This window comes from Sphaerodactylus townsendi, linkage group LG13 (assembly GCF_021028975.2).
Source record: "Sphaerodactylus townsendi isolate TG3544 linkage group LG13, MPM_Stown_v2.3, whole genome shotgun sequence".
NCBI lineage: Eukaryota > Metazoa > Chordata > Lepidosauria > Squamata > Sphaerodactylidae > Sphaerodactylus > Sphaerodactylus townsendi.
Window position 1 is genome coordinate 33,774,124 of NC_059437.1, and position 118,641 is coordinate 33,892,764.

At 45.8% G+C, this 118,641-nt stretch overlaps 7 protein-coding genes, 1 long non-coding RNA gene and 1 pseudogene across 14 annotated transcripts in view; 7 read left to right on the plus strand and 2 right to left on the minus strand.

The window, feature by feature from the left end:
• Positions 1 to 3,206: 3,206 nt before the first annotated feature.
• On the plus strand, positions 3,207 to 10,989 carry CLDN2 (claudin 2). The gene is made up of 2 exons (XM_048514783.1): positions 3,207 to 3,355; positions 9,315 to 10,989. The coding sequence occupies exon 2, from the start codon at positions 9,527 to 9,529 to the stop codon at positions 10,211 to 10,213; it is 687 nt and encodes a 228-aa protein (XP_048370740.1). The 5' UTR covers positions 3,207 to 3,355; positions 9,315 to 9,526; the 3' UTR covers positions 10,214 to 10,989.
• Positions 10,990 to 11,364: 375 nt separating this feature from the next.
• On the plus strand, positions 11,365 to 11,483 carry LOC125443172 (annotated as a pseudogene).
• A 17,185-nt stretch (positions 11,484 to 28,668) lies between these two features.
• On the minus strand, positions 28,669 to 69,044 carry RBM41 (RNA binding motif protein 41). Of its 2 annotated transcripts, none has more exons than XM_048514845.1 (8): positions 68,819 to 69,044; positions 35,491 to 35,653; positions 33,757 to 33,876; positions 33,049 to 33,241; positions 31,727 to 31,931; positions 30,110 to 30,426; positions 29,798 to 29,945; positions 28,669 to 29,608 (listed from the first exon to the last, which is right to left on the minus strand). In XM_048514845.1, the coding sequence occupies exons 2-8, from the start codon at positions 35,496 to 35,498 to the stop codon at positions 29,457 to 29,459; spliced, it is 1,143 nt and encodes a 380-aa protein (XP_048370802.1). In that variant the 5' UTR covers positions 35,499 to 35,653; positions 68,819 to 69,044; the 3' UTR covers positions 28,669 to 29,456. The 2 variants fall into 2 exon arrangements, with proteins under 2 accessions (XP_048370802.1, XP_048370803.1); XM_048514846.1 differs by lacking the exon at positions 68,819 to 69,044 and adding an exon at positions 45,715 to 46,602.
• On the plus strand, positions 45,676 to 65,873 carry MMP11 (matrix metallopeptidase 11). Of its 2 annotated transcripts, XM_048514842.1 has the most exons (9): positions 45,676 to 46,023; positions 50,049 to 50,204; positions 55,783 to 56,024; positions 59,672 to 59,815; positions 60,644 to 60,777; positions 62,004 to 62,251; positions 62,619 to 62,832; positions 64,311 to 64,568; positions 65,171 to 65,873. In XM_048514842.1, exons 1-9 carry the CDS (start codon positions 45,916 to 45,918, stop codon positions 65,302 to 65,304), a joined length of 1,638 nt encoding a protein of 545 aa, XP_048370799.1. In that variant the 5' UTR covers positions 45,676 to 45,915; the 3' UTR covers positions 65,305 to 65,873. The 2 variants fall into 2 exon arrangements, with proteins under 2 accessions (XP_048370799.1, XP_048370800.1); XM_048514843.1 differs by lacking the exon at positions 50,049 to 50,204 and having other exon boundaries at positions 45,684 to 46,023.
• On the plus strand, positions 68,361 to 83,064 carry LOC125443013. The gene is made up of 3 exons (XR_007246060.1): positions 68,361 to 68,370; positions 82,863 to 82,876; positions 82,977 to 83,064. It is a non-coding gene; the product is annotated as an uncharacterized LOC125443013 (long non-coding RNA).
• SMARCB1 (SWI/SNF related, matrix associated, actin dependent regulator of chromatin, subfamily b, member 1) lies at positions 69,143 to 77,587 on the plus strand. The gene is made up of 10 exons (XM_048514844.1): positions 69,143 to 69,378; positions 71,018 to 71,129; positions 72,284 to 72,313; positions 73,009 to 73,138; positions 73,462 to 73,599; positions 74,065 to 74,192; positions 74,558 to 74,724; positions 75,625 to 75,815; positions 76,127 to 76,258; positions 77,274 to 77,587. The coding sequence occupies exons 1-10, from the start codon at positions 69,286 to 69,288 to the stop codon at positions 77,311 to 77,313; spliced, it is 1,161 nt and encodes a 386-aa protein (XP_048370801.1). The 5' UTR covers positions 69,143 to 69,285; the 3' UTR covers positions 77,314 to 77,587.
• DERL3 (derlin 3) lies at positions 79,863 to 85,659 on the minus strand. The gene is made up of 7 exons (XM_048514847.1): positions 85,392 to 85,659; positions 85,035 to 85,100; positions 84,732 to 84,805; positions 83,912 to 84,005; positions 82,205 to 82,400; positions 81,597 to 81,687; positions 79,863 to 81,146 (listed from the first exon to the last, which is right to left on the minus strand). The coding sequence occupies exons 1-7, from the start codon at positions 85,482 to 85,484 to the stop codon at positions 81,029 to 81,031; spliced, it is 732 nt and encodes a 243-aa protein (XP_048370804.1). The 5' UTR covers positions 85,485 to 85,659; the 3' UTR covers positions 79,863 to 81,028.
• Positions 85,660 to 87,453: 1,794 nt separating this feature from the next.
• On the plus strand, positions 87,454 to 100,314 carry LOC125442465 (cyclic nucleotide-gated olfactory channel-like). The gene is made up of 9 exons (XM_048513832.1): positions 87,454 to 87,568; positions 90,616 to 90,677; positions 92,478 to 92,580; positions 93,586 to 93,718; positions 94,153 to 94,347; positions 95,132 to 95,305; positions 96,884 to 96,991; positions 98,059 to 98,165; positions 98,912 to 100,314. The coding sequence occupies exons 1-9, from the start codon at positions 87,454 to 87,456 to the stop codon at positions 100,312 to 100,314; spliced, it is 2,400 nt and encodes a 799-aa protein (XP_048369789.1).
• A 9,131-nt stretch (positions 100,315 to 109,445) lies between these two features.
• Positions 109,446 to 118,641, plus strand: part of SLC2A11 (solute carrier family 2 member 11) — a 16,707-nt gene continuing 7,511 nt past the window's right edge. For 2 of the 5 annotated variants that reach the window (XM_048514562.1, XM_048514561.1), the window contains exons 1-6: positions 112,232 to 112,334; positions 113,604 to 113,702; positions 113,805 to 113,965; positions 116,920 to 117,044; positions 117,707 to 117,836; positions 118,331 to 118,479. In XM_048514562.1, coding sequence (XP_048370519.1) covers positions 112,296 to 112,334; positions 113,604 to 113,702; positions 113,805 to 113,965; positions 116,920 to 117,044; positions 117,707 to 117,836; positions 118,331 to 118,479 — 703 coding nt within the window. In that variant the 5' untranslated portion in view covers positions 112,232 to 112,295. Of the gene's footprint in view, positions 109,485 to 112,231; positions 112,335 to 112,453; positions 112,604 to 113,312; positions 113,330 to 113,603; positions 113,703 to 113,804; positions 113,966 to 116,919; positions 117,045 to 117,706; positions 117,837 to 118,330; positions 118,480 to 118,641 lie in introns of those variants that run through there. The other 3 variants (XM_048514563.1, XM_048514564.1, XM_048514566.1) reach the window with 3 other exon arrangements.

A 118,641-nucleotide genomic window follows, 5' to 3' on the forward strand; every position in this document is an offset into this window, starting at 1 on the left:
CAATAGCTAAGAGGCCTTCTTGGAACTGGCATCCTCTGCTCTCTAGAAACCCCTGCCCTATAGCCAGGTGAAAAGGCTCTTTTCAACAGAGAATGTTTTGTCAATAGAGAGGGAGCAGCATTCTGTATAGGGTTAAGGGAACTCTGTTGTTAGTTAATACTTTTTGAAAGATGAGCTGATATACTATCTTTGCCATCTGGCCAGAAAGGACCATCTCCTGTTTCCATACAGCACCACTTTCTGGATGTACACACCCACACCCAAAAAAGCCCTTCTGTATTCAATGTGGAATTAAACTGTGGGGTCCACTTCCAGTGGATGTAGTGATGGCCACTACCACAGATGACCTTAAAAGGGGAGTAGACATTCACTGAGGACAGATCCACTAATGGCCACTAGACACAATGTTGACTAAAGGAAACATGCATGGTAAACCTCTGAACACCAGTGCTAGGAAGGAAAGGCCTTGACCTCTACAGCAAGGAGACCAGGTCTCTTTGCATTGTCATCTTAAGATTATTTGAAGCATTATTGCAACCTATACGACAGTTTATAATTCTTTTTGGGACCTGATTTGAAAGCACTATACCTATGTTTTGTTTTATTTGTCTTTTGTGATTTCAGACAAGCCAGACACTCTGGGTAGGTCTTCAACAATCCTGCCTTTTGTCTTGCATGGATGATGCAGTAGAAGCACAACAGAGTGACCGCAGGTGGGACAGATGGTGTCAAGGTTTATTTATTTTTATTTATAGATTTATTGTCCTCATTTATACCTTGCCTTTCTCTCAGTGGGGACCCAAAGCACCTTCTATCAATCTCCTCTCCTCCATTTGATGCTCCATTGGATGCTTAATCCTGTAAAGTAGGTCAGGCTGATGTCACTGGTCCAAGGTCACCAAGCAAGCTTCCACAGCAGACTGGGGATTTGAATCTGAGCCTCCCAGATCTGAGTCCAGAATTCCAACCACTACACCACAGTGTTGTTGAGATGTTCCAATTGGATTTTTGGCCCAGTGCAGCTATGGGCATTCTCCCATCTTGTGACCAGTTCCATCTGGAACAAGAGTTGATTTCATACCTGATTCCCCCCACAACAATCACACACACCAAGAGAAGTAGTTGCTGGCATCTACTGGAGCAGCATATTCTGCTTAATTATCATGGCATCGAATCAAATAGCATCTGCACAGCTCTGGCTTGTAAAAAAAATATCGGGAAAAACTCACAATGGTACCTTCTCCAACCTCGTTCCTGCCCAAGACTTTTAAATGCTTCAGAATTCTGGTACTGAGTAGAAATCAAAGGGCCATCTAGTTCAATCTCTCATAACAGCAGGATTCCCTGGAGGCCGATTTTGCATGGGAACATTCTCAAGAAACACATACAATCACGTTTAGAATGTTCCGTGGTTGCATAATGGCTTCCCTCAAATCCACAATGAAATGTTAATGTGTCATCCTCTTAAAAATATCAGCCCATAACCATTTACTGGTGCAGGACCAGACCAGATGGTGAGGACTGACAAGAATGTTCATTGTGTAGCTCACAGGGCTTATAAGAAAAAGAAATACATTCCTTTGATCATTTAACTTTAGTAATCTCATTTGTACATTGTTGAAGTAAGAAATGGTGACACAGAGGTTGTCTCACCTATATTCATGGATGTGTGCCTGACATTTCCTTGGAAACAAAAAAAAACACCTTAGCATTGCTTGCCTCGGGCTTATTCGCTTTCCTAAACCTTTCTGACATTGCAAACTGTTGGTTGTAAGAACATAAGAAGAGCCCTGCTGGACCAGACCAGTGGTCCAGTTAGTTCAGCATCCTTTCTCACACAGTGGCCAACCAGTTACCTAGGAAGGCCAGCAACAGGGCATAATTTTTGCTGCTTTCCCCTGCATAGGCTGCATTGTGTATCTGGGCCCCCAAACTGAAACTAAAATGCAGAGGCGAAGCTCCAAGGGAATGGGGGGGTGACGCACCGGGCATGCGCCCCTGTGGGGGTGTGGCGTGGGCATTCCGGGGACATGGCGGGGGCATTCCGGGGCGGGGGTGTTCCAGGGCGGGGCGGGCAGGGGTGTAGCAGGGGCGGAGGATGCACCAGTGCATCAGGCATTTTTCCCTCTTCCTACACCTCTGCTAAAACGTCAGCTGATCCCCAGCCAGCATGCCCAGGTGTGTCTTCCCAATACTCAGAGATATACAGCCTTTATTTATAGAAGCTGCAGTTATGTATTATATGAACTTTTGGTATGGCCAGCCTGTGACAGTGACTGAATTAGGTGAATTAACCTAGCGCAATGTGTACCCTTAACCGGCATCACCTATCACATTGAGGTTACTGGTCGGCGGCCACTCGGACGGCCAAAGCAACGAGGGCAAGATACCATCCATGCGGGTCTGAAAGTTACATGCCTGCAACCAGACAATGCGCTCGATCGAGAGAAGTGGTGATTAAAAATCCAAGCAGCAGACCCTGCATTAGTGGGACAACACTAGGAGGAAGAAGAAGAATGTGTACCCTTAACATCCTTAGACTAATTCAAACCCTATCTTTTACAGCTTCACCACCACCACCAATATACACACATGCACTCCACTGTCTGCCTGACAGTTCAGGTTGCCAACCTTCAAAGTAGGCCTGGTGATCTCCCCATAATGACTGAACTCCAGAGATAAGTTTGCCTGGAGAATATGGCTACTTTGGAGAGTGGGTTGTATGGCATTTTAGCCCACCAGCCTTCCTCCAAACTCTGCCCCCCACAGGCTCCTCTCCAAAATCTCCAGGAATTCGTGACCCCAGCGATGTGCTGCTTCCCCGTTTCCAGCTTCTAGCACTGATGGAATGGAATCATTGGACTGGGGGTTGTTTGTTTCCCAAAGGGAAGTCGGATGAAGCCAGCTGCTCCAGATGTTCTGCAGAGGAAAGCCCCAGCCATTGCTAGTTCTGAGCCTGAGCTCTGCCTTGCTCTGAACCTTTCACAACCATCACCCCCTTATCCAAGTCCGCACTGGCGTCCACTCTTCACATCCTCATCTCGCTTCTCCAGCCAGCAGCCGAGCAGACTTTGCTGCTACTAAGAATCACTTAAAGGGGAGGGGGGGAGGCACCATAGCTCCTCAATCTTTTATAGCCCATAAAGGGTTTAATTCAGATCTGGAATAAGCCTCTAACCCAAGCGAAGATTTGCAGATGGATTTTGCAAAGCTGCAGCCAACAATCAGAATGGCCTTATCCCTCAGGCCCTAACCCTCTCTTTGTTCCAGGCAGACACCCTCTCCCACCCATGGCTGGCCGACTCCCGTCCAATGCTCAGCTCATCCCAGGAACCACAACTCTCAAGCTACCACTGTAAGTACTTCCCAGGTGTCACGTGTTTCTCCTAGTTCCTTCTTTGCCTCTTTTAATGCCCCCCTCCCCCGTTCCCTTTGTTCCTTAGTCCACTGCTTTAAATTGATCTGTCCCAAATGCCAGGGAGGAACGTTATAGGCAGTATCTGATGCTGCTTTTACCTTTTCTTGGCAGCATCTTTAAAGTTTCTTAAGTTGCCTGTGCATGTATTTATCAGAGCCTTTAAAAGGCAGTCCATAAATAGCTCTCCCCCCTCCTCCTACTCAGCTTCTGGGCCTCCGTCTGGCATTTACGGGAACGTGCTGGTGCCAAGAGAAGAATGGGGCCAGCCATTGCCTGGAATGGGAAGTGAGAAGGAAACGGGGCTGCAAAGTGCTTTCTGCTGGTGGCTTCTTTGGAAATGTTCAGAGAGAGAGAAATGGAGGCCCCGTTATACTTGAGCAAGGAAAGAATAGAGAAAAGCCAACTCTTGGGAAGTTCATGAGAAACTGGGGTGGAGAGGGGGGGATACCACCTTATCCAGCTAACACTGACTTTTGCTAAATAGCAGTGGGATGATCATCTGGCCGTTGGGTATGGAAATGCTACTGAATTGGGGTTGCCAACCTCCAGGTGAGATCTGGAGAGCTCAAACTGCATCTCCAGACAACAGAGACGAGTTGCCCTGGAGAAACTGGCTGCTTTGGAGGGTGGGCTATGTGGGATTATATCCAGCTCAGGTCCCACCCATCCCCAATGTCCTTCCTAGGCTTCACCCCTGAATCTCCACGAATTTCCCAACATAGAATTGGCAGCCACAGGCTCCAGAACATTTGTGGAGCCACGCAGTGAGGCTGTTCCAAATTGTCTGAAAGAGCAAGGAAATCAAGCAGAAAACAACAGGGTCCCCTGGCATCCGAATAAAAGCGTTGCGGGTAGATGTCTCTGAGACCAGCCACTTCTCCTTCCACCACAAGGAGTAGGTCACATTCTCTGTCTGTGAGGCTGAGGCCTATATTTCTCAGGAGTACAGGGAGGGGGAGGGTTTAAAAGCTACCACAGAGTTAAGAATGACACAGTGAAGAAATTGCAGCTCTCTGTGAACTGTTTCACCCGCAACTGGCAATCAGTGTTGCTTATTCTTTAGAGTGCTGGACTAGATTTAGGAGATTCAGATTCAATTCCTCCCACTTTGCTATAGAACAGTGGTTCTCAACCTGGGGTCGGGACCCCTTTGAAGGTCAAACGACCCATTCACAGCGGTTGCCTAAGACTCTCTGCATCAGTGTTCTCCATCTGTAAAATGGATAAATGTTAGGGTTGTGGGTCACCACAACATGAGGAACTGTATTAAAGGGTCGCCACATTAGGAAGGTTGAGAACCACTGCTATAGAAGCTTGAGCCGGTCACATTCTCAGCCTGACCTACTTCACTGGTTTGTTGTGAGGATACACTGGAGGAGAGGAGTACAATGTAAGCCGCTTTGGGTCTCCATTGAGGAGAAAGGCAGAATATAAATGAAGTTAATTTTAAAAATAAAATTATTTGCAATCATTGTATGTACTTTGTTTACATCCCGTCTTTCTCTCAATGAAGACCCAAAGTAGCTTACATTGTTCTTTTCTCCCCCATTTTCTCCTCACATTATAGAATAGCCTGAGAAGGTGTGACTGGCCCAAGAATACCCAGCAAGCTTCCATGACAGAGATCCAAACGTCTGTCTCCCAGATTTTAGTCCAAGTTGGAACCAAGAATCAGAATTATTTTTTGCAGGGCTGGGGGAAAGGTATCAGGGAGCAATCTTACACCAGTGTACTCAGAATCCTTATGGTGGAAAGGGCCATCAATTCCCAGCCAAGTTATGGCGACCCCATAGGGTATATAGAGGTATTTTGCCGTTGCCTTCCCCAGAGTCACAACCTTGGACGACTTTGGTGGCAGAGGCGTAGCTCCAAGGGGGTGGGAGGGTGCATGATGCACCAGGTGCACGCCCCTGTGGGGGTGTGGTGAGAGCGTGGCAGGGGAGTTCCAGGGCGGACGGAGCCATGGCAGGGGCGGAGGATGCACCAATGTCACCGGGCACTTCCTCCCTCGCTCCGTCCCTGTTTGGTGGTCTCCCATCAAAATACTAAAGCTAACCCTGGTTAGCTTTCAAGATCTACCCTGGGCTATTTAGGCCAGAACAGAATCCATTTACTGGGGCTTGCACCCAGAAAAGTATTAAGATTGCAGCGGAAATTGCATTCTGCATTGGCCAAAGATGGAGGATTGGCCAGCTTTCGTTTATTTGTTTAGAATATTTCAATACTCCTCTCTCTGAATTTACTCAAGACAGTTTACAAATGAATGCAATTCACACAGAACCAGTTGAGACTCATGAAATGCAATTAAATGTCAACCAATTAAGTCAACTAAAATTCAACCAACCCTTAAAACAGCAAAAGCCACAGATAAAATGGCAGTACAGCTACAAGCCATGAATGAAACAACAGATAGTTTAAAATGCCAAATCAGGCAACTATCACAATTGGAAATTAACTGTTAGTTAATTAAAATTCTGAGTAAATAAAAATATCTGGGCCTGGCACCAGAAAATAGCCATGCTCTGTGCCAGACTCAGAAGCAAGCAGGATATACTACAACTAGGAAGCCGGATTGCGGGGCTGGAATGGGGACGAAGGGATGAAGAGACCCTGGCTGTCCCACATGGCCATCTGCCATGCTTCTGAAGGTAGGGGAGAGCTTAGAACAAGGTCTCTGAGGGGAGACCTTCATGATTCTGGGGCTCTGGCCAAAAGTCCAGAATGTGGGCCTAGAATCACCACTCTGCCCACCACCGAGAAAGGAGTGGCCATTGCCCCACGCAAGGTGGGCAAAAGCCATTGCTGCTGCCAGAAGTCAGGTACCCAAGTAACATCTGCCATGGTCAGCAGGACTTTGCTCTTCTCTCCCCCACCCTCCACCCCGCTTTGAAAGAGCAAGGTAGTGAAGAGTCGGGCACACACACTCCAAGCAATATGGGACCCAGGCAAAGTTGCTAGCTTCCAGGTGGGGCCTGGATATGGGTGGAGCTACCACGGGGCAGGGAGGACAAACGCCCCGGGTGCAGGCATGGGGGCAGAGAATCGCTCCCCCACCCAACCCCTCAGAACGCCCCCGCGGCCCAGAGCAACCTCTGCGGCCCGGAGCAGGCTGCTCTTTTAGCTTTTAAAGGTAAATGAGGTGTGTGTGTGGGGGGGTGCAGGTGCCATTTTGCCCCGGGCACCAGTTTTCCAGGAATTACAACTAGTTTTTAGATTGCAGAGATCAGTTCCTTTGGAGAAAAAGACAGCTTTGGAGAGTGGCCTCTGTGGCATTACAGCTCTCCTATGGTATTATACCACTCACTGTGACAAACTCCACCCTCTCCAGGCTCCACCCCCAAACCTCCAAGAATTTCTCGCCTGAAACAGACAACCCTAGACCCAGGGCAGCTGCAAGTACTGAACTTGATATTAACACTGTGCTCAAGAAGGGGGGGCACCTGGGGGCGATTTTCCACACCCCCTAGGCATGTACCCGGAGCACAGCGCACCCCCTATCCCCTTGTAACTCCACCGCTGATGTCTGGGAGACTTTTTTTTCTCCTTTTCTCTTATTCTCTTCTTTTTATAGTCTTTGTAGGGTGGCTGGTTTACCATCTGAACGTTTTGTAGTTATATAAAAATTAGAAAAAAAAATTAAAAAGAAAGAAAGCCCCTTGCTGTGGTCACCATTAGTCAGCTGCAACTTGATGGCAATTATCTGCATAATATGATGCCTTTAATCTATGCTTGACACCAACCTTACTGCTGTTTTTTGGATGAATTAAAGTTTCTGAACTACCTTCAAAGGCAACCCTACATAGAAAGCATGAAAGGAGCCAAAGCTGGAAGTATTGAGAACATAGATAACTGAATAATGTTTGCTTTGGGGTTGGGAGGCCTACAGCTTTAAACTGCAGGTGGGGAGACCAGATGAAACTGGTCACATTTATTTATTAATTAGTTTATAATCTGCCTTTCCTGTTGAGAATCAAGATGAATTGCAGAATTAGAAAACGATGCAATGAAGGCCAGTAAAATACATATAAGAAGTAAAAACTGGATTACAAAATTGGAAACGCTGGAATTAAAAAGTGGACTGTCTGCAATGAACAATTCTGTTTTCCGGGCCCTTTTTACTACCGTGTTATTCCCTTTTGTAAAAATGACCTCCTGAACAATGCATATACATACCCCATAGATAAAATCAGAGCATCCTTCTGTAGACTCAAGTCTAACAGCTCCCAACAAATCAAACATGTTCTTTCAGGAGTACATCGGTATCTTTTCCAGGCTGTAGCCCATTCCTCAATCAACACCACCCACCAACCACACCTCAGTCATCTGAATTAAACTGCAGTTCACTGCCTCTAGACATCAGTAGTCTTACCATAGCAATCACTTGCTGGCTAGGCCAACTCAGACGATGAATTCCAGCCAGAAGAAACCAAGTCCACTATAGACTGGAGTGTCCTTAAGAACAGTAATGTTTTATCCTGCCTCAATCATGCATCCCCCCCCACCCCCCGTTCAAAAACAAATCCAAACCCTTAAGAGGCAGAGTGGAAGAGCTGAAGAGAATGAAGGAAAAGATCAGCTCCTTCTGTATTCTCAAGATGTCCCCCACCCAGTATATATGGCAGAGGCGTAGCAAGGGGGAAAGTGCCCGGTGCACCGGTGCATCCTCCGCCCCTGTCCTGCCCCGGAATGCCCACATCCCGCCCCAGAACACCCCCACCACGTCCCCACAGGGGCATGTGCCCAGTGCGTCACGCCCCCCCTGCCCCGCCCCCCTTGGAGCTACGCCTCTGATATAAGGAGAATCCTTACCTCAGAATTTACCAGACTGACCCAAGATAGCTTTGGGGGATCTATATTTACTGTCTCCAACCTATTTACAGTCTCCAACAATACATATTTTTGGTGTGCCGATACCATAACAATCCCATAGCATGTATCCAATGACCCTCTTTCACTAACATAAAGACAATTACATCAGTGGAAGTTTTGTTTTAATTTTGTTCCGATTTTGCAGTAAGCTATGGTGCAAGAAAGCCCCCGTTGGATCCACTGACCTATTTCCACTCATGCAAGGCATGATGCCCATGACAGCATTAATCTGAATGTTTGTTTGTGAAGTAATTTTAATTTATAATTGAATAATGCAATTAATGAATGCATTTTCAAGGCAGGACATGTTAAATGCTCTCAACTGTGCAGGAATCATACCATGTACAGCACTACCTCTTGTGCAATAACCCGTGTGTCAAGGGAGACTTGGAGATATCTGCTGATGTTTCATTGGATACTCACTAGTACACTTGACCCGGTGTGCCATTCGAAGGTAATCCCCATGTCTATCATGTTCAGAGGTTTATATACTGTGGCAGTGGTGCTACTGTGTGGAGCCAGAGCATCAGAGCCAGTATTATGTTGGGCAAAGATGAGTTGATATAGGTTGCACACAGGAAAGCAATATTCAGTGACTCAATAAGTGACTCTTCTCTTGTCCTGGAGGGAAAGGACCAGGGAAAACAAAGGCAGTATTATAGGTTCATTTGCATCCAGTAAGTGTCCTGTCCCCCCCATCTCCCACCGCAGCTGCTGTCAAAGGGTGACAGCTATCTCCGGCTAAGTACAGATGAAGAAAGAGAGCAGCTTTGTGTGTCACCTGTATTCTCTCCCCCCCCTCCACACACACACACACACACACACTTCCTTTGCATTGCTTATGATTAAAAGATGATTGGGAAAATGCCATTCCTTTCCTCCATTTGCCTCATTTATTATTATGTGGGTTTTCTGCCTTTTTGAAATGTAATTTCTACAGATAACAGGGGATGAAAGGGCGTTCTGAGTTTTTCAGAACTCACTGTTCAATCATTAATCCACTCTGACTTTTCCCCCTATCACCTAGATAACCTTTTCTCCCCCTCACTCCAACCCACGCTGAGAACAGGATACAAGGACCCAGAATCCAGGACGGAGATAGACAAGAGCAGACAGAAAGAAGAGGCTGCACCCCAGGAGTCACTCCACACAAGATTGGAAACTAGATGAGCAGGGAGGGGGAAAGAGCACGCCATTGACGAAGGACCAGACGTCGAAAGAGAACAAGAAGCAGCAAAAATGGTCTCTGTCGGCCTCCAGCTTGTGGGGTACGTGTTTGGCCTCTTGGGTTTGTTGGGTGCCTTGATAGCCATGCTCCTGCCCAGCTGGAGAACCAATTCCTATATTGGCGCAAGCATTGTTACAGCCGTTGGCTTCTCCAAGGGACTCTGGATGGAGTGTGCCACTTACAGCACGGGCATCACCCAGTGTGACTTCTACAGCTCTCTGCTCAACTTGCCCGCTGACACCCAAGCAGCCCAGGCACTGATGGCCACCTCCATCGCAGTCTCCTTCTTGGCTTCCATCATTTGCGTCCCGGGGATGCGATGCACCATCTTTTCGCAGGGCTCTCCTGTCAAGGACCGGATAGCTGTGATTGGAGGGGTGGCCTTTGCGGTTGGGGGGCTGCTCTGCTTCATCCCTGTGGTGTGGAATATCCATGTGATCCTCCGTGACTTCTACAACCCCATTGTGCACGACGGCATGAAGTTTGAGATTGGGGAAGCTCTCTACCTGGGCATCCTCTCCTCCCTCATCTCCCTCATTGGCGGCCTCATCCTCTGTGCCTCCTGTTCGCCTCGGGACTCACACACAACTTCTTACAGTCCTTACCGTGCTAGAACCTTGGGAAACAGAAACGCACCACCGCCTGACATGACTCAAAAGACCGAGTTAAATGCTTATAATCTGACTGGCTACGTGTAACAGCAACTGGACTTAGAAACCAGAGGTGCTCAAGTAGTACCTCTGCTGCCCTCTCATCATGTAGATAAACTGAACAGGTAAGGTATTCTTCCTGCCATCTTCTTTATGAGGCACAACTTACCACCAAAGCCCTGATTTCTCCCAGACCCTGTTGCCAACACTGCATGGTGCGTTGCTTGCACCCTTTGAGGTTCTCTGAGGACATCAAAGCTAAATTTCCTTGGGGAAAAAGCTGTCCCAGATCCTGAGGGGCAGAGCAATGTGAACTGTACTCGGCATCTTCAAGGCAACAAGCTGCTAGTCAGAGACATTTGCCAAATTTCAGCGGCTGTTGCTACCTTAATGGACATACAGGACTACCCTGTCCCTTACAGAAGACATTGGAATAGAGAGAGGGTGGAAGAGAAGGAGCAGCCTGAAGTGATATGCAGGAATTTGCAATTCTAAAGGAAGTTTTCTACATTTCAGTAGAAGGGGAGAAAAAAATGTTGGCTTGAACTGTAATCCAGGAAGATATGTTGTCTATAGAGTGGTCAACACAACTGAAAGCCCACTGCCTATGCCTGTACAGTGGGTGACTGAGAATGTGATCCCCCCTCACTCTTGGCAGAACCCCAGCACTCTCCCAGTGCAGCCAGACTAGATGGCCCTGTGCCCATTTGCTTGCAAGGGGGTGGTTCCTCAGGAGAACATTTTCAAAAGGGGGCCATGAAGTGCCCATTAACAAAACATTTTGTCTGATCTTACTGTGTTCATTCCACCCTTGGCTTTGAAGCGCCGTGCCTCTTGCACATGGGGGGGTGGGGGCCACACTGACCTTGGCAGATGGAACAGTTCCAAAATTAAAAAAGAAATCTGAAAGGAGACAGGCTAAAGGCTTTTCTGCTTTGCTATGAAGGTTATGATCCTGCTATCTCCAAACATGCTGCTCAGGACAACATTCTTATTCAATGGTTTCACGGGACTGACTTTTAAACGTACTATACCTTTCTAGACTTCTGTACTTCTACCCTTTATGTAATTTTGGAGACTCACCAAGTAACTCCATGCTACATTGTCTTTCCCCAACATACAATGCAGACATTTCACACCAGTCAACTGAAAACAAATGTATATATCATTTCTCAGGTTTGGTGTTTATAAATACATAGAACTACAGCCATACCACCCTGAACACGCTCGATCTCATCTGATCTCGGAAGCTAAGCAGGGTCAGGCCTGATTAGTACTTGGATGGGAGACCACCTGGAAATATTGGGTGCAGTAGGCCTACATAGAACTACTGAGCAACAGACTACATTCCCTAACCATTTCACACATTATGCAAAGGCAAACCAAATTGTTTTCTAGTCCCCAAGAGCCTCCTTCATGGTGCTTGCAAAAGAGTTGTGACCCTCCATTTGATAACCATTGCACAGAACAGAAGGAGGAATGATTACTTCCAGTCCAGGTCTTAGGTAGTAATGGGCAATTTGTTATCATTTCTGTCTAACTATGCCAGCAGCAAAGCACCCACTAAGGAAATCAGGAGATGTCTGGTTGCAGGACTGGGAACCACCAGAAAGATTTTCATGAGTGGAGTGTCACACACACACACACACGGAACGCATGGAGGAGCAGCAGTGGCGTAGTGGTTAAGAGCAGGTGTACTCTAATCTGGAGGAACCGGGTTTGATTCCCCGCTCTGCCTCCTGAGCTATGGAGGCTTATCTGGGGAATTCAGATTAGCCTGTGCACTCCAACACACGCCAGCTGGCTGACCTTGGGCTAGTCACAGCTCTTCTGAGCTCTCTCAGCCCCACCTACCTCACAGGGTGTTCGTTGTGAGGGGGGAAGGGAAAGGAGTTTGTAAGCCCCTTTGAGTCTCCTACAGGAGAGAAAGGGGGGATATAAATCCAACTCTTCTTCTCCTTCTGGTTGATAGAAATGCTCCATACAATCTAACCTGGTGCGTGGTGAAAGGTCCTGTTCACGATAGCAAATTGTCTGGACAACATTGTCCGGATATTCCTGGACATATCAGAGAACTAAGGCATAAATGGGCTCTGAAGAAATCTCACAGCGTTTAAAGTCACAAAGTGCAGAGCGGGACACTACATTGATCTGTCAGGACAGAAGAAAAAAACACAGAGTGTGGTGAACCATAAAGACTAATTGATTTATAGCAGATAAGCTCTTGTGGGCTACAGCCCCCTTCAGCAACTGTGCACGGGAAAAGGGGAGGGGGGAGTTGTGAAGAGCAAGTTTAAAGAACATGAAACTCAAAAGGTATAGTTTGTGACATTTCTATGTGCGACTCAATCTCATCCTCCAAAGTGACATTTAGCCTTAATAGTACGCTGTCTGCATAGAATAAATAAGTCTGTCTCTGAACAAAAGACAGAAATTTGATGTAAAAATTGCCATTTCCAAACACCTGAGACAGAACATTTCCTTCTACCAGGACATTCTGTTGCTGACCTGGACATCAGAATTGTTCAACAAAGTGACTTCAAAAGGGGTGTTCCAATGAGAAACTGTTCAACTAGAATTTATTGATAAGTTTAATTGCATTATCCAGGACTTTAACAGAGCCTCTATAAATGTTGAATTACATGACATACCGGTAACAAAGTAGTCAGTGCAGAAACAAAAGTGATATGATACATTTTATTACAGTTAACCCAAATAACATATCTTTCTATTTATGGTGTAGTGGTTAAGAGCCGGTAGACTCTAATCTGGAGAATCCGGTTTGATTATCCACTCCACATGGGAGCAGAGTCTGATCTGGATAAGACTCCTGCACTCCTACATTCCTGCTGGGTGACCTTGGGCTAGTCACAGATCTTCAGAACTCTCTTAGCCTCACCTACCTGACAAGGTGTCTGTTGAGGGGAGAAGAAGGGAAAAGGAGTTTGTAAACCCCTTTGAGTCTCCTTACAGGGGAGAAGGGTGGTATAAATCCAAACTCTTCTTCTTAATTCAAATTAATAAATCAAATTAACAAATCTATCAAACTTCAGGTTGTACTTACAGAGAATATGAAAGTCTTATTTTGCCTGGTTCTAATATTCAGTAAGATAGGGGTTTCTTTGTTTTGGCTTTGAGCCTTGGTGGGTGGCTACCTGCAACCTCTGACTAAGGGGGTTGTTGACTAAACTGTTGAGAATGGTTGTACTGCTTATCTGGGGATGGGTGTCAACTCTTCCAAGCCCAGTGGGTACTTAGATAGAGCGGGTTTCTACCCATTAGGGCTCATAGAAAGGATCTCTACAATTGTTTAGAACCATTATCATTCCTGTTGTGATAAGCTCTGATTCTCCCAGGCATTCCACTTTAGGACAAGATCATGGAACTGACCAATTCCCAAGCACCAGACTCCAACTGTCAAAAGTATATTTCTCACAGGTGGACTCCAGCTCATGAAAGCTCACTCTTCAAACCTGTCTTTAAGATGCCACAAGACTCCATTTTGTTTTGCTTAAGACGAGGAGGGTTTTCTATGTTTAATCTGACAAGGAGAAAATCCTACAACAAATGAGTTCCCAGGAAAGACAGGAACAGGGTGGTAGACCCAGGGCAGGGGAACAGGGTGGCAGACCCTTGTTTTGTGTATAGCTCAATACAAACATCAAAGGGTTGCCTTGAAGGATCACAAAAAAAAAAAGATCCCTGCAGCCCTGCATCTTGTTTGCAACAGAAGCCAGCCAACCAGGTGCCCTTAGAGAGCCCTTGGAGCAGGGCACTGCAGTTCTCTAGTTTATATGTCCCTGTTACCTAATATTCAAAGGTACACTTCTATGTATAGAAGCTCCCGTAAGCTATGATTGGCCCTCCAGGAAAGCCTGATGTGGTCCTGCACATCATTCAAAAGCTCTGGGCAGGCAGAAGACAGCAGGCTGCCAGAGCAGTGTCAAGCACGCCCAGAGCCACGGCAGCAGAAGTACTCCTCTTAGACAAGCTCTGATCGCTGAGAAGTACAGCTGGAGGAGAAGCCTGTCCACTAAGCTGATGAAGCGATACATTATTAATGTGTGGTGGTGGCTTTGCCAAGAAGCCACAGCACAGATGCAAGCTCATGCGCAGAGGCAGACGAAACAGGCAGATGGGTGAACTGGGCCCTCGCAGCAAACTGCAGAAAACTGCAGGCTGCATGCATGATTGGCTCCAGGGCAAGGCTGCAGCCTAGAGCACCCCCCCACACACACACACACAAACAAACATCTGGCCCCTTCCAGCTACCCCTTGCACAAGTTTCCCACACAATGCAAACACAAAAGGACTCGACCTGTGTTCAGCACAGGTTGGAAAGCTACTGAGCCATAAAGTGATTTAAATAAATGCCTGAGAAGGGAGCACCAAGTTCTCCACTGTGACTCCTTTGTTAACCTTGCCAACCATCAAACCTGTTTACTTGTTCTTCTAATAGATAATAGCATGACTAATGTGTTCTTCCCCTTGACACTGGTGGGAAACATGGCCTGAGACACCTGGCCTCGGTGAGGAGAGAGGTGCAGCTGGCTTCAAGGTGAGAGATTTCCATCCCACAGTCTGAATGCAATGCCAGAAATCAGCACTTCAGGGGAAGGTGCAGGTGGCCTGAGATTGCTCTGGACTGACTGAATTGCTGTTCCAAACACCTTGAGGCCAAGATGCCTCTGACCTCACTGAAGCAGAGGTCGCACCTCAGGGGCAGCTTCAGCAAGGGGCCTTTCCCCACTCTCTAGGATCCTCCCTATGCCGCGCACTGCTCTCAGCACGCGGCATCCCTGGTGCGCGCCCGGGCGTCCCCACGATGCCGTTAAGAAGAGCGCCAGGGATGCCGCGCACTGAGGGGGCGCGACAGCGGCAGCGTCGGGGTGGCTGCGCTGTCGCCGCCCCTGTCATGGGGAGTGCCGGGGGACCCCGTGCTACTCTCCTCAAGTAGCGCGGGGCTTAAGGTAAGTGGGGAAAGGCCCAAAGAGACACCAAGTGCTCACTCTGGCTTGGATGCTAATGGGAAGCGAGATTTTTCCCCTGCTTCCACAACGCTTTCACGCACCTTCCTGATTTTCCCCAGATTTACTGCAGTCTTCCCTTAACGTGCTTTATTAATATCTTTTGAAAAGATTACAGCAATGCCAGGATGGCTGCTGTGTGGGCAGGAAAGTCCAGATCTCCTCAGGTCCCAACCACTCAGCACTAGTTTCCACAGCCCAGTTCCCCACAGCACCCATTTCCCTCACTTTCATTTTAAAAAACCAGTAACTGACAATTTGTTATAGCATTATAGCGCTATAGTGAGTTACTATAGTGAATTACTAATTATCCTTAGTTAGGTAGCCCCAACTGGCCTGATCTTGACAGATTTCAGAACTTAAGAAGGGTCAGCCTGGTTAGTAGAATTCATAATTCAGAGACCTTTATTGGGCATATGCAACAAAGGGACAGAATAAAAAAGTAAATCCAGTAAAAAACAGTAAAAAACAGTAAAGGTAATGAGAGCAGAAGCCAAGGAAACCTACCGTAGTTCAAACCATGCAGTAAAAATCTGGCCACGGTTTCAGTTATTTCAGCCTCAGGATTGTTGAGCAAAAGAGTCATCTTTGCATTGATGCAAAGATCCGAAAACCCAACCAAGGTTAAGGCAGAGAAGTCAGGTCTAAAGCTGTTGTATTTTGGGCAGAAGAGCAAGATGTGATCAAGGGAGTCAATATAAGAAGGGCAGAAAGAGCAGTTGGTTGTTGTGGGTTTTCCAGGCTGTGTGGCCGTGGTCTGGTAGCTCTTGTTTCTAACATTTCGCCTACATCTGTGGCCGGCATCTTCAGAGGTGTATCACAGAGGGAAGTCTGTTAGAAGAGAAGTCTGGACACACTATATAACAGACTTCTCTCTGTGATACACCTCTGAAGATGCCAGCCACAGATGCAGGCGAAACGTTAGAAACAAGAGCTACCAGACCACGGCCACACAGCCCAGAAAACCCACAACAACCAGTTGAACCCAGCTGTGAAAGACTTCGGCCATACAGAAAGAGAAGTCTCTCGTTCCGAGGGATGTCCGAAAACCGGCCCTGAAGTAGTGACGACGGAAAGGAATTGCATCTTGTGCTTGAAAATGCCCATCTGAATTTATAATTAAGGAGTTGCTTCAGATAATGGGCAACACAGAGCTTTTGGGGAATAATTCCGAAGTGCAACAGTGAACAGGAACTCTGTGCCTTGCTGAGAAGATAATGATATTCCTGCTCAAATAATTTGTTTTTAAGTTGAAGATGAATCTCGTTGGCAGCGAGCATGAGCAAGGAGTCCCAGGAAAGGCCCAGTGAGGAGATCTTTACCTGGTTTGTATTTGAATAGACAGTCTCCAAGGAGCACCAGGGTCATGACGTTGCCTGCAAGCACTGGCAAACCACCTCTGAATTGCCTTGAAAACCCCACCAAGGTCTCCATAAGTCAGCTATGACTTGATGGCACAAAAATATATTAAAAACCCTCCTCTCCCTTGTGGAAAAGGTGGGAAAGGAATGCTGTGGAGGCCTGGGGCAAGGAAGACACGAGACACTCCACCCTGTGGAAAGCCCCTTCCTGTTGTTGTGCTGTATTGGCAGTCCCGGAGGCAACAAGAGCACTCCTGAGAATCAGTTGCCTTGTGGAAGACACCAAAGCACACACCTGGTCCACACAGGAGAAAAGGAGTGGATTCAAGAAGGAGCGGCCAGCCATTTAGTCAACTGTGCACAGCCGACAATTTTCTCAGGATCAAACAACCACCTTCTCGCCTTGCAAATGGGCCTCTGGCTCAGACTGTGTGGCTGCAGACTGAGGCAGCTGACAAATGCAAATTGCCCTGTGGCAGCCCTGTTGCCTCTACATTGCATCAGAAGTCACAGTGGCAACAAGAGTGATCTTTTATTTATTTCCTTATTTCATTTGCATCCTGCTTTTCTCCCCAAGGGGGATCAAACACAGCTCACTTTGGAGGGTTGTGAGGTTTCTGGGTTGTACGGCCATGCTCCAGTAGCATTTTCTCCTGACGTTTCCTCCTACATCTGTGGCTGGCATCTGACAACACTCCAGTGTTTCCAGCTGTGAAAGCCTTCGACAATACACAGCTTACTTTGCTCATCTCTCTTCCACTGTGCCCTCATGACAACCCTGAGAGGTAGGTTAGGCTGAGAGAGAGCAACTGGCTCAAGATCACCCAGTGAGCTTTCCATGGAAGAGCTAGGATTTGAATCTGGGTCTCCCAGACCCTAGTGCCACACTCTAACCACTACACCACACTGCCGCTGAGAAAACTCAATGTGTGAGAACTGCTTGCCACCTCTGCATCCTGTGGCAGCCTTCGTTGCCAGCACTGCCATTTCCAAAGGGTGGCTGAGACAGAGTTTCTATGAGAAGTGCAGGATCTGTGCAGTATTCAGGGCTACAGATTAGGGACATGGCACGGGAAAGCGGCTTTGCCAGTTTATGTAACAAATGAGACTCTGGGTCTCAGCTTGTTCAGCAAGAATGTGGATGACTCGGTTCTCCTTAAGTATCTCCCTTGATGCAAATTCCAACTGTGTCTGGACAGCTTGTTCCAGCACTTAATTGGCCTTACAGTTAACATCCAGCTGTAATGGAGGTTGCCGCAGCTCCTGCTGTTCAAGTCCTCCACTCGCAAGCGGCAGAGAGAATTCTTCTTCCCTATTTCCTTTCTAGGAGCTGGTAAAGGAGCTGTGAATTGCCCACACGACACCTTCCTCATTTCGCCAGGTCCTCCTCCATCCAATCTCATTTGCTTTGACACGGAGACATTAATTGCTCCAGAGGCTGAAACTTTCCCACATATTGGTGGTCATGTCTTCCAGTCCACATTGATTTGGCTTCCTCATTAGACAGCTGCACAGAATCTCTGAGGGGCCCCGTCTAAGTGAGCCCTCCTTTCCTCCACACTAGGCCAAAATGAACAAGTCGAAGAACTCTGTAAAAGATAAATTGTCCCAATTTGAATCACAGCTCTGTAAGAAGAGGGGTGTTAATCATTCCACCTCATCTTGGTTTCACTAACTGAGATTGGGCTTCCTGCATCATTTTAAAGGGTTGTTTGTTTGTTTTTTGCCATGTCTTTTAAAAAATGTATTTCTTCAAATATGTATCAGCTATTTTAGATCAGCTACTAACCAAAAGTGCTGACCTATTTAATGGGGCGGGAGGGGTGGGATTCTTAGGTGGGAGGGACCATATTCTTCTGGAGTTTGTTATACAGTGAAAAGGGGAAGCCAAGTGTAGTTAGACACACATTCTAGGCTTTAAGAAAGCTGATTTCAGTAAACTTCGGGAGCTACTGGGTGCAATCACACCGTGGCTAAGAATACAAAAAGAGAAAGGAGTGAATGATGGAAGGGAGTTTCTTAAAACTGAGATCTTGAAGACACCATTTCAAACAGTTCCAATGAGGAGGAAAAAAGAGGAGGTGTCTAAATTAACCAGGATGGATGTCTGAAGAACTCTCGACTGAGCTAAGACATTAAAGGGACATGTACAAGAAATGGAAAAGGGGGGAAATCACCAAAGATGAATTCAAACAAATAGCCAGCAGGTTTAGAGAACAAGTCAGCAAAGCTAAAGCACAGAATGAACTCAGGCTCGCTAGAGAAATTAAAAACAATAAAAAGGCTTTTTTGGTTATGTCCGTTGCAAAAAGAAGAACAAAGAATTGGTAGGATCACTGTGTGGAGAAGATGACAAAATGATAACAGGGGACAGAGAAAAGACAGGACTACTCAGTGCCTTCTTTGTCTTGGTCTTCTCCCAAAAGGAAAACAGCGAGTGCTCAACCTGGGGAAAATGGAGTAGATGATGCAGTAGAAGAAATCCAGCACAGAATAGATATATTTTTGGAATACCTGGCTACTCCAAATGAATTGAAGTTGCCAGAGTCTGATGAACTACATCCAAGGATATCAAAAAAAAAAAAAAACTGGCGGAAGTAATTGCAGGACCACTAGCAATTAATCTTTGATAATTCCTGGAGAACAGGAAAAGTTCCAGCAGACTGGAGGAAGGCTAATATTGTCCCCATCTTCAAAAAGGGGGGCAGGGGGAAAGGACCCAAACATTTACCCCTCAGACAGCCTGACATCAATACAGGAAAGATTCTAGAGCAGATCATTAAACAGACAGTCTGTAAGAACTTAGAAGGAGACTCTGTGATCACTAAAAGTCAACATGGGTTTCTCAAAAACAAGTCATGCCAGACTTATCTCTTTTTTTATTGGTTGATGAAGGGACTACCTTGATTTCAGTAAGACCCACATGATATTCTTGAAAAAAAAAGCTAGTAAAATGTGGGCTAGACAATGCTACTATTAGGTGGGTTTGTAATTGGTTGAATGACCAAATCCAAAGGGTGCTCACCAATGGCTCATCTTTATCCTGGAGAGAAGTGATGCGTGCCACAGGGTTCTGTCCTGAGCCCAGTACTATTCAATATTTTTATCAGTAACTTGAATCAGTAACTTAACTTTTTAAGTAAGGGTTTTGCGGGACGCCAATTTCATGTAGCAATCGCTGTTTTAAATTAAATTAATATTTTAGCGTTTATGGGGCTGAGTTCTTAATGTTAGGTATTATTTATTGGTTGTTATTTACTCGCCCCTCTTGTTATTGTATTTTATGTTGATGTTGTACACTGCCTGGAGCCCTCCAAGATGGGGCGGTATACCAAATTGAATTAATAATGATAATGATAATGATAGAATAGAGAGCATGCTAATCAAATTCGCAGATGACACCAAATTAGGAAGTGTATGTTTTTATCTCATGTTCTTACATATCTAATACCCCAGAGGACAGGGTCAGAATTCAAAATGAACTTGACAGATTAGAGTATTGGGCCAAAACTAACAAATGAATTTCAACAGCGGGGAAATGTAAGCTATTACACTTAGGCAGGAAAAAAGCAAAATGCCCAGATATAAGATGGGTGAAACTTGGACTGACATCTTTACATGTGAAAGGGACCTGGGAGTCTTAGTAGACCACAAGCTGAACTCGAGGCAACATTGTGATGTTGCAGCTAAGAAAGCCAATGCAATTCTGGGATGCAACAATAAGAATCTTGTGTTTAGATCAGGGGTAGGGAACCTGCGGCTCTCCAGATGTTCAGGAACTACAATTCCCATCAGCCCCTACCAGCATGGCCAATTGGCCATGCTGACAGAGGCTGATGGGAATTGTAGTTCCTGAACATCTGGAGAGCCGCAGGTTCCCTACCCCTGGTTTAGATCAAGGGAAGTAATAGTACCGCACTATTCTTCACCTGAAATACTGTGTCCAGTTCTGGGCACCACAATTCAAGAAGGATATTGACAAGCTGGAGCATGTCCCGAGGAGAACAACCAAAATGGTAAAAGGTCTGGGTTCTATGCTCTATGAGAAGCAGCTTCAGGAGCTAGGTATGTTTAATCTGGAGAAGAGAAGGTTCAGAGGTGACATGATAGCCATGTTTAAATATCTGAAGGGATGTCATGCTGAAGAGGGAGCAAGCTTGTTTTCTGCTGCTCCAGAGACTAAGACGGGAGTAATGCATTCAAACTACAGGAAAAGAGATTCTACATAAACATTAGGAAGAACTTCCTGACTGTAAGGGCTGTTCAACAGTGGAATATGCTGCCTCAGAGGGTGGTGGAGTCTCCTTCTTCAGAGGTTTTTAAACAGAGGCTGGATGGCCATCTGTCAGGAGTGCTTTGATTGTGTATTCCTGCATGGCAGGGGTTGGACTGGATGGCTCTTCTGGCCTCTTCCACGATTCTATGTACCCAAAAGAGTTTACGCAGTTTCCCTCTCCTCCATTTTATCCTCTGCGTTGATTAGGCTGAGAGATTGTGACTGGCAGAGTCAATGGCAGAGCTGGGATTCGAACTTGGATCTCGTAGGACTAAAATTCCCATCAGCCCCTGCCAGCGTGGCCATAACATCTGGAGTGCCAAAGGTTCACCATCATGGTCCTAGTCTGACAAATTAACCACTACGCCATGATGACAGAAACCCAGGAAGCTGCAATTAGTGGATAGTGAGTGGGCGCTGAAGGATTACATCCCCTCTCCCATTCCCACACAGCTTGAAACTGAATCATGGCTGCCCACATACAACTTGCTTTTTACCGAGTGACAAAAATCCACTGTCTTGTTTGCTTTGGCCTCCTGTCAGTTCCTAGCCTATATGATTGAAGGAGAGCCCATCACCACGAGCTACTGCACCCTTTCTATGGCAAAGCCTCTGTAAGGAAAGAAAGGGATATCTGACCATGGGACAGCATCACAAGCTGGATTCTTCTGAGCAGGAGACAGAGAATGAGGGGAGTGAGGCCAGCTCATCCTTGGCCACAGCATCCTCTGCTGGCTATAGCTAGCTTGGGCAAGAGTCAGGTGCTGATGTGACACAAGCCTCCGGCCCCCTAGGGCCAATTTTGGTCCTGTGCCCTCCCTGTCAGTGACACTGGCCACCTGCCAACCTCAGCCCCCAGAGCTTTTCTGCTGGCTATGCCGAAGTTGCTGCCAAGGATCAGCCAAGTCAAAAGGAACAAAATGGAGCCACGAGAAAGGCTGTGATCAATGAAGTGGAAGGGTGCAGAGCAGGATGCCGGAGGTGGGAGAGGGAAAGAGAGCAGCAGAGGTGGGGAATAAAAGACTGGTATGCATTACTGGTCAAATAATCCAGAAAGTTTTGCTTTTCTGGGCTGCCAGAGGTAGACCCTTTCAAGTATTTGCTTTCTTCCTCTTCTCCTCACCCTGGAAGCCTTGAGGTGACAGCAGCTGGGATGAGTGCCAAAAGGACTGATATTTTAGAGTGTTTGTGGTATAGTGGTAGGCTGTCAAACTAGGATCTGGGAGACCTGGGTTCAAATTCCCACTCTGACATAGAAGTCTGCTGGGTGATTTTGAAGCAGTCTCACACTCTCAGCCTGGTTTACTTCATAGCATTGTTGTGAGGATAAAATGGAGACAGTCCCAACAGGGGATAAAGGCAGGGGATAAAGGAAGTGTTAAGTGCTGTTAAACCCCACTGATTTTCATGCGAAGAACTAAATCGTGATCCTTTACCTGGGAATAAGCTCGGTTGCTGGTAATGGGGCTTGCTTCTGAGTAAACCCTCCTAGGGTCATGATTCACCTGTTGGAAGAGTTGCACAATTGCTTCAAAGCAAAGCCACTGACTACCACCAAGCTTACTCCTGAGTAACGCACGCCTTGGAACCAACCAGTTTTTCTAAACTAAAACCTCAGTATTCAGGTTAAATTGCCGAGTTGGCACTTTGCGATAAATAAGTGGGTTTTGGATTGTGGTTTGGGCACTCAGTCTCGAAAAAGTTCGCCATCACTGATCTAGGACATAGATGTCTCACTCGTGGCCCTCCAGATGTTATGGACTACAGTTCCCATCATCCCCTGCCAGCATCATGCATCATGTAGTCCATAACATCTGGAGGGCTGCGAGTGTGACACCTGTGATCTAGGAGAATGTTAAGCTCAAGGCAGACTGTAGACCACCTGGTACTGCTGTCCCACACAGCCACTCCAGTCACGCACAGAACAAAGGCACATTTTACCCACTGGGACTGCAGCAGCCCTGAGCGGTCAAGCCAGGCAAGCTGTGCTGTTGTGGACCCTCTGACTCAAACCACTGTCTCAAGCTGCTGGCAAAGAATCATTCTTCACTGGCTGGCCTTTTGAGGCCCTGAGGCATGACTGGGTGTGGAACTGATGGAGCTCCTTCCACCAACTCAAAGCACCGGGCCAATTAGCAGCTGCTCACCGGGTCTTTTAACAAGCAGAGATCTTTCTCACCCTGGTGTATTTTTGCCAGCATTGCTGGGGACTGTCCTTGGGACCCTCTGATTCTCTGAGCTACAGACCTTCCTTAAGACTCCTCACAAGGCAACTCCCAGGCTGCTCTGAATGCCCTACCCATTTTAATGCCTAATGAGTTAATTCTCCGTCTTCATGTTACACTCATTCTCTTCAGGCAGTAGGTTAAAAGTGGCACATTCCCCTCTAGCCACTGACGGGGATGTGGAGGTAGGGTGGCCAGATCCAAGTTGGGAAACTCCTGGAGATTTCAGGAAGGAGCCTGGGGAGGGCCTGCGATAGAGGTGGGGGGCAGCAGCAGCCGCACCTGGCCAGGAGCTTGCCGCTGGCCCGCCGGGCGCTCTCAGCCTGACAGCGGTGGCTGCCGGGCTGGGCCCCCCTCCTCCATTGCAGCTCCCAATAGAGGTGGGGGACAGCAGCAGCTGGTGCCAGGCCAGGAGTCTGCCGTGGGTCTGCTGGGCTCTCCCAGCCCAGTGCCGGCTGCTGCCAGGCTGCCCAACCTCCATTGGAGGCCGCGAGCAGGTGGGGGTCCCTGCTGGAATGCACAGCAATGGAGTAGTGGCAGAGAAATGTAGATGGAACAGACCAGGTTGCTGCCTTAGACATGTCCTCAAGTTTGAGGTAAAATACCTCAGAATACACCCTTCAACACATCAACTAGGGGAATTGATCTCTGCAGTCTCGACATGCATTGCAATTCTGTAGTCTTGACATATGCTGTAATCTCCAGGTCCCGCTTGGAGGCTGGCATGCCTGTGATAGGTGATGTGAAAGCCCTCTGCTTGAGACCCTGGAGACTCACTGCCAGTCTGAGCAGGGAATTGAGCTTTATGGTCTGATTCAGCATAAAAAAGCTTCCTGGGTTCATGGGTCATGTGAGTCCCACCGCATATTATTTTTTCTAAAGAAAGGAAATTCCACCTGGAGAAAGATTATTTCTTTACAGCTGAACTAGTCCCACAGTTTCAACTATCTGGGGAGAAGGCTAATGCAGAATAGGAGAAGGCTAATGCAGAATAGGGGACCCCAGTAAAGAGCTAAACAAGAACAGAATTTTGCGGACTCTTTCCTCTAGAAAGGCCCAAAATCTTTGGCAGCCAAAGATTGCCATCTAGTGGAAATACTAATGTACTACAGATACAGAAAGGCATTAAAGATGACATTAAAGATGTTTAGACCACTAGCAAAAATCTTCCTTTCAGATTAATTCACTGGACTGCTGTGTTACTCCTTTCACATCAGATGTCTTTCTAGTGGCTAAAGGTGGTCTATGCACAATCTTTCAAGACTAGAATGCCCCATGGTAGTAACTTCCGTGACACCTTTCTTTGCTTCCCTTTACCAAAACTGCCTGGAGGGCTAGCTGGAAGCAGAAATTACCACAATGTATTTTACCTAAAGCTGGCTGGTTGTGTGTGCGTATCTTGCCCGTACCCCCACACACACAAGGTGGCAGATGAAATGATGTCTTTGGGAAGTCCAAGGAAAGATCAATCGAAAGAAAGTACAGAGGATCAGAAAAGAAGGTTAAATCCCTTCAGGACGCAGGATAATTGAAGCTCAGAATGCTTATCATAGACTAGGAAAGAGGAATGTCAGCATGATTCACAAGCAAAGTCAAGGAAACCATAAAAGGCAACACTGTTCCCTTTAAAATGTAGAAGTCGTGCCTAAATGAGCTGAAAAAGAAGGCACACAAGCTCTGTCAAAACAGTTGCCAGTTCATGACAAAAATATATTTTTGCCTCTAAAAATGTTTAGACCAAACAATAAGTTTTTTAGCTAAATCAGAAGCAGGAAACTGTCCAGTTGGACTACTGGGTGGGAAAGGAGTTAAAGGATGGCTAAGAAAGACAGAGATTGGAGAGAAGGGGAACAACTTCTCTTCACCTCTTTTCGCGATGGAAGACGTGTGATAATTACACAACCCGGAACTGCTATTTGCAGAGATGCGTCTGAAGAAGTGACAAGACAGAAAGTTCGAATGCCGATGGACAAATTAAAAATGAACACATCACTGGGTCCAGAGAGCATCCACTCCAATTTCTCAAAGAATGTAAATGTGAAATGTTTTTCTCCCAACAAGACTAGTCAATTCATGACTAAAAGCAGCTCCCTAAAAGCAGGTTGGAAAACAGCAAACAATTTGCTAATTTTTAAAAAGGTTTTGGGGAAAACCTGAAAAGTATAAGCAAGTTAGCCTGATGCCTGTTTCAGGTAAATTGACAGAAACTATTTTTAAATATAGACATAATTACGCATATAGAGGAACAAGACCTGCTGAAGAAAAATCAGCATGGCTTCCATGAATTTCTGCCTCACAAGCCTATTGAAGTTTCTCAAGAGCTGGAGGGAGTGAATAGTGATTAATAAACATATCTAAACTTTCAAAAGGCCTGTGACAAAGACCCTCAAAATCTTTGGAGTTCTCCATACATTAACACCCCACTAGACCACAGGAAACAGACAGTAGAAATAAATGGGAGGCTCTCACAATAAAGAAAAGTAAGAGGTGAAGTCACACAAGGATTAGAATTGGTGCCAGTGCTTTTTAATTTATTCATAAATAATCAGGAATCAGGATGGGTGAGTAGAGAAATGGCTAAGTTTATCCAGGATGGTGAAAACTGAAGCAGGCTGTGAGACGCACCAAAGGGATCTCTGTGCCTCTGCTTCTGGGGCATGTGGTTCACCACTATGAGGAAACAAGATGCTAGAGAGATGTTGGTGTGAGCAGGAATATTTCATTCGTGAGTGGGAGCAAGGCAGGCAATAGCAGAGAAAGTGGCCAGTCTAGGACTAGCCATCTATTCAACAGCCACCTTTCTTAAGATGAGTGAGCACCCCTTCTCTTTATAGGCAGGTACCAGACCTCTGTGACAAAGAACAGAAGAATATCACATGCCTGATTCTGAATTCAATAAGTTGATCAATAGAGGTGGGGAGAACTTGTGCACAAAAAGAAACAGAGCAGAGTACTGAGTACATGAGTCCCATCCCCACAGCTCTCTCTCTCTCATTTGTACTGTACACATTTCAGCGGAAAATTCCTGCACAGTTGGAGGTTCTTTTCTGTTCCCACTGTAACTCCCATTATTCAGCTCCAGGGATTCTCCCAAGCTCTGCACCAAACCAGGCTTTCTGCATCCCGTTGCACAAATCCTCACAGCGGATTCTTGGAACCTCCTTGCCTGGATACGTTAGCAACTACCTTGTGACTCTCATGGAGAAGGCAACATTTTAGGCACATGTCCAAAGCCACCTGATTTTTAAAAAATAGGCAAAGTGTTTGAAAGAGAGATGTGTGTGCAAGCAGGAAACGACTCCAAGATGACTTCCTCCTGTCTTCTGTTTTGAGTATTCACTGAAGGTTCAGCGGAGGACACCAAATTCATAGGCAGAAACTATAATTCAACCAGACAACCCTGCAGTCCCTTAATCAGAACTCTTACTGTTCCCATTCTGAGGCTCAGAAGAAAGTGAAGTTAAAAAAGGAAAGTGGAGGAAACGTCCACCAAGTCCTGCTTTAATCAGATTTGCTACTAAGCTCTTTTCACTGCCTGCCAACACCCCTGATAACGTCTGTTTCAGGCAGGGGTTTGGTTCTGAGCACAGCAGAAGGGGTTGCCTGTTCCTGCCTGGACCATGCTTGTCCGGGGGGGCCGAGGGGTGTGTGAAAAGAAACTAGAACAATAATCCCATCAGGCCATTCTTCCCTGGGGCCTGCTGCTTGCTCACCTCCTCAAGGGAATCTAGGAGTTCTCAGAACAGAACACCTGCAGTCTTCTTCAGAGGTTGTGCTTTGGGTGCTCCCGCCTCCTGAGATTCGGTGCGTGGCAACCTGGGAGAGGGCCTTCTCAGGTGTGACTCCGAAGTTCTGGAATTTTCTCCCCAGTGAGACTTATTTGTCTCCTCCTGATTCCATCTTCTGCCAGTAAATGAATAGTCTCATTTGGCATTCTCTTGGCGATCCCACCTGCCCACCCAATGTTTTAATTGTTGTTATGTTTTCATATATGTATTTTAGCTCTAGTTTTAATTGTTTTCATGATGTGCTTTGTGTTGGGTTTAACCATTTTTAAGAAGCCATTTTATTATGTATATTTTAACGTTTGGCCACCTTGGTGGGCCTTATGAGGGCAGAAAGGCAGGGTATAAACTCTGTGAAAACTAAAATAAACGCCTGATCTTCAGAATGATGTCGCCCAAAATGAGAAAAATGTCCAGTGAGATGGAAGTGCTGCAGGCCTTTTTGGCATTAAACCTTGTTCCCTCTGTCAGCAGGATGTGCTCCCTGGGTTTCCCAGAAAGTCCTTCCTGTGGTGCACAGTCCTCTCTGCCAGCCATGCAGTAAACTCCATGTTCCATTAGCAGCAGATCTGCTCCCCTTAAGGGATAAGTGCAGGCTAGCCAGGGACAAAGGCCAGCTCTGTGCAGGGTAAGAATCTCATTGAACTCCAGCAATTCCAAATTGTTGCTTAGGAAAATTCCACCCTGACGTAAAGGGCTGCTCACAACAGCTTACTGGTAAGTCAAGTACTAAGATGCTTTAGAAAAACGTCTATTAAAAGCCTATTCTTCAACAGAGAGTGAGCCAGAATACTGGGAGAACGACATCCCCATGGGCAGTTTTCATGCGCCTGTCAGCCGGTGGGTACATGTGTCTGCCAACCTTCTCCTCCTAAATGTTTTAAATGTTCCCAGTGTGAGAAAGTTAATCAGTCAAAATTATTGCACCATATGCAGTCAATACAGCAACTTAACAGTTGTGATTTTATTGTAACCATCAGGAAAGCAGGTCAAAGCAGGTTGAAGATGGAGCAGGTTGGAGCAGAGCCTGAGGAGAGCAGAAGCCACTGCCAGCCTCCGGAGATGTGCTTTTAAAAGCATGGAGGCTTGGGGGTGGGGCTTGGGGGCAGGGGCCAGCCTCAAGCCCCACTTCTGAGAGGGAGGGCTCGGGGCCCCACCCCAAGCCCCGCCCCCTTGGCCTCCGTGCTTTTAAAAGCACATCTCCGGAAGCTGGCAGTGGCTTCTGCTCTCCCCAGGCTCTGGGGAGGACAGAAGCTGGGCTGCGGGGAGTGGAGCTCGAGCCCTGCCCCGAGCCCCACCACCAGGCGCAGAAGGGTGCCCAAAGAAGGTTTGTCTCCAGGCACCATCCCCCCATCCCCCCCCCCCCGCCATACGCCTCTAGGTTTCAAAATGCCCCTGAGCATAGTTGGGAGAGTTCCCATAGTCACTTCCTCTGCCTGGGTCAGTTGCCAGTCAACCGTGTGGGTTCGCTCCCACTCTCCCTCCCTGTGTGTTCAATGAATTTGTAGGGCTGTCGTGTGCACCAGGCTACAGCATCAGGCAGTTCACTAAAAGAAGTAGCTATTGGATTTCAGATGCATTTCACTTAAAAGAAGAACACTCAACACAACTATTAGCAAAGGCCATTCAACAGGCAAAATTAAAATCATTTTTTAAAAATGAAGGTGTACTGTGCCATGAACAAGGTGTCACCAAACAGACTAGCACAGCAACTGTTCCTTTGCTGTTGAGGAAAAGCAAGCGAAGACCCCACCCCACTCCCTTCGTATAGGGGGCATGGACAGCTCACTGCTCGAAGTACATTAGACGATTTACTGGTGCAGCAGATAGATTGTTGTGTTCACTTTATTTTATTGACCTCATGTATATCCCATCTTTCTTTCCAATGGGAACCCAAGGTGGCTGACATCATTCTCCTCTCCTCCATTTTATCCTCACAACAACCCTGTGAGGTGGGATAGGCTGAGAGAATCCGATTGGCCCAAGGTCACTCAGCAAACCTCTATGGCAGAGTGAGGATTCTAAGCTGGGGTCTTACAGATCCTTGTCCAACATAATGACCTCCTCATCCAATAGCTCCTCACTTTGTAAAAGAAAGAAAAAAATTTTTTTAAAATATTGCTCAAAACACTGAAAATAAAATCTTTCAGTTTTTTTTTTACTCAAAGCAAACAGAACAGCTGAGCCAAGGATGAGTAAGTGTGCTTGTTCCCACAAGCACGTGCTCAAAGACTTGGCAGAAGCCTCTGGCAGAATCTCCTACTCAGGCTTGACAGCAGAGGCCAAAAGGACTTTTAGCTACGTGCAAGGCTGCCTCCAAAGCTTCGGACTGAAAGAAAAAGAGTCCGTGTCCCGGTTTCCGAGACGACCGTCTTCCTTCTTGCTAACAGAAGTTCTTCATAAAACAGTAGCTTTTCTCACTCTGCTCCACACAAGCGTTAGTCTTTCTCTTCCTCACTCCAGTAATTTTTTTACTCTTGAGGTAGAAGCTGTCTTCCTGCTCTCTTCCCCCAGAGTGTTCTCTCTGTCCAGATTCAACACTATTGTCCATTTTGCTCCCAGTTCTAGATTCAGGAAGCACTGCCTGGAAAACCAACACTTATGAACCACTTGTCCTCTACAGTGAACTGGAGATACTGGGATTCAGTCCAGGCTCCGAGGCAGGATGAAGCTGGTCGGCTTTGTTTCTCCCAAACTCAATCACAAGCGGCTTCCCCAGCAGGTTGAACCCATTCACCAGTTTCAACGCTGCCTGCGCCATCGAGACACCTGAAACCAGACAGGGAGACAAACTTAGCATTCAGAAATCCACCTGAGGTGATGTTGACAATTCAGGCCAAAAGGGGCAGAGATGAGTTGGGGGCATTCCCAACACAACGGGGTGCTGAGAAACCTCCTGGGTTTTGCCAACACCTAAGTGTATTTTTTTCAAAATGATGCTGGAAGTTGGCTACTTACTAGGAAATGTGAGAAAGGCCTGCCCTCTCATGCGCCCACTCAGCATGCGGAAATGAATCTGCGGGCCACCTTTTTCCTGGAACCTTGCGAACAACGACACCAGGTTCTTCACTGTCACACGAGGGCTGAGGTTCTTCAGATACAACACCTAGTCCACATCCAAGAACGCAGACTGTTATCAGCGGCTTTCAATGGAAGGAGAAACCTGTGCACTTGCTCACAACACACAACTGGACCGTTGCATAACCCACGCTGAAAGCAGGTTCTGGAATACAGCACTAGAGCCCAGACAAGAGAAAGGAAGGGAGTTACCTTGTTTGGCTCACCAGGACTATAGGAGGAAAACCTGGGGATCTTGCAGATTTCTTCCTCTGAGAGACGATTCTTTAGGATCTCCTCTTCGGGGACAAACTCTACCAGCTCTGTCACCTCCACAGGCCCGGAAGCAGACTGTGGGGTTAGGTCTTGCCCAACCAGAGAAGTACTAGGGATCCCAGAGCAAGAGGAGCTTGTATCACTTATGGAAGGCTGGATCAATTCAGGCTGCCCTTGGCTGAGTATTTCTTGATAAACTGTATCCAGGTGAGCCATTGGGTCCTTCTCATGTGTGGCTTTCTGCTTAACCTCATCTGAGACATAAAGATAACCAAAAAGCACAATACATGATGTTATCAGGGGATACCCTTCTGCTAAAGCATTTCCAAAAGGGGCAATAAATTCAGATTGCCCTCCCAAGTGGACAGGTATTGGCACATAACTGCTGGGGATACACTGTATAGCTGCCAAAGAGGTTATGTCAAAGATTTTGCTGCTATCTTATTGTGTGTTCTCCCAGTGCAAACGTCAGCAAAGTTATACTTCACAGATTTAAAAGGAGGTAACTGTTTATATTATACTGTAATTGTGGAGGATCGTTTTAGGATATAATCATATGACTCTACCTGTGGATACTTAAATCTGGAGATTGAGGCCATGGACAGAAAAGATCGATCTTTTTACAAACCTGAGAAAAGGTCTTGAATAACAGAAAAAGCTGATATTTTAAAAAAGACATTGAGGGTTTAAAAAACCCAAATGTTAACAGCAGTGTCTATAGATTTGAGAAACAAATGCCCTCAGCTGTTGCTAGGCAATCACAGCAGCACTGCTAGCTTTCAAGCCCCGGTTTCTCTCAGGAAAAAGCACTTGCTAACAAGCAAATTGTTCTTTCTCCCATCCTGGACATTCCACAGGTATATATACTCCACTTGCTTCACTACCATCAGATCCTCTGAAGATGCCAGTCACAGATGCAGGTGAAACGTCAGGAGAAAATGCTACTAGAACACGGCCATACAGCCCGGAAACCACACAGCACCCCAGTCAGGGACATTTTCAGGGCTGTTTTGGACTTCCGAGGTATTCTCATCTGGGCCAGGCCCAGCAGCATTGAATGACTTGCTAAATCATACAACCTGCATGACTCATCCAGGCCTGGCTAATTTTTACTGTTTAATTAACAGCAGGCGCCCCGTGTAAGCCAATGTGATGTAATGGTAAGAGTTTCAGACTAGGATCTGATAGACTTCGGTTCAAATACCCACTCTGCTGTGGAGGCTCACTGGGTGACTTGGCCCAGTTACACATTCTTAGCCTAACTCACCACACAGGGTTGCAGGAGGATTACAGTGAGCAAGAGAGCAACGGAAGCTGCAGAATATAAATGAAGTAAATACATAATAAATGTCACTGAAAACGGGGGAGCATATTGATAGAATATTTTATCTGAAGGTTCCTTGCAAAATCTAGAACACTGAGTCATGAGGACACGTTTGTATATTATGAATGGCTTTTATTTTGCTTGCAATGGCTTTTGGCTACAGCAACGTTTTGTCTTTGAGTGGGGTCGCAGGGATGTGATAGTACAGGATCAGGTGTGGAATCGCATACCTTGGTGATAGAGCATCCTCAGGAACGAGTGACGGTCTGTGCCCTGGAAAAGAGCATTCTCTATTTCCATCTCACGCCTGCTCAGCTCTTTGCTGCCTGCAAACCGTTGTGGCAAAGAGAGGATGTGCTGGCGCTCGGCAATCTTCTCCTGGATCGCCTGTACCCTGTCCCGCATTGCTTCAGCGGTTGCCCCCAGCCCAGGACTCTGACAAGACAGCAACAGTAACAGATTGTGTCTGTCTGGAAATAATAAACTTACTACCCAGCTCTCACGTCCTCCTTTTTTTCTGCAACTATAAAATATGGTTTGACCACCCTGGATTATCCAGCAAACCTAAGAGGATCCTTATTTTGCTACACAGGTTTCACACATTAAACCCCCTTAGATTATCCCTTTGGTCAACTTCATCCCCCACAGCAGTAACATTTCTGGCTTTGAGGCTGCAATGCTGATTTCAATTTTTCTTCTGCCTGAACAGTCAACAGGATCACACATGCATCACTGGCCACAAAACTGTACACAACCATTGGAGGTTTGCTCAGGCCACAACTTTTGCATCGGAACAGTCTTGATGAACAAGTTGGATGTAAGCACTGCTAGAATAAACCATAAAAGGAAAAGGAAGCCCCCTGGGCAACTACTTGGTCATTACTGACCCACGGGGTGATATAACGTCATGGCGTTTGCTAGGCAGACCATGTTTATGGGGTGGTTTGCCATTACCTTTCCCATCATGCCCAGCAAGTAATTTGTTTTATTTTCACTGATTACTATAAAAATTATCTCAGGGTTTGGCCACCTTCTTTATAAAAGTTAATGAAGCCCTAAGAGACTGGAGATCAGTCTTCTTTCCCAACGTGATCTTGCATTTGGTCACATGATTCTACATGAGCTGTATATTTAACTATGGAGTGCACATATCTGAAGAACCTCCAATTCCAGCCCTCCTTAATATGGCAACATCTGCACTAGATCAAACCAAAGACCTATCTAGTCCAGTATCCCGTGTCCCACACAGATGTCCCGACCTGCAAATGGCGCATAAAAGCCAAAGGGAAACAGAACCATCTGTCAAAGGTCTGAGACCATCCGTGGAAAGAAAAAGCGACCTAGTATATATCCCTTCACAAACATACATACACAAGCAACACTACATGCCCTGTGCCACCACTCCTCCACTTTCCAAGTGTCAATTCTTACCTAAGGCACTGGCATTAAACTAACATATGCAAATGAACCATTCTGCATAGGATATAGCCAGGAACCACAAAAACAGCTATGCTGAAACCCTGTGACAAATGCCGTTTTTCTTCTTCCCTACCTTGCCTGCTGATGCACGGTTCTTCCAGAGGTAGATCTCGGACTCTGAGAGGCCAAGCTCCCTGAGAGAGGCAATCTCCTTGTTGCTCTCCTGCAGAGCTTGGAACTGGGGCAAGCTATGAGTCCCCGCCGCTTCTTCACCAAAGGGCTTGTACAGAGCTGCGGGCGCAAAGCGCTTGCGCTTGGACACACACCTGTAATGCAAAAGAACGTCAGCAGAGGGACACTGTGCAAGGTCAGAAACAAACGCTCAGGTAAGAGCTCTAATGCACAAGTGTCATCATAGGGCCTTTCCCCACTTACCGTAAGCCCCGCGCTACTTGAGGAGAGTAGCGCGGGGTTCCTCCTCCCTCCCCACAGCAGGGGCGGCCACAGCACAGCCGCCCCGACGCTGCCGCTGTCGCGCCCCCTTAGCGCACGGCATCCCAGGCACTCTTCCGAACGGCGCCTTTTGACGACCCCGCACAGAGCACGGGGTCGTGGGGACGCCTGGGCGCGCGCCTGGGATGCCGCGCGCTGAGAGCAGCGTGCGGCAAAGGGGGGATGGAAGGGAGTGGGGAAAGGCCCATAATCACTGGGGTGCCCATCATGCTTCACAACAGTCAAAGCACACACATATTCCTGTTACATGGTGCTTTGCTTTTGCCACCATCACCTCCACCCCGTGCCCATTTTGCTGCACTGCTGTGCTTAAAGGATCAGTCCTCACTCCTCAATGGAGGCAGATGTGTCAAGCTGATGGTGCAGAAGGCTCTTGAGTTGCCTCTCTCCTTCAGTCTCCAGATCTTCCAAGAGGAGATCCTCCCCACTAAGGCTGCTGCTGTTGACTCTGCAAAATGCAAACACAAGAGTGAGGGGGGCATACGTCAGGCAGTGGGCACTGGCTCTTGAGAGCTTCTTCACAAATAGCCTCCATGGGTTTCCAGGTCGCTATAAACCCTCGGTTTTGATCCAGCAAGACAACGCTTCTGCTGTCTTGATATACAACCTACATAATGTATGGGACCCAATATATACTGGGGGGGGGGGGGGGGGATCCAAATTCTAACATTGTTAAAACATGCTGTTTAACTGGTGCCAGGGGATGCTTTCCATGAATACTGTCTTGCTAGCAGTGCTCAATCCAAATGGTGCAGAACAAACAGCACCCACTCTGCACTCAAGGCATGAACCAAAGTTAAGTGGAACGTAGAATCACAGAATCATAGAGTTGGAAGAGGCCACAATGGCCACCAAGTCCAATGCCCTGCTATGCAAGAATATACAATCAAAGCACTCCTGACAGATGGCCATCCAGCCTCTGTTTAAAAAACACCAAAGGAGGACACTCCACCACACTCTGAGTCAGCATTTTCCACTGTTGAAGAGCCCTGACAGTCAGGAAGTTCTTCCTAATGTTTAGGAGGAATTTCTTTTCCTGTACCTTGAATCCATTACTCCTTATCCCAGTCTCTAAAGCAGCAGAGAACAAGCTTGCTCCATCTTCAACGTGACATCCCTTCAAATATTTAAACATGGCTATCATGTCACCCCTTAACCTTCTCTTCTCCAGACTGAACATACCTAGCTCCCTAAGTATCTCCTTGCAGGACAGGTATTCTAGCCTTTGACCATTTTGGTCACCCTCCTCTAGACCTGATCCAGCTTGTCAATATCCTTCTTGAAGTGCAGTGCCCAGAACTGGACACAGAATTTCAGGTGACATCGGATCCATGCAGAATAGAGTGGTTCTAATATATCCCTTGATCTAGACACTATACTCTATTGACGCAGTCCAGAATTGCATTGGCTTTCTTGGCTGCTGCATCACACTGCTGACTCATGGGCAAATTGCCCACCAGCATTTTGGCACATGGTGGGACCGGAAGCTCATCAGGGTGAAAAATATTGTCCCGACATGCTTCCTGTTTGCAGCATGCTAAAAGAAGAGAAGCATCAGGGCAAGATTTCTTGTCCCAATATGCTTTCTCTTGCCCCACGTGTGCTTCTCACTTTCCACAGGGAAAGCAAGAGTGCTTCTAGTGCGACTTCTTGCACCAGAGTGCAGCAAGGGTGGGAACAGCCTGCAGTGGGTAATTGCCATGTTCAGTTTGTGGTCTACTAAGACTCCCAGATCCCTTTCACATGTAATGATGCCAGTTCACGGTTCACCTGATGAGCCATTGGTGAGCACCGTTTGATGCAGAGTGGCATACACGTGCATGACCTCTTTTTTGAGGGTGGCCAAGGCCAGAAGTCAAAGAAGGGACAGGCGAGGCTGTGAAACATGATGTGGGGTTGGATCAAAAGCAGTTCTCAAGCTTTAAAACCTCTGAGCTTCGTGGAAGGGTGCAAGCAAGCAGCACCCTTCAAAGCCACCGCTATTTTTGATGCGGAGAATTAACCTGCCAGTATAAACTGACACAACAACTTCCAACTCCTATCCACTACCTGCTAGCCTCACCTCTTCATAATAGAAGCCAGCCGTCGTCGTTATTGTCGCTTCAGACCCCAACTTCCAGAATCTGTCGCACAACCGAGGGCAGGGTTAGGGCGAAGCAGCGAGGGCTTCTGGGAGATGTAGCATGGTGGTGGGCAGACTGATTGGCAGGTGCAGCAGGGGAGAACTGAAGAAAAGAAAAGCAGAGATGTTTGCAAGAGAGTTGATGATCTTGTGAAGGACTGTATGCATGTTACAGCCTCAGTGGCAGCAGCCAAAGCGCACGCATGTCTGTGTGCAAGTAGGTAGAAACTTTGCGCACAACACGTCATGAGAACTCAAGAAGAGTCCTGTGCATTCACACCAAATTCACACCTCCTCTTGGAAGATTTGGCGACAGAAGGAGAGAGGTGGGTCAAAGGCAGTATGCATGGCCTTCTATGTTCACAGACCCAAAGATGCCCTGGAAAGGCCCGAAGGTAAAGCCTTTCCCTGTTACTGTCGTTCCTTCTGCCGCCTCAGCAACAGGCATTCAGAAGCAACATGAAATACCACATAACCATCATAGTTAATAGCCAGCGAGATACACACATCCTCCATGGCAGCGATTTCTTCCCCCTCCAGTTCAGATCGTGCCAGTATCTATGGAAAGGTGGGATTTTTCACAGTGGGAGTCGCTGTTTGCTTAATCACACACTGCCGCATGGTATCAGTCACTCCTCTTGAAACTGTTTTCAATTTTCTTCCGTTTTAACCATCCTGCATAATTTGCAAGCTCGGCCACTGGGCACTATGTGGCTCACTCTCCACCTTCATTCCAGATAAACTACGGAACAATTAAATACCACCATCTCTTAATCAGACTTCTGGGGGACCTTCCCTGGTCCTGTTTCCTATCGTTTTAACACGTTGCTAAAATATTATCTCTTCTCATGTCATATTTTACTGAGATGAAGTAATGGTGCTGCTGTGCTAATAGGCAGCAACAGAAATAAGTATACTATAATCTCTTTGGAGCTTGAACAAGTCAATTTTCCCTCCTTTTGCCATTTCCCCCACCCCCACCGCTTTAATTGATTTAACTGCCCTCAAAGCTACACTGCATAAAATAATGCCTGGATTTAACAAAATATGTCCTCCCCCACAGGATTCACTCTTGCAGAGAGGCAGCCAAGAGAAAAAGAATATAATTTCCCCTGCAACCTCAAAGTGTAGCAGCACCCAGAAACTGTATGGCCCCACGTATTCAATAGAGGCTAGATGAATGATTGTTTTGTAGCTTCACATTTATCAGAGGTAGATACTAGTATAGCGATGTGTTTTAGATTACATTCGTTTAGGTTGTTATACTTTTACTCACAGCTGCATGAACATAAAGGGAGCAATCGACAGAGCAAACTTATTTGGGAATAAATGTTGGGACTCGGATTCCTGCCTCTCTAGTCAAAAGGGGACAGAACGTCACCCTTCACGCCCCCTGCCTTTGCAACAGCCCTCACTGTAAAAGAGAAATTAGACTTCAAAGATAGCAAGCAGGTCCTTTGATTCAAAATATCCTGGGTAAGTGTGAACAAGCTATTAAAACGTCAATGAATTGTCTTTCCTGTTCCAGCGAGGACCTTGAAACTAAGCAGACTGCTTTGATAACGGACACAAGTAACATACACTGCTATTCTAAGTATTATTTCTTCCAGTGCCGGAGATAAGTAATGTGCAGAGCAGGGGTTTTCTGTGTAAACAGCTGCATTTACCATCTCACCCAAAGGAACTAACAGATCTGTCAATAAGGCTAAACATTGTAATTCAGTGCGCTGGGAACCGGAATTGTTGTACTCTGTATCAGATAACAGCAAGGGATGTTTTGCTTTAAAGTGTTAAGAAAGATGCCAATCTTTGAAACATGTGTCCCTTTATCATTTTATTATGCTTTGATAACGCATTCTTCCCCATATCTTTTCCTATAAAAGAGGTTTGCTTTTTCTCCTCAGCATGGCTCTCTCTGATGCTTCATAGACCTTGCAGCGTAGTGGTTAAGAGCAGGTGTACTCTAATCTGAAGGAACTGGGTTTGATTCACCGCTCTGCTGCCTGAGCTGTGGAGGCTTACCTGAGGAATTCAGATTAGTCTGTTCACTCCAACACATGCCAGCTGGGTGACCTTGGGCTAGTCACAGTTCTACGGCGCTCTCTCAACCCACCTACCTCACAGGGTGTTTGTTGTGAGGGGGGAAGGGAAAGGAGTTTGTAAGCCCCTTTGAGTCTCCTTACAGGAGAGAAAGGGGGATATAAATCCAACTCTTCTTCTTCTTGTCAGTTTGAATAAAATTATTTCTTTATTTAAAACCTCTCACTTCCTGACCATCCTTGTCCTTCCCCTGCCGGGAGCTGGTAAGCCGCACTATTACAGCCTACGATAATAAAAGCACCTTAGGTGCCATACACTTGTATGCCATACACAGTACATCATGGGGAGGAGGTGCGTGCAAACACAGCAGGAGTCCAGTGGCACTCTAGAAACTAACGAAATTCACTGCAGAATACACTTTTGGGAGTCAGAGCAAATTGTCATAAATTTCATGAGGTGTATATCCACAAGGGCCTCGAAAGTGTACAAAAGCCTGCAAACCACAGAAAGGAGGGAGGGAAGCAGAGTTAAGATGTTACAAAGAATGTGTGTGCGTGCATGTGCGTTAAGTGCTATCAGGTTGCCTCCAATGTATGGCAACCCTATGAATTCATGACCTCCAAACTGTCCTATCAATAACAGCCTTGCTCAGTGTTTGCAAACTGAGGGCCAATGGCTTCTTTTACTGAGTCAATCCAGCCTTTCTCTTTTCCTGCTGCTTTCCTAGAATTATTGTCTTTTCCAGTGACTCTTGACTCCTTATAATGTGACCAAGTACAATAGCTTCAGCCTCAGTAGTTTTAACTTCCAGGGAGAAGTCAGGCTTGACTTAATCTAGAATCCACTTTGTCTTTATGGCAGTCTATAGTATCCATCAAACAAGAATGACAAAGAGAGGTCAGTTTTTTAAAAAATATTAAACTCCAAATAAAAGAGACTATACAGACTAAGTGCCAGATGAATTGTCACAGGGATAGAGTTTCATGAGCATGGAATTACCATTCAGCTCTTTTCCTTCAGGGCAATTCCTTTTAATTCATAAACTTGTGACATACGGAAAACGGCCTGTCCCCAAGACTGTTTTGCATGGCTTCAGAGATGATTAATAGACAAATCCACATAATTCCAGCAGCCAGGACTATTACGTATGTTTTCAAACTCAGACAAACCCCCAGGTTTGCAAAACTAAGATGACTTCGAGTTTTTTACAAAATCTAATGTGGGTGAAGGAAGGAAGGAAGGAAGGAAGGAAGGAAGGAAGGAAGGAAGGAAGGAAGGAAGGAAGGAAGGAAGGAAGGAAGGAAGGAAGGAAGGAAGGAAGGAAGGAAGGAGGGAGGGAGGGAGGGAGGGAGGAAGGAAGGAAGAGGAAGGAAGGAAGGAAGGAAGGAAGGAAGGAAGGAAGGAAGGAAGGAAGGAAGGAAGGAAGGAGGGAGGGAGGGAGGGTGGGAGGGAGGGAGGGAGGGAGGGAGGGTTTGGGTGGTGAAAATGGTACAGGGAAACTGGGCAGGAACAGAAGCCAGGGAGCTGAGGACCAGTAGCAAGGAGGAAGAGAAAATGCTAGTGTCCCAGGTCTTTTTCTATTGTCTTAACTGTCAAGCTTTTCTAAATAACTGTACCTCTACTGGCATCCTGTGGTCAACTGAGAAATGGCAAGACTCAGATGGAAATCTGTTCTTTTTCAAGGCACCTCCTTGTGCAAAATGTAGGTTTTGCTGCATCTATTGGGGACAGTGATCACATTATTATTTAGTCCATCCTTTGTGTTAATGTCTCTTCAGAATGCTTGGCAATTACTTAAATCTGCAATAGAGGAAGCTCTGACAGAGTGTGTTCCACAGATGAGGAATCACACTACAAAGGAAAAAATAATTTCCTAACCAAAAAAAATCCCTCCCTTCATCATGAAGCAAATCTAATGCTGATTTTTAAAAAGGACACCAGGAAATTACAAGCCAGTAAAGCTAATCTGTTCAGAGCATATTGTGAAAACCATTAACAATAGAACTATTGAGCATGTAGAAGAGCAAAGCCTACTGAGAAAGAATCAGTCTGGCTTCTGCAATTGTCAGTCTTCTCTCACCATCGTTTTGGAGCTCTTCGAGAATGTTAACATGTGGATAAGAGTGATCCAATAGCCAATATATACTTTAAAAGTTTTTGGTGGTCCCTGAGGAAACAGAACAATTACAGGATATGGAGGACATCAATCCTAAACAGGTCTACTCAAAGGTATTCAGTGGGACTTCCCAGAGAAGTGTTCTTCAGACTGCAATCCTAGATTAGCAACTGAACAAACAATACAAAGCAGAACAAATGGATAGTTCTGTTAATTTAGAAAAGGAAACAGCAGGGTCTTTATCTTGTTCATACATTATTTTAACTCAGGTGAGCAGCAAAGGACTCAAGTTCTGCTAAACACAACCTCTGCATTCTGCAATATTGCACCCCCTAAATTCCAATATGTGGGGGGGATGGCAGCAGCAGGTAAAGTTTTGGCCTCTGTGACCAGCTTCTACATGTCCTAGGGGCATCTGGTTGGCTACTGTGGGAAACATAGTGTTGGACTACTAGACAGCCTACTGGTCCAGTTCAGGAGGGGTTTTGATTGTTTTGATAGTTTCAGTATTCCAGAATCTGTAAAACCATTCAAATAAAAGATATGGAAAGGGGGTTTTCCCAATTAAAAATATGCCATTTTTGTTGATGTATATAAATTGATTGTGGATTAACTGTGGACATATTTTATTTTCAAATAAAGCGTACAAATAGAGTAGTAAGTAAAGAAGATGAAAGGGAAATTAGCATCATCAGACACGTGTTACTTAAATATCTGTGATACCCAGGTTTTTCATAATGATATTTTTAATAATGTTATTGATTTTGATCTAGAAATAAATGTATGAAAGGTATGTTTATTTGTTTAAAACAGATCATTTTAGTGAACAAATAATAAAGAGAAGCAGCTGTCCATCTTTCCCACAGAGTAGCTATCAAGTTTGACGGCAGAACCCCTTGTATCCTGTAGCATCTACTGAGAAATGTTTGCAATGCTGATTCTAGAAACGGCTGGCTTATGGTTAGTGACTCTTACCTTTTCTAGGGTGATCCTAAAACTGGCCTTTATATTTTCTTTCGGATTCTCTTGCCTGTGGGTGGAAAAATCCCAAACTTTAGTGTTCTGTGCTGCTAAACAGGCTTCTACACAGAACACTACATGTGTTTGGGATTCGGGTCCTGTGACAAGAGGCAATCTTTCAGAACCAAGGAGTCACATGTCGAAAGGTGTTTTTAAAAAAACAGTGATGCTAACTGTCCCCAAAATTGTATACAAATGATCATATTCTTCTCGCTAAACCCTATTGTAGCATTTGCTTCCCTCCAGCACTGATGTCTTAGTAACTGTGATAACATGAAAGATAGAGGCATCACTGTGAAGGAAGGTGTATTAATTCATAATCTAATTTCTGACTGCAGCTACTGTTTCCAGCAAAGTCAGTGGAGGGCTTAAATAGCAAAAACGTCTGTCCAGTTAATTTATTTTAAAATGAAACCCAGATATTGCTGCCAGGTCATCTTTCACTGTCTTTTTAAAATCTGTAGTGGGTATACTGATTTCTATGAATATCCTTTTGCTCAGGGTTGCACTGTGAATCAATTTTATCAGCTTTCAGACTCAGCTGCTTCTGGAAGTGACTCGTGAGCTCTGGCTGGAATCTTGCTATCAAGTGTTATTTATAGCACTGAATAATGAGTTGCTGCTGCTCACACCCACATAGAGTCTATTTTGTGGGAAGTCATGGGCCCAGCCTTTGCTCCACAAAGGAATTTACAGAGGGCAAACCCAAAGCCAAAATGAGGAGGCATTTTGTATTACATTTGTTCAATCATAGAACATTCATTTACGCTTCTTGAAAATACATCATCTGAACATACATTATTTGAAACTGATGGATGAGTAAATTCACTTCTTTTCTGGATATGTTAACCCCTAAATACTTCAGTGGAGATGTTAGCCCTTTCTCGGAGAAATGTTTTTGCATTTGTTAAAACAAATATTTTTTTTCTTGTCTAAACAACCCTGTATGACTTAAATAAAAAATGAGTGCCCTTCTGATTTTGAGTGTATGGAATGTATTGTCGAAGGCTTTCACGGCCGGAATCACTTGGGTGCTGTGTGGTTTCCGGGCTGTATGGCCGTGTTCTAGCAGCATTCTCTCCTGACGTTTCACCTGCATCTGTGGCTGGCATCTTCAGAGGATCTGTGGCTGGCATCTTCAGAGGATCTGTGGCTGGCATCTTCAGATGATCCTCTGAAGATGCCAGCCACAGATGCAGGCGAAACGTCAGGAGAGAATGCTGCTAGAACACGGCCATACAGCCTGGAAACCACACAGCACCCAAGTGTATGGAATGATTGCTCAGCTAGCAACTGAAGGTTGGGGGGGGGGGGGGCACACAGGGAATGTAATGTCCAGGGACATATGAAATATACCAAGCAACCTTGGGTCTGAATTCCAAGCGGAGCAGAGGCATACTCCAGGGGGAAGGGGGGCGACACACCGGGGGCGTGCCCCTGTGGGGGCATGGCGGGGTGTTCCGGGGCAGGGCGGGGCAGATGACGCATCTGTGCACTGGGCACTTTTCCCCCTTGCTACGCCTCTGGGGTGGAGTGTGGTGAAAGTAAAGTCAATCTGCAGAGCCTATAACTCTCCCACTCTCCTGGTCGATGTGATGGCGACTAGAAAAGCAACATTATAAAACAAAAAAGACAACTCATATGTTGCCAGTGGCTCAAAGGGTTTATGCATAATTTGCACGAAAAATAAAGTGATCTGTAGATCAGAGGGAGGGAGGGAGGGAAGGAAGGCATAGTACAGGTAACGTGACCAATGCAATTGAAAGGCATCCCCCAACAACTCTTTGTCCATCGCTGCCCTGGAACAGAACAGAGGGCATTTTGCATTGACCCTGTTGGCAAATACATTGATACAAGGGAATCTCCATTCTCTGAAAATGGGAAGTAAGTAAAGTGGGTTAAGGGACCACGAGATTGGGCAAAACCTGACTGCTCAGGAAATCCGCAGTGGTGTTGCCTTCTCCTGCCACATGGCTGGCTGGCAGGGAAATGCGGCCCACTGCCAAAACCAGGAAACCTCATCCTAGAAGGATCTAGAACCCATCCCTCCTTGCTTGTTGATGTAAATTTTTGCTGCTGTACTGTCCATCACTATGAGCAGAAGTTTTCTCATGATTGTGACTAAAAAAAGTGCAAAAGCGTCCTTGATTGCCCTGATTTTAAGAAAGATTTATGTGCATTTTAGCTTCAGATTCTGACAAATGCCCCTAAACTTGCAATGAACACCACAAAGGCCCCCCTGCCCCCCGGGCATCCATGGAAATGGTGAGATCATGAGGGGAGGTGCCCAGGTTGACACATTTAAGTAAATGGTTTTGAGAACCCCTCTGCGAATGGAAAGTTTTTGACCTTGGGGATCTCCCTCTCCCCTTTTGTCTGTGCTGGGAGATGTACTGGGATCTGAACCTCTGGAGATAATGAGATTGTTAGTAGCAACAGGGTTTACCGAAAAATTATATATACTGTTGTGAATGATGGGGGAAGCACCTGTTTAAAACCTCTAGTGCTCTGGGAGGTGATGCTCAAAAGACTTTGCAGTAAGTCTACTTTTTCTAACCATGTTGAAGACAGCATCGGTCTCCTTACTGAAGAGGTTCTTGCCCTCAAAGGAAAGACCTTCAAATCTGGCCCTAGTAGTGCTGGAAAAAGAATGCCTAATAACAACAACACTAGCATCAGGGAGTAGTGAAGAGCCCTGAGCCAAGCATGCCTTCTCAAGACCACTGCAGATGCCACGGCTCTGTCAGCACTGCCAGCCATATGTCTTGCAGCGTTTAACTGCTGTTTACCCAGCATAGATCCCTCAGCAAACAAGACCTTGCTCAAAGTCTTTTTGTCCTCTGGTAAGGAATCAATACATTGTGCCATGCAGTCCCAAAGGAACATTTGATAATGTCTCATTGCAGCAGCAGTGAAATTGGATACTCTTAAGGCCAAGAGCATCAGAAGACTATACTTTTCTCCCTAAAGTGCCTTACTTTCTCCCCTACTCATCCAAAAGAGAGGGATGGGATCCAGACATGAAACGTGAGGGACCTCAGTGGGTGTGAGGTGGCGGGAGAGGAATTCTGACCCTTCCTGCTTTAACTTATACAAATTTTCCTCTCTTTTTTTGGAAGCTTGACTAGAAGATGGTCTAACTCACCCACCATCAGCTAGTTCCTGAATACTCTTGATTAAAGGTGGGGGGGCAATTGGCCCTAAGAGCCAGCGTGGTGTAGTGGTTACAAGCAGGTGCGCTCTAATCTGGAAAACCAAGGTTGATTCCCCGCTCTGCCACTTGAGCTGTGGAGGCTTATCTGGTGAACCAGTTTAGCTTGTGCACTCCAACAAATGCCGGCTGGGTGACCTTAGGCTAGTCACAGTTCTTTGGTGCTCTCTCAGCCCCACCCACCCCACAGGGCGTTTGTTGTGGGGAGGAGGGAAAGGAGATTGTAAGCCCCTTTGAGTCTCCTTTATAGGAGAGAAAGGGGGGATATAAATCCAAACTACTACTACTACTCCTTTTCTTTTGTATCAGTACCATGCAACACACGCAGAGCCTTCACCATCCAGATTAGTTGCTCTGAGTAAAGCTTAAGGTGAGACTTGATGCAGGATCCCAAATTGGGGAAGGAATCGATATGTCCTCAGACCCTGAGTCTGAAGGAAGACTGTCCTCTGGGTCTTTATGTAGGTGCTGTGAAGTAAAGGCTCATGTCTCAACATTAATGCGTGCTTGTCAGAGGAAGGGAATATGGAATGAATATTGATAGTATAGGATATGGCATGACGGAGGCATGTCCCAATGGGCACATGGGTGCATATACATCCCCAAACAGCAATCATAGAAGACTGGCAAGGATGAGTGTGGAAACCTTGAGGTGGAAATGATAAAAGAGGTGCAGATCTCAACTGCTTTCCTAGATCCAAGGGAAGTAAGGAAACCACAAAAACATCACCCTCTGAGGAAGGAGGAGATGACTGCCAAATAAAGGAAGGTTGTTCTCCGGTGACAAGGGAGCTTGGGATTCAGGAGACGATGACATTTGATGTTGAGAGAAGCGGAGACTTTGCCATCAAGAGGCCCCTGGACTATGACCTCAACTGTGAGAAGGACTTTGTCCAGTGGAGAGATCAATGCTCAACATCAAGAAAACTGTCCATTCCAAACAGGAGAATCGTGGCATTGAGGAGACAATAGTGATTGATGTCAAGAAGAAACATCTATTTGAAAAACGGGGAAAGCAGATTGTCGACCTGACCTACTTTACAGGGTTGCTGTGAGGTTAACATTGCGGAGGAGAGAACTATGTGCACCACTGAGAGTTCCTTGAAGGAAGGGTGGCATAGATATTGTGCTATGGCTGTGCTGTGGATATCATTCACAGCTGTATTTTCTTGAATGGACAAGCCAGATCTATTTGTGAAAGCTCTATGAATCTGCAACCTGCGGCTCTCCAGATGTTCATGGACATTGGCCATGCTGGCGGGGGCTGATGGGATTTGTAGTCCATGAACATCTGGAGAGCTGCAGGTTGCAGACCCCGAATCTAGCTCTGCATTAAGTGGCCTGGAGGTATCCACCTCTGGCAGTAGAGAAATGGCAGGAGGGGAGATGGTAAGAGGGGTCCTGGTGTCGATTGGTTCGTTCAAGAGTGACAAGAAAACATGGGAAAGCAAGCGGGGGAAGGGAAGGCCGGTGGTCTACATTGTGCATAACAGCAGATTCCAACCGGTGTATATTGCACCTGATTTTAGACTTTGCTCCGGCCAGGTGGAAGGTCTGTACCAGGAGCGGCCAAGACCCATTGAGAGAGACCCACTCACAGGGGTCCCGCACCCCCAATTGTTTGTGCATCCTCCCCCCACCCCCACCCCATCGCAGCTCCTTTCTTACGAGCGCTGGCGCCAGGCGTCGAGATTGGGATCGAGGGCTGCCGTCGCTTGCGGAGAAACCCGATCTGCCCCCACCCTCGCCCCCAGGGCTTTGGCTCAGCTTCCCGTACCTGCTCCGCAACAGTTAAAGACCCGCCGAGTGGGGGGCGGGGGGCGGCGGCCGCTTCCAGCCCCGAGGGGTCTCCTCCTCCTCCTCCCCACCCCCCCGCGCCGCCGCCGCCGCCACCACATGTGATGCGGGGGGAGATCCGGCTGCTGCCTCTCTGACGGCAACCCCGTCGAAGGAGAACAAAGGCGCGGCGCATCAAAGGATGGCTCCTCCGGCGCCTCTGCTGGCCGCCCTGCTGCTGCCGGCGCTGCTGCCGCTGCAGACCTCGGCCCTCCTGGCCGCCCGGCGTCCCCCCAGGCACCAGGCGCTGGTGAGTCCGGCGGGGGGTGGGGGGGTCACACCGCCAGCTCTGCATGGGGGCCCCGTGCGAAAGGGCCGACACGTGTCCAGGTGGCCCGGCGCGCAGGTTGGGCTTCCTCCGACCCCATCCCCTGGCAACTCCGAGCTGATCTCGCCCTCTCTGAACTTTCCTCCAACTTCGCCGACCTGGGGTATCTTCCTGCTCTGGAAGGGGGCGGGGGGCACAATCACACACACAAACCCGCCTGGGCTCTGCGAGGAGCCTTCGAAGACATCCTGCTCGGATGAAAAGGCGCGCCGCGCGTCTCCTGTCCTTTGCCCGTCCCCAGCGAGCAGCCCGGACTTCTTTCCCACCGAGGGAACTTCAGCGCTCCGCTCCAGGTTGAGCACTTTCCTTTGTTTCTCTGCCGTGACAACCAGCCACAGGAGACGGGACGGACCGGGGGAGGGGGCGGCAGTCGCTAGTTTCGAAGCAGCATCTTCTCCTCCTTGGTCTAAACGCGAGGGCCACCTCGAGCCAACAGAGTCCCCTAGAGAAGGGTTCCTTTGGGGCCCTTCACACCAACTCGATCCAATCCCAGCGCCGGAAGAAGGCGACTGTCCCACAATTGCGTGGATCCCTGGGGGGACAAGGATGCCTGGAACCCCCCCCCCCCCCCCCCGCCGCCGCCGTTGTTCCCCTGCTAAAAACAACTTTGTGTAGCAGCTAGCTCTCCTGGGAAGAAAAGACGGGGAGCTGCTCCCCCGTTCCCCAATTCTCTCCCCCGCCCCCCCCAACCACTATTGCTGGGAGCCAGAGTTTATGCACCAGTAGCCTCCTCCGATTTTGCTGCTGGACGATAATATCTTGCCAGTAGAGAGACTTTGCTGCATCACAGGAAGCTAGTTTAATAGTTTAGAAAATGGGCTCCCTCCATCTGAAGGAAGAGGGAGGGTATCCTCATCTGTGAGAACTGCCTTCTGCTCCTGTTCTCTGTCTAAAATATAGACTCCCAATAATCAAGTATATTAACCTGCATCTTACTTAAGTGCTTCTGATAAACTTTTAGAAGACACCGGTTTTGTGGATTCACCAGGCAAGTTCTAGCTACTGGAAAGCCCAACAGACTTTCTGGAGGGTAAAGTTTTGGAAGGGTCACTTTTGTGACTTTGCTTAGGAGTGGCCAGAGTATTTTCCTAATGGAAGAAATTTCATTACGATTTCTGGGGTTTGTTTTGTTTTGATACAATACCTGTCCTCCCCCCCCCCCTTTCTGCCTTAACAAGCATTTCCCATGTTGCTTTGATCACCTGTGCAAATACAGACACATGAATAGTAGCAGTGGAGCTTCTACATGAGGAGTTTACTGGACACCTCCTTAGACTTTTCCTTTCCATATGTACTCTGCACTGGCTGGGGGGGGGGCTGCCATGGCAACACATCACTCCTTTTTAAAAGAAACTTTCTTAAAAGATATCGGTGTCCTACAATTATAAAAATTATATCTCCTTTCAGCTTGTGACTGCTTTGTGAATATATTAGACTGATGGATCTTGTTTTATGCAGTTTTTATGCTGAGACTTGTTTTTATTGCTTGGTTCACCATTAATCATTCTGGTTGTGTTCATGATTTTATCAATTTTTCCTTTTCTCAGCTGCCTTGAGCAAGTCTCTGCAGAGGTTATAGAATAAACTTACCCTTCAGGCTACATTAATAATCTCCAAGAGGCCTCTGAGTAATACTAGGGTTGTGATGCAGAGGCAGGCAATGGCAAATCATCTCTGAACATGTCTTGCCTTTAAAACCCTATGGCCGTGGTGGCGAACCTTTGGCACTCCAGACGTTATGGACTACAATTCCCATCAGCCCCTGCCAGCACGGCCAATTGGCCATGCTGGCAGGGGCTGATGGGGATTGTAGTCCATAACATCTGGAGTGCCAAAGGTCCGCCACCACTGCCCTATGGAGTTGCCATAAGTCACATGTGACTTGACTGGGGCAGGGGAGGAGGAGCAAGCTAGCCCAGCAAGGGTTAAGCTAAACCAGTGCTCCTGAAACTGGGACCAGTGAGGTTACTCCAAAAGCTCTCACGCCCCTTGTACTTAGGGCACCACTCAGTATCATAAACAGCAGAGGCAGCTGGGCAGAACTGACCAGGGTGTTGGTTCTGAAGAGGCTTAAAGGAGAGGAATGCCTCATCTTTAGGGTACTGCCTGCCAGTAGCTCAAGTCTGTGAAGCAGAAGGAGGCCAATGCACCAGTCAGCCTGTCTGGATTGGTTATACACTGGAGAACCCACGAATGCAGATCTGTGCTAATACAAACATGCCATTTACAACTATCACAATTCTCCATCCCCCAGCACAGAGGCCAAGTTCTCAACTCCAGCTTTTTTCATTGGACTATTTCATTGTGACACAGCAAAAGTCTGGGAGTGTTTTTTTTTTAAAAGGCAGCCTTTGACCAACTTGCTGTGCAGCAAAGCCGTATTTCTATGATGGCTCACAGCCAGACCTCCAAACAGGAATGGATGCAACATTTTCTTTAATACATTAAATACTTGAGCATCGGCCTTAGTTTTTTTCAACAGTAAAGTAGATGTTACATTTCGCATGAAACCAGATTTGGGGGATGAGTGAGCTGAATTTCAGATAGGCTTCAGTGCCCACACATGGCTCTTCAGGAGTTAATCGTGCCTGTAATGGTCATCTGATCTAAATTAATGAGAATATATGAACAGATGAAACTGCCTACTATTGAGTCAAATTAGGGCAGCCACCATTGTCTGACTGGTAGTAGCCAGTCTTTCCCAGACTTTCCCAGAGTTTTTGCTCATTTATTCCAGACGTGGTTTGAGCCTTTATGTTGTTGGTGCTTCCAACATCTATTTAATGATGTTCTTAGGAGCGTGTTAGTGATCTCAGGACATCAGTACTCCATTGGGCTCACTGTCTGTTCATATATTATATTTCCAATGGCTGTGGGAAAATCGTTATTAATACTCAGACAAAGAAAAAAGCTTCTGTTCTATTTTTCTTTACAATAAGTCCGTGAAAGACACAAAATAATATTACCCTATTCTTCCAGCAACAAATAACTAGATCATTCCGACTAACTACGTTTACTTAGATTTCAGCTAATCCCTTAATATTATTTTAGTGAAATTCCTCTTTCTAATTAATAATATTCTGCTCAGGCTCTTGGCTTGTGGCTTTGGGCCTGGGGACCTATAATTGGTGCTGAGGTTGCCACATTGCGGTGCTTGTTATCACTTTTAGCTTTGCTAGACATTTGGTCAGATCTGAAAATCTCTGGTTTGAAGGCCAACAGGCATTTGTGGGGGACTTTGGTGGGAGACTTTTGTGAGGGAGGCCCAGAGTTCTGTGTCATACCTATTCAGGACTACTGGAAATGCATGGTGAAGGAGCTGCTACAATCATCTCCAACAGCTGTAATACGTTTGGGGTTTTTTTTGCTGGAGGATATGGTTAGCTACACTTGCAGCAAGTGCCAGTTGGTTGCCCTCGTGGAAGAGAAGGTCCAGCAACTTGAGGCATGGGTATCTACTCTTCAGCACATGAGGAAGCATGAGGATTTATTGGACAGAGTGGAGCAGACTGTCCTGGATGAGGAACAGACAAGAGACATTTCTGAGGAGGAGGGCAATTCCCAAACATGTGAGGTAGACATTTGGAAGAATGTAACACATAGAAGTAGAAGGGCCAGGGATTGTTCTGTGAGTTTAAAACTACAAAATTGAAGTTCTCTCCCATGTCCGTGATAATGAGGAACAGGCCCATGGGCAACAGAGATGTTCCTCAGAGAATGTGAGGGTGACCTTGGAAAATTCAGCCACATGGTATGGCCCCTGCCAATCCCCGGAGGAGACATGTTGTGGTGGTGCTAGGGGATTCCCTCCTGAGGTGATTGATAGCATGACAGGATGTTTTCAGAGGCGTGATGACTCCCTGGGGTGAAAATCCATGATGTAACAGAGAGGATGACAAGACTCATCAAATCTGCTGACCATTATCCCTTCCTTTTGGTCCATGCAGGAACCAATCGAACTGCAAGACACAACTTTCAGGATATCAGAAGGGATTATAAGGCTCTGGGTAGGAAACTGGAGGATCCTGATGCTCAGCTTGTCACTTTGTGACATTCAGAAGCAGCCACTGGTGTGGAGCTCATTTAATACAAATAATGAAAAGGTATAATCAGGGCCTCTGAGGGTTTCTCTTAATGTGACTATTTTTCAGTGCTAAATCAGAAGTGTGGGGGGAAATCCTCCAAGAGAGGTCTTAAATAATATGGGACCAGGGGCTGGTTCATACCCATTGCCATTTTGGATGGGCCGTTCATGCTATCTTAATTACTTCCCAAATTGCAGTTGACACTAAGAGGATTCATCCTCAGGACTGGTATAGTCCCCATGTTGTTTGTGAGTTTTATAGCTGACACTTTAAAATCCCTCCATGTGGGACTCCTTAAGAAAACCAGACAAAGCATCAGAACTAGGTCTGGCCTCAGATCATAAACCATGAGTCACAGTCAGAGTTATGGTTTGTATACTGACACCAAAGCTGGTTCAGATTCCTGGTGATTACTAGAATGCTGTATCAACATCTTCCATGTTGCTGCCTCAGCATATTTGCTCCATCATACGACCGGATGTTTCCTACATTCACATCAGAGTGGCTCACTGGTACGCCAACTGTTCACTGATACGAACAACTGTTGAAACAATCTCAGGGGGTGAAAGAACGCATCTTCACCTTGGATGACTGGATGTGAATGTTATTGTCCAGTAGCATCTTTGGGGCTGAGTGACGTATCTCTGGGCTGGGCTATTTCACAGATTTTATTGTATCCAGGTGTACATAAAGATTGCAGCCATGGGGAAGTAATTGTTTCATTGCTTTTTGTAGGTGTATGAAAAAAATCAGGGAAACTTAGACAACATTTCTAAATTGAAAGAGTTACGCTTTTCAAATTGAAAAAGTTGTGCTGCATAGTTGCACTTCTCTGTAATTTCAATAACGATGGCCATTTAGTGCGTTTGGGTTAGATTTATTTCAGATGATAATGTTGGAGAAACATTTGCTCGTGGGTGTGCCAGGCTAATCTCTTTCCAGAAGATCTCCTGCTGTACAACTCCTATATACCGCAGCAATTATGCATGAACCGAGTCCTCTCAGCACCATTTAGGATCACAGTTGAGGATGTTGGAGTGAGTTTCATAAACTTGTGGAGGTCATGGTGAACCAACACAGGCAACTAAATGACGGTAGTGTAGTGAGTGCCAAGGGATTCACACAGTTCCCGAGAATGCGTATGAATGGCCCTCTTGCAGGGAAGCAAAAGGATTACATTTGGGGATGAAAATAGGTGTTCCTCTCTGTAGGAAATTGGCCGGCATCACAAAACATATGGGTATTTAGAGAGCCCAGTTTAGGTGATGCTGGAGGGGTGGTATAGGACCAGAAGTCCTCACTGCGATTACTCCTTTCTGTGCAATAAAACAACATGTGGAGTTTCAAATATTGTGCAGGCCCCTCACTCTAGCAGACTCTCTTTAGTGCCAACTACTTAGGTGAGTGGCAATGTATGGCAGAGGTTTTTTGGTTGGCAGCATAGAAAATTGCAGTATGTCTTACTCCGAAGGTATGACTGGCACCCTCTTTTGCAGCCTTCCCAAAAACAATGAAACTCCGTTTCTGCACTTAGCTGCCAGCCTGCAGACAGTCTGCTTCTGGTGACTCACTTAAAACAGTGGGCTGTCCCTTTTAGTCCTCTGTCAGCATTTTCTCTTCCCAGCAGTTTTTCCTGCCTGTTTCCTGAGGCTATTTGTCTAGCTTTTCATCCTCATTTTTGCTGTCAGACTCCAGGACTGACAAAGCCAGTCGTGTAGCAACAACAGGGACTCATGCTGTAACTTTAATTTATATCAGTGGTTCTCAACCTTCCTAGTGTCGTGACCCTTTAATACAGTTCCTCATGTTGCAGTGACCCCCAACCCTAACATTTATCCATTTTACAGATGGAGAACACTGATGCAGAGAGCCTTAGGCGACCCCTGTGAAAGGGTCGTTCGACCCCCAAAGCGGTCCCGACCCCCAGGTTGAGAACCACTGATTTATATATTTATAAACTGTGTTATACTGGATCCAGCATTACAGCTGCAGAAACAAATTAATGCAGCTGCAACAAATGCTTTCATCAAACTCAGCCAATCTGGTCACCTGGATCCATCTCACAGTAACACAGTAACACTGAGATGAGACTTCTATAATGCATAGGTCTCACTTCAAAGTCAACATGGAGACACCAACTGGTGCAGAATGTGGCAACTTGATCAAGAGCTAGGCAGAACACACGTGTTCCTATCACTCTGCTGTCCCTCCACTGACTGCCCATCAGTTACCAGGTTTAGATCAACGAACTGCCCTTTGTGGCTTGGTCCTCATATCGGCAGAACTGCTGCTCCTGTTGTTCTCTAAAACAGCTGTGCACATCTGAGCAGGGCCTTCTGCAGGTACCACCATACAAATGGGCAAGATTTCTTTTTCTCTGTCTTCTTTCTTAAAAAATAAAATGTCATAACAACCCTTGTATAGCCTACTAGTTGTAGACCAAAGATTCCAAAGGTCTCTCACTTATAGATGAACATCCCCTATGTCCCTTTCCATCCCCTAGAGTGCTGCACAACTGTGACACACCTGGGAGAGGCAAGAAGCTGCGGCTATGTCTGGAGGTGTCATTCTGGTCGGTTCTCAATCAGCAGGAAATGCTTTTGCAAGTTGAAGTCTGCAGCAAGAGCAGCTGAGCATGCCCAAAGGCAAATCCCAGCTTCCTTCCCTTGTCTTCTTCTGAATGAACTGCTTATTGCTACTTTTCCGCCTCAAAAGCCTGCGTTGACATTTCACTTGTTTAACCAGTTTCCCCTTGAGCTGGGGAGGAGACCATTTCTACTTCCTAATGGTAGAAGAAAGGGTATCCCATGAATACTTTTTTTTTCTTGGATGAAAGAACTGGGCCATTTTCACAGGGCAGATTGTTCATTTCTGTGATTTTGGCAAGGGGTTTTGTCTTAAATTTTGTATATGGCAGGGAGGGCTGACTGTTAACATGAGATCATGGCAGGAAAAGAAGGCTGGGACATTTCACAGAGAAAAGCATGGTTGCTTTCCCCTATTAACTTCACCGCTCTTCCCTCAATTTATCTAATTTAACCCTTCCTTAAAGCCTCAGATAACAATGATCACCAAACTTGTAGCATGGAATTCCACAAATGAATTCTGGGTAGCCTATAGGAAGAAGTGCTAAAACAGACAACCTGGCTCAACTTAACTTCCAACTAATTGCAATAAAAGTATTTTTTGTACCAAAATGCTCGGGGAGATGTGCTTTGTTGCATACCAAAAAAAGCCCCTCCCAGAGTCACTCTCTAGAAAAATCTTCCACGCCCCTTTTTACATGAGAAATATTTACTATTTTGAAACACTTAATAACTGCATCAACAAGCACATTCAGCAAAAGTGTTGGAACAAATAATGGAAAATGGCAGTTAGCAAGACTCTTCTAAAGACAACAGCCAAACTGTGGCTCTAGTGTGTGTACTGAAACACAGTAGATCTGAACTAAGCTAAAACTAACATACGTATTTCAACGCTTTCTTTGCCACATCTGCTCATTTCTTCAATTCTAAATCAACTCAAGTTCTCCTTCAACAAAAGACTGAATTAAAAACAACAAATCCAGAGTTATAAAAAAGCCATGATTAATCTTGGGTTATTGGGTTCTCCGGTTTTTTAACAGAAACTATGGCAATTAGCAGTCTGAAGACAATTGGAAACAATTTTCGGCAGAGGCAAAACCAACCTCAACGTGTGAATCATGGCAACGTGAAGGCCTGACTCATGAGAGAGCCAGTGCCAAAATACAAAGGAGTAGATTGGTTTTAATAAATACAAGCACAATAAGGAATAAAGGTTGTGATCCTAAAAATGGTAAACTGTTCAGGAAAGCAACTAAGTCCCATTCGGGCATAACTAAGATATATGTTGGTGTAACTGGAGGCCTGCAGACACAGTGGGGCATCTAAGCTGCACTTTGGGGGCAGTTTGAGAGGCAGATGGGTGGTGGTTGTTTTTTGACTCCCAATGTACTGAATGGGGACGTTTACATGTCCCAAGGTTTTCATTAATGTTACTTCAGCACTGGAGCACAGGACATGAGTTTAGGTCAATGCTCAGATAATAATTTCAGACTGTCTATGACAGGAAAATTGATCTCATCTAGAAGATGAGCTCCACTGACTGGCATCATGTCTGTTTTGCTGGATTCAGTTTCATGTTGTTTTCGCCACTCGAGTACAGCATTCAAACAGCAACATCTGAGGTATCTATTTGAAAACTGGGAGTCTTCTGATAATACCCAAACTTAAAACTCCAACATGACCAGTTTCCTTTTACAATTCTAGTTTACCCCACCTGGAAACAACTTAACAATTCATATGCCTCGTATGAAGAAAACTAAATTTCTGTCTTCTCTCCTTTCCATTCGTTGCCTTTAGTGTTCTGAATTGCTCTAGGGAAATCCTGCGCAGCCTGACTAAAAGGTTCAACACGTGAGAACTTTCATTAGCATGAAACATAAAGACGTCTGATTAGCACAAGTTCTTGGACACAGTATTTATGATTGAGTTTATAAGAATGTACAAGCATTTACCATGTACATAAGAATGCATTTACTTCGGGGATTGGGCAGTATATGAAATTTAATAAATAATGATAAAAATTGAACAGCGCACACAAGTTGCATAATTGAGATTCTTAGATTCTTGAATAATACATTACTGATCATTTTGTATTGTATTTGTTCCTCTTGGGACATAATATTTATAACCTCTGCCACTTGCATACTACTGATTGGTTTGTGTCCATTTGCCCATATCTGGAGGTTTTAGAAATAAAGTAAACCTTTTCAACCACCACTTTTCTTCTGACCTATCTCAGACAAACTATTGGGCATGAGCAAAGTCTTCTATTTCGCTATTTCCTTTCTACCTCTCCTCCTCAATCTATTAATTTTGGTGTTAATATACCCAAAATGACAAACTTCACCAATGTTGATGCAGGTGGTTTTACAAAGGACTTGTACTAGTAAGTGTAATCTTTTCTCCGTGCATTGTTGTCTCCATGAACTCTAAACATGTTTCTACTGCACATGTGGTTAGCCAGACAGCATGGAAACACATCATGCCTACTGAAAGCCATTTCATCAGAATGGATAAAACTGGGGAGTGATAGCCTGCATATCTATAGCTACAATACGGCCTCCTAGAGGTAGCGACTGCCAACGGGGCTTCATTCTCAAAATATGGTCGATATTAAGGCATGAAGTACGATCATGTTTACTTTTTACTCCCCTCTTTTCTCCCCAGTGGAGATTCAAAGCAACTTATCAAATTATTTGCCCCTCTTCCATTTTATCCTCACATGAACAGACTTATGAGGCTGAGATAGAATAGCTGGCCCAAGGTCATCTAGCGAGTACCCGCTGCAAAGGGAGGATCTGAACCTCAGCTTCCAGATCCAACTCTAACAGTCTAACTGTGGTGCTAGCCATGGAAGGTGTGCTTTATGTACCTTCCCCCCTTCCTTTTTCTGCTTCAAAGAATTTTCCCTCTTTGGGAGCACCCACATAAGACTTTATCCAATGTGACTGGGCAATGGGTTATTTGCATATTTCATCTAAACCCTCGGCTTTCTTTTTTTTTTTTTTTAGGGTGGGTCTCTGAAACAGAGTCCCTGGAAGGAACAAGATGAAAAGGGCTCCTCCATCATCACGGCCATAGAGACTGCTAAAGGCTTATCAAGAACCCCCAACAACCAGGCAACACAGTGGAATCCACCCCGCTGCGGCGTTCCAGATCTACCCACCCCATCAGGGAGCCGCAGTACTCGGAACCGGCAGAAACGATTCCTGCTTTCTGGAGGACGCTGGGAGAAGATGGAATTCACTTACAAGTAAGGCAAGTCTGAACTAAAAAAAAAATCAGATGCTGTGGAATGACCGTCTCTTCCTCTACCATTCTCTCCACAAAGCTCCAGAGCTGTAGAAACATAAATGGTGTATTGTATGTACTTCTCCCCGTTTACACTTCTACCTCCAGAGATTCAGTGGGTCGGAAGCCTGAGGACTAATGCTGCTGGACGCTACAATAACCCAGCAAAGGCTATAGGCATGAGCACAGCTGAGGCTGCCTGAAGAGTTGCCAGCTGATATACTTGAATAAGAATGAAAGGGAGGAGAAGATCTCAACCAGAATTAATCAGGAGTCAGGTAACAAAGATATGATAGGAATGTGGGCTTCTTAAAGGGTTTGCCCTTTTGAAATCAAAAACTTAGGAGAAATTTTCAAAAGTACACAAAAACTCTGTATAGTGCAATCTTAAAAAGAGTTACTCCTTTCTAAGCCCATTGAATTCAACAGATTTAGAAGAATATAGCTTTCTTTAGGATTGTACTGGTGGTGTCTTGCGAGGGTCATACTAGCAAACACAGAATCTGTAAATTTATTAAGGTACTACCACGATTTTCACACAATCCTAATTTTGATTCATTTATGCTGTGTCACACAAGACACATCCTAATGATAAACTTTTGTATACTAAAGGAGGAAAATACCTCCCTAAAGGAGAAACACTTTTAAAAATTCATTGATTGATGGATTGGATTAGATTTGATAGACCGTCCTACCCCCGAAGGGCTCAGAGTGGCGCACAAACCAAACGTGTGAGTGTGATGTAGTGGTTAGAAGGTTGATTAGGATCTGGGAGATGAAGGTTTGAATTCCCACTTTGAGTGACCTTAAGACGATTATAGTCTCTGTATTCCCACTCCGGGTGATTTAACCTACCTCACAGGGTTGTTGTGTGGATAAAATAGAGAGAAAAATTATGTAATCCACTTTAGATCCCCATTGAGGAAAAAGTAAAAGTAAATAAATAGATGCAGCACAGATGGTGGGTCTTCTATTGTTTTGCCTTTCACTTGACAACATTTTTCTGCTGCTGAATGTAAAGGCGATTCCATAGATTTTACTGGAATTGGATATCAGTTATGACAGCCATTCACTTTCTTCTGTAACAGTTGCTTTAAAGTGACAATCTTTCTAATATCTTTGAGAGTCTGAGTTGAGTTGAAAACTTCATCCCACCAGTTCCTCACTTAATCCCTTTTCTAAATCATCCACTTTTAAAAAAATAATAATTAAACAATACCAATTTCTTTCTTGCCAGCGCAAAGGACCAAATTCCTTAAAGACTTATCTCCTGTCAATAATTTGTCCCAGTACTGCATTATACAGTGTCCTGATGTACTGATACATCAGTTAATGCTAATTCCAGATAGGTGCTAGCTAGAAATATTAGTCGATAAAAGCAGAATGAAACCTGGTGACAGCTTAAAGGCTAGCAAAATTTATTCCAGCATAAATTTTCATGAATCACAGCTTGCCTCTTCAAATGCATCAAAGTGTGTATCCAATTAGACTGATGCTTTTATATTCATGGCCTTTCTTTTATGAATATAAAAACATTGTCCTACTGGCTGTACACTTCAGTACAAAGTGAGTTCTGACTCATGAAAGCCTATGCTGGAAAAAATTTTGTTAGTCTTTAAAGTGTCACTAGATGACTATTTCAAGAATTTGAACCGTGGTTATATTCCAGTACACAAGACAGCTTAGTTTCTCACATCTACAATTACTTTAATAAAAACCTCCTCTGTGAAAAATGAGATCTTACATATAGACTGGGATACTGTCAGGGTCACCCATCTTAAGGTAAGTGGTTTGCTGTACAGTGTCACCACTTAAGAGGGTCGTTGCTAGGATCAAAGAGATTGCTCGAACTGTGTTCCACAGAGGGCCACTGTACTCCTGAAATTCAGCCATAAAAATCAATTTTGTCATCAAATCCTGAAGAGTCAGATTAGAGGGCATTCTTTTTCTTGCCAAGAGGAACTGGCGTAAAGTTTACACTAACCAGGCTGCAATTTTCTGCAAAATGAGAGTGATCGTGGGACAGAATACCTGTCCAGACCTTCTGCCTGAATCATTCTTCATCCTTGAAAACAGCAAAACACACCTGGTTGGTACTTGGAATCCTGGGATTTCTAGAACTGGGAAGAGACAATAGTGGAGAAAGTGACCCTCCAGATGCACCCAACTAAGGGAATGTAAACGCTGACACTTTCTTTGCTAAATGGAAATTGCTCCTAGATGCTATTGAAAAAGAACCTGCTGGTGTGTAACAACCTGTCAAATAGTCTTTTTCTGTTTTTTGGCTCAATATAATGATTGTTTATTTTTACTATGTATCTAACTAAACTCGGTAGATTATAAATTTGTGCACTTGTGCATCATTAAAATGGTTAACGGGTCATGTGTTATTTTATTCCCTCTTCCTTTGCTTATTTGTGCATCCTGCTCAATATAACGTGCGTCAACCTGCTTAAGGTAGCTGTCCTGGTTCCAACAGAGCCCATGCTTTTTCAGTAGTAATGAGTTCCTTGAAGAGATAAAGGGGGTGCTGTTTCTGGAAATGTTTAGGAGGTACTGCAAAGCTCTTTTATTTGTTAGGGCTTTTAATGGAATATTGACCAGAGACATTTGGAGGGCATCACTGAGTGTTTCATTGTACTTTGTTTCCTACTTGGATCTGTAAGCTACCCTGAGTCAAGAAGAAATGGTGTGGTATAAACAAATATGGTAACCAGTAAATAAATACTTGTGCTTGTTAAGGATTTAATAAAGAATAAAGGTTTTACACAGTAAATGTTCAGTAAACAATAAAACATGCTAACTATAAGCTAACCCTTTATCAAACAATTAAGAAACCCAGAACAATGAAACATTACTGACAAATGTATTAATCAACATCTGCATTCTGAAAACTGCTGGGCCTGTGGTGTATTTTACTATGAAACAAAAGCAGTGACAATGGGCCTTTCCCCACTTACCTTAAGCCCCGCACTACTCTCCGAAAGTAGCGCGGGGTCCCCCAGCACTCCCCACGACAGGGGCGGCGACAGCACAGCCGCCCCGACGCTGCCGCTGTCGCGCCCCCTCAGCGCGCGGCATCCCTGGTGCTCTTTTAAACGGCGCCTTGTGATGACCCCGTGCATCGTGGGGATGCCAGGGCACGCGCCAGGGATGCACGCCAGGGATAGGGGGGATTAAGGTAAGTGGGGAAAGGCCCAATACTGGTGTGAAGCTGAACTCGATTGTGTTGAGAGCAGAGAGGTTCTGCAAGTTTACCACCCTCTCCTTGACTTCCCTCTGGAAGTGCCTTTCCGGAACCCCCAAACTGTCCATCTTTAATATCTGTCAGCATCTCTGTAGTGACATTTATTCCACCTGGGGGCAGAAGGAAAGTGGAGAAAGGAAGCACAGGTTGGCTTCTGCAATTCAGAAGCTCAAGGACTTCCTACTTAACTCACCTTGCTCCCGTGAACCACTGGGATCTGACCAAAACCGGAAGACAGAAGAACAGAGCTGTAAGGCTGTCCTTGTCTAGTAAACCTCCAGCCTCTTCTCCTGACTGCTCTCTCCATGCCCTTTCAGTGTGTCAACCACGACCACCCTTTGCTCTTCTGCTCTCTGTTGCAGAATCGTGAGGTTTCCTTGGCAGTTGGTGAAAGCCAAAGTGAGACAAGCCGTTGCCGCAGCCTTGAAAGTCTGGAGTGATGTAACACCCTTGACCTTCACAGAAGTACACCGGGGACGAGCAGACATTGTGATTGATTTCACACGGTAAGCGATACAATTTACACATTGAAGCGCACGCACTTTTTTTGGTGAATTTTGGAGAAAAGCTTCAGTTCAGGAGGATCGGATAAAGCTGGCAAAATTGTTAGTACAAGTTTGAGGACCACTTGGAGTGGTTTAGCATTATCCGTGTGATTTAAAGTAAAAGAAGCACCCTGTGACTTCCGTTCAACCATCTAGAAGTTCCATGAGAGTCACAAGATGCTCCATCTCATTTCACAGTTTCTGGCAGTCACTGGGAAATGTAGGAGCAGTGAGTTCCAAAGATGTCCCAAGCCACTTGGAAACCTCTAAAGACAATTTGAACACATCCAGCTCTCTAGTCCTAACAATGCTGCTTCTTTCCTCTGCCTTCCTTCACTGCTTTGTGCTACACAAGCTGCTCTGCTCTCCGCCTCATTTACGCTTCCATTGCTCTCCAGCAGGCAGCTTCCTTCCCCTCTTCCTGATCCATTTCGCCTGCAAAACTCACTGCCTCCCTTAAACCTGCACCTCCTTTCCCGACTCCAGCTACTTGCAAGTAGCTGCATGTTGATATATCCTCTCCTGCCTTTTTTCTGTGATCCTAAAACCCTTCTACTGGCAATTATTCTAATATCCCTAAAATGCCCTTGTAACATCCTAATTTGACATGATATCCTTCGACTTAAAATACTTTTGACTGCAACAAGTCCTGGACCCAAAGCTCTGGAAATGAAAGGGACCACTTTTCTTCTGTAAGTTCTGTACGTTGGCAGTCACATACTCAGTGACAAAAAAAAGGCACTGGTTACAAAAAGTCACCATGTGAACAAGTATATGCTTCTTTTCCAGATACTGGCACGGGGACAATCTGCCTTTTGATGGCCCGGGGGGAATCCTGGCACATGCCTTTTTCCCCAAAACCCACCGGGAGGGAGATGTCCATTTTGACTATGATGAAACATGGAGCATTGGGAATAACTTGGGTATGTTGAATATTGCAACCAACGATCTAACAGGAGCCTCTTTGCATGTGACCAGAACATGGAAAACCTCCATCTAATGTCAGGGAAAGGTCACTGTTGGTTCAAAGGCCACTTCTGTGCACATGCTACAGAAGAATCCTAGGCCTCCATCAGTAGATGAGTATCCTAACTTAAAAACCTGCTTTTGGGGAAGGTCCACAAACCCATCCAGAATAGTCTGACTTTTCAATCCCTGATTCACTCCATCACTGATCAGTAGCACCTCAGCCTAAGTTTATTGGTCATCATCCAGCCCATTACTACCTCTAATACACTCAAGCAGGTGTCCACTGATCCACAGGATTTTGAAGGCAACAGAGCCTAATGCCAACAGCACATGGATGGCACCTTATCTAAACCTCAGACGACTTCTCTAAGTAGATTCATGAGCACCACACAATTCCATAGCACAAATGGCAAACAATCCACTGATAAATCTCTCCCCTACAAATCTATCCAGGAATTTGTCTCCTGATGACGCTGCCTAAACTACATCTTGTGGCATTAGACAATTATTTGTGAAGACATACTTTGTTTTCTGTCCTGAACCTGCTGCCCATCATTGAGTAACTGAGTATTTGTATTATGGGAAAGGAGGAGGGGAGTTCTCTTATTTATTTTTTTCAACCATGCATAGTTTAAAAACTTCTATTACATTCCCTATTGGCTTTAACTAAAAAGTCACAGTTTTACCCTTTTCTCATAAGGGAAGCCTTGCTAATCAGCTATTTTGGTTGTCCCTTATTTGCACTTTTTCCATCTCTAATAGGTCCTTTTGAGATGTCGTGAACACAGTATTCCAAATGCAACCAAACTATACATCTGTACAAGGATATTATCAGCTGTTTTGTTTTCAGTCCCTTTCCAAAGAATCCCCAGGACATAATCTGCCATTTTTGCCATTGCTGCACAATAACACTGTCATTAAACTATTAACCATGATGTCATGATCTCTTTCCCAGCCAGTCAATGCCACTTAATGTACAAAGGGGCTCCCCTTTTTTAACCACACTATACACTCACTTAGCCAATCCAGTTTGCCTCTCAATCCCTCTCTGTCTTCAGTCAGAACAGTCTCCCTAATATGTGAACTTGCAGCCCAAATTCAAATGATGCCATTGCACAGTACTAACATCGAGTCTCCCAATGTGAATAACAAACGCCTCCTTTTTTTCTTCACCTGACAGGGACTGACCTCATGCAGGTGGCTGCTCATGAATTTGGCCATGTTCTGGGGTTGCAGCACACAGCAGTGTCCAAGTCCCTGATGTCTCCTTTCTATTTCTTCCGTTACCCATTGAAGCTGAGTGAGGATGACAAACAAGGCATCCAGTATCTCTATGGGAAGCCAAAATCTGAACTGAATGTTGACCTAGATCAAGAAGAAGAGCCTTTCCAGCCAGATATTGAGACTAATGAGATTGTCAATGTGCAGGTAAGAACTTTGGGACGTACTGCTTCCAGAGCAGCATTTCCAGCTTTTGCTGATCTTCACAAGAATTAGCCCTAGTGCCAAGAATACTCTGGCCGCTTACAGAGTATCTTTTTGAACAGCCATTCAATTTCTTTCATCTTTGAGGTCCAACACAGAATCATTCCAAAGATTCAGACTTTCTCTGTAGTCTGAGGCTGGGGCTACAAGAATAAGGCTAGTTAAGGATTGCTTTACCAGAAGCACTCTTTTTCTAAGTTTCAATTTTTAAAAGAGTTTCATCTGTTTTTTAGATAGATAAGCCAACCTGTGTTCTCAGAATAGGGTGGAATAACAACGTAAATTAAATGAATGCATCTAATTTTCTCAGTCTACACAGCCTGATGCTTGTGATACAGATTTTGATGCAGTCTCCATGATCCGTGGGGAGCTGTTTTTTTTCAAGTCGCACTACGTCTGGAGGCTCCGGAACGGCAAGCTCCAGGCTGGCTATCCAGCCCTGGCATCTCGGCACTGGCAGGGAATCCCCTCTTCTGTAGATGCAGCCTTTGAAGATTCGCTCGGCAATATCTGGTTCTTCCAAGGTAATTTTTTTTAAGTGGTAGAGCAACCCATCTCTTCTAAGCAGCCCAGAGCGTCTTTCTATCGTTTTTTCCCACACCGCAATCTGTCTTAATCGGTTTTAATCAAAACAGATTTCATTATAAAAGGTTACTGATTAGTATCATTTGTACTCAATCCCAGAATTCCCTCTACATGCCTGCATATGCTGCCTCTCACAGACACAGAATTCCACCTTCCCCCTGCCAGTACATGAACACCAAGAAGGCTGTCCACCAATCCCTCCACACAGCCTTCTAATCTACATTCTCAAAGAGGATGCTCTGTTTTGTGGCCCAAAAGAACACACTTCACCAGGTCACAGAATCATAGAGTTGGAAGAGACCACAAAGGCCATCAAGTCCAACCCCATGCAATGCAGGAACACGCAATCAAAGCACACCTGACAGATGGCCATGCAGCCTCTCTTTAAAAACCTCCAAAGAAGGAGACTCCATCGCACTTCGAGGTAGTTCATTCCACTGTTGAACAGCCCTTACTGTCAGAAGGTTTTTCCTGATGTTTAGGTGGAATCTTTTCCTTCACCTTGAACCCATGACTCCTGGTCCTAACCTCTGGAGCAGCAGAAAACAAGCTTTCTCCCTCACCAACATGACATCCCTTCAAATATCTAAACATGGCTATCATGTCACCTCTGAACTTTCTCTTCACCAAAACTAAACATATCCAGCTCCCTAAGTCATTCCTCATAGACCATGGATTTCAGACCTTTTACCATTTCCAGGCCCATGAAGTGGAACCTAACCTCACTGGGTCATGTGGCCAGAATGATGATGAAAGAGTTCATCCAAGGCTAGGAGACTGCACAGCTGAGTTGGACAAGGGTTACATGCAATAGGGTACAAAGTAATTTCACTTGCATTCTCTCTCACACACATATGCCATGCTGACTGCCTTCACACCAGCCCATAACAATTGATTCTGTCAAGGAGTAACTAGCTGTGCACATGCCTTGGGAGGAGGTGCAACCAGCGGCTGTGATCAGGAAAGAGAAAGCACAAGCAACTTTATGCCAAGATAAGGCTGGTCACTAGCTTGACACAAACATCTGCTCTAAAGCGGCACACACGCCACCATCCTTCCTCCTACAACACAAGGTCAAAGATCAGCATGCACAGGAGAAAGCTTGCAGTATGTGGCCTGCTAGTCCCCTGAAAGATGAAAGCATGCACAGCATCTTCATCAAATAACATCCCAGATCAGGATGCCAAATGATGCCAGGTGTTCCCTCTCTGAGGGGGGCAGTGGGACATTTGCTGGAGAAGTCCAAAAGAATGAAGAGTGCTAACTCCCCTTGGGCCACCACTCTGTAGCCACAAGCCTAGTTCAACCATCAGCAATCTTTTCACACTGGCCACCTACTTCTCATCCACTAGCAAAACTGTTTTCAACCTTCTTTTGAATGCCGTTTTCCCCCTTCATGCTTTTTTTTCCTTGCCAGGTGCTCACTACTGGATTTATGATGGTGAGAGACTCGTTTCTGGCCCTCTGCCTGTCAAAGAACTGGGCCTTTCCTCTTCTCCTGTCCAGGCAGCTTTACTCTGGGGGACAGAAAAGAACAAGATATATTTTTTCAAGGGAGGCAGCTATTGGCGATTCAGTCCCAGCACTAATCAGGTGGACAACGTCTCGCCACGCAGAATGACTGACTGGCGGGGAGTTCCTCAGGAGATTGATGCTGCTTTTCAGGATGAGTTTGGTGAGTACAGGCAGGAGCACAGCAAGCTTTAGAGAAGAATCAACGGGCATTAAGGAATCATCAAATCAGAAGGGCAACACGTCCTCTAGACCAATCACCAGGTCCTGTGATGCTGCCAACTCTTCTGTCTTCCTTGGCATTTGCTACTCTGAATTGTAATGAAACAGGAGTAGGGGGGATTGTAGTCAAGACACCTATTGTGAGACCTCTGTCCTCACCCACACATCTTCCCAGTATTTTTGCTTGTCCCATACAACAGAGAACATCATAGTCACAGGGCATCAGCCAGAGGTAGGAAGGGAAGGAATGAACTCTGTCATTGAGTGAAATCTTCTAAATTTTCTTGGAATTGAATATCTGTACTATAAAGAGTTGTGAGTCTCTGAATAGCTCTCAGTAGCTGCTTTAGGCCCTACAATCATTTGTGGTGATAACTAAGATTATAAAAGACCATTCACAAGGAAAAACACAATGTGTGAATCAGCTCTGAGCTCACCAGGAATTATAAGAGCAACATCATCCATGTGAGACAGCAAGAAGGTTCAAGAAATTGCCTTTGCTCCTATTTTTCTGATGCTTTCTTTTTCCTGTCCTATCCACAGGGTTTGCCTACTTCCTGAAAGGTCGGCAATACTGGAAATTTGACCCTGTTCACGTGAAAGTGTTTGAAGGCTACCCACGAATCATCAGCCATGATTTTTTCAGCTGTGTGTCTTCCCCCAACTCTTTCAGATAGATTGACAGAGTGGTTCTGGCCAGCCACCTTCTTCAGCCAAGTTCACCTTTTCTGACTGGAGAGAAGCTGTGTTTTAGGCCATCACATTGACACAACCTGGAATGATCTCTTGTGGTCCTTTACCTACATTTGCACCTTGCTGAATTTGACAAAGTTCCAAGCACAGGGTCCTTTTGTTTTGTTTTTGTACTATAATCTAAAAGATGGCCACAGCCTTGATGTTTAGTCTCCGATGCCACTGAAGTCCGCAAAGTAAAATCAGGTTCTTTCTGTCACTTCTCCACAGTTATGAACTTTTTCTTTTTTTAGTGTTCCTTCACAAAGAGTTGTGTTTGTGCAAACTAATTTTACTGACTAGTTTCTCTTTGGCATCAGTCAAGGAACTATTGACCGCTTATTACTGGCTGACAAATTTGGACTTCCAAATAGCCTCCATAAGCATTAATGGGGAAAGGGGAGGAATAAGATGCGTTTCAGTATCATGTTTCAGGTGTACTCTTACTTTTCTCTTTGCATTGTATTTTACTAGGAAACATTACATTTTTTTAAAAAAATGTAGCTCTCCAAAATTATTGTTTTTGTGTTTATTTTTAAACTAAGGTAAAAGTGTTCTGTGATCAACTCTGCACTATATTGGTAAGTCTAAGATGGCAACAACCTACTAAGTGGCTGGTGAACATACAGCCCAATCCTATGGGGGAGAGCAAACTGGCCAATGGAGGCTGCGCAGGGCCATGCTGGTGCTTCTGCCCTGTCTGCTGGTATAAGGGGCAGCCTTGCTGACGGAGACGACAAAGTACTGAGTGCTTCTCAGTACTGCAGCAGTGAAACCAGGAAGTGGCCGCCACTGTGGAAGGACACTCATGCTCAATTGGATGCTGGTTACAAGAGGGGGGGGGCAAACCGGGGCATTCCTGGGGATGGAGCTGACATTATTTGGCTACTACCCAGCCTTTAGGACTGGGAACACGGCACCCAGAGCCTCAGAGTTACACCACCCTTTTTTATTGAATAACTTCATTTAACCCTACAGAGGGCTTTTCAAGTGGCTGGGTATTTTTCTTTTTCTCTGCCCCCCCTGCACCGCCTGAAAGCCCTCAGAAGGAGGCGGTGCAGTAAGCCATCCCTGGCCACCTCGGGCTTTGGATTGGCTGTTGAAACCTAGTAGTTTAGCCTGGTAGAAAATTAATAATACAATCTGAAGTAATTTAAACCATTTTCTACCCTAACTTCAATGACCTTAGTGGGGTGTAATTCTGTCTAGGACTGTCAGTTGACCAATCAATACATATGCCAGAACTGTCTTCATCACCTTGTTCTTGTTTTGTTTTTCTCAATCATTTCCCACACTAGGAAAGGAAGTGTCCTGTATGAGGATCTGTTGAGTGCCAACAGGATTTAGGCTGACAGTCCCTGCTGCTCAGACCAGGATGGCCTTTCTCTCCAATGGAGACCCAAAGTGGCATACATCATTATCCCCTTCTCCATTTTATCCTCAAAGTAACCCTTTGAGGTACATTAGGCTGAGAGTGTTTGAGACTGGATCAAGGTCACCCCAACCAGGCTGCAATCAAGGGGGGGAACAAAGAGAACGGGGGGGGGGGGGGATCCCAAGTCAGCAGGGCTTGACAGCCTGTCACCCATTGATAGCCTGGAGCAGAGATCCAAAGAGGGAAGGGACCCTTATGAGTTGGATAAAAAGGGGGGGCTAGCACAGGGTGGTTAGCTGAAGAAAAGGAAAGCTGTAGAAAGGACTGTGACAAATGGAAGTGGAAATAAAGGTCTTCCAAGCAAAGAATCCTGTGGTCTTTGCTTTCTGTTGGTGTGCTGACCAGTCAGGAGGGTCAGAGCCCACCCTGTGAGGATGGCAGAGAGGGGCAGCACTCACAAAAATGTTTAAACAACCGGAGGAGTCTGAAGCAGACACAAGTCTCCAATACTGTGTAAACTGACAGATACTGTGTAAACTGACAGGGAAGAACAAAATATTATTCTAAAGTTGCAAAATTCATAGATGAGGTCTCTGCATTAGGAAGACAGCAACTAAGAGCAATTAAAACAGTGTAGAAATTTAAAATAAAGTTAAATGAAAGATTTAGTGAAAATACAGAAACCTTTTGAGGAATACAAAACAAAAACTATGGATAGCACTTTAAATGATTCAGAAAACAAACAGCTAGCAGTTTAGAAAATAATAATGCATATATTGAAAGAAAGACTGTTATATTAAAAATGTGAAAAACAGTTGCAGTCACAAAAATAATGTAAGAAAAAAAACTGACAGCCAATCAGAGATAATTTGCTGCAAGATACAAAACCTTAAAGAGTCACCCATAAAATATTCCCAGGCCACATGCCCTGTCTCTTTCGGTCTCATGTTGCATACACACAGCAAAGTGGGCAGAGTTGCGTATAATTATAGAGCACCATGGTCTGAGCAGACGAGCATTGTTATAGCAGGAACTATATATCTCTTGCTAAGTCCAGACTCCAGAAGTGAGTTTTTAATAAAAAATACATTTTTTTAAACTCACATGTGGATCCTGGACTTCTAACTATTTCCTTTGAGTTGACTGGACAGCATACTTGTGTGAGGCAATTCAAACTGCCCCAAAACTGGATCACTTGGAAATTAATCCAAGAAAGAACATGGGTGAATTTTTTCCTCATTTATTATTAATGAGGCAGATTATTGTTTGTGGCTTAGAAGCCAGTCTGGTGTAGTGGTTAAGAGCAGGTGCACTCTAATTTGAAGAACCGGGTTTGATTCCCCGCTCTGCCACTTGAGCTGTGGAGGCTTTATCTGGTGAAGTAGATTAGCTTGTGCACTCCCAACACATGCCAGCAGGGTGACCTTGGGCTAGTCACAGTTCTTTGGACTCTCTCGGCCCCAATACCTCACAGGGTGTTTGTTGTGAGGGGGGAAGGGAAAGGAGTTTGTAAGCCCCTTTGAGTCTCCTTACAGGAGAAGGGATATAAATCCAACTCTCATTCTTCTTTAAGGCACAAGGATTAATCATTGGAATCCTTGGTTTAAAATCTAACTGCCAAACCCCAAAGATGTGAGTAGTCTGTGTGACAGCTATTCCACTCCAACTGATACGATGAACAGGGTTACCAACTTTGGGTAGGAAAATTCCTGGAAAATTGGGGGAGGGGGGGGCAGCAAGAGTTCAGGAAGCAGTTTAGAAGGGATGCTATGCGATACAGTCCATCACCCGAAACTGTTATTTCCTTCAGGGGAATTGATCTCTGCTGCACGGGAATAAGCCAGAATTCCTGGAGAATCTCAGGTCCCACCTGGAGGTCAGCAGCCTCCATGACACCTTATACCTTCGGCGCAGATAACATCCCAACACTTTCCAATATCCTAACAGGAAAATAACCAGCTGAGCATGGGCTATCCCAGAGACCGACGAGCTTTCAATAAGCTCATTGCAGGCAGGGCTCTGCAAACGGCGCGTGAAATTTTCCCAGCGACGAAGTATCATTTGCCCTCGCAACCGGAGCTCACCGAAAAGTGCCTTCCGCTGGAGACCATCAAGGGAAAGACCATTACGGAGACTCCCGCGTTGAGCCTCCCCTCGCAGACTGGACGAGGTGCCCTAAAAGGGCAGAAGTTATTTCTCCTTCCGCACAGAAAAATCTCGGGATCGTTTCGCTCCCAGGACCCGATCAGCTGAACTTGCATCGCACATCAGATGCCTCACCTCCGGGGCATGCGCACAAGAGAGGAAACGGATCGCCTAGGGGAGCGCATGCGTGGCCGCTCTAGAAGCGAGCGGTTTTGGTCTTGCGCGTGCGCAGATTTTCTCTTCTGTGGGTGTGGCCACCACTATCAGGGCTCCCTTCTGCTAGACCGGCACTCCCCGTCGGCAGAGGAGCGGGGTTCACGGGGCGCATGCGCGGTATTCCCGCTGCTTAGGCCGGGGCCTCTGGCCGTCGCGTGTTGGACCCGGCTCGGCTGCGGTTCCTTTCGCCATGATGATGATGGCGCTGAGTAAAACCTTCGGGCAGAAGCCCGTCAAGTTCCAGCTGGAGGAGGACGGCGAGTTCTTCATGATCGGCTCTGAGGTGAGCGGCTCTCCCGCCCCCGCTGATTGGGTTAGGAGCGGACCGGGGGGATGAGGAGAAGCGGCTCCTCCTTTCTTGGAGAGGAGCCGGTGCGCGCTCGACGGAGCATCTGTCAGTTTGGTTCCGGAGAAGCGCCTCGGAGGAGCTCCGCCTTCACGGGCCCCGCGAAGTCGGGCCGGGGTCCGGCGCTGTGTTTGTGGCAAGGGAAACCCCGCCTGCCAAGCTCCAAAGACTCTCCCTTGTTTGCTTGTGGTATTTGGAGGTAGACTGTTGCTGATTCCGGAGGTTCTGTTTGGGCTCAGTTGATCCCTCCTTGTCTAACACCTTTGACCGCCCTCGAGACTGTTCTTCATAGTTATGAATCCTAAAAAGTCTCCTTGGAGTGGGCCTGTGTAGTTGTTGTCTGAGGCTACAGAAACCCAGTGTGGGGAGAACAAAGGGATTCGCCGCCTGCATTGATGCCTTCGCCTTTGAGGATGATGGACCTTTAAGCCAGCGCTCTAAGAGCCTGGAGAGTTTATGTTGCAAAAAGCATTCACAGGAGCTGAGGAACTTTTTGGAGTCCCAACTGGGAGGGTCTTTGGACACTCAACGAAGTTGGGATGGGAGGTGGTTCACATATGGCGAGGAATGAAATAGTTATACACAGAGATGGTAGAATGGATTTTGCCACTTCGGAATGCAGAGTCAAATGGTGGAATGCTTCCTTATAATATATTGTTGAAGGCTATCACGGCCGGACTCAACTGGTTGTTGTGAGCTTTCCAGGCTGTGTGACCATGGTCTGGTAGATCTTGTTCCTAATGCTTTGCCTGCATCTGTGGCCGGCATCTTCAGAGGTGTATCACGCCTCTGTGATACACCTCTGAAGATTCCAACCACAGATGCAGGCAAGATGTTAGGAACAAGATCTACCAGACCATGGTCACACAGCCCGGAAAGCCCACAACAACCACTTCTTTATACCTTTTTTTAAATGGCTCAACAAGCAGCAAGGAAAAACCTTTATCTTCTGTGTTGCGTTTTGTTTTATGCAGAACTTTAATAGTGCAGGAGAACCCTGAAAATGAAATGCAGCCCCGATGCTCCATTATACCACTTCATTACTGTCCTATAGGTGTGAACTAAGCCTTACTTGCTCTTTTCCAATCGTGAGCTTCTGCAGCTCAGAGCAAGAAAAACTTACTGTGCAGTAAGTGTATGGAGCAGGGAACAAGGTCGTCCCTGCATGGGCAGCCTAACAGGGTCATGGAACCTAATCACGTATTGCTGTACATGCATGGGTTCACTGCCAGCATTGTGACATGCATGCAGGATCAGGGCTAGCAGGAACATTGCCCATTGCTCCTTCTACACATTACCTGTATACATGTACCTTATGCATACGAGAGTGGTATAATATTGAAAGCAGTTTGAAAAGCAGAATATGGTCATGCGCCACCTAATTTACTCACTTGTAAAGCAACCATTATGCCCTTTGCCGGATCTCTGTCTGCCACTCACCTTGTGTTCAAAGGCATTTCCACAGTGGGCAAGTGCTCTGATCTTTGAATGGGTTGAGGTCTCACTTGAATTGAGGGGTTGTATGCAGCAGAGATGGGCACCTCTCGTTGCAGTGGCATTGCTCTTTCCCTTGCAGGTGGGCAACTATCTGCGTATGTTTCGTGGTTCCTTGTACAAGAGGTACCCATCACTCTGGAGGCGACTGGCCACAGTGGAAGAGAGAAAGAAAATTGTTGCTTCTTCTCATGGTAAAGATCGCTAGTAGACTGGTCCTGCATTGAAAACTCACTGTTAACTTGTTCAATCAGTGTGGCTGAGAAGAAGCGTGAAATTATCTCCCTCTAGTCTCTCTTTTCAGCCAGTGTTTGGGAAGCCTGACAGTAAATAAATTTAAATGTGAACAGAAAAGCATAATTGTACCCAGTATCTTTTAAACTGTGCTGTCAGCTGGTATTCAGTAGTGCTCCAAAGAGTCTGCATTGTGCCAGTGCGCTAACACTGCACTGCATTCATACATGTGTGGTGGCCCAATTTAAGTCAGATAGTCACGCTGGTAAATCAGGCTTAAGTGGATATGCAAGAAATGATGAGCTCCTCACTTAAGCAGCTTGAGCGTCGTTGTATTAATATATCTGGCATAAGAGTAAAAACATGGGGGGATTGTAAAGTTGTGTGGAGGATAAGAAATTTTGACTTTTAAGGCTGGCAGATTTTCAAGACAGTAGCAATTATTCAGTTAAAATTCAGGTGTTTTATGTAACAACTGCAACAAATGTCTTCATTTATTTTGACATTTATATCCTGCCCTTATAGCAATCTGCTTCAAACAGATCCATTGAGATTTTTTGCGTACATGTGTGGTTCATGAGAGCCAGCGTGGTGTAGTGGTTAAGAGCAGGTGGACTCTAACCTGGAGAACCAGGTTTGATTCCCCACTCCTCCACTTGAGTGGCGGAGGCTTATCTGGTGAACCAGATGTGTTTCCTCACTCCTACATTCCTGCTGGGTGATCTTGGGCTAATCACAGTTCTTTGAAACTCTCTCAGCCCCATCTATCTCACATGGTGTCTGTTATGGAGAGAGGAACAGAAAGGAGTTTGTAAGCTACCTTGAGTCTCCTTATAAGAGAGAAAAGTGGGGTATGAATCCAAATTCTTCTTCTTCATAATAGCAACAGAATTTTAAAAAATGTCCATTGCATTTTTGCACTGTTCTCAGTAGTTTTTTGGAAACATTAAAATGTGAAACAGAATTATTACAGCCTTGACTTGCTGCAGTTGCCCTCTTGCTATTGAGGTCCTGGTGGAATCTGAGTAGCGTGTTGGTGGTGGAGTAGCATGTTTGAGGGTGTAAGCCCTATTGGTCTCTGAATTTGTTCTTCTTTTCTCTTCTCTTCTCAAAGAATCTCAGCGGAGTCACAGTCCCAGAAGATGTAAGTCAAATACTACATATCATTCTAATATCTCTGTGATCCTTTTTAAACTAATTAATGGGTGGGGGGAGGGAAATCTGTGTCCTCTCAGTTGGAGTCTTCCTTGGTGCTGTTGAAGCCCACGACATCTGTCCTGCAGACTATGAATAGTATCTTTGCCTTTTGACTATCTTACATACTTAACTTCTGTTTCGCCATTGCTATGGGATATTGGGCACTGATGTTGGTCATTCAGGTCCAGATGTTAGCTACCAATTGTGGTCCTTGGTAACTTTGCTTTCTTCTTAAGGCTTGTTGCAGAAGTATATGGATATTCATTAAGACTGAATTAATGAATTTTAATTTAATTAAGCACTGAGAAGTTTATAGTTTGTTACTGAGAAGGGACCACAGAATGAGTGATTGATAAAGGACTAGCAAAATGCTCTTGGGGCTTTCCCAGTGGAATCAGAAGAAATTTTTGAGAGTATCAGGAAGAGGTTCAGTAGTCTGCATGCAGTTTGCATATGTTGTAAGCCCTGCAGGTGATTTACATTCCTTGGGTATTTACATTCCTTCCAATCCAGGTTGCTCCATTAACTTGGTGACTTGGTTTTTAATTCATCTGTCAGCTATACAAAGGAAGCTGCCATGGCAGGGCCTCTGGAAGTTGACACTCTAGAGATCCACACATCTCCTTTCTTTTTCAATTCTAGATCATGGTTATACAACGCTAGCCACAAGTGTGACGCTTTTGAAAGCTTCTGAGGTCGAAGAGATCTTGGATGGAAATGATGAGAAATACAAGGCAGTATCAATCAGCACTGAACCTCCCACCTACCTCAGGTAACAAACGGGTGATGCTATCTAGGAAAACCCAGAACATGGGAGTTTGCATCAATTATTATAGATTCCATTTGGGAGTCTTGTTGACAAGGTAAAAGGATCGTGGTTCCAGGGGCTTATCTTAAGTTGTCAATATTTTCTTTGGCTGACAGGAACTGTAGCTAAACTTCTCAGGTCACTACATTTTGTGTTGCAAATGCGTTACACTAGTTTTGAGAGAACTGCATATTCAGACAAGCGCAAGGTTTTTTGCACTTTCATAACAATCAGATATAAAAACTGTGATGCTTGTTTTCCGTTCAGCAAGTGATCTCCTCTTTTAGAGAACAGAAGGCAAAAAGGAACAGCCAGTGGGTTCCAACCCTCCCCAACAGCTCCCACCATCTTGACGCTGTACCATGCTCGACCACTATTAACAGAAATCGTATGGGTAGGGACAAGAAGAGGACGTTTCCACTCTGGTGAGTCTGGGTTGCTAGCTTTTGAAGACTGCTGGTCTTTTATTAGAGACGAGTTAGCATCCAGTGACTGGATCTGGGAAGCCTGAGTTCTGATTTGAGTTGAGAGGTGTAAGATATGCCATGTAATTAGCAGACAGAGGTATCTGGCCCCAGGGCTTAGTAAAATCACTAGGCCGAGAGAGATGCCTATTCCAAATGCCTTCATGATCCAGGGAGGATGACAAGTGTTTAGTTTTAAAAACTTGATGGGGCTTGGGGCAGAAATTTTGTTTTAACATGAGAGTCTCCACACGTACACCATCTCTGATAGCTATCTTTCAAGGGTGAGGAGGAGGCACTCCAAAACACCCTTGTCTTCATTACACAGCAATTGGGGCCGAGCTCTTGTTCAAATGAAGACCTTTCATCTCCACTTCCCTTTCCTTCAGGCCACGTTCATTTTACTGCTACATTTCTGTATTTCAGCTTTGATGACCATGACCCAGCTGTGATTCATGAGAACGCCTCTCAGCCAGAGGTGCTTGTTCCAATTCGACTGGACATGGAGATAGATGGGCAGAAACTGAGGGATGCTTTTACATGGAACATGAATGGTGTGTAAGAGGCAGAAGAGTGCATGGGGGTGGAGCAGGATTATTGATTCCTCCTCTTATCCTGCAGTGTAAATTGAAAGCCATTGTCAGAATGGTAAATTTTCTCAAAATATTCTATCTTGATTATTCTGCTTAATTTTTGAAAAGGTGTTTCTCATTAGTGAGGAGAGACAGTCAGGAATGAGTGAATTCCTGTGTTGAAAGGTGTGCGGGGAGGCCATCATTCCAGCATGTTAGCATAAGAGCATAGCTGCTGTGACCCTGGAAGCTGCACAGTTCATGAAACTTTCTTTTATTTTTAGCTAGATACCGTCTAAGGATTTTTTGATTAATAATAAAAACACAGACTTCTTTACCTCCATCAGAGAAACTGATGACCCCAGAAATGTTTTCGGAGATTCTGTGTGATGACCTGGATTTGAACCCCCTCACTTTTGTCCCAGCTATTGCATCAGCAATCCGACAACAGATTGAATCATACCCTACAGACAGTATCCTGGAGGACCAGTCAGATCAGCGTGTCATTATTAAGGTAAAGAGAGGTGGCAAACAAATGCAGGGGTTCTCTCTGCAGCTGTCTGGTGAAGGGGATGCTGTTTTACAGGGAAGTACAGAGTGCCATTGTTGCCAGAGCAGCTGCTGACAGTGGATGCCTTTACAGTAAGCACATCTAATTGTGCTGCTGTTGCAGCTGATCCTCTGCAGGATGGCCCATACAATTCTGTGAATGAAAGCATAGGAGTGATGGGTGGCTTCACGTGGCTGCTGATAAACCTTTGTTAATAGAGGATGACTGAAGCTGGCATTTTAGATGAGGCAACCTCTGCAATGTTCTGATTAGTTCTCTGAGAAGCTCTTTTATTCCCCATTATATTCACGATGTAGAGAGTCAAGGCTACCTTCTTTCCCAGAAAATGTCAGTTTTCACACTTCAGAGAGTAGAAAATAAGCACAGCTTCTTGTGTCTGTTTTAACCTAGGCTTGTTGAAAATGTTTTGTGTTTAATACTTGAGGAGCAGTCTTGGTCGGTTTCCAGAGGGAAAGGGATAGTCTCAGTTGTAGCTTTTGGAAGGGACCATGGCTCAGTGGGAGAGCATCTGTTTGGCATGCCGAAGGTCTCAGGTTCAATCCCCAGTTTAAAAGATCAGGTAGGCGGTGGTGGGAAAGACCAGCCCTTTGACCCTGGAAAGCCAGTGCTGGTGGGAGTAGACATTATTGACCTTCCACGGCCAGTGGTGTGACTCAGTCTAAGGCAGCTCATGTGTACCTTAAACTAGTCAGTAGTAAGATGTGGCAGAGTATGGAAGAGAATGAGAAATCAATGTCATTTTTCCTAAACCTGCACAAGAGGAATGGGAGTAAAGGGATTATTGGGCTAAGGTCACTTGAAACGCCAGCAACATGATGCTAGTTCTGTGGTATTTTCATCTAGCTCAACATACACGTGGGAAACATCTCCCTAGTGGACCAATTTGAATGGGATATGTCAGAGAAAGAGAATTCCCCTGAGAAGTTTGCACTGAAGCTGTGCTCAGAGCTTGGGTTGGGTGGTGAATTCGTCACCACTATTGCTTACAGCATCCGGGGGCAGCTGAGCTGGCATCAGAAGACCTACGCATTCAGGTAAGGGGCACAGCTTGTTTCTCAGCAGGGTCCCACAAGGGGGTCCAAGGCTGCTTGTTTGGAGTATAGACTTTGTGAGACTCTAGCTGTAGAGGCTCAGCTTCACAGCTGGGAACCTGAGTGTTTTCCAGGTTATGAAGCCTGTTTACTTTGTTTATACATCAAAGTTCAGATCCTGCTGAAAGTTCTCTTGTTGGTAGGTCTGTGTTGAAATTTTTAAAACCCTGTGAAACCTGCACTCTAGACTTCAGCTACATTTCTTCCCATCCACCCACCTTTTTTTTTTTTTGCCCCATATCTTGGTCTTTTAGTGAGAACCCTCTTCCAACAGTGGAGATTGCCATTCGTAACACTGGAGATGCTGACCAATGGTGCCCACTACTTGAAACCCTGACAGATGCAGAGATGGAGAAGAAAATCCGTGACCAGGACAGAAACACAAGGTGCTGTTACCTGTTTGTGTGGATTTCATTGTGACTAGTTGCTAAAACACAACTGAAAACTTTTTGATGTTTTCCTAGCGTCCCATTTGTTAGCAGGATTTCAAAGCTGCTCACGATGGGGGTGGGGGGTGGAGGGGCATATTCCTGTTGTGGCCCAAGATCTTAACACTGATAGGAGCATTGTTGCACATTTGGAGGCATTTTCTTTTTACAAATCTCTCACCCTACTGGTGCTCCATTGACATTTAGTTATTCAGGAGCTGTTTTGAATTGGGGCTGTCAGGATTTAGACATCGTTCTGGAAATATTATTTTTGTTCATCTGAATTCATATCAAAAGGGCACCAGCATTCTGCCAGATAGTGTATTAAAACAGAGCTATGCAGTGTGCTTGAAATCAAATAACATGCTTCAGACCTTACTGACCAAGCTATCATTAAACAACACATAATTTGATGGAGAAACAGTCCTGCCTTTATGACAAAAATCATAGGACCAGTCGTTTTGCCACACTTCAGCTGTTTTTAATCCTTAGAATGTACACACAATATGGGAAATTTGGTCTGATCTTGTTTCAGAAGGGGTTTTTCCTGATAAAACAATCCTTGCAAGAGGTTGGCTGTCAGAATTTTAAAATTTCAGAACAGTTGGCCTCTTACAGAAGGTGGCACACCACTCTTGCCCAGCTTGCAGAAGTCTAGTACAAGAAGATCTGGATGCTCGGAGACTTAACATATGTAGTGAAGAAATTATAGCTAGTTCCTTAACATTGTTAACATTATTTAGCAATGGCAACTTCATATGGCCAGAAATTGCATTTTTGGGTTGTTGAAGGAGGCTTGCTAACGTCACTGGGTGTTCTGACACTGGGAAGTGTTAGCATTGGGAGCACCTTTGGTATTCATGCGCCTTTGTATACTGTTTTCCTATAACTTCCCTTCCTTCTCTTTCCATATCCCTTCCTAGTTCTGTAGTCCGTAAGCTGCTCTCATGCCTGTCTCTCATCTCCCTTGCAGACGTATGAGGCGTTTGGCCAACACTGCTCCTGCCTGGTAACTGCCCTGAAGTGACAAGAGTTCAACCTCCAGGCTGCTTCCCTGAAGGATAGAGCCTTTGAGCTCTGTCTTGCTGTAATTGTCCACCCTAGGACTGACAGCACAGGCATTCTGCCAGCCCAGCAGGTGAGAAGACTGGGGGCTTCATGGCTATGTGTTGAGCAAGGGGTCCAAGTACAGACCTGAGGTGGCTGTCTGAGCCACCTCTTTCTTCCCTCCCTCACCTAGTTTGGAAAACTTTTTAAATAAAAGAAGTGAGTAATATTTGGATTTCAGTTAAGTATCTCCAGTGTATGCTTCTCTTTTCCTGCTAATATCTTTTCCTGGCTGCAATACAGCATAGCTGTGGTTTGTCCTTTCGGTGTGCAGGTACCCCAGCCTTCCTTGCAGGGAGGGATATACTGAGAACACCTTTGCCAGCTCTGTGACATCTGGGATGAACTATATTTTCCCACCCTGCTACAGCTATTTAGACCTGGATGTAGACTTAAGGCAAAGACCTTTTTGTCATGAGTTGGAAGGTATTTGGCCCCTTGTCTCTTGACCTATGGCCCAGAGTCCCCAATATGGAGAAAAGTAGAATAGAAATGTTTAAGCAAATCATTTGGATGGGATGACAGGGCTAATAATGGATGCTTTTCCTAACAAGGAAGCAGTTTATTTTATTCGATTTTTATCTCGCCCCCTCCCAACCAAGGGCGGCCACATTCAGTTTATTAAAACAGTCCAAAATTCATATATATTAAAATCACAATAAAACAATATCTTCAGGCATTTTAATCCTCTTATTTACCACTAACCAAGGAAGGCAGGGCCTAATAAAATATCAACCCAAATCTGATCAGTATAAACAATATAATAAGGATGGAACAGAAATAAGAATAGGAATAGTGTTGTATCTTCCAATACAGTAAAAGCTCAAATTAAGCTTATTTTACAGTGGAGCTTTTGAGGTGAATCCCTCTAAGAGCTGGCTGATAAACACAGCAAAATTCAGACTGTTAGTCTGACTCTTTGCCAGTTAGAGGAATGAATTCAGTGGAGGTTTCTATTTCTGATGAATTTATATTTTTCAAGCAACAACAGGGATGGTCTGTGTCAGAATCTTCTATACTCCCGGCTGGCAGGGATTTCTATTGTTTAACACACATTTACATCCATACCGTTTTCCCCAATTGTTCAACCAGAGTCACAAGTCTGTGGAAGCAGCCTGTTTGAACATGGGAAACAGCTCAGCCCTGCTTCTGTTTATAACATTTTTATGCCACCTTTCTACCCAATGAGGATCAACAAGGCAGTGAACATAAAAACATTTAAACAATTAAAACACAGTTAAAATATGAATTCAGTTAATCACATAAACTGCCCTACGAGTGCCAAACACCATTATTTGGAAGGTAAACCAGATATAATGAAAAAGACTTATCCTACTGGCATAAGATACTAATAGATGAATGTCCTTGGGGAGGGAGCTCCAAAGTTGACAAGAAAATGCCCCTTCTTAGGTTGCCACCTGTCTTCCTCAGATGGAGAGAACTCAAATGGGGTGTACAAGGATGATGAGAATGGTGGGTAGGTTTGTATGGGAGAAGGGAGTCATTGTGGTATGCTGGTCCCAGGTCATACAGGGCTTTGAAGGTTAAGACTAGCACCTTGAATTGAGCCCAGAAGCAAATTAGAAGCCAGTGCAGGTAGAACAAGTGATATAGTCCTATAACCAACTCAGGTCAACATTCTGGCCACAGCATTGTGCACCAAATGTAGCTTCCAGACATTCTGCAGGGCAGTCCATGTAGAGCTCATTGCAGTGATCTAATTAGGTCTTGGGCAGATACTATAGTGGCAAGACCTTTGCTGCTCAGAAGGACCACAGCTGGCTCAGTAACCAAAGCTGCTGAAAGGCACCCCTAGCCACCACTGCCACTTGCTTATCCAGCAGAAGGGTCCAGGAGCCACCCCTGAGCTACAAACCCTGCTCCTTTAGGGGCAGTGCAACCCCATCTTGAACAGAAGAGAACACATTTCTTCAGTCAGCCCTTCCCTCCACAAATAGCACCTACCCCTGTTTCGTTGAGATGTAAGTTTCAGTTTGTTAGCCCTCATCCACTCCAAAATTGCCTACAGGTACTTGCTCACAGTTTCCACAGCCTCTGTGGGATCTGTTGGTAGTACAAGATAGGGCTGAGTGTCAACTGCATATTGGTGGCATCTCTGCCCAGACCCCTGGCCAGCCATTAGGTAACTTAAGCATTTTGCCGGCTCTATTTCCACTGTAAGTTGACAGGGTTGTTGTGGTGGTGGTGGTTGGTTTTTTTGTTTTTTGTTTTTTTTTGGGGGGGGGGGCAGGTAACAAGTGTGAGATAAGGGTTAGGATAGGAGACCCAGTTTAAAATTCATATTCTGCTGAGCTACCTAGGGCAAGTAATTCTCTCCTTGCATGATCTCTCCTGCAAAGAGTTGAAGGTTAAGCTGTGTGTATTGTGTCCCAAACATAGGCCTTCCTTGTGGCACAATACATGATCAAGAATAAATACAACTTAAGCATGCCTACATAATTCTGGTTATATTTATTGGGTCTGTAAACAGTTTAGATCATTGTGGAAGAAAGGAGATGCGGAAAAATTTCTTTGTACCAGATGTCTTCTGACATACTTTGCACCCACTTCATTTCAAACTTAGATCATATAGCAAGGAAATAGAGATCTTCCCTCTTCCTCAGCATCTGATGGCTAGAGTGAAGGCTACAAAGGCTGTTACATTAGCTCCTACTAAATTTCATGGGTACAGGTCACAAAGAAAAGCATAAATGTAATGGAAATCCACAGGCAATATTCCTTCCCCCCTCCCCCTGCCTCAATCAATTTAATTTCAAATTGTTTCTACCTGTCTTGATGCCTGTGGCTATCTTCTGCTCCTTATCTGTAAGTTAGGAAAGGTAAAGGTAATCCCTAATGAAAGCACCAGATCATTATTAACTCATTGGTTGATGCTACATCATAACATTTACTAAGCAGACTAAGTTTATGGGGTTGTTTGCCATTGCCTTCTGCAACTGTCTACACTTTACCTCCAGCAAGGTGGGGAATGAGTGGCTAATTAACCAGACCAGGAGGTTAAACCTGCTGTAGTCCTGAATATAAAACAAACTTGCTACCCATTTTAAAAAAAAGAGTTTGGGGGTGGGCAAAGGATGCAAGGAAACGGGGAGCAGGCCTGGGCTGATGATTTCAGTAGTTCCTGCCTGTGCAAAAATTCTTAGCCACCTAAAAGGCCAGAAAGCTAGAGAAAAAGAAAACTAACCCAAAATCTGTGGCCTACCCTCATTCCATGCATCTTGGCATAGAGAAAACACAGTGACAACTGAAAAGGCAGCAGCTCTCTTTACAATGTTTTAAAAGCCACTGTTTAAGGGTGGAATTTCTTGTTTAATACGGAAGTTGAGGATGAAACCACTTGGTTTCAGATGCTCAGTCTGTAGTCTTCAGCCTGGAACTTCCAGGGACTTCAGCAAATGCATCTTCCAGACCTTTGCAACATTCAACACTTCTATGGAGTTCTCCTTCCATCTCCTGAGCTGCAATATAGCTTACCCATTGAAGGGAGGAGAGTGGCACGAGAATACAAACCAGCACTGCTGTGATGGCAATTTGTATCTGGGTCCAGCACCATATAAGGCAGGGGAGATTACTGTGCCTTAATTGCTACTGTACCTAGGGTTAATTTTGGTCTTGACCAGGTGCATGATCCTCCTCCAGGTGAGGGTTATAGTTCGGATTCTCTTCAGGAAGGGGATTGTAGTTGGGATCCTCCTCTGGAGGGTCGAACACAAGTTTCCTGTGACAGAATGAAACATTGAAAACCAGGGTGGGTATTTCCCCCACTCACCTTCTGCCACCAAGTATGTGTTCAACAGAGAACCAGCAGACCTTTGATGAATTTCCAAAGAGTTGTTTGCTTCATCCACACACATATAGTATGCATTCAAAGTGTAATCTGTGAATCAGCTCTGATTTTCTGCCCTCCTCAAGTATTATACCATTCCTTAAATATTACACCCTGTTCATTTTCCTCTCCTGACATTTTCCTCTCCTGACACTTCAACCCCAGTTTCTTGCCCCATGAATGAATGCACGCCAAGGAAAGAAGTCAAAGCCATAGTACTGACTTCTTCGGAACTTGCTTGTTCCACAAGGGCAGTCATTTATCCAGGTTGCCTACAGCCTGAGTGTTAATCCTCAGGGCGATTTAAATGAAGCCATTGCTCTGGACTGAACAGAGACTTACAGGAATCCTGGGGTAAGTAGCAATTTCTTCCCTCCAGGCTGGTTGGGGAAGACATCCTCAAGGAAGTAATAGACATGGCCCACAGCAATTCCTGTTAAAAAAAACAAGAGAGTGGTATGGATTCCCCTTCCTATCCAAAGCAGCTTTACTAAATGAGCCAGTTTAACTAGAAACAATATTGTAATGCATCTATTCTGTCCCCTATAGGGGTCCAAACCACACACCCCAATTCTTATTTGACATGCTGCTGATTGCAAAGGTGGGGAGTTCCTTTACCACTACCCCTTTTGTTCTCTTACTGAACATCCAGCCTGAGAAACACTTCCAAATAGTTCAATTATGGTACTTTTTTGTTTAAACCAATATGGCTATTTAACATCTCTAGTTTTTGTAGCATTGCTTAGCTGAGCTGTTCTGCCCAAGAATAAGAGTCTGGCCATGCCACAGTTTGTTCTTCCTCCTCCCAGATGTGCAGATTCAAAGCTCAATGCTTGCTCAGTAATTCTTCCTCACATATCTGTGTTGAAATGGGTAGGTAAATGTGTCTATCCACAAACATTTTGAATTTCTGTGCCAGAGGAATGATTTTGAAGCAAGGACCCTCTTACCTAGGAGGTCAATGAGGATGGAGTTGCCCAGCAGTAGTGAGAAGCCCATCAAGACCCATGGCAGGAAAGGGGCCTGGAAGTTGAGCAGACCAAAGAAGTTCATGCGGATGTAAGGGTTCCTCCGGCTCCACACATACACCAGCATGATGGTGAATGCCTGGCCAAGGAAGAAGAGGCCGGCAAAGAGGCCAAAAAGCTGCAAGCTGATGAGTGAAGGGAAAATCAGGACATATATTGCCTTAGGGAACATCACCATGATTTTGCTACCAAGGAAAGAGTGGAATTAACTGGTGGCTTCAAAGGGAAGCCACTAATGGTTAAAACAGTGCAGTATGGTTTTTTGGCCCTATTTGAATACACTTCTGCTGGATGAACCTGTTGAGACTTTATTTCAGAAAGTGATCAGAGCCAAGTCTGCTGGGGAAAGAAACCAGGTTGAATTCTAAGTCTGGGGAAACCTTGGTTAGAGCAGGTGTCTAGTGTTGTTACTTTAAAAACTATTTTCACTTTAGATAAAATGTTTATTTTTACCCTGCTCTCTCGCCATAGTGAGCTCAAAGTGGCTTCCAACATAGAATACAATTACAATTTACAAATACAATAAAATTATGACATACAATATCATTTAAAGTTTTAAGTACTATGGCACTCAACCAAGGGGGTGGGGGGAGGGTAGCTTTGAGATAGTTTCTCAGCCCCCTGGCTAACATATAACCCCAGACACAGTAACCAGAAATGGAGAAGACCTGGAGGGGGCAAGGAAGAGTGGAAGCCAGTCAGATGGACACAACTACATTGCTGCCCTCAGCTAAAGGACTGGCAGAATAGGTGCATCTTGCAGGTCCTGCAGAACTGAGATTCTGTGTCTTCTACAGACTATTCCTTGCCAACAAGGAAAGAATGATGCCAACAGAGGGCTGTCACTTTCATCTCAAAAATTGTAGTCAATCTACCAAAACATGTTTAACCATATCAAATGATGCTGAAAGATTAACAGTACTTGATTGCCATCATTCAACTGTCACCTGAGGTCATCGACCAAGACCAATAATGCTCTTTCAGCCTTGAATTCCAGCCTGATGCTGCATGAAAATCAATTGCTGTCAGAGAAATGAGTAACAACTATCATATTTTAAAGTTTGGTCAGTTCGACAAGCTCCAAGCCTACTGTCTTCTATACTCTATTCCACATAAAGATGATAGTGTGTTGTATATTCCTCCACCATAGAACAAAGCATGCCTGAATCCTAGTGCCGGCCTAGTTCTGCTTCCCACACCTGTTTGAAAGTAAAAATAAATTTTGTCATAAATGCCCTTGTATCAAAGTGTCTTGTTCAATAATGCACAAAATAATGGTTTTGACAAACTCCTTAACAAAAATAATTAAATGAATAATAATTCTCATATTCGTTCAGCACTATATCCTAATGTGGAAGCATACAACTTTCTCAACCGCTGCACCTCAACTGACCGAACTATCATCTTTCTGTGGAACAGAGAATAGTATCAAATTGCTTTCCAGCTGATGAGAAATTTCATCTCTGCAATAGCTTCCAGCTGCGACCCCCTATTATGCTAAGAGTGTTGGAGAATGCTTCAGGAGAAGCCTTCTTGCCAACCATGAAATGGGTGCAGACAGGTTTTGTTGAGAGCAACACTACCCTTCTCCAAGAGAAGCATGCATAATATCTCATCCAGAAAAGATACTGTCATGAGAAATCCTCCAAAAAGGAACATGAAGATGAAGTCTGCTGTCCTTCCACGGAAAGAGCCTTCTTCCAGCATGCGGCAGTATCTGTAGCTGAGCAGGCAGCAAGGGAGGAGGAGGCTGCAGTAAAGGAAGCTAAAAGGACTTAGTGGACAACATAGCAAAATGAACACAATGAAGTTTACTGCAGGAAACAGCCTGATGAGTGTCTGACCCAACCCCATGCAGTAAAAGCTTGCCTTGAGAGTGGAGCACTGCCCAGCACAGCTGTGAAGATATAGAAGGGCTGCAAGGCGAAGCTTCTGGTCAGTGGCTGACGTGTTCCACCAGGTGGGAGTGGCAAGAAAAACAGCTCCGGATTTTTTCAAAAGGTCCTATGTCTACAATTAGGAACTGAGAATAGGTTTCAACATAGAGGAAGGAAGCAAAGCTGTCTCTATTCTGTTCTCCAATAAACTGCCACATTCTTCCAATCTCTCTGCAGCAAATGGTACTTAATCACAAGTTTCATGACTTTCCTAAGGAAAATTCCTTTGGCACCTTAAACACTAGAACCCTTACTGGGGCTTAAACTGAAGCCTAGCTGCATGACTGTGTCAGCCTTTCCGAGGGTTTGCTTCAATAGACTAAAAGACTGATGCAGTTATTGTAGCTGCTGGCTCTCCAGTCCAGCATCTTGATCTTGTAAATATGCAAGGTCGTCTGAGCCCTCACCTGTAGAGGGGGAAATATCAGAACTGACCCCAGGCTGACTGAATGGATCAGGAAGCAAATCCTTGGGGAACAGGGGAAATGAGAGCAGGCAAATGCAAAGGATACAGGAATATCATGTTGAAGAAGAAGCTGAATCCCAAGGGCCCGAAGAACAGGAAGTTAGTGAGGAGTCGCCAGACCTGCAAAGAACCAAGAAGCCATGGGCAGCAGCCTCTGCAATCCCCTCTGGAGTTCATTTGGCCCCTGAGTGTGTTACTGTGGGTGTGTCAAGTCACTTCCCACTAATGGTGGCCATTTCATCAACCTGCTCCCTCAAGTTTTGCAAACTGAGGGCCGTGCTTTCCTCTACTGTCAACTCATCTCTTTCCCTCCTGCCTGGGTGGGAAAGAGAAGTGGCAAAAGTCTCACCTGCAGCTTTCTGAAAATGAGATCCGGGTTGAAGTACAGCTGGAAAGGCGTGAGGAGATCCAGTTGCTGCAGGCAACGAGAAACGGAGAGGAGCATTTAGACAGCCACTGGCCCGGGTAACCGCTGCCCCCTTTGCGCCTACACTCCTGGCCATGGCTACCTGTCCTGCCAGGTAGAGCTCGAGTCTGGCCCAGCGGAGAAAAGGGGACCGCGACAGCGGCGGTCTGACGACCCCCCTCTCCCCAGGCAACAAAAATCCTTCATAGGGAACAGTGACGGCTAAAGCCCCACCGCCTCACCCGCTGCAGGGTAAAAAAGAGGGCTTCCCCACCCCCCTTTTCCATCAACCCCCGTTACCACGGCAGCGGTGGTGATGACGCAGGCGGTGGTGTAGGCACGCGTCACGGCGGGGATCCCCAAATACTCTGCAGTGAAACCCTGATAGGCCATCGCGGGGGTATTTCGTAGCAAGCAAGCAAAGGCTGCGGCCCCTTTAAGAGCGCCCCGCGATTCTCTACCTCCCCCCCTCCCCAGTTTCAGGCCAATCACAAAGCGAGGAGCAACATCCACGGGAAAGCCCGGCCAAGGAGCGCGGAGCCCCGTGGACTCTCTCAATCCTCGCCTCGGCTCCCCCGCCCCCGGCAAAAGCCTTCGTAGAGAACGGCTCGAGCCATTGGACTAATACTTGACAACGGGGCGGACGAAGGACAGGAGCGACAGGCGTTCCGGCCAATAAAAACTAGCGAATCCCGCGCGTGGTTCATGTTGTGTCGGGAAAAGAAAGGGCCACGTGTGCGCTGACCACGGGCGAGTAGCCAATAAACGGGAAGGGCGGAGATCGCAAAGGGCTATTCATGGAAAAGGTGGAGCAGGTGCTGCGGAAGGAACCCTTATCATACTGAAGCCATTTTTCTATTCAGAGAGAACTCAGAACATACTTGACCAAAGCCACTCCAACTGGAATGACCCTGGAAGAAGTGGACACTTGAGCACCCTGAGATGATTTGGGGGAGGATTGTTTTCTAATGCCAGTTGTCTGTCCTGATAAGCATCAAGAAGTGTCTTTTATCCCACTGTAGTTTACATGTGTAATCCTTGAATAGGCAAGGGAATTGTCTCTTTAGTAAAGAGTTTGGGAGCAGTTCACTCTAAAATCTACTCTACTGTCCATTGAAATCTCATTCTAAGAGCCTTCAGGGCTAGGACGCTTGGACTTTGCTGATGCAAGGAAAAGGATTTGAAAGACTGACATTTTCCTGTTGGCGTGTTGTACCCATAGAATGTGTGCATCTTGGCTGCATGTCAGTAATTAATTACATTTGAATGTCCTGGACTCTTAATAAAAAATTTAAAATGCTAAGCTAACTTATATCAAGTAACTGTTGTCCCACTTTGCTCAGTATTGACTGCAGAGTGGATCTCCAAGTTCCCTTGCAAAAAAAAGAAAAGTATTTTCCAACACTAGCTGAGGATTTGCCCCGTTCAACTGGATGGAATTTGCAGCATTTTGAAATCATGTAACTGCCGAAATCAGGGACTGGGCATTATGAACACCAATCACGTTTTCCACCTTTGAGCCAAACCCCCTGTCTAGTAATGTTTGGCACAAATGAAAAATGCCAGGGAACTAGTGCTGTCTTTTTCACACGGGCTCTGATTTGTGCACACACTTGTGCTTTCTTGTCAAAGGTTGGTTCTTTAGGGAGAGGTAAGCCATTTCAGTTCTCTTAGGCTCACGGACATGGAAGCCTTGGCAGAGGAGCTCTTCCTGAAAAGGCTGTCCACAGTTCCAAGAGCTTGACCCCAAAAGAGGTTGTACCAGGAGTGTCAAACTCATTCGTCACAAGGACAGGATATGACATAAACATGACTTGGTTGGGCTGGGCCCTGTGGGGGGGAGGGGTTGCTGCCTCAGCTGATGGCTACCTCAGCTGGCACAGTGGGCTTTGCCATCCCAGATTGGCACTGAGGGGGGAGGGGTGGTTTACCAGGCCAGATTGGGAGTGGGGTGTGTGGCTACCTGGACTGGTGAGCCTGCAGCTAGCTCACCAGGGTAGATCGGAAGTGCGGGGTGGCTGTCTGGACTGGCGAGCTCGCAGGAGGCTTTCCAGCCCAGATTGGGAATGGGGTAATTGGGTGCCTCAGTTTGCTCGGGGGCCCAATGAGCCCTCTCAAGGGCTAGATCCATCCACCAGGCTCCATGTTTGATACTCCTGGGATACACCATTCTTGGTCAGGGCAGTGGAGGCACACAACAGGAGCATTTTTCAGTGTTTGGATGCTGCTGCTCTCCACCTAGTTAACAAGTCAGGCTCTGCCCCCACATCTAGAACAAGTTTTGGGCTATGCAATTCCTTTCCCTTTTTTTACCCAAAATCAGGTGTCCTGCACAGCACCTTGTTTGGGAGCCAAACCCAACATGGAAAAAGGGTTGGACAGCAGGAGCAGCCAGTTCCGGTTAGCTCTGGTGGTTATACAAAGTGATCCACTCTCTGAGCTCAGGATTCCTTTCTGGGCACACTTTGTGATGAGTTGTGAGAGGCTCAGGCTCTGCTGCTTCCCAAGGCTTCCTGGGTAACTAAGAGTGTCCAAAATTCGTTCCAAGGATGTTGTAGTATCTTCAGCAGGTAGTGGCAGTAAAAGATGATTCACTACCGTGATTTGCAGTACAGGAGAGCCATTTTCCTTAGCTCCATGGCTTGCTCTCTTGTTTCCCAGCCTGTAAGCTCAACTGGTAGCACCAGGGTCACATCTTGGGGAGACAAAAACCAGGGCAATTTCTCCAAGCGTGTGTCTCTCGCTACAACCTGCCTCTAACTGCAAGCACTAATGCACTTCATAGGAATTAATTGCTTGCTTCTTTGGGGATGAAAGGGGAACTACATACATGCTCCTTGCCTCACCTCCTGCCTCAGCTGGCTTTGCACTTAACCCTTTATGGGGCTTTGGTTCAGCAAGGCAGGATGCATCACATGGAGATTATCCCAGCCTACCATTCTTCTTAAAACAAAGGCTGAGCTGTGTTCTGAGTGCAATCACTACTGGAGTGGATACCTATTTAGCAAACAAGCTACAGTTCCTCTAGGTGCAACATTGTTCATTATCTTTTGTTAAACACAAGCTAAATATGCATTTTCCAATAGCAAATATTTATAGTTTAGTATAGTATGGTAGTTGCTTATTGACAGCAAGTCACAACATACACAGATTAGCAGGGGATCCCATGCAACTGCCCAGTGTGCCTATGCATTAAAATGGCCCTGGTCTTGGACTTATTAGAAACCCAAATGTGTTACTTAAGCATATTGTTCACTGGGTATAGTAGCCTCATGCTGCAGTCTCATTGGGCTCAGATCGGCCCTTCCCTTTTGCCTTAGTGAACTTAGTGAACTTTAGAAACAGGTGAAAAGAGGAGCATCTATGCTATTTGGGATCTCTGTGAGGTGGAGGAGTTTCATCACAGGAACAATTGCCAGCTCTGAATTGGGGGGCAGGGGGCAAAGTTTGTGGAGGGTAAGACTTGGGGCAAGGGTGAGACCAAAGCAAGGTATAAGGCCCAGAGGCTACCCTCTGTTCCCCAAAGGACACTGTTAACTGCCCTGGAACATGTGGGATCTCCACACCACTCAGCTCCCCCTGCCCAACATTCCCACAAGGCATTACAGATGCATCTTGTTCACTGGGTATAGTAGCCAGAGGTGGGATCCAGCAGGTTCTCACAGGTTCCCAAGAGTAGGTTACTAATTATTTGTGTATGCCGATAGGGGGTTACTAATTGGTGATTTTGCCACGTGATTTTTGCCTTAGTTACACCCCTCCTCTCAGCAGTAGCGCACAGAACTTGTAGCAGTCTAGCAGGAGGTGCACCAGTGTGCGTGGCAGCCTGCGCCTGCGTGCATTTGTTTCCCGCCCAAGGACCGGCGCAGCGGCTGCGTCCTTGCCACAGCCCCGCCCAGGAATGCCTCGCCCCCGGAATGCCCAGCCACGCCCCCGTCATGCCCCGCCCAGCCCCATTGGCGCTACGCCACAGTATGAATCCCAACACCATGGGAACCTGTTACTAAAATTTTTGGATCCCACCACTGATAGTAGCCTATGTAGCGGAGGCACACCACACCACCCAACTCCCTGAGGAGAGACAGGGGCCCAAAAGAGAGGGAAACGTGAGGCGGAGGGTGACTGCTTCAATAGAAGCTTTAGCCTAAGGCACCTACACGCACGCGCACACGCACGCGCACACAGGCCTTCCTCTGCCAGAAATCCTGTCAGGATCTGAGCTATTCCCCAAGGGACACTACTAACTGCCCTGGAACAGCCAGGATCTCCATACCACCCAGCTCCCCCTGCCCAACATTCTCAAAAGACACTATGGAGGAATATTGTTCACTGGGTATAGTAGCCTGTGTAACGGAGACACACCACACCACTCAACTCCCTGAGGAGAGACAGAGGCCCAAAAGGGAGGGAAACGTGAGGCGGAGGGTGACTGCTTCAATAGAAGCTTTAGCCTAAGGCACCTACCCCACCCCCACCCCAATCACACGCACATACACAGGCCTTTCTCTGCCAGAAAGCCTGTCAGGATCTCACTGTTAACTGAGCTGTTCCCCAATGGACACTGTTAATTGCCCTGGAACACGCACACCACTCAGCCTCGCCACCCAACATTCCCACAAGGAACTACAGATGCATCTTGTTCACTGGGTATAGTCGCCTATGTAACGGAGGCACACCACACCACCCAACTCTCTGAAGAGAGACAGAGGCCCCAAAGGGAGGGAAAAGTGAGGCGGAGGGTGACTGCTTCGATAGCAGCTTTGGCCTAAGGCACCCCCACCCCCCACCCGTGCACACACAGGCCTTTCTCTGTCATAAATCCTGTCAGGATCTTAATTTATATTTGCTGCCACCAGAAACTGAGGTAAAATATATATCTTAGAGAGGCGTTTGAAAGATGGAAAACAAGACTAGATTTTATTTTACAAAGGTTCCTTCTCAGGCTATTGCTTCAGTGAGGTACTTAAGCCTTACTGGTTTCTGAGGCAGAATTCTTGGAGGTTACAGGCAAACGCAGGTTCATGTAAATGGCTGTTTCAGTTACAAGATTTAGCTTCACTTAAAGGTGGCTGTTACCGTTTACGGATTACTACACTTATAGTTTCACACATGCTCAGGTGTTTCTGTTTAGGGTGAACCTTCCCAACATGGTCCTCCTGAACACTCTCCTGAAACACCCACCCTTATCTCCAAAGGGTCTCACGCTGGCTTGGGGCAGATTAAGCTCTGGGGTTTGACTAAACCCCCTCTCAACTCTGCCAGTTAAGCTAAACACCTTCAGCAACTCTCTGGTTCCATATCTGGGTGTTGCCTCCTCATGAGACAAAAGCCAAGCGCTCTGTGTGGGCTTAGGATCAGTTCCCCACCACCAGGCCACCTGGCCATTTGTGGAAAGGCTTTTCCTCTCGGTCTGAGATCTGCCTCTACCCCGTCTGCCTTTCTGACAGGATTTGTGTGTCACACAAGCTCTCGTGTTGCGTTAAAATCCCTCTCAGTCTCTATCCCTGTCTGTCTTCTCTGACAGGCTTTTCCCGCTTTTATCACAGCCAGCACACCCTGTCTCTGGCTTCTGGCTACTGCATCTCAGTCAGCCAACCAGGAGGCGCTCTGGTTGACATTTTTCCCCTCCTCTGGGACAGGACTGTCCCTCCAGATTCACCCTTTCATTGCAGTCTGTCACAGCCTCGCTCTCCAGTCTCAGTGGGCTCAGATCTGGCCTTCTCTTTTGCCTTAGTGATCTTAGAAACAGGCCTCAGGTAAAAAGAGGAGCATCTATGCTATTTGGGATCTGTGTGAGATGGACGAGTTTCGTCACATGAACAATTGCCAGCTCTAAATTGGGGGGCAGGGGGCAAAGTTTGTGGAGGAAAAGAATTGGGAAAGAAAGGTATAAGGCCCAGAGGCTACCCTCTGTTCCCCAAGGGACACTGTTAACTGCCCTGGAACATGCTGGACTTCCACACCACTCAGCTCCATCCTGCCCAACATTCTCACAAGGCACTACGAATGCATATTGCTCACTGGGTATAGTAGCCTCATGAAGGGGGAAGGGTGAAACCACAGCAAGTTGTAAGGCCCAGAGGCTACCCTCAAAAATAGCCATTTTCTCCAGGGGAACTGATGTCATCTGGAGACCAGTTGTAATTCTAGGAGATCTCCAGGTCTCACTTGGATGTTGGGTACCGTGAATAGCTAGAGGTGATCTGAGAAGTTCACAGTCTTCCTCTTCCTCTGGTTTCAAGGCCCAATCCTGCTTTTCAGATTAGCTCCTTGCAGGAAGAAGCCTGTTGAGATTAATGCAAACCTTGAACTTCCTATTAAAGTACATAGAGACCTCATTTTCAATTACATGAGTAAGGGCAAGTTTGGATTGAGGGTTTAGATCTGGCCCTTCTCAGGTGACTGGTATTATTTGAGTTTTGAAATCACATTTGGGATCCCAACTTGTTCCTCCCACCCCACCCCTGCACCATTCATGCAATTGTGCTGCTATGGACTCTTCATAATTCCTACATCTAGTCCTGCCCTACTTTCCATACATGATGTTCAACTAACAACTGAAGTTTTTGATGCAAAGCAAGTTATGAGAGAAGCCACCAAAGTGTCTGAGGTGGGCTTATTTCTTCACAAGAAAATCCCAAATCTGGGTCCCAGGCAGACCCACCAAGCAAAATGCCAAGGAATTTGATAAAACATTTGTACCCTTCCGAATTCAAGGTACAGTAAACTCTAGAACAGAAGGGGCTAGGGTCTGAAACGGAGATGATGGAGGCATATGCTGTTCTCTCCAAAGGATGGAAGGAAACCCAGAGACTGGAAACCAGGCCAAAGAAAGAAAGGGCAGAGCTGGTCATACTTTTTTTGTGGCAGTTTTTATGCATGGTTGTCTTGTTTTCTCCCCTGTCACCATTTAGTTCTCTCAGTCGGCAGCCTTTTTGGTTTGGACCAACTCTCTGGCAATGTCTGCTTGTGAAGATGCTGGTGCGCTGGCAACAAAAGGATTGGGGGAGATGAGAACTGGACTAGGCCAGACACATTGGAAACAAGCTCAGTCCCAGAAGTATTTGCCAGCATCTTGAGGGCTTGTCTGAGTTCCCAGGGTGGAGAACTGCCCCTACCTGCTGAGCAAATGATCTGTTGCCCTCCTGTGCATGACAGGGGCTGTATTTTCCTGCTACACTACCCTGGCTTTCAATAGCAGCTCCCGTGTTACTCAGTCCAAGACCAAAGGGCAATTGGATGATGTCTCTCTGCTTGCAACTCTTTCTCTGTCATTCTCCATCTTTGTCATCAAAAGCTTGGTGTGAAGCATCCACAGAATGACATCCACAGGCAGGCAGCTTTCCAGATCTAGGCACATGATTCTCCACTTTGTATTTTCTGCAGCTGGTTCATGCCCGAGTCTTCTTCTGTGCATGGAAGATGTCAGAAAAGAGCCATCGCTTGAAGTCGTCCCCTGGCAAAGTGTCTCTGAAAACTGCCACTGCCGGTAAACAGTGGACTGATCTGAGCAGGTGATGTGTTCTTAGGTTTCTTGCAAGGGCCTGACCCAGAAAACCACTTGGTCAGAGAGGCACACAAGCTTTGGGCTGGCTAGGGATTAACTGCTGGAGGGTTGAGGGGACCCTATTACTCTCCCCACTCCAATCTGCAGGAGGCCAGTGAGTGTAGATCAGACTTTTCTTTCCTTGAGGTTGACATTTAAGGACTGCTCAGAAACCACAAGACATCTGTTGGCTCTTGTGACAGAAGGCTTCTCCTAGAGGCTCATAAGCAGGAGGTGGAGAACTTGGTTGCTTAGTGAATGCTGAACATGCTCAGAAATTGTCTTAGTTCCTTCTAGTCTTTAACTGAACTTATGATGAATCAAATCACATGGGGACAGTATATGTAAAGAAAGGGAAACCCTTGCTGAGACCACTGGCCTTTCCCATATACCGAAACAGCCCAAAGATCATGGTGGGCTGCACATGTGCTGAATAATTGCTGTTGGAATTGACAAAGGGGGGGGGGGGGCAGGAGCCCCCTCCTTCCCTGGGTCTCAGTGGAAATCTGAATTGGACCACTGCCATGCTATTACACAGGAGTTGCCATCATGGACTTTCAGCAGTGGCGTAGGAGCAGCAGTGGTGTAGGAGATTAAGAGCTCGTGTATCTAATCTGGAGGAACTGGGTATGATTCCCCGCTCTGCCACCTGAGCTGTGGAGGTTTATCTGGGGAATTCAGATTAGCCTGTACACTCCCACACATGACAGCTGGGTGTCCTTGGGACAGCTTCTCGGAGCTCTCTCAGCCCCACCCATCTCACAGGGTGTTTGTTGTGAGGGGGGAAGGGCAAGGAGATTGTCAGCCCCTTTGAGTCTGCTGCAGGAGAGAAAGGGGGGATATGAATCCAAACTCTTCTACTCTTCTTCTTCAAGTGCAATATGGTTGCCAGTCACCATTGGCAAATTCTGTAAAATCTGGCCCATTCCTGGGGCTGGTCCTGGGCAGCTCCTTGCAGCAATACTCCTATACCAGCAGTGGGCTCCATCTTGCCCGCTGGAGATCGTGTGCCTTTCTCCCTGCTTGCCCAGGTAACAGACAAGGATACTCTGTGTCTGGGCTTGGAAATCTCCTCCAGCGGGTGTGCAGGAAGCAAGCCCTCTCCTATGGGAGCTGACACCAAAGCAGTGTCACTCTCTCTGCCAAAACAAAGAGCTGCTTTGGCTTTCCAGAACTTCCTTAGTGCAGGAGGTCCATTAGAAGAGCCCAGGAGGCATTGCTTGCAAATCGGCAGGAGGGGCTCATTTACTTGTTTGTTTGGTTATTTACAACATTTGTACTCTGCCCAGCTGCCCAGGGAGTGGAGGGACAGGGTTGCCAATGCGCATTATTTCTTTTAGTGAGTTTTGTGGGGTCAATAAGCCTGTATGAGGTCAATTTTTGGTTTGGACTAATACAGACTAATACAGAGATCCTGTTTTTATGAGTGATGGGAGAGGAGGAGGGCAAAAAGCCTAGTTCCTTCTCTGTCTCGGCAGATGGTGACCAGCCTATTTTCCTATTTTCCCTCCATAGAAGGCCATCAGCTGACGATGACACCTCTTCAAAGCTGCACCGGATTGGTGCAGGGGATGCAAACCAGCAATCCTCCAGTTCCTCGCAGAAAAAGAGCCTTGGCCGGTACTTGTGGGGTTGCTTGAAGGGTAAACACGGTACAAACAAGGCCAAGGGGCAATTTCTGGAGCCTTTAGAGCAGGAAGGCAGTCTCAGGTGGGATTGCCATTGTATGGGATTTTTGCTTCAAGACTGATCAGAATTCCTTCCTGTGGCCTAAAACATCCTTTGTTCAACCCAGCAAGGACTGGCATCGAGAATTTAGACTCCTGTGGCTTCAGTTTCTAGTTTTTTATTGAGGGAGAGGGGAATGGAGGCTACTCTGTCTTTTGGCTGATTGCTGAAGCTTCTTGTCCTGTTGTGACTTTGAACTGTTATTTATACCTGGGCCAACATTCTACCCTTTGGACCAGAGGCTGCCAAATACGATGGTGACTGGGGGGCCTGAGGATGACCAGATGGCTTTCTTTTCAGATTTTTAGACCTGTCCTCTGAAATGTCCGAGTTCTGCTTCTGTCCAATAAAACTGGCTGTAATGGGGCAGCTTTATTTTTTCTGAAGAAGCTTTGAGTAAACATTTGACTGACAGGCTGTCACTTTAGGAGCTGAGCTCTGCCCACGGTCCTGGATGGAGACAGCAATGCAATTGCAGTTTCTTTTTTAAATTATAGAATTCGTAAATTTGCATCTTTTGATGTAGATCAACATATGCAAATGTTATCCTCTTTTCCTCTCTCTCATCCTCTTTGTTGGTCATCCATAGATGTCCACCATGGTCTTGTTGGAAGTAGTCGGGACAACTGCCTCAGGTCACCTCTAACCTAGACCAGATCCCTGAGGCTGCCCAAGTGGTTTGTTCCAACTTTTCCATGCTGCAGAATGACTGTGTGCTCTTTTCTTGGCTTGCTAACTGTTCCTTTCTGCTTCTGTTCCTTTCTAGGATAGCCCAGCTGGTGCTGGTGCTCAGGGAATGGGCCAACAAAGGTCTGCGAAAAGAACCACCACGCCCAGATTCTTTCCTTGAACGGATCCGTGGGCCAGAGGTGCAGACCTTGTCTTCAACTACAAGTAGCAAAGCTGACAGCCAAGATAAAGAAGGCGGCAAAAAGAAGAAGTAAGAGTCCTTCTTTGCACTGAAGCAACATTCAGTGCAATCCCAATTAAAAGTGCTCCATTCGAAGTCCGTTGGTTTTAGGAGGCTGTATTTCTACTTAGAATTTCACAGATTGTTTGCTCACTCTGAGGAGATCCAGACTCTCTGTTATGAGGCTGTTTGCCACCCACTCCTTTTGTCTGCTCTTCATACTGGAGAGGGAATAATAACCCAGCTTCCCTTCCTCCGTATAATTAAAGGGCAGGACTCACTGATGCTGATGCTGCACCCAGGTAATTTGAGCATGAAGAGAGGATTGTTTTCTGCAAAAGGGAGGCCAAGGACGTGCACCTTGGGTATTAATAGCTGCAGTATGAAAGTGGGGTCTTACCTGCCAGGTTAAGAAGATCTTGTTAATTACCAGTTCTAGTAGCGCAGTTCTAAATCTGTTGCAGCAGAAACCAAAAGGAACCTTGTGGCACCTTGTTGTGCCCCTGGACAATTAAATATCAAGACTTTGCAGTCAGACAATTTCTTTTATTGAAAACAGCATCAGGAAAAGGCACTTGGACTTCTATTGCCAGAACGAAAATTAAGCTCCAAAACATCTTCCATTATCCTCCCACTCCATGCCCATCCACGTCACATAACACCATCCCTTGGTATCACTTCTCAAGGTGAGGAATGGTACACCTCCAATCTCATGGGAAGGAGACAGCACGGTCTTCACTTAGGCCAAAACAACCCACACTCCCCAGCGCTTTGAAGTGCAAAAGCCAGCAGATTAGACCTCACCTGGAAAACAAAACTTAGAGATAAAGAACAGATAGCAGTCCCAGGGAGGGAGGCAGCAGTCTATGGAGAGAGGATCCCACATCCCACCTGGAAGACCTGGCAGGATCAGCTCAGAACTGGGCAGATTGTGGACTCACACTGTATTACAGCTAGCGGGCTTTAGCTGACTCAAGCTGATGGTTTAGCAATCTGGTTAGTTTGTTTTTGAAGTGGTGCAAAAGAACAAGGAAGGGGGCAAGAGCCCTTATGCAGAGTGGGCTGCAGGAACCCAGACAAACCTTGGTAACAGGAGTTGGCATGTTCACACAGCACTATAATGTCTCAGGGGGCAGTTGCTGCAGCAGAGACTGGTGGGATGATGAAGATCAATGTTTTTTGGTTCCATTCAAGAGAATGAAAGACTGACTGCCGTACTCCGAAAGGGTTTGGAGATTGCCACAAGGCCTCTTCACCTAGAAGAACTGAAAACGTTCTATTAGCTTGGCAGCCTTAGGGATTCCAGCACTTTTCCCTGGCAACCCTTGAGAAAAAAGAATAGCCATCTCTGGGCCTCTGAAAGCCTTGAATTACAGATCTTTTTGAGCAGGAATGAGCACACATGCGTGTACAACCATTTCCTTTCTCTCTGTTTCATTGCTCCACATCAACCCATTTCTTTCTACCACTGGTGTGTAAGTTGCTGTCTAAATTGAAATCTCATCTGGGAACTCTGAGCACCCCAATAATGTCCTTTTGCTGCCATTCTGCCCTCCTGACCATGGATGGACCTGAGACTTTAACAGAGTATTTTGACTTTGTTTTCAGGAAGAAATGGGAGCTGTTTGTGTTGGATCCGTCCGGGGACTGGTACTACCGCTGGCTGCTGGTCATTGCACTGCCTGTTCTGTACAACTGGTGCCTGTTAGTAGCACGGTGAGCTGCAGATGTTGTTGCCTGTAACGTCACTCTTCCCTCCACTGAAACACTCTGTGCAATTAGAGAAATGGGTCTCTGGAATTCCTTTCTTCTGTCCCCTCCCCTCTTTTTCTCCACGCCTCAGATCCAAGGATGAGAGTGACTTGCCAGCACTGGCCCATTATGCATGGAGTGCTTTCCTCAACGCTCCTCACCCTGCAGAGCATTCACAGTGGGGTCTCCTCATATTTCCTTCTTTAAAACCAAGGAGGTGCCCCACTGCCTGCAATAGGGCTTGCGCAGTTGCCTGCCCTCACTTCTGGGTCACTCTCCTGTCAAAGGTGCCCACTCACTCCTCACGGGGATCCATGAGCAGCATTTCCCTAAAAATACAAAAGCAATGAAAGCAGCCTGCACAATATTGATATAAGAAATACTGATATCATTAAAGTGTGGTTGTGTTGTTGTTTTTACTGGCAGCCTTGCAGCTTTTGCCTCCACCTTTTTGCAGCAAACATTGCTATTCAGTTTGTAGAAAACCAAAAGCTGTTTAACTACCCCTTTATTAGAGCAATTCAAAGTAGCAAAGCACAGAGTCCAAGCTGTGGTGTTCTGTAGAACTTTTGATCCATCTGAATGTTAACAAACAGAAATTGGGGGGGGGGGGGGGGGATTCGGCCTGCATCCTGTGTAGATACTGCATGTGAGACTTGCTTTCTTGATGAACTTTGAAATGAGAGTGTGCCTCTGCACGGCATTCCTTGCTATGAGATATGCACTTTGCATACTTATAAGTGCAACAGGATCACAGCAAGGGAGTGGGAGCCCAGTTGCCTTTGTAAAAGGGGGCACATTTCACCTGATATTCTCCCCACCATGTGAATAGCATTGCACCATTTCACAAGCAGTACAAACTCCCCCATCATAAGAAGGCAAAATATTTACCAGTCCCATCCATCTCCTGATGGCTCAGCATTAGTCTCTACTGCCCCTTAATCGGGTCAGGCATGATCTCTGCTTCCACTGACACATTGGCATAGTAGGCCCTTGTTCTTCTAAGTTTCTCTGTTGTGACCTTCCTGCAGAGCCTGTTTTAATGAGCTCCAAACACGGTACTTGATCCTATGGCTTGTTCTGGACTATGTCTCTGATGGCATCTATCTTCTCGACATTATCATCCGGCTGCGCACAGGTGAGTATGTTTGGGCACCTGAGCTGGGAATGTTCCCACCCATAGATGTGTCTTAACATTGCTGACCACATCAGCTGTGTTGCTGACTCTTGCTTTTCTCAGTCTTCAAAAAATCTTGAGAAAGAGATTCTTTTTAACAGACATTCTGACAAATAGCTTCCCAATGAAAGATTGATCAACTTTGACTTTGAACATTTTTTTTCCAAACAGGCATTAGCATTTAGAAATGGTTAAGGCCTCTGACATGATATCTTGTTGAACTAATGAATGGACTAAATGGGGGAAATGTAGATTTCAGTGATCTCAGAATATTTGGGGTTGTAGCATCGTTTTAGCAACCTCTCTCTGCCCTGTGAATTCCCCACTGTGAAGACAGAAAATCTGGGTAGGTTGTATTTTGATGTCACCATCCAAACTGACTTCCTCAATTAGTATAATTTACACATCTTGAATCTGATGAAGGCTACAACTTACAAAATGTGGTGACTGGGTAGAAATATTTCAGTAATTATGTTGGTATATGGTTGAAGACTTTCACAGCTGGAATCACTAGTGTTGTGGGTTTTCTGGGTTGTATGGCCGTGTTCCAGTAGTATTTTCTCCTGATGCCAGCCACAGATGCATGTGAAACTTTAGGAGAAAATACTACTGCAACTAACCAACCCTGGCCATTCCCAATTATTTGACATTATTATGGTATTATAAAAAGACAAGGGACTATGGTTAATACCTGTTTTCCCTGGCAGGTTTCCTTGAGCAGGGCTTACTCGTCAGAAACTCCAAGAAGCTGGGCGATAAGTATGTTGCCACCTTACAATTCAAGCTTGATATTCTCTCTGTTTTACCCACTGATTTTGCATACATTGCCACGGGCTTAAACCGGCCTGAGGTCCGGTTCAATCGGCTGCTACGCTTCTCTCGCATGTTTGAGTTCTTCGATCGAACTGAGACGAGGACCAGCTACCCAAACATCTTTAGGATCTGCAACCTAGTGTTGTACATCTTGGTCATCATCCACTGGAATGCCTGCATTTATTATGCCATTTCCAAGTCCATTGGCTTTGGAGTGGACACCTGGGTTTATCCAAATATATCCGATCCAGAGTACGGCTATCTGACAAGGGAGTATATCTATTGTCTCTATTGGTCTACCCTGACCTTGACAACCATTGGAGAGACCCCTCCCCCTGTGCGGGATGAAGAGTTTCTCTTTGTCATCTTTGACTTCCTGATTGGTGTCCTCATCTTTGCTACTATTGTGGGAAATGTGGGCTCCATGATCTCCAACATGAATGCCACCAGAGCCGAGTTCCAGGCCAAGATCGATGCTGTGAAGCACTACATGCAATTCTGCAAAGTGAGCAAGGACATGGAGGCCAAGGTCATCCGGTGGTTTGACTATCTCTGGATCAGTAAGAAAACTGTTGATGAATGGGAAGTACTCAAGAATCTCCCTGACAAGTTGCGAGCAGAGATAGCTATCAACATCCACCTTGAGACCCTGAAGAAAGTGAGGATATTCCAGGACTGTGAGGCTGGCCTCTTGGTAGAACTCGTGCTGAAGCTCCGCCCTCAGGTTTTCAGACCTGGCGATTATATTTGTCGAAAAGGGGACATAGGAAAGGAGATGTATATCATTAAAGAAGGGAAGCTGGCTGTGGTGGCTGATGACGGCGTGACTCAGTATGCTTTGCTAACTGCAGGGTGCTGCTTTGGCGAGATCAGCATCCTCAACATCAAAGGAAGCAAAATGGGGAACAGGCGGACAGCGAATATACGCAGCCTTGGCTACTCTGACCTCTTCTGCCTGTCAAAGGATGACCTCATGGAAGCAGTGATGGAGTACCCTGATGCCAAGAAAGTTCTGGAGGAACGTGGCCGAGAGATTCTGGTCAAAGAAGGGCTGTTGGATGAAACAGAAGCTTCTGAAAGCATGGAAGGGAACATGGGACAGAAACTGGACCGGCTGGAGAGCAGCCTGGAGATGCTGCAAACCCGCTTCTCCCGGCTCTTGGCTGACTATGACGCTGCTCAGATGAAGCTCAAGCAGCGCATAACCTTCTTGGAGAACAAACTGAAGCAATCCAACCAGAGTGACTTTTTCTCTGATGCCTCTGACAACCTACTGGAGGATGAAGGGCAACCATGATGCTTCCACACTGGCAGGTTTTTCTAGTTTTTGCTGTTTCAGAAAACAGCTTTTTCACACACACACACACACACACACACACACACACACACACACACACACACACACACACACACACACACACACACACACACTAACTTGAAGGAGACCTACCTCCAAATTTGCTATTCCATATATAGCTACCTCCAAGGGCATTCCTAGTGGGGTGTTCCTGATTTCTCTCCATTAATTTACTTGGATGGTTGATGTTCTCACGTTAGTGCTACAAACTCTTGTGCATTGCTTTTATAAGCTCAGATTTGAAAATGTTTGTCCTCCAGACACCCACCCACCCCCACCCCCCGCTCCTTCTAAAGATATTCCAAACAGAATCTACCAGAAGGATGTTCGGTTGGCACACTCCTGTTGATTTATTAGTTAACTTTCCAAGATGGACTCAGCCAAGCACTGCAAGTTCATTCATTTTTGACATCTGCTTACATAACATAACTCTTCCCCTTTGCAATGCATGATCCAACATGTTAATGCCTGAATCTGAGAGAAAAGTCCCACCGCAGACATATGCAGCTCACCCTGGGAGATTGACCCTGCTGTTTCTCTCATGAATGAGCATGGAAGAGGAGTGGTGGTATGCACTTGTATGCTTGTGTGTGATTGGAGTATGTTACCTTCAAAGCAGAGGTCCACCTGCATTCGGCCAGAACTAGCAACTTCCAGCATTATTACAGTGTGTGGACATGCACATATGTGTGCCTGCATGCCAGTAGCCCTGTATTTTCACACAAGTTCTTCAGCTCAGTTTCTTTGGCCCCACTGAGAAGGTAGTTTGCCAATGACCCTGTCACCATCTCCCTTGCTTTGCCCTTCTTCTTAGCAATATTGTACTGTTGTCGTTGTAGTGTTGCATTTTCAATATTTATTGCTTTTTTGCTATTTTAACTGTATTCCGTTTTATCTTTTGTATTGTTGCCCTGAGCCCTTCGGGGATGGGCGGGGTATAAATTCAAAAAACTTGATTGAAATGGGATATTGCTACATATTTCTGGAAGGGAAATATATGAGGGGAACATAAAGTGGATGTATAGTTTATAAGTAGATAGATTTGAAATATAATATAGAGTTGTTATTCAGCAGTTGGTATTATTCTGTTAAATTGTTCTAGAGTAATAATAAGATAATGAAGTATTTTAAATATGACCATGAGATTTGGTGGTGGAGTTTGCGGGTGTGGCAGAATGATATATATAGTGATGGGAGATTATACAATTGGGTAATTGCCGGTCTGAGGGGTTAGGACAGGAGATATATTAAAGTTAGTTATTGTGGTGGAAGTATTAACCATAATAACAGGTAAGAAATAACAGAACGTGTGAATTTTGCTCACACCGAATTAAATGTACTAAATATTAGTAATATCGTTTTGGAGTTTGATGTTGTGATTTTCAGATATTATTTTCAGAAAGCTATTGTTTGTATTTTTAATTTTAACAAAAGAAAATTATTAAAATAAACAAACAAACAAATAAATATTCATTTCAGTTCATGAAGGTAGCTTCCTATTACAGCTCCGATGTGCCTATAGACACAGCACTTAACAGAAGAACCCACTCATTTACCAAGATAGTTGTATTCCTGCAATGACAGAAAGGTCCTCAAAGGCCCCGGGAAGTTGTTGAACCTAAAATACTTTTCACACTCTGAACAAGCACCAACTGGAACACCAGGGAGGATAATATAATCCCATTTCCCAACATGGGTCAATCCACTATAGCTGCTTCCAGTTATTCTCTGTGTTTGTGAAATATCTAGGTAGGTAGAGATGCCTGAATGACTAACAGAACAAGAGTGTTTGGAACACCCTAGAGTCTGGATTCTTTTTTAAAAAGTATATTCCTTAATGTGCATTTGCTGAAACCTTCCATCTTTTCATGGAGGACTTTCTAGCTGCTCTACTCAGCCTCCCACCTCTTTGCCAATTGCCCTCTTCTGCCCTCAACTCAGTCTCTGACACAGAGGTTTAGATATTTGAAAAACTGAACCACTTTAAGCAAATAAAGGACCTCTATACAAACGCCATTTATTTGCCCAACTTAAATTTACAGTTGTGGAGCCCTCATGGCAATATCTGCTGCCATGCATGAGGTACAAACAACCCATTTTCCTGATCTGGGGTCACTCTTTAGCTGTAAAATAAGCAAAGTACTTGGCAGATTTCCTTGTGGTTTTATTGGGCTTGGCTGGGTTTGCATATGTAGTGGGTGGGACCTTGGGACGCTCAGTTCCTCCTAATATAGTGAAAGAATAAAAACAGTTTGGATCAGGATATTTGGATATTTAGTTGGCATCAACATTAGAGAAGAAGGAAGAGAACATCTCCAGATACTCAAGCTTTCAGTGAGGTTATAGGTTTGGTTACATGTTATGTTTTTAAATGTTTTTAACACGCACAGAAATGTGTTTTGAAAGATGTGTGCATGGATGTAAATGTCATGGGCCCATGCCGAGGACATCATAATTGGCCAGGTTTCCATGCTGAATGCATGTGTCTAGAAACTGGAAGAACAAATGTGTGGAATGACTAGTTGGTTTAGCCTCTCTCTGTCCTTGTATTTCTCTTTTAGCTGGGCCAAGCAGAGGATCTCTTTGTCTGTGACTTTGGCTGAAGCCCAGCTAAAAAAAATGTTCAAAAAAAGTACATACTTATTTTTCAGAACAAATAGCCCTGCAGCACTCTTTGCAGCTCATGTCTCAGAGCAAGGCCACATCTGTAGTAAGCGCCAAGAGTGAAAACTTTTGTTGTTGCCAGTGAGTTTAATACATCCCAGCAGTTAAAGGGAGCCAGCCACAAGGGGGGGCTGTGTACCATGGAACCCTTTGAAGGTTGGTCTGGCACAAATTTCCTGAATAAGATAAACAAAAGAGTGAGAAACCATCAAACTGAGGTTAAGCACAAATGGGATACAACTGGCATTTGGAGCGGGAACTTTCTCATCTCCTGATGCCCCACACACCTTTGGAGAATCCAGCTCCCTGAGGTTAGAAGTTTTGGGACCTTTCCTGATTCACATAGTCTGGATTTTCTCAACCATTTCCGATGTCCCCTGCAGCTGACACTTCTGCATTTCTCAGAACAGTGGCCGTGCAGCAATTCTGACAAATGCATACTGAGCTGCACCCCAGACATGCATTTGAATGTTCCCACTGTGCTTACTCGTCAGTAAACCTACCTCTGCTTTGATTGCTATCAGAATGATTGCACCATGGATTTGTTATAAGATAGTTATAGATAAGAAAAGAAGGGGACCTGCAAGGACTCATGACAAAGACTGCATTTATTCCCTGATGTCATGGACTTCCTCCCTTGGAAGTCCAGTTTCCTCCCCTCTTTCCTACTGGTTCCAACCTCCCTCCTGCTCACCTTTTCTTCCTCCTCCTTCTGGGGATGGCAGCAGCCACTTGCAACAGTATTGGGTTGCTACCCAAAATGCTGCCTGAACCCTCTTTTTAGGGCAGGGATGGTGTCTGTGAATGTACAGAGATCCTTTTTAATGTTTTGGGAAGGGATTAACCCCCAATTCTCTACATATCAGTTGGGATTTTTTTGTTGGCAAACTTGGGCCTTCCCTTGGAGCTGTAAAACGAGTTACAGCAATGTGCAGATTTTAAAGCTCTTAATTCTTAGATTTAAGGATGAGTGGAATTCCTTCTTCATAATTTCATACCTTATATTGCTTGTGAGACAAGAGCTGTAGAATGGCATATTGCTTTATCCACAGGGGTTCCATTGGAATGTCCGATGTGAGCGGCTGTATGTCCATCTCATCCCCTCCTCCCCACGAGCCAAATTTACCAGGCTTAATTTCCAACTCTTCACCAATGGCCCATGAAGAAAATATCATATTGAAACTATCCCTTGAGATCTGCAAGAGTTCTCTCATGGAGGAATTCATGAGAGGCAGCAGGGTCTAGTGGTTAAGAGTGGTGGACACTGATCTGGAGAACTGGACTCAATTCCCCAGCCTTTCACATGAAGCCTGCTGGTGTGTAGATGACCAGTCACCGCGTCCTCTCAGAGGCAGAGGACGAGGCAGTGGCGAAACCACCTCTGAATGTCTCTTGCCCTGAAAAGCCTACAGGGTCACCCTAAGTCAGCTGTGACTTGAGGGCACTTCACACACACCCAATAAATAAAGCTGTGGGGTCATTGCAGAGAGGGAAGCCTCTCACAGGCCAATGGCACTTCAGACACTGTGAAAAAGGCAGAGGAGATTGCAGGCTTCTGATTGGAATGAGGGCCACAAAGAGCCCAGGAGACGTGGCAACCTTGCCTGTGGCAACTACTTTGTTATTGCTGCTGCTCTTGTGGCTGCTCACTGCTTGCAGCAAACATGGCATCCACCTCATTTTCTGCAAGATGAAACGAGAACTGTGCTTTTTGCTGATAAAGACATAATGGGAGGTTTTGTGGTGAAATACAGGATTTCAGGTTCTGTTCATGGTGAACAGTCTGGCGACCCATTTGCACAGAGGGCTGGTTTTGGGGGGGGGGGAGGAGCCAGAATGCAGCTCTTTCAGCACTCTGGATAGCGGCTGGAAGAAGCAGCTGGGGAGATCTGCCGTTCCAGGAAAATGTGCCCTGAAGCGCAGACACGGGGCTGCAACAGTGGAGCAGCGTCTCGTAGTTGAATGTTTTCTGCCTTCTGAAAAATCTGCCACAGCCCAACCCATTAACCTACTTGGGAACATTTTCAACCATTAGACCCGTTACCCTAGAGGAAGATTTACCAAGAATTCTGAGCCGATTCTGCCCAAATGTCTTATGGTGCCAGGGTTTCAGACTCCCACAACTCTTAAAGAAATTAACAGCCTTTGGCATTTTGCTTGCTAAAATCAAAAAAGGTGATTGCTTTGGAGTAAAAGGATTTCCACAGATCCAATATGGAGCTGGACTGAGTCGGATTTGTGCTAATGCAGGACATGGAGGAACAGGTATTGTGCTCCAGAGGGGACTTTGCTGCCCGTTGGAGAAAGATTTCCTTTCAGTACTTGAAAAGGGAAACGAGATGAGACTCTCTTGGGGTGATGATGATGCTTAAGTCTGAGAAGTCTGTGAATTAGAGTGATCCCCAACAAGGTGCCTACAGGTGCCCAGTCCTTGCCGATGTTTATCCTGGCGCCCACTTCCTCCTCCCCCCCCCCCCCATGAAGCATCTTTTACCCAATGCAAAGACCCTGAGTCTTAGAGCTTTCCCTCCCACCTGTCAGCTGGAACAAGAAGGGGCCTTCAGAAGAGCACCATCTTTTTGTTTGCAAAAAGCTTCTCTTTGGAGACAACTGGCTCCATCATTGGAGGATGCCTGGCCTGGAACTTTCCAATATTTTTTGTGACCCACTTGGAAACCCTGTTGTGCAGTTGGTCCTGTCTTTCCATGGCAGCCAACTTTTACATGGGCCACACTCACTGCTTTTTCTCAAAATGTTTGAAGTGTCACAGGCTTGACAAGGTTGGAAATCCTGGGTTTAGACCAATGTCAAATCCAGGAATAAACTCATAGAGCTTAATGGCTATGTTCTTTAGCACAAGGATTATGACCTGAAGCAGTATAATGAATACCCAAATGTGTCTGATGTATATTTGCTAACCTCATCAATGTATATTGCTAACCTCATCAATAAGTCCACTGTAGTAATGAGAAAGTGGAGGGTATGAGATGAAACTCAGCTACCAGGAAATATACATACTCAAATGTCTTGCATGGGGGAAAAAAATCCTCAGGAAGCTGGATGCATTTTCATGTATTCTCCTTCGTGGCTGGAAACACAAACCACAGGCCCAATTTCCCCTCCCACGCCACCTGCTCCCAAACAATGTCATTGCAGCATCCTCGCTGGGCCCTCTATTCCCTGCCATCGCTTCAGAGACCAGGAGGGGGGAAATGAAAGGGTATCCTCAGCATCATGTCAATGATCCAATGAAAAACCAGGTGAATCCTAGACAGTCACAACAGCACAATGACGACACCGCCAGTTTTTCACCAGAAGTGATGTTGCACGATGGTCTGACATCAAGAAGACTGTCCCCACCCCCAAACTCACCTGGCAGGCTGCCAGCATTGGGCAGCAACCCTACCACCAAAGCCAAGAGAAATTGATAGGAAGGTTGCATATTCAATGTAACACACCAGTCTCCTTATTGCTTTTTTCTTCTTTTTGCTTCTTCTAAACTCTAAAACTGCTGTTTTGGGATCTAGCTAAGGCCATCAACATTTTGGTTAGGTTTCTTATCATTAATCTATATTTCCAGGGACTGAAATGACTGAGCCAGGACACTTTGTATAGAGGAAAGGCAAGAAAAACCTGGCACAGTTGTCTCGGGGGAGTCTATCCTGATTCATCTGTGGCAGCCCAGCTAGAGGAACAGCAACACCCATGTTTGATTTTTCCAAAAGAAAATGTATATAGCTAAGGCCATCAACATTTTGGTTAGGTTTCTTATCATTAATCTATATTTCCAGGGACTGAAATGACTGAGCCAGGACACTTTGTATAGAGGAAAGGCAAGAAAAACTTGGCACAGTTGTCTCGGGGGAGTCTTTCCTGATTCATCTGTGGCAGCCCAGCTAGAGGAACAGCAACACCCATGTTTGATTTTTCCAAAAGAAAATGTATATAGCTCACCCAAGCTTCCATCCCTTTCTGTGGGTCTCGGGCTGGAAACAGCCATCCGAAGACATAGGATACAGTTTTACCCAGGAACAAAGGAGAGATGTGCAGTGGTACAGCATAGCCCAGTCTCATCAGATCTTGGAAGCTAAGCTGGGTCACTACTTGGGAGGGAGACCTCCCAGGAGGACTCTGCAGAGGAGGGTAAGGGCAAACCACCTCTGCTTAATCCCTTGCCTTGAAAATCCTGACCAGGGGTCTCTGTAACTCAACTGCAACTTGGTGGCACTTTACACACACAGGGACGAAGAAGTTGAAAATGCATCCATACAGCTGTACAATTTACTTTTTACAGCCACTTGTCTCACTGCTTATGGTATTTTTCTTAATTCACCATATTGAAGGAGGCTCTGGCCTGCAATAGTTTCTTCCTCAATAAAAATGCCGAGCCTCAAAGAACCGCAGGACTTCATTTTATTTTTAACACTGATGTGGCTTATCCAGTTCAGGGTGATAACTTCAATCATTTCAGTTAACTTAAAAGGTTTATCACAGCTATCTTTTTCAACATTATTGTTTTGATCTCTGACTTTCTCTCTTCGTTAGAAGGAATACTTTTTGCAAGTGCATAATCTGTAAGCATGGTGTTTTAGCACTGAAATTTCAGAGCATGGGGAACAATTAGAGTTACCAGGTTCAGGTTTGGGAATTCCTGGTGATTTGAGGGGGCCGGCATGGGAGGGTGGGTTTTGTGGAGCAGATGGATCTCAGAGGGATGGACTTCTATAAGACAGGGGTGGCCAACCTATGGCACTCCAGATGTTAATGGACTACAATTCCCATCAACCCCTGGCAGCAGCCCCTGCCAATTGGCCATGCCCTCCCATCAGCCCTTGCCAATTGGCCATGCTGGCAGAGGCTGATGGGAATTACAGTCCATGAACATCTGGAGTGCCATAGGTTGGCCACCCCTGCTATAAGGTATAATATCTCCAAAGGAGCCAATTTTTTTCCAGGGCAAATGATCTCTGCTGTCTGGAGATCAGCTGCAATTCTAGGAGTTTGTATCCTTCTCAAGAAGGTTAATGAGAAACTCCCTTGTCTTCACTTGTGTTTGTTTTTTTTGGCAGGAACCCATCGTACCCAGTTGCAGGAAACAGAAACTTCACTTGCCTATCCATTGTATAGGAGGTACTATAAACACTTACCGTATGTGGCCTTTAAAATGGCCCATAGTCTAAAGGTACTTAGCAAGGCACAACAAGAAAACCATGCCCTTTTCATCTATTATCTGAGGGTAATGAGAATAATCAGGTTTGGAAGACCTGAGTGTATTTATAGCCTGCCTTTTTCACTGAAACTGAAGGCAGATTGCGTGGTGTAAAACAATGTAATGAAATACCATGAGAGTACTAATAAGCAAAAGAGTCAAACCAGGGCTGGCCTAAGGATTTGGGGCACCTTAGAGTAGGGAAGCTGATCCCGCAGTGCTGTGGGGAGACTCCTACTCTCATCATCGCATCTTTGGCACTGCAGGGTGAATGCCACACACCTTCTTTTCCCAGCAATCGGCCAGTGGGATAGGTGTAAAAGGGTTATTGGAGGCAGGGAGAGAAGGCTCCCCTGGGGCTGGGACACTTGCAATGGCAGTCCTCAATGCCACAGGTAAGTGGGCTGGCTGACAGCCCGCTAACTCTAGTGCCCTAGACAATTGCCTAGATTTAGATCAGTGGTTCTCAACCTGTGGGTTGCGACCCTTTTGGGGGTCGAATGACCCTTTCACAGGGGTCGCCTAAGACTCTCTGCATCAGTGTTCTCCATCTGTAAAATAGATAAATGTTAGGGTTGGGGGTCACAACATGAGGAATTGTATTAAAGGATCGTGGCATTAGGAAGGTTGAGAACCACTGGCCTAGATCCACATAGTGGACAGGCTGGTCTTGGGTCAAATCAAATCACATCGACTTTCTAGACTCTAGAGGTAACCATTCCCCCTGATTGAAATGTTCTTTGGAGCCATGCAGTTCCAGCACTTGGATCCAGAGGCAGACAGAAAGCACGTCCTGCATTTTTAAAAATAGCAATTACTATGCATAGACACTCATGGCATCTCCTTCCTCTGGCCTCGCAATACAACCCTCCAGTCACAGTGTGTGAGTTTAATGGTTTATCACCAACGAGACAGGGAGGTGGTGTACAAAACTCTCAGAACAGCATGTGATAAAGCCAACAGAATATTCCTAGTAAAAAAAATCAATATAGATGTAGAAAGAGACCTCAAATCCAGCCAGTATGTTTCCTAAGCCCCCTCCCACAATTGTTCATAGCCTTTTTATGTGTCAGTAAATTGACAGAGGTGTCTAAACTGCCAAGTCAAGTGTTTGCAACAGCATGTAATAGTTGACTAAATAGATACATTCCTGCCCATGAAGTTTAAATAATCCTGCTGCAGGACTTTTCCTGGGTCAGCACAGATCTAAAGCAGGATGAACAAACTACAACGGGTGGTACGTTTTACACATTTGCTTTCATGAATTTACTTTCAAGCAATTCCTTCTGGAATCAGTGACTTGGGGAGGAATGGAGTAGTGTGGGAAGCAGAGGGACTTTGCAATTTGGGTCGCCTTCTTTAATCCGATGGGAATCAAATTAGAAAAGCCAAACAGCTTTAATGTGTATCCAGAAGATTTTTTAAATTCTGTCTTAATCCTGACTCTTGTCAGAGTTCCAAGTATACAGAGCACAAATTCAGTAGAGCCATTATGGGCCGCCATGTACAAAGGAAGCGGGTAGCTTAATTTCTGGTTTTCTCACCAGGAGTAATGAGGCATTTAATACATGGAAGTTAAGAAGGATCAGATGTTTGCAATTATGTATGTAGACAAACTGGCATGATGAGATCAAAAGTTGTGACATAATCAGGGTGGGGTGGGGAATCACTTTCAGCCTTTTCTGCCTTGCCCCTCTTTTTTCATCTCAAACTTGAAACAAGGGGGTCCCCTTTTAATTTTTATCATATGCTTCTCCTTTTTTCCTCTCTCCTTTGCTTGAAATCTTACAATACCAACTGGCATGACCAACTTGAAAGCGGGTGTGATCCTTCTGTGGATCGCAGCACCCCAAAGGAAGACTGAGGGGGATGACAGAAGAGTAGAAGAAGAGTTTGTATTCATATCCCCCCTTTCTCTCCTGCAGGAGACTCAAAGGGGCTGACAATCTCCTTGCCCTTCCCCCTCACAACAAACACCCTATGAGGTGGGTGGGGCTGAGAGAGCTCCGAGAAGCTGTGACTAGCCCAAGGTCACCCAGCTGGCATGTGTGGGAGTGTAGAGGCTAATCTGAATTCCCCAGATAAGCCTCCACAGCTCAGGCGGCAGAGCGGAGAATCAAACCCAGTTCCTCCAGATTAGATACACGAGCTCCTAACCTCCTACGCCCATTTCCCATCATTATCCTTTATTGCTAACGCTTCCCTTCTGTATGCCGCCAGTCTTCTTTTCTCAAAAGGGAGTTACCAAATTTCCAGGTGGGATTAGGAAGTTATCGGAAACCCAGTGAAACTTCTGAGGAACTTAGGTTGATAAATATAGCACCTTAAACTGCGTGCATCAAATAGAAATATGTCTTTTTAAGTTCAGGAACTTTTAGCTACTCATAATTAACACAGTTCTCAAACAAGCACTTAAAAATAGACTTAGAGAAGTATGAAAAAGTCAATTGTAGCCAAATATTAATTGCAAAGACCTTGACTTAAACATTCAGTATATTTTTTGTTTTAAAAAATCAAGATGATCACATGTATTACATAAGGAATACCAAAAAATTTTGTTTCTGGGATTTTTTAAAAATGCTGCAGCCAATTTTCTCTAAAATTCCATTTTATATTTCATCTTAACCAAGAAACACTCAGGTTACAGTACAGAATGCAGCACTTTTAAACATCATTGATTTCATTTTTGAATTGATATGGAAAATTTACGTAAGTTTCTTTTAATACTAGAAAGATTTTTCTGACTGGCAACCTGTTAAAAGCTTATAGTGGCCCACAAGCCAAGACAATAGGGCAAGTAGTGGATAAGCCAGAGAGTGCTGTGCCTGAGCCGGGCCCTGTCTCTAAGACTATTTCTGTTCTTGGGAACACTTCCCTCCCTCTTCTGAATTAGGAGAGTGAAAGAAGGCAACACTTTCCCAGCTCTAGAAAGCCAGGAGAGGCGGGGAGGCTGCTGGGGCATTTGTTTACTACAACCTCAGTTCAAATCATTCCCAGGGACATTTTTAACCATTATGGTCCCCGGCTGATACTTTTGAGTCAATTAAACTGCAGAATTGCACCCATTGTTCATTTGGGAGGGAGGACTTTCCCCCTTTCGAGACTACTGCCATGCTCACAATCACAAGTAGACCAAAGGCAATTCTAATCAAGATCTCCTGAGCCTCCCAGAAGCCAGAGAACCACCAGGAAGCTCAGCAGGGTGGCTATTGGAACACTAAAGGATTTTGGTGGGCATAAGTCATTTTCTCCTTCTGGAGCCAAGTTCTCACTCATGCATAGGGTTGTCAATTCTGAGATGGGGAATTCCTGGAGATTTGGGGAGAATGGGACCTCACTGGGGTAACGGCCATTTTTTCGCAAAGGAACTGATCTCTGTAGTGTAGATGTGACTTAATTCCAAGAGACCTTCAGGCTCTACCTGGAGGTTGGCAACCCCATGAGTCATTTGATAGAAGATCGGCGGGGAATCAAAGAACAGTGCGATTCCTGTAAAACGGGCCAGCAGAGGTCTGCAGGGAGACGGATTTTTCCAACAAACTTTCCTCCACGTGCGCTGACTTCTGCCTTGGTTTTCATGATCCCGCCCTTTGCCAAGTTGGCTGTATGCTGCTTCTCGACTGCATTTTATCCTCACGCCAACACCGCGAGGTGGGTTAGGCCGGAGCGTGACCGCTGACCGGCAAGCAGAATGGGACAGGGGCATTTCTAACCAGCAATCTCCCATCCTAGCTTAATAGAAGCGGATAGGGAATTTCCGGCGGTGCCAATGACAACAGGGCAGTCTCGCCTGATCCCTGTAAGAGATCTCGGCTCGAGTTGGCCGCTCAGGCTTTGCAGCGGTGGAGGACGCCTTCTAAAGAGGTCACGGGCGCTTCCGGCATTCTGCACGTGCTCTAAGACACTGGTTGCGGAAGAAGACCGGCCCGGGTCCCACCTTCCTCCTTGATTGGTTCAACCTCGCTGGAGGTGGGGCTGAAGGCGTTGGCTGTCCTACCGGCACTTGTCTCAGCCGCAGTCACCGGCCGAGAGCAGCCCTGGCCGGCCGATGGCTGATGAGGCGCAGCCCGATGGCCGCCCCCGTCAGGTGAGTCTCTCCCGCGCACCTGCCGTCGCCCCCTGTCACCTGCTTCCTCATTGGGCAGGACTGAGTCAATGGCATTATGGTCCCCGGGTTACTTAACTGAGGTGCGTTGCCCAAGGATGCCGTGCGGGGCGCCTGGACAGTCGCCCGCCCCAAATCTGATGGATCAGTCAACACGTGACTGGATCTTTAATGCTAAAGAAACAAGTGGAGCTCTGCGGCCCGAAGCTGGGTTTCCCGTGGACGGTCTCCTGCCCTGGTAAAGAAAAAAGGTACTATCCAATAGATTTTCCCCATAGAAGCTCTTCCTTGAAATAAGAATTTAAAATTCATTGTTCATGGTAAATATTCATTCAGAAGGTGTACATTTTTAGCATAAACCGTTAAAACATTATGGTGTTCTTCTGCAGCCTAACTCCAGCCTTTCTGAAACATCTCCCTTTGGTTGTGAACTCTAGTGGGCTGTGGCCATGCACACTCTCCAAAGCCAGAGGTGCTGCAGCTCAGAGCATTTCTTTACTATCCTTGGGTGTGTTTGGCTGCCAGTAAAGGGATGACCCCCCCAGTGTGCTCAGTTTCATCCTGTTCTTCACATTGAAAATAGATGCTGGGACAAAGCCTGATGAATCCTGGCTCAAACAAAATTTTGGAGGGCCAAACATCAATCTCAGCAAGAAATGCTGTAATCAGAGCCAGGATCTGGCTGTTCTGTATATTGTAGGTTGATGGACTTTGTAAACAAGGAGGGCCCTATGGAAGTCAGTTACCAGCCAGGCCGGCTGTCTTAGCTTCTGCTCCGGACTGCTGCAGTTATTACATCAAGCTGCTTCTGCTGCTTTCCTTTTCGGATCTGAGAGCAGAATCCTGGGGTGTTGGTTTTGTGCTGGAACCGCAGTGTCTGCACTGGCCATTTGCAGGCAAGCCAAGAAGAGCCAGACCCCAGGGTGGCGGTATGAGGCTTTGCAAGGGAAAAGGAGGACAGACTGGCAGCAGAAAGGGTGGGTCATGTGCCAAGCTGGGACATTTGACACGGGTTGTGTAAGTCTTCGGTAGCATTGATGCTGATGGACATGAGCAAATGGTGCTGCTGTCACCATGATTTGCTGCCCTCTTGGATCAAAGCACTGGGTATGTCTGAAGCAGTGAGTGGAGTTCTGTGGCTTCACACTATTTCTTAGATTGCCGCAGCCAGGCTGCCTTTTTATTTCATTTACATCCACTTTCTTTGCATTCTCCTGTGCTTCTAAACTTGTATTTGTGATTGTTCCTCAGCTTCAGGGCAAAGTCCTGGTTCTGACTGTGTGTGCTGCAGGCATTGGAGGTACTTTCCAGTATGGCTACAACCTCACCATCATCAACGCCCCAACGTTAGTAAGTAGGCTTGAGTTAGTTCCACAGAATTAGGGGCAAGTCAGCAGCACCTGAAGAAAGTTCCTTACTCTTATCAAAATGCCTTGTCTTGTCACAATGCAGTTTATCCAGACATTTATCAATGAAACATGGCTGGAACGCACCGGGCTGCCCTTGGAAGGAAGCAGGATAACGCTCATGTGGTCCTTTGTCGTCTCGATATTTCCTCTGGGGGGACTTGCTGGAGCCCTCCTTGCAGGTCCCATGGCCATTAAACTGGGAAGGTGAGCTGTGTTTAGATCTCTGCTTCACACTGTAGTTGCAAGTTGTCGGAAGGTCCACTGTTATGTTGGGCAATATGCCAGGAGCTGAGAAAACACAAGTGGGATGAGGGAGGGAATACGTATGCTCCGGCATTCATCCAAGATGACATCGCATTGCAGCAAAAAATCACAAATGTCTTTTATGATTCCCAATGAAGCTTGTTATTGATTGAAAGAGACTTCAAGTTCAAGTTTAATTCCAAGTAACCTGCTGCATTTTTGCGTATGAATCTATGAGATTCTTGGCCTCAAGGTTATGATTTTAGGACAGCCTGTGCACTTTACTGTCTCTGCTTATTTTGGGTATGAGCTGACAAGTTCAACTGACATGCAAAAGGCATTTCTGGGCTTCTCCTCTTCCACTGAAAACACTTGTTTAGTTTAAATTAATTTGTCTAAGTTGGATCATCTGTAATGTTTCACTTGGGCTGCTGTTCCACTCTCCATGCTGTTCATTTATGTTTTGCAGTCAGGGGAGAGGTATTGGCTTACATTGCTATGACCCTAGACCTTTTACTTAGATATAAGTTCCAAGGAAATCAACACTGTGGGACTGCTGCAGGCTGGTGCTTGTGGAATAGTGTTGGACTCCTAAGATAGGTGGATTTAAGAAGAAAAAGAAGAAGAAGGAGGAGTTTGGATTTATATCCCACTTTTCTCTCCTGTAAGGAGACTCAAGGTGGCTTACAAGCTCCTTTCCCTTCCTCTCTCCACAACAGACACCTTGTGAGGTGGGTGGGGCTGAGAGAGTTCCGAAGAACTGTGACTAGCCCTAGATCACCCAGCAGGAATGTAGGAGTGTGGGAACACATCTGGTGAACCAGATAAGCCTCTGCCATTTGGGTGCAGGAGTGAGGAATCAAACCTGGTTCTCCAGATTGGAATCGACCTGCTCTTAGCCACTGCACCACACTGGCTGTCAGGAAAAACATAAGAGACAGGAGCAGGATGAAAGGAAAGGAAAGACATAAGAGACAGGAGCAGAATGAAAACCCACCACAGTAACATCAGCAGTCGCTAGACCCCAGGCTGTGCACAAACAGCACCTGCATATTGGCCATGCATCAAAGGCACCATCCAGTGCATAGTCTGTGACCATCTCTGAGGAACCGGCCCTATTTAACTTCTCCCCATCTGCTTAACTAGCTCAATAAGGAGTCCAAGTAGCCAGTCCAAGTGAAACTTTCCGTTATTTATTACAATAGCACAGTTGTAGCTTCAGCTCTTGTGCTTTCACTGGCCCAAATGCCATCCGACTCCCCAGATGAAGCCATCTTCCTTCTCTCCTTCCTCTCTCCTTCAGCTGATCATAAGAACAGCCAGCTGGATCAGACTGCTGGTCCAGCTTGTCCAGCATCCTGTCTCAAATAGTGGCCGGCCTGCTGCCTTGGAGGGTAAACAGGGCACAGATACTGAGGCCTTCCCCTTCTGCTGCCTCCCAGCACTGGTATTCAGAAGTTTTCTGTCACTGGATATGGAAGCTTCCTAGTCACTTTGGCTAGTGGCCATTAATGGCTTTCTCCTCCACAAATCTATCTAACTCCCTTTTAAAGCTACGATATCTATAATTATAACCATCACTATTTCCCTGGTAGTGAATTTCACAGTTTAATTGCACATTAAATGACTTCATTCTGTCTATCCTGGACCTATTTCCCAGCAATTTTATTAGGTGCCCCCAAATTCTAGTATTAAGGGCGGGGGAGGAATCTTTCACTATCCACTTTCTCCAACCCTGTGCATAATTTTATAAACCCCTATCATGCCTCCCCTTAGCTGTGTTTTTGTAGACTGAAAAATTCCCTACTCTACAGCCTTTTCTCATAGGAAAGATGTTTTAACCCTCAGTTATGTTTTAACCCACATCTCAGTTGTCCTCCTTTGTCCTTTTTCCAGTTCTGTAACCTCCTTTTTGGGATACAGCTACCAGAACTGTGTACAGTTCTCTAAAGGTGGCCATACCATAGCTTCATATGGGTGCATTACAATATAGCCTGTTTTATTTTCAGTAATTCTTAATAATTCCTAGCATGGAGTTGGCCTTTTGCACTGCTGCCGTACACTGGGCGGTTGTTTTTAGTGAGCTTTCCACAGTAATCCCCAAATCACTTTCGCTCGCGTTGTCCGCCAGTTCCAGCCCCATCCGCATTAGGATTATTTGTTCCAGTATGCATCAGCTTATACTTACCTCCGTTGAGCTTTGTTTGCTATCTGGTTGCCTACTCACCTAATTTAGAGAGATCCTCCTACAGCTCTTCACAATCCCCCTTGGTTTTTATCATCATGAATAATTTGGCATCATCTGCAAACTTGATTGCTACGTTGCTCAGCCCCAATTCCAGATCCCTTCTTTTCAAGTCTGTCCTTTGCCTTCACTTTCCTCCTCCTCTCCATCTTGTTCTCACTGTCCTTCTTCTGGTTTCACTGGAAATCACAACAGGATCTTTACCAGAGCTGCCTTGTAGCTCTGTGGGAAAGAGCACTGCATTGGCAGACGGGGTGTTTGTTTGAGTCCTGCTCTGAGGAGATGTCAAAGAAAGTTCATAAGGCCAGCAGCAGTAGTTATACATGCAATGGTGGCAGGTAGAAGGTGCCAGCATTTGGGAACATCAAGCTGCAATGAAATCCACACTCTGCCTAATGACCATGCAACCCTCCCAAAGCCACCTGTTCGTCCCTTTCCTTGCTTTCACCAATTTGGTAACATTTGCATTTTGCACGCAGGGCTAATATCACAGGAAAAGTTCCCTGCCCTAGAAATAACCAGGCAATTTGACCTGAAATTGAAATATGTCAACCAGGCCTTACCTGAGTGGAGGATTCCAATCTTCCATGTTCAGGGTTGCAAACCCACAGGTTCTGCATCCAAGAATCCACCCTCCTGGATCTGAGTTTCCTTCTTTCTCTTTCTGAAGGAAGAAATCTTTGTTGCTGAACAACACGTTTGTGATCCTTGCTGCTTTGCTGGTGGGACTCAGCCGCATAGCAAAATCCTTTGAAATGATCATGCTGAGCAGATTCTTTGCAGGAATCAATTCTGGTAGGTAAAAATTAGTGGGTAACTATCACATTAACAATGAGCTACATCTCAGCAACGGCAGCAGCATCTGAGTAAACATTTCTGGTCCACTACATGCAGCCAGCCTGGTTCCTCTTCTCTCTAGTCCCAACAAGCTCTCTAGTCCCAACAAGCTCTCTAGTCCCAACAGTTATAGCAGTTTTTGGTAAAGAGATGGTTATTAAAACTCATGAGTTTTCCCCCTAGTTTTGGCAGCAGCCTAGAGCTAAACACCAGGAACTGGAGTGTGTGTGTGTGAGAGAGAGAATACAGTTATAGACTGAGGGCATGTTCCCAACAACTGTTGGGTCACAGACAACACTTGCAAAAAAACGTATATTGGGGAAACTCACTTTAAAAAATGCTGATTTGCTTGGCACTGTGATATGGTGCAGTAAGGGGGGGGGAGAGGGAGCTTCCATTTTCCATTTCACCCTACTTTTGACAGTGGGAATGGAGGCATGGGAGCTTTTTGCCCCATTTTCTGGCTCCACAAGTTCTTCCTAGGGCACAAGCACTCTAAGGTGAGTCCTCCTGATGACCAGCTGTGCACCTGAAACCTGGCATGTGTTGGGCGTGTTGTGTAGCTTGGCCCTGAGGGGGGAATATCGATCTAATCTGCTTGGTCTGCATCTTCTGCCCAGGGGTGAGCATGAACATTCAGCCCATGTACTTGGGGGAAAGTGCACCCAAGAAGCTTCGTGGAGCCGTGGCCCTGACGTCAGCATCCTTTACTGCCCTGGGGCTGGTGATGGGCCAAATTGTTGGTCTCAGGTGAGATACCTGGGAAGTACTGGGAAGGGAGGGTTCATTGTGACTTCTGGCCCAGCACAACGTTCTTCAAGGATGAAGTCACCCCAGAGCATTTGGGGTAGTTGTTAGTTATACCTGGCCTTTCTTCTGTCACTCAAGGCAGTACACCCAGGAGGGGGGACAATCACAGGATGTCTCCTATCAAGGTGCTGACCAGACCCAAAGCTGCTTCATGTGCTTTCAGACCATATTCTGAGCATCCCTTGTGGTAAAGTCCCTGCTTTAAGAGCCACAAGCAGGAGATTGGCAGCCATTCCTTAACTTCAATATATAGTGTTAGAATGTTTTGAAGGGGGACTTGAAAACTGCTCAGATGCTGTCTAGATGTCTTCCCTGCTGGGAACCGTCCTGGTACAACTGATTTGTGAAATGGGAGATGTCCCTTTGCAAACAAGTGAGACAGTTGCTCAGGGTTATAATGCTTCTGTCTCATGACGTTCTGCATTTTAATGCAGAGAAATACTAGGAGCAGAGGAGAATTGGCCTCTTCTTTTAGCCAGTAATGCGGTGCCCAGTCTGATCCAGCTGTTGCTTCTGCCCTGGGTCCCAGAAAGCCCCCGATACCTACTGATTGATCGAGGAGATAAAGAGCTGTGCATTTGTGGTGAGTATGTGCTTCTGCATTAGCATCCAGGGGAGCAGGGGTTCTGGACTGTCCCAACCCAACAGAGTCAAGGCTGTTCTAGTGTAAAAGTTTGGGATTCCATTCCAAAGTGGTCGCCTCCAGATTGCAATTTCTAGCTCTAAGGGGGATCTTGTATGCTAC

Coding starts and splice junctions, on each gene's coding strand:
- CLDN2 (XM_048514783.1), top strand. CDS start 9,527: ATGGTCTCTGTCGGCCTCCAGCTTGTGGGGTACGTGTTTGGCCTCTTG.
- RBM41 (XM_048514845.1), bottom strand. Junction 31,932..33,048: donor ACCGTGCATCAGCAGGCAAG/GTAGGGAAGAAG, acceptor CTGTCTTGTCAG/AGTCCTGGGCTGGGGGCAAC. Junction 30,427..31,726: donor GAGGATGCTCTATCACCAAG/GTATGCGATTCC, acceptor TTTATGTCTCAG/ATGAGGTTAAGCAGAAAGCC.
- MMP11 (XM_048514842.1), top strand. CDS start 45,916: ATGGCTCCTCCGGCGCCTCTGCTGGCCGCCCTGCTGCTGCCGGCGCTG. Junction 50,205..55,782: donor TTAATACAAATAATGAAAAG/GTATAATCAGGG, acceptor TTTTTTTTTTAG/GGTGGGTCTCTGAAACAGAG. Junction 62,252..62,618: donor ATGAGATTGTCAATGTGCAG/GTAAGAACTTTG, acceptor TAATTTTCTCAG/TCTACACAGCCTGATGCTTG.
- SMARCB1 (XM_048514844.1), top strand. CDS start 69,286: ATGATGATGATGGCGCTGAGTAAAACCTTCGGGCAGAAGCCCGTCAAG. Junction 71,130..72,283: donor AATTGTTGCTTCTTCTCATG/GTAAAGATCGCT, acceptor CTCTTCTCAAAG/AATCTCAGCGGAGTCACAGT. Junction 72,314..73,008: donor GAGTCACAGTCCCAGAAGAT/GTAAGTCAAATA, acceptor TTTCAATTCTAG/ATCATGGTTATACAACGCTA.
- DERL3 (XM_048514847.1), bottom strand. CDS start 85,484: ATGGCCTATCAGGGTTTCACTGCAGAGTATTTGGGGATCCCCGCCGTG. Junction 82,401..83,911: donor TTGGAGGATTTCTCATGACA/GTATCTTTTCTG, acceptor ATCAGCTTGCAG/CTTTTTGGCCTCTTTGCCGG. Junction 81,688..82,204: donor CATCCTCATTGACCTCCTAG/GTAAGAGGGTCC, acceptor TTTTTTTAACAG/GAATTGCTGTGGGCCATGTC.
- LOC125442465 (XM_048513832.1), top strand. CDS start 87,454: ATGGAAAAAGGGTTGGACAGCAGGAGCAGCCAGTTCCGGTTAGCTCTG. Junction 95,306..96,883: donor GAAGGCGGCAAAAAGAAGAA/GTAAGAGTCCTT, acceptor CTTTGTTTTCAG/GAAGAAATGGGAGCTGTTTG. Junction 96,992..98,058: donor TGGTGCCTGTTAGTAGCACG/GTGAGCTGCAGA, acceptor ACCTTCCTGCAG/AGCCTGTTTTAATGAGCTCC.